Genomic DNA, 144,179 nt, shown 5'->3' with positions numbered 1-144,179 from the left:
AAGGTTTGATAAAGGAGTTGAAAATTTCTGTGGATTCTTGACCTGAACAACCAATTTCATAGCTAAACTTGCAGGGCAAGGTCAAATTTTCGTTTTCTCTATAAGGAAACCAGAGCACATTGCCGAATCCTTTGAAAAATAGCTTGAAGAAGTGACCGATGTCTATATCAATGCTTATAGATGATGCTGCTTCCCCATAAGTCTGACAAGCCTTAACCTTTGCTGTGCTGCCTTCAGCATAGTTAACTGAGGGAAAACTTAGATTGAAGAGGCTCATAGGGGTTATCTGATGCATATATAGCTGGAGCCACATTTGAATTAGCCACCAGGGACCATTCACACAAGAAATTTCTCCACCTTGGCGTATCTGAAGAGTAATTTGATGCATCATATGATAAACAGACCCTAAGAGATATTTGCCTAGTGGGATCTGAGTGCCTGCAGCTAAGTCTTCAGCCATTACCATGTGATTTAGGGTTGGTTCATTGGATTTTCCACAGAAGATGAATCTGCATAGCCACATATTCATGAAGGCTTTCAACTCTTTGTCAGAGACGGTGCCAGATGCATTCATGTAGTTCTGAATATGTTTGACCCATCCACATCCAGAGCTGACGGCTCTTTGATTACTTTTGCTCTTGTACTTATAGGGATATACTGGCAATGACACATTCAAGCCAGTCATCATGAATACGTCGGCTAGAGTGATGGTCATAATACCATGACCAAAGATAAAGGCATTGATAGTGTTAGACCAAAAATGAGAAGCTGCTATCAAAAGGGAATCATTCCTGGGTGTCTTTGCTAAAGATAATTCCAGACAATGACTGATGTCCTGACTTTCCCAGTGGCTGCTGCTTTTCTCCAGCATTCTCCTGTACCAGTTACGCCATCCGGTGATTGGGGGAAATGGCCAATTCTTGAACGTGTTTGGCCATCGGTTTGACGAGGTAATCCCAGACTTGAAAGGAATTCTTTGGGTTTCCTTCTCAATAATTTTAGAAGGGTCAGGATTTCCCATTGGGCCAAGGAAATAGGAGTCGGGGTTGGCAGCATAGGGGATCAAAATCTGGCTCTTGTATTCCTTTAGAAGATGATTGAAATCAAAGGGGAGTAAATCAAAAGAGGAGCGGGAGGATAAAATGAAAGTTGCCGAATATAAGTAAAGTTTACCTCTGGGATTTCATCCTGGGTCGCCATTGAAGATTTGAAGGAGGTCCGAGGTTGCGCTGAAAGCTTGAATTTTTGGGCAGCGGCTGCGGTTTTGAACGGTGATGACCTAGGAGGATGAAAGAGCTTGTGGTCAATTTTAGAATAAAACAACTTTTATCCCGAAATTGAGGGGGCATGTGTTAACACTGGATTTTGGTCGATTCTGGAAGATGACAGGTAGGCCCACATGCGGGAAGAAGGGTGTTCGGCAAACAAAATAAGCGGTCGGCTAAATGCTTGTGCGGTCGGTTACTCTAGAAGGCGGTAACTCCATTCGGGAAAACAGAAGATGGCAGGCAAGACCGATCGGAAAGATGAGAGTTGTAATAATAAAGGAGTCTATAAGTTTAGGGTAAGGAATCGTAAGTTTCCAAGTTTGTTTAAAAGTTCCTTTGTAAATCGTAGTCCTCTAGGACTCACGTTTTGTCTAGGGTATAAATATTGACCCTCGGCCATTGTAAAAGGGGTTCACAACCAAATCAATACAACCGGCCCCGTGCCAAACTTCCGAGTCTTTTTGTCGTGTCGTCGAGTTCTTCGAGAGGAGTCATCGATCCGTCGACCTCCATAAGTTCCGACAACCTTGTTATCATGTTTAGTATCATGCGGTGGATTTAGACGTGATGCAAGTAGTCTTGTTTGTTTTCAATGGTCGTGCGGCGGATCTTTGCTTGACAATCAAGAAGTCTTTGCTTATGCTTTGTTTATGAGTAGATACCATGCTGCAGGCGTTTACTCAATATGCTTAGTGAAAGCAAGATAGTTATCGGCTCTTTTAGATATGGCAAATCTAAATAGATTCATTAAGTTATCCAGTGTTGCATGTTACGGAACATTTTTTATATATATATTTGTAACACACTTCTGCCCAATCTAGATTGATATGGTTCGGCCTTCTCTCTCTCTTGTGGTTTTATCCGTGCTTCAACGATCATTGCTTTTCATAATACCTTTGCAACTAGATAGTGTGCTCATAATGGCCGAATTATTTTAATCTAGGTTGTCACATGTCGCGGGTTCATGCATGTTAATCATGTTTAAGCTTTAACAAAACCAGGTGTCGTGCGGCAGATGCAGGTTTTGGATTAGTTTAATCATTTTTATTTGCACGTTCCTTCTTCATGGACCCCAATTCGGCTGGACTGCTGAGTTTGGTTATGCGTTAACTCATAATTAATTTCACTTGTTCAAATATGTCTTCCCATGCATGTGTATTCGGCGCTCAGGTTTCCACGTGCATTCATCTTACGATTAGCCGAAACGGTTTATGAACTCATTGGCAGACAGCTCTCTATAGCTGTATGTCGTTGTAAGTGGCTTCAGGGCCGTATATGTGGAACTGTCTGGTATTACCCGACATGTTCCGGTTTGACATTTAATTGTTTTATCCCTTGTTAGTTTTCAGGTCAAACTGACTGGCACGCTTCCGGATAACGAAACACCCAGGAACCCAATTGAAGCTACGCTTTTTGGCTTGCTATGTGTGAGGCACAGTGCGTCACATTTTGTGTCAACAGGATTACTATGAGGTAGAGCTACAGCATCTAACTCCCAATGGGATTCAACATATGGCAGCGTTTGTTGCCCTATGCGAGGGTTTCCTGGGGATCGATCCCCACTTTGATCTGTGGCGGTATTTCTTTAGTATTAGTCTGTCGAAGAGGAAGATTGGGGGGAAAGAGGTGAATGCGCTGATGGGGTGTGCCAGCATTCACCTGCGCCATACCCGGTCGAAGGGTTATCCATACATGCGTCTGGCGACATCCAACAAGGGATGGCACTCGCAGTGGTTTTATGTTAGGGATGATGTGAGTGCCTCCCTACCACAGTACACTGGGTGCCTTATTGTGGATGCTCCGGAGTCGTGGGGCTAGGGCGTCCAGTCCAAAGACAAGAAGCACATCTCCGACCTTCTCTCCGCCCTCCAAACCCTGAAGGGTCGGGGTGTAAAGGGGACGAGGATTATTGGTGCCTACCACGCGAGGAGGGTGGCACCACTGATGGCACGCGTGCTTCCCCTGCATCGGATGATGCTCGGGATATCATTCGAGGGGACGGTGCTCGTTGACGAGGTGCTCCCTTATTCAGAGGTGGCACAGCGCATCAAGGAGGCGACGGAGCCGATGAAGGATTCTGCAGACAGGGTCCTTAACATTGTGTATCCGGTGCCCGGACACCCCCCAATACGGCCGGAGCCTGGATTCTTTGAATTTGTAAGCCCTCCTCTCCCATGCTCTTTTCTTTCTCCTGAATTTCCCTTTTTTAACACTTGCTATTGTAACGTTGGGACCAGCCGAGGGGGCTAGTCTTCAAGGATAGTCCGGTTCCGCTGCCGAAGGACAAGGCCATGGCGGTGGCGAATCGACTCACGGCCGAGCAGGACAAGAAGGCAAGGGAGGAGTTGAAGAAGGCGAAACGACTGAAGCAGGAGGCTCGGAATCGGGGAGAGGACGTGAGCAGTGAGGACGACGACGATGACGATGATGACGACGACAATGAGGTAGTCGTTGGCATGGATTGGGATGTCCTGGAGGACAAGGACATGCTGACAAGTGGCCACCCACCCGTGCAGGGGCCCTTCCCTTTCCACGCGGAGGGAAGTGAATCGATGAGGTCGGTGGAGGCCGGCGAGTCCGCCGCTTCGCATGGCATGCCGGCCGAGGATCGGTGGATGGGGGAGGGTGGGCTTGCTACTGCTGACCCCGAGGCGATCGTGGAGGGGGGTGGCACTGGAGCCACGCCCGGCTCTAATGCCGCGCCCTGTGAGGTGATGGAGGGGAGCGGCTCTGGTGCCGCGCCCCATAGGACGATGGAGGGGAGCGGCTCTGGTGCCGCGCCCCATAGGACGATGGAGGGGAGTGGCTCTGGTGCCGTGCTTCAAGAGGTGAGCCCCCGTGCCCTGGAGCAGGGGGTAGGCTCGAAACGGTCCTGCCCAGATGAGTCGAGGCAGGGAGCTGGGGATCGGTCCCCAAAACGCTTCCGCCGACCGAAGACGACAACGTAAGTTGCTGATTCCCCTGTTTTCATCCTTTTTCCATGTCTATTTTGACCTAATGGTTATTACCTTTGTATAGGTTCTTGCGAACGGGTCACCCTCTGGGGCTAGCGCCCAAGAAGAGCCTCGCCATTCAAACAGGACAGATGGCGTCGCCTGCCGTCACCCCTGTTTCGGGCAGGAGTGGTGCCGATGTCGGGGCCGCGTTGGCCGACCCGATGGCGTCTGTGGTGGCGCCCACACCCGCGGAGGTTACCGAGTAGGCTGCTTCCTCCATGGCAGACGTGGTACAGCCGGCCGAGGGTCGTATACCGCCGGTGGAGGTGGTCATGGCCGCGCCAAGCCAGGACCAGCCGGAAACGACCGTGGTGGCGCTCGAGGGCGTAGTTCAATCTGCACCATCGGTGGCCCAGGTGGATCCGCCCATGGTGCTTGAAGTGGCCTAGATGGATGAGGATCCAGTCGGAGGATCCTTGAGCGTGGTGGTGGTGCCGCATAGGGTCAGGAGGGAGCCGCCCTCGGCCCCTTTGTCGGGAGGAGACCGCTCCCCTGCATGGGGGGAGCCGCCGCTCTAGTGGATGTCCGCTCAAGACCCGACGTCGGCTCTTTTCTCGCTCGATGATCATTCCGAGAGCATGGAGCGGGAGGGTCTTGATATCAGGATCTCGACCGTGCTGGACGCCCTGGACCAGGCCAGAGGAGCTCTCTGTGAGATCGTTATTCCTACTTCTCATGTATTTGCTGGGCCTTCCTCTTTCTTCGCATGTTTTCGTGTTTTTGCTTTTCTGATACCAGTCTTCTTCCTCGTCAGATTCTTGTTGCTCGTAGCTGGAAAAAGTCCCAATTTCTCCGTGAGCAGAAGGCGGAGAGGGATCGCCTTTCCGAGGAGGCCCGGCTGCGAGCGGCCATGGTCGCCCAGCTTGCTACCGCCCAGGAGCGGGAGGCCCAGGCACGTCAGGACATGGAGGAGGCCCATGGGATGTTCAAAGATTTGTCGGCAAGGTCTAAGCTGGATGGGGAGGAGATCGCCAGGCTCCAAAAGGAGCGGGACGAGCTGCTGCAGAGGAATGCCGCGGCTAATTAGAAGGCTGGCGAGGTCCTGAAGGAGCTGGAGATGGAGCGGGACCTCCGACGGAAAGCCGAGAGTAGGGCTACGGCCCTTCAGCAGAAGGTGGACGAGGACATCGAGGTGGTCCGCTCTCTCCGGGCGGAGCTCGGTGATGTGGTAAGCCATAGGTTGAGCGCCGAAAACATCTCCGTCAAGCTAGAAAAGGAGCTTGCCCATGTGCGAAGGACCCTTTAGGTTGAGAGCGATGAGCACGATCTCCTGCAAGCTGCGGTTGGGGTGGTCCTTGATGCCCTAAAGGTGGAAGAGCCAGTGGAGACCAGCCCGTTCGTGGCTCGTGCCGCAGGTATTACGGCTCGGGTGGGTCAACTCGAGGAGAGTGCTTTTCACGCCGGGATCACCCAGGCCTTCATCGTCACTCATGCTCATTACGAGAAGGAAATCAACCTGAAGGTGATGAGTGAAGGTTTCCCGTCCATCTACGAAGATGAAGAGCTGGAGGAGATGGAGAAGATGGTTGCTCCCCTTGCGAAAAACCTGGCGGACAATTTGAAAGAGATGGTTCTCCCTCCGTGGGAGTAGTTAGTCAAACAATTTTGAAAGCAACTTATATGTAATATGTGGACAAGTGTCATATTTTCGAGTCTAGACGCGGTTTCGTGATTTTGCATCGTAATTTCATTTTGTTTGATTTTTTGCGATCTTACCAACCTATTCCCCTGAATCTTGCCGCTGGTCGTGATGCGAGGAGATTGTTTTGAAAGAAAGAAAGGAGGTAGCCGTACCTTAACTAGCCCCCGAGTAAGGTCCGACCCCCTGCATTTGCTGGGGTCGGGGGTTACTGGAGGTCGGAACTGTGGTTTTGGCGTCAGGGTCGACGAAGTCCATGAATGATATAGCAATATTCCCCGCCCTGTCTTCCAACAGAAATCCCCTACTGAGGATTCTATGGGCTTGGCAAGGTGGGGCCTTCGAACCTGTCCTCGGTTATTTGCAATCGGAGGGGCTGAGTGAACGACACTTGCCTCGACGGCTCGAGTATCGCGCTCAACGAGCTCACTAACGGGTACATTCGTGTGGAGTCCGGGTCCATCATTTGCTTATGGGGTCGGCAGAGCCCTCTGGTGGCATTCCACAACTTCTTAACCCGCCTCCCGGCAGATGCCCGAGCTATTCGACAGGCTCAGGCGGCCTGATGGCCTCTCCTCGACGGAGATTCTGTGGGTTCGGCTCGAGGTTAGAATCGAACGAGAAAAGGTTGAGACGTCCCTGTCCGCTTCCGAGCGGGGTTGGGCAGGGCCGCTGGGGCTTGTCTCAGTTATTTCTCCCTAGCTCTGTTCGGCACGAGGTGGCCTCGAGCCCTTCGTGGGCCGGCCTTCGAACCTTGGCCTATCGCCGCTTATATCGAACGAGGCGACGGCCGTTTCATGATGTGACACGAAGCGTCGGGATGTCTTATATATGTATAATATAATTGAAACGAAGGCGGGGTCGGTAACGTTACCTTGGCAGTATGTTCGTGTGAGGTTCAAGCCCTGATGATGAGGTTGGAGTAACCTTGGATGTTCGTCCGTCGTCTTTCTCGGGCCGAATGACCGGCCCAGGAGATCCGTTAGGGCTCCGCTTTACAGAGATCCTGTTGTCGGACCGTCCCGTGGTCCTGCTTGGGGAGGCGAAGGGTTGGCTGCCCATGTGGGCGCCTTAATTGCCGCGTCCGGAGCGGGTCAGTGGCAGGCCATACCCGGGCAGTGTCCAGTTTGACCGGGGAGGAATGCCTCGTCGACCGGGGCGCGTCCCGTCAGTTCCGGCGCGTCCCCTTAGGTATTAATCAGCATTGATTTTGTATTGTAAAGAGGAGAAGGGAGGGGGTATTCATCCAACCTTTCGCCTTTCCTTAGCTACAGTGGCTCTTCTTTAAATAGGGAGGGGGAGGGGAGTTCCTATCCCACCTCATCTTCTGCCTCTGAGCCGCTATGTCTCCTTCTTCTTCCTTTCCCCCGAATACATCCGTGCGTCGTGGCGGTCCCTGAGTGAGGAAGAGTAATGCCCGAGGGAGAGAAAAAAACTCACAAATCCGTTCGTGAATCTGGAGCGTGATGTCGAGCCAGAGGATGAGATGGTGTATGCCGCCCTTAGTGAAGGGTCGCTGCTGCCGAAGGAGAAGGGACGCTGGGGGGCGCCGTGCGTCGTCGACTTCGCCGTCGTTCGTCGTGCTCCTTCTTTGGCGGGAGGGGTTCCCTGCCCTGATGCCGTTGTCAGGGTTGTGACCGGCGATGATGGCATAGTCCCCAGATGCCCTGGCAGAGACGTCGCTGTCGGGATCGCAGTCGTCGACGATGGCGTAGTCCCCGGACGCCCAAGCAGAGGCGTTGTAGATGATGGCGCCTTCGAGGATCCTACGAAGCGGCGGAATGTCGCTGATGGAAAGCGTGGCGCAGCGACCGGGGTAGATGAGCTAGCTCGTGTACACGCCCTAGACGTCGCCGATGGAGAGCGTGGCACGGCGGTCGCAGTAGACGAGCTGGCCTGTGTACATGCCCTGGTCGCCGCCGATGGAGAGCGTGGCGCGGCGATCGCAGTAGACGAGCTGGCCCATGTACATGCCCTGGTCGCCGCCGATGGAGAGCGTGGCACGGCGGTCGCAGTAGTACCTGTAGCAGGCTAAGCAGAGACTGGTATTGAAATAATTTTATGGGGGAAGCCCCCGAGTAAGCAGTCCTGAATTTACAAGTATATTAGTCCTTTTGTAATGAGCAAATTTGCGCAAAAAATGGACAAAACTTCATCTATTGCCTATGGTAAAAAGGATAAAACTTCATCTATTGCCTATGGCAAGTAGTTTCATAAGTTTCTCTCTTTTTTGTAGAAACGGTTTTAGTGTCCCCCGACCCTTCTCACAATCTAAGTCATAAAAAACTAAGAACGTGGGCAAATCAGTTCTGAAATGAGCTGGTGAGCAAAGAGGTCGCAGCCGCTGGGGCGCAGGCCTCCCGCAGTCCTACTAGTTGTATTTAGAATTTGTTCCCAAAATCTTAGCCCTTAGGACTTATTTATGAGAAGAATGGAAAGCCTAGCGAATGTTCGTAGCTATAACACAGGAGGTTTTTTCCAAGCGTAATAGTTGTATTTCATATGTCACATGCCAGCCCCCGAGTGAGGTCTGACCCCTCGCGATTTGCAGGGGTCGGAAGTCACTAAGGATCGGGGTCTTATTATGGCAAAAACTGATAAGGAATAGTGTATGTTTTAAGGATAAAAACGACGTAGTTGCTCAATGTTCCAGGCGTTGGTGAAGACTTCGCCATTGATGGTTTTCAACCGGTAGGCGCCTAGGCGAAGTACTTCCGTGACGACGTAGGGCCCTTCCCAGGGTGGGGAGAGTTTGTGGCGGTCCTTGTTGCTCTGCACAAGACGGAGGACGAGGTCTCCGACGTTGAAGGCTCGACCTCGCACCTGTCGGCTGTGGTACCACCGCAACGCTTGTTGGTACCTAGCTGAATGGAGGAGGGCGATGTCGCGGGCTTCATCCAGCTGGTCCATGGCGTCTTGGTGGGATGCCTCGGCTCCCTGCTCGTCGTACGCTCTGACCCTTGGCGCTCCATAGTCAAGGTCCGTCGAAAGAACGGCCTCGGAACCGTAGACCATGAAAAAAGGTGTGTAGCTGGTGGCCCGGCTAGGAGTTGTCCTTAGGCTCTTTAGCATGGCCGGGAGCTCAGCGAGCCAGCGTGCGCCGAACTTGTTCAATCGGTTGAAAATTCTGGGCTTGAGGCCTTGAAGGAGCATGCCGTTTGCGCGCTCGACCTGCCCGTTTGTCCGGGGGTGTGCGACGGCTGCCCAATCGATCCGGATGTGTTGTTCATCACAGAATCGAATGAATTTCCTACCGGTGAACTGCGTGCCGTTGTCTGTGATGATGGAGTTTGGGACTCCAAAGCGATGGACGATGTCGAGGAAGAACAGAACAGCTTGCTCGGATTTGATTGTGGATATTGGTCGAGCCTCGATCCATTTTGTAAACTTGTCTATGGTGACAAGCAGGTGGGTAAAGCCCCCGGGCGCCTTTTTGAGTGGCCCAACCAGGTCGAGTCCCCAGACCGCGAAGGGCCACGTGATGGGGATCATCTGGAGAGCCTGGGCCGAGAGGTGCGTTTGCTAAGCGTAATACTGGCACCCTTCGTAGGTGCGTACAATTTGCTCGGCATCGGCTACCGCGATGGGCCAGTAGAAGCCTTGCCAGAATGCATTCCCAACCAAGGTTCTCGGTGCGGCATGATGACCGCATACTCCACTATGGATGTCTCCCAGCAGAAGTTTTCCCTATTCGCTAGGGATACAGAGTTGCAGAATTCCGATGTGACTTCGTTTGTAGAGTTCGCCCTCTATAAGAACGAAGGACTTGGCGCGTCGTGCGAGCCGTCGGGATTCCGTCTTGTCTGCCGGTAGTATGTCGTGGAGGAGGTAGTTGAGGTAAAGCGTTCTCCAGTCACCGGGAGGGTCGAACTCCCCTACTAGGTCCTCTTCAAGCTCCATGACCTCAAGGTCGGGCGGCGTAGATGGCGGATCGGCCCCCGGGGTCGGACTAGAGAGGCCGTCGTTGGCTTGTTCCGACCCCGCGTAGCGTACCGAGGGTTTGTGTTGATCACTGGCGAAGACGCCTGTTGGGACTGGCTCTCGGCTGGACGCTGCTTTTGCGAGCGTGTCGGCTGCTTCGTTGAGGCGCCTGGGGATGTGATTGAGTTCGAGGCCATCGAATTTTTCCTCCAGTCGTCGGACCTCTTTATAGTATGCTTCCATCTTGGCGTCATGGCAGCATGACTCTTTCATGACCTAGTTGACGACCAGCTAAGAGTCGCCCCTAACGTCGAGGCATCAGATGCCCAGCTTGATGGCGATTCGTAGGCCATTTATGAGTGCTTCGTATTCTGCAGTATTGTTCGATGAGGGGAAAAGGAGCCGAACCATGTACCTCATGTGGACCCCAAGGGGAGATACAAAGACCAGTCCTGCTCCAGCGCCCTTCTTCATCAGTGATCCATCGAAGTACATTGTCCAATACTCTTGATCGACGGCTGCTGGTGGCATCTGGACCTCGGTCCACTCTGCGATGAAGTCAGCTAGTGCCTGAGACTTGATCGCCGTTCGGGGGGGCATAGGAAATGCCCTGATCCATTAGCTCGAGTGCCCACTTTGCAGTTCTTCCCGTAGCGTCATGGCTACAAACGACCTCGCCGAGGGGGAACGACGTCACCACTGTCACGGGGTGTGACTCGAAGTAGTGGCGTAGCTTCCTTTTAGTGATGAGGACGGTGTAAAGGAGTTTTTGGATCTAGGAGTAGCGGGTTTTGGAGTCGGATAACACCTCGCTAATGAAATACACAGGGCGCTGTACCTTGAAGGTGTGCCCCTCTTCCTCTCGCTCTACTACTAAGGCAGAGCTAACCACTTGGGTGGTGGCCGATATATACAGTAGGAGGGATTCTCCGTTGCCTGGAGGGGCTAGGACTGGCGGTTTAGTTAAAAATTGTTTAACCATGTCAAGCGCTTCCTGAGCCTCGGCTGTCCACTCGAAGCGGTTGGCTTTCTTCAGGAGTCGATAAAGGGGGAGTCCTCGTTTGCCGAGGCGCGAAATGAATCGGCTGAGGGCGGCGAGGCACCCTGTGATCCGCTGAACCCCCTTTATGTTTTGGATCGGGCCCATTCTTGTGATGGCTGATATTTTCTCTGGGTTGGCTTCGATGCCACGCTCGAAGATGATGAAACCGAGTAGCATGCCCCTCGGGACCCCGAAAACATATTTTTTGGGATTGAGTTTGATGCCGTTTGCCCAGAGTTTCGCAAAGGTTTGTTCAAGGTCGGCGACAAGGTGGTTAGCTCGCTTGGATTTGACTACGATGTCATCGACATAGGCCTCAACGGTTCGCCCGATGAGGTCTCCAAAGCAATTAAGCATACAACGCTGGTACGTTGCCCCAGCATTCTTCAGACCAAACGGCATTGAAATGTAGCAAAACGATCCGAAGGGAGTGATAAAAGATGTCGCGAGCTGGTCGGACTCTTTCATCGCGATTTGATGGTAGCCGGAGTATGCATCAAGGAAGCAGAGGGTTTCGCACCCCGAGGTGGAATTGACTATTTGGTCTATTCGTGGCAAAGGAAACGGATCCTTTGGACATGCTTTGTTGAGGCCGGTATAATCGACACACATTCTCCATTTCTCGCTCTTTTTTTGGACAAGAACAGGATTTGCTAACCACTCTAGGTGGTATACTTCCTTAATGAATCCTACGGCCAGTAGTTTGGCTATCTCCTCGCCGATGGCCCTGCATTTCTCCTCGTCGAAGCGGCGCAGGCGTTGTTTCACTGGTTTGGAGCCCAGGAGGATCTGGAGAGTATACTCGGTGACCTCCCTCAGGATGCCCGGCATATCCGAGGGTTTCCATGCAAAGATGTCTTTGTTGGCGCAGAGGAAGTCGACGAGCGCGCTTTCCTATTCGGAGGAGAGCGCAGTCCCGACACGGGCTTTTTTGCCCTCGGAGCCGCTGGGATCCAAGAGGACCTCCCTGGAGCCTTCTGCTGATTCGAACGACTCGGTTGATTTCTTTGCGTCGGGTGCCTCTTCGACGACCTTCTCCCTAAGGGTGGCGAGCTCTCTAGAGGTGATGACCGCGGACGCGTGTCCGCAGCATTCGACCTCGCACTCGTAAGCGCGCTGGAAGGAGGTGCCAATGGTGATGACTCCGCGGGGGCCCGGCATTTTCAGCTTTAGGTACGTATAATTGGGCACGGCCATGAACTTCGTGTAGCATGGTCGCCCCAATATGGCATGGAAAGTCCCCGGGAACCCCACTACATCGAAGGTGAGGGTCTCAGTCCGGTAATTGGACCGATCCCCAAAAGTGACAGGCAGGTCGATCTGCCCGAGTGGCATGGCTTGCCTCCTAGGTATAACGCCATGGAAAGGTGCTCGGATGGGATGGAGGTTCGTTCGGTCGACGCCCATCTCGTCGAGCGTCTTGGCGTACATGATGTTGAGGCTGCTTCCCCCATCCATCAGTACCTTGGTGAGCTGCTTTGGACCGACGATCGGATCGATGACAAGCGGGTACCTTCCTGGGTGTGGGATGGCGTCCGGGTGGTTGGTCCGGTCGAAGGTTATGGCGGATTCCGACCATCGGAGAAAGGCTGGCGTGGCTGGTCTGGCGGTATAAACCTCACGACGTGTGACCTTCTGGCGGCGCCTAGAGTCGAAGGCCGTTGATCCTCCAAAGATCATGAGGGCGCCGGTCAGCATTGGGAAGGTGTCGTCCTTCTCCTCCGTGTCGTCGGTGGTAGGGACAGGCTCCTTCCCCTGCTCCCCCTTGTTAAGGCCCCCGGCCAGGTATTTGCGCATGAGGCCGCATTCCTTGTATAGGTGCTTGGCCGGGAAGGCGTGGTTCGGGTATGGCCCCTCGAGCATTTTCTCGAAGTGGTTCGAAGTGCCCTCCGCGGGCTTCTGGCCACCTTTGCGGTCGGCAGCGGCCATGAGCGAGTTGTCGCGCCGTTGCTTCTTATTTTTCCCTTTGGCGGGACGGTTGGAGGCACCTTCGCCGGTGTCCTCATCCCGCCTTGTCTTTCCGTCGGAGCGATCAAAGATGGCTCCGACCGCCTCCTCTCCAGAGGCGTGACTGGTAGCGATGTCCAGGAGTTCCTTGGTAGTCCGCGGGCCCCTTCGTCCTAGCTTGTGGACCAGGGATTCGCAGGTCATCCCGGACAGAAAGGCTCCTATCACGTCGACATCGGCGACATTCGGGAGCTCGTTGCATTGTCGAGAGAAGCGCTGGATGTACCCACGGAGGGTTTCATCGGCCTTCTGGCAGCAGTTCTTGAGGTCCCATGGGTTTCCGGGGCGTTTGTACGTGCCCTGGAAGTTGCCCATGAAGATCTCCATTAGATCGGCCCAACACTGAATAGCATTGGGCGGTAGGTGCTCGAGCCATGCTCGCGCCGAATCAGCCAAAAACAGCGGGAGATTGCGAATAATGAAGTTGTCGTCACTTGCTCCTCCGGCCTGACATGCAAGCCGATAGTCTTCGAGCCAAAGCCCGGGATTTGTTTCGCCAGAATATTTCGGAATGTTGGTAGGTGGTCGATACCTTAGGGGGAACGCAGCGTTGAGGATGTGTCGACCAAAGGCCTGAGGGCCTGGTAGGCTGGGGCTCGGGCTCCGGTCCTCGTTGCTGTCGTAGCGCCCGCCACATCGGGGATGGTAGCCGCGGTGTGCCGCTTCACCATCGTCGCCGTGGGCGCGTCTCCGGGCGTCGATGGTGCTGCGTATGTCGTGGTCACGGCTGAGGCGTTGATGCACTGGGACAGCGGAGAGCTGCCTGCCGCCTGGCGGTGTTTGGTGGATGGACGCGTCTTTGGTGGGACGCACCGAGGGCGCGCGCCGGCTGGTGTTGGGTTTGCATCGTCGAGACAACGAACTTTCCGCCTACTGCGCCGCCGCCCGCTCAAGCAACATGCGAATTTCTCGATGGGCGCGGTGATCCTCGGACGTTGCGGCCTCCGAAAGGCCTCGCAGCAAGGTGGTTGCTGCGGCGATGTTCTGACTAGCTCAGGCAAAGTGAGGAAGGGCCCCGTCGTCGGTGAGGATCCTTTGGTGCACGGTGCGGGCCGTGGCGCGCGCACGCCCCCCGTCTTTGTGGCGTTCAATCTCATGATTGATGTCCGCATACTCCCGGACGAGCCCTTGCCCGGCCTCATCGATCTCTTGCTGACGGGCCCTCAGCTGCTCCATCCCTAGGTGAGATGGGGCTGCCGTCTCATCCTCGGATCCACAATCAGGGTTGTTTGTGGGGGTCACCTCTTCCCCGGGGACACTTTCGACATGACCCTCGGGGGTCTGTGTCATGAAGCATTCCCGAGAAGGGTGGTGGCTCCCCCTACTGGAATCCGAGCTGGAGAACGATCCTAGTTCCACGTTGAGGAGCCCATAGAGAGTCTCCGTATCCTGCTCAATCGCCCCCACGAACTCGATGTCCGTGGGTGTTTGAACCATACGTAGCGCCAGAAGGTGGCTAGTGGTCGCCGCAGCATTGCGGAGACTGATCGGAAATGCTATCGGGGCGCTCTGTATGGACCCTCCCAGGCATAAGGCGGTGTTGTGAGAAGCCTCCCTTGATGACGGGACTCCTAGGGAGTTGCCCGGTGGACCATCGAGCCTAAGACGGCTAAGGTTGATGGAAGGGGGAGATGGGGCGGTTGAGTGAGTCAGCGCCAGCTCTCCTCCTAGTGTCATGATGAAGTCTAGGTCACCGAAACACACGTGTGCGCCCGGGGCCCAGGTGATTGCGTGGGTGGCCATCCGAGGCCTGATTTGGAACGCGCAAAACCCCTACCTAGCGCGCCAACTGTTGGTGTTTCGTACAAGCACCGGCAAATAAATTTATGGTAATGCGCGTTAGGCTTGGATGGAGCGCTAAAGGACACAGGATTTATACTGGTTCGGGCCGAATGTCCCTACGTCCAGTTTGCTGCTGCTTGTGTTATTAGCACCGCGAACGGTCTGTAGTAAAGGGTACAGACGATCGAGAGAGGGACTAGTCCCAAGTCTCTGATGAAAGGGTTGAAAGGAGGTCAAGAGCTTCGTAGCCGCTTGACTGTGTGTATCTGTCCGTGGTCTCCCTTTCCCCCCCCCTCTATGGGAGAAGCGCATCCCCTTTTATAGATCAAGGGGCTGGCTTTACACGGATAAGGGCTTTAGCTAATCTTGTGGTTCACGTCTACCCGGTTCGGTCCTTTATTCTGATAAGTGCTAAGGAAGATAAGTGCCTACAACACTGTTGATATCCCTGTAGAGTGTCAGGTTGATTACAAAATGCTGCCCTGCTCAGGGTATGGGCTGTAGTATAGTGGTTTTGACTTATTAGCCTTTCCCATCCTTGCTCCGCATGTCTTCCGGTTTTTGTGAGTCTTTGTCGGAGTGTCCAGGGATCGGGGTTCAGAGTAACGCCGAGGTTAAGGCCTTCTGGCTTTGGACCTGAGGGGTCGGGAAGCGGGCGCCGCTCCCTCGGGTCTACAGCGTGGTGACAGAATTCCCGTCGTTCATGGAGATAGCAAATCTTCTTCTGGAGTGTAGCGGTTGTCGTATATCTTCGTCGGGTTCCGTGTCCTAGGATTGAAGGCAACGCCTACAATTCTACAGGGTGAGGAGCACGCACCTGTACAACCTTTCGGGCCTGCGGCGCTCGGAAGGGTCTAAAGCACCCGTCCCGTCCTCCCCTGGTAGTACTTTTCCTGTCAGGGCGCAGGGTATGGTTCTTGGAGCCATGGTTGACCCAAACGTCTTGTCTTGCCCTGTTTCTATCATCCTGAGGGAACAGGGAGAAGTGGTCAGGTAAGGTGGATCCATACTTTAGATACAGAGCAGGGTGAGGCTCGTTCCTCGCCATCAGGCGAAGCGGAGACCAATCCCTATCTCCTAGGCGAGACCGACCCTGCCCCTCTGGGGTCGAGCGAGGCAGAAACTATCCCTCAGCCCTCGGACGAGACCGAGCCCGCCCTAAAGGCGTCGGGCGAGACGGACACTAATCCTCGGCCCTCGGGCGAGACCGAGCCCGCCCTAAAGGCGTCGGGCGAGACGGAGCTTATCCCTCGGCCCTTGGGAGAAACCGAGCTGGTCCCAAAGGCGTTGGGCGGGGCGGAACCAAACTCCTGTTATTCGAACAAGGGATGAAACGGTGCCCTTAAGCGTCCAGAAGTTTTTCACGTTCGATGGTTATCGGTTCCACCTTCTAGGGTACCCCGGTATTAGGTCCCCGACACATCTTGAAGCTTGCAAACTTCTCTTTGAGAATATATGCCTTTGCACCCTTCACGGCTTGAGTGCCCTCAAAAGATTCTTCCAATTTCTTCCAAGCTTCATGAGCCATCTCAATATTCTTGATTTGCTCAAATGTTCTCATATCAATTGCATCATGAATGGCACTTAGAGCAATGTCATTGTTTTGAAGAAGCACTTCTTCGGCGGCGATGGGATTCTCCGGATCACTAATCTCAATTTTAGTTTCTACCACCTTCCACACCTTTGTATTGATTGACTTGATATGTGTGGTCATCTTTGACTTCCAATAAGAATAATTTGAGCCATCAAATTGGGGTGGCTTCTTGGTGTTGTTGATTTGAGCCATTTTAACACCGAAGGTTGTTAAGCCTCAAATAACGGTGACCTCGGCTCTGATACCACTTGAAAGGTCCTAATGGCTAGAGGGGGGTGAATAGCCTAATAAAATTTCTACAACAACACTTTTTGCCGACCGGACGCGTCCGGTCATGCTTGACCGGACACAGCCTAGCGTCCGGTGCTCAACCCTAATCACTGTGCCGACCGACAACGCGATCGGACGCAGCCCTTCAGCATCCGGTCAGTTGACCGACGCCAGCGTCATTGCGACCAACTCCATTTCACATCTAACTTCTCCACCCTTGCTTAAATGTGCCAACCACCAAGTGTATCACCTTGTGCACATGTGTTAGCATATTTTCACAAACGTTTTCAAGGGTGTTAGCACTCCACTAGATCCTAAATGCATATGCAATGAGTTAGAGCATCTAGTGGCACTTTGATAACCGCATTCCGATACGAGTTTCACCCCTCTTAATAGTACGGCTATCAAACCTAAATGTGATCACACTCTCTAAGTGTCTTGATCACCAAAACAAAATAGCTCCTACAAGTTATACCTTTGCTTTGAGCTTTTTGTTTTTCTCTTTCTTCTTTTCAAGTTTAAGCCCTTGATCATCGCCATGCCATCACCATTGTCATGTTATGATCTTCATTAGCTTCTCCACTTGAAGTGTGCTACCTATCTCATGATCACTTGATAAACTAGGTTAGAACTTAGGGTTTCATCAATTCACCAAAACCAAACTAGAGCTTTCACCAGCGCAGTCTTAGAGCTAGACCGAACCTTCGCAGGTCGATGATGCCGAGACCACCGAGCTCCTTGGGCATGCAAACCACCTCCCACGCCACGCGACGCATGCCCGCACCCATTGTGGTCGACCCAGTCCAGATGAACAATCGACGTAGCTTATCGATGCGGTCGACCGCCCATGGCGACAGGCACACGACAATGGAGAGGTGCACTGGGATGGGCGAGAGCGTCGCCTGTGTCAACGCCACCCTGCCCGCAGTGTTCATGAGATGACCTTTCCAGAGTGGAATACGCGCCGCAACGGTGTCAATGAGGAATTGCTCCTCGCTCCGGCGCAGCCTGCGAGTAGAGAGAGGGATGCCCAAGTACTTGCACGGAAAGGCTCCGATTGTGCAGGACATCATGTTTTCAACCAGTTGAAGCTCCTCTTGTGAACAGGCAATCGGGTTGGCAACACACTTGTCCATGTTTGTGTACAAACCCGACGCATCGCCAAAGATCTGCAAGATGGGTTTGATGGCGACGATGTCGTTCATCTCTGGCTTAATGAACATGAACACGTCGTCCACGTATAACGACACCCGTGAACGCACCGCGGCGCACCGGAGAGGTGAGAAGATGGACCGGGACTCAGCCCACCGGATGAGTCCGCCAAGCACCTCCATAGCTAGGACGAACAACATCAGGGACAAGGGGTCACCTTGCCGCAAGCCTCTAGCATGGCAGATGCGGTTGCCCGGTCTGCAGTTGAGGAGGACTCTGGTGCTTGCCGATCCAAGGAGGATAGACATCCAGTTCCTCCACCGCGGACTGAAGCCGAGCCATTGTAGGACCTCCAGAAGGAAAGGCCAACAGACGGAGTCAAAGGCTTTCGCAATATCGATCTTAAGGAGGCAACTCTTTCTTTTGGTGCAAGGTCTTGCAGGTCAGCTGAACGGCTCTAAAATTATCATGTATGGACCGTCCCTGGATGAACACGGTCTGACAGGGATGCACCAGATCATTGAGCACCGGAGCAAGCCGAAGGGCAAGACATTTGGCAATAAGCTTTCCAAAGCTGTGCATTAGGTTGATCGGGCGGTAGTCTGTGATCTCCTTGCTTCATTCTTCTTTTTGAGGAGAATCATGAAGGCATCATTGATTAAATTGAAGCTACGCCTGTCCAACGACCAGAACGCTTTGAAAGCGTTGACGACGTCCTGTTTGATGATCGGCCAGGCTACTTTGTAGAACAGTCCGGTGAAGCCATCCGGCCCTGGAGCTTTGTCCGACGGCAACTTCGAGATGGTCGCCCAGATCTCGAACTCGGAGAAGCAGACATCCAGCATGGATAAATCGTGCTGGGCGAGACGCAGGCTGTCGAAATTCACAGTGGCCGCTCGATGGAATGGAGTGCCGAGCAGGCCGCTGTAGTGGTCATACACTGCGTCCGCCATCTGCTCATTGAGGACAAGGTCGTTCCCTGGACCCTGAGCGATGTGATGTGGTTCGTATCAGTAAACTTGTCATCTTCACAGGCGGCGTTGTGTAGCCGCCGGGAAACTGATATGTAAACTCGTTAGCCATTGCAGATAGACGGCCGACGGCTGGAGCTGTCTATTTACAGTCTGGGACACCCGGAACTGTAGAAGGCGATGGATGATGTTTGCTCGAACTAGTAAACTGACAGGACCAGACCGCGTAACGCGAAGACAACTTCTGCACAGTGGCCCTGGTCCCCTTTTTCAGTAGTGTTTTTCTTTCGAAAAAGTGTTTCGGCTAGTTTGAATCTCCGGTTTATCAGCAGGACTGTCGACTGCAGATGATGATGTGTCCATTTTGCAATTCTCTGACTCAAATCTGCAGTATACTAAATATTCAAAATTCAAAGTTGATTTGAAACCGGAGGTAGGGAGAACGAATGCCGAAGCCTATACGATTATATATCACAAAAACCAACTCACAAAAAAAACCTGCACGAGCAGGGAGGTAGCAAGAAGAGAAGACGGCCAGGCCACCAAGGAGGGCTGCGAGACTAGCAGCAGGCATGGAATTGAATTCCCAATCTAGCAGCTGCAAAATCTTGTCCTGTACTCGTTAACTGGTGGTGGTGGGTGCAGAGGCGGCAGCGTCGTCCGCCGGCTCCCACGCCGACGCGGTGAGCAGGGAGAGGTCCTTCCACCCGAGCTTAAGGCACGCGTCCTCCTCCACCAGCGTGTACCCCTTCCACGGGTACATGCCGAGGAGCAACCTGGCCTGCATGGCAGGGCTCCCGGCCAGGGACACTGGCCGGAACCCAGCGCGCCGCAGCTCGTCGCCCCACCGCTCCACGCGCACCTCCCCGGTCCGCTTGGGTCCCCCTACGGCCACGATGTTGCGTATCTCGGCGCCCAGGAGCTGCCGCTCGACCGCGTGCCGCTCCGCCGACTCCTCGGCCGCGCCGGCGCCGTCTCCCAGCGCGTCGAACAGCGCCGAGTAGTAGTGTAGCGCCTCCACGAACCGGCCCAGGAAGTCGCCGCTGTGGCCCAGGTCCTGCTCCACGATGGTGATCAGCTTCGGGCGCAGGTTCCGGAGCAGCCGCACCGTGCCCACGTCCGACCCCGTCACGTCGTAGAGGCAGTGGTGCATCCAGTGCACCACGGTGGCCTCGTCGTCCCGCTGCTGGTGCTGCTGCTGGCGCGAGCCGAGGAGCGCCGCGGCGTCGGCGACGTGCCCGATCTCCCCCTCGATGGGGTGGAACTCGAACGGCAGGCCGAGGGATGCCGCGAAGTCGGCGAGGCGGCGGCCGGTGGCCTCGAGGACGTCGAGCGACGCGCCGAGCCCAGTGACCCGGAGCGAGCGCGGCTTGCGCGGGCGGGAGGCGAGGATGTGGAAGAGCCCCGGCCACTGCAGGCCCTGCATGATGTCCAGGTCGATCACGTGGAGGCAGTCCTCGCCGTCGAGCGCCTGCAGGATGGCCTGGTTGGCCGTGAAGTGCGAGAACTTGACGAGCGGCGACAGCGCGTTGTACGCCTGGAACGCGACTGCCACGCGGCGGCTCTGCGCGGCCGCCAGCGGGCGGAGCGCGAGCGGCGAGTAGGCGCCCAGGTACGAGCTGAGCACGCGCGCGCACAGCGCGTCCCCGAAGTAGGCCGCCACGCGCTCCGGGGGTGACCCGAACGGCGACGCCAGCTCGGCGATCTCCGGGAGCAGCTCCCGCGCCTCCGTCAGCTGGTCCATGGCCACCGCCTCCGCGCACCGCAGCAGCAAGCTGAGCAGCCGCAGGCCTCGCGTCTCCGGCCCTTCCTCCTCCGCCGCCGCCGACGCCAAAGCGGTGGCAGGGCCAAGCGCAAGCAGCTGTTGCCGCTTCCCGCGCGCAGAACGGCCGTCCCCTTCCTCCTCTTCGCCGGGGGACGCGGTCGCTCGCTTGGCCTTCATCGCTGCCGCTGCCGCCGCGTCGGTGGCGGGCGCGCGGGATAGCATCCCCTGGAGCATCGCGTCGTCGGCCAATAATTTCGTTTCGGGCAAGGAGTCAGTCACTCGGTGATCACTGTCACTGAACCGTGGCAAGGCAAGGCAAGCGAAGTGAGGGGACGGCTCAGCTGAAGCTGATAACGATGGTGACTGGGGTCCGGGGGGCAGCACCGGGTCTCGCCGTTGGCTTCGCGGGTCCGGTGCGTGAGAGTGAGTGAGTGAGACCGAGGAGGGGTGCCAGGGCGGCCGTCTGTTTGTCTGCTTGCAGGCAGTTGCTGACGCGGCCAGGCAGGGGGAATCAAAGGACGCGAGCCGCGACAAGGCGAAGGCGACCGGTCGTCTCCATCTCCGTCCCTATCCCATCCTCGGGCAGGGACGGGAAAGGCTTGGGTTTTCTTGAATGAAAATCACGGGGAGGCGGAATGGGGAGGGATGTGCGTGCGTGTGCGGCCGGCGGTGCCGACGGGGGTTGGTCCGGCTGGGATTGATTGGTAAAGCCTGTCATCATTCGATGAGGGACGACCGGCGGGCGAGACGGGGCGCGGGACAAAAGCTTCCCTCGGATTCCGGTGCCTCGGTGGGACGTTTGACGTTTCTGGTTAACAACAGCAGTGCCGGATGCCGGTGCCCTTGCATCGACGGCCCGGGTGTGAGGCGCTGCCGATATCGTGCAAGTGTTGATCGGCGGACTGCAAGGAGGAGTTCGCCCCAAATGTGATCCTGCGCTCATCTGAGATACCGTTCGTTTGGCACACTACACATGACCCATCTGTTTTTGAGACTCACATGACACATCTGTTGTCTGGGAAAAAAATTCGGTACGGATGGTCCTCGCCAAAACACGGTGCGGATATGCAGCTGACGTGATCTCAGAGACCTCTAGGCGCAGCCTGAATCAACTGAGGGAAGAACTCGTTCATCATGGGCCGATCCGTAAATAACTCTTTTTAGTAAGGAACGATCCGTAAATAACTGGTCTTAACTAGGAACTTTCATGGGCCGATCCAATAATTTTTGGGCCTCTAAGAAACCCTTGTTGGATTAGAATCAGCCTAACGGCAGAAACCGATGGCGAATTCTCGAGCGTCCAGGTGCTCCCGGAGACCACGGGGATTTTATATTTTTACCATTATTAAGATCGCCACTCGCTCGATTGTCATCCTTACGATGCCTCTTACATATTTACCATTTTTAAAATTCGTGCGTCTTCTTTTTGCCACAATTGCTCATCTGGCATGCCACGGTGACCCAACACGGTGGCGCACAGTCAGCAGGGCGGTGCGAAATGACCTGCCTGTCCCTGGCTATTTGCTGAAGGGAAGGAAACGGGCCTGCCCAGTCGCTCGCTCGTCCATTTTCTCGTGCGGGCATTGGCGCAGATTTGGCAGCGCAACCAGTAGTAAAAAGACCCACTGAAAATTGGAGGCGCAGATTTGGCAGCGCTCGTCCAATCATAGTATGTGGTCCTAAATAGCAACCGGAAGCAACCAGTAGTAAAAAGACCCACTGAAAATGAAAGTTCAATTGCCCTGATTGTGATTTCATATCTTTAAAGCTGCGCTGACTTGGAACTTGAAACACTGATTGGTCTATATGTAAGTATTTTATTTCTTTCAGAAAAAGGATTATTACAAGGCCATAATGAACCAGCTACCTGGGTTGTGGAAGATCTATTGACGAAAACCTCAATGAAATCTCCCTGACCCCTTCCAATGTTAACATGGAAACAATAGATAGAAAACAAAAGTGGAACGTGGCTTAAAATACAAACATGAACAGCTAATCCGAGTTGAGAAATCTTTCAGTTTACATTGCATAAGCAGCACAACACAAGTTCAAGGTAACTGCCAGACTACCTTTAATAATTTAAGTGAAAAGGCCTCATTTTTCTCAGGTGGACTGACCTAAACCCAGATAGCGTTGAAACTAGACCGCTTGATCACGCTTCCTTGATGCGTTGAAGAAAACTGTCAAGGAAGCACCGAAAGCCTTCCTCTCGTTCCATCTGTCCTTAACCATCTGCTGCAAATGCTCATCCCTCCTAATCTTCCACTCAGACCCAGTATCTTGGTCAACAACCCACACTAAAAGTGTTTGAAATGGCCCCCATATAATCCTTGTGGATAAATCCTCATGAAACTGAGCCAGGGTGTACTCACTGTTCCTGTCAAACCATAAGTCGTGTTGCTGCTCTGCCATGTCGACTCGGTCATACTCACCATACTCACCAACAGCAACATATTTAGTGACCTTAACAACTAGTCTAAATGCAGAGCCAGGATCGATCCTGGCATAATCAACCACAATGAAATAAATACGGAGTAAGAGAGTATCCAACCCACTGCACAACTTAAGATGGTAACACTTACCAAGGTGGGCAGTCACTACTAGCCATTGTAACCTCGATTGATTGACACCACCTCCTACATCAGAAGCCTACGAAGCAAAGAACAGATGAAGATAAAGTGAGCAACCATAGTTCTCACGTTAAAATAGAACTATCTAGGAAAGCTTACTCAATTTAGGAATTAACAAAATATGAAAGTAGGGCATCTCAATTAGTCCAGCCGTGGTGCACTATACTACTTTCATGAGAATCAAATCATGCATGTGAATGGAGAAAAACACTAGCTGCAATCTGCCATTTGAGCTATCAGTACTACACTCATATGTATCAAGAGTAAAAGTTGAAGAATGACTAACAAAAATTAAGATGTTACATTTTCAAAGACAATCAATAATAAAAACATGTTTCATTTGAGAATTATAGTATAAAACCTTTTAATTTAAGAGGAAAAACAATTAGATAAGCTTTTAAAATATGCATAAATCATTGAATTGAACTAATAAAAAATTAATTCAGAATTATAGTACAAACCTCAGCACATGGCTATATCTCCATATCTACACCCAAGGCATCACCAGAATGTCCAAATCAAACCAAATAATCGAGCAGCGGCACTTAGGCAAAGCAAGCAGCTCAGCAACGCAAAGCTGCACCAGCACAGGAGCAGGCCACAAGCAGCAGACGCACAGGCGGTGAGGGTTTTGCGTTTCCGTGACTCTGTGTGCTCTGCCGGCCTACTTGAGGCCTAATTCCCTAAACAATGGCCCGTTGAACCATGACCCCATGAACCCTAACCCTAAATGCCGTGGAATGTGGGTGCAAAGGGGCGGCAGGGGGCACGTACCTTCGCTCTGTCGCGGTGGCCGCCGTGGCTCAGGGACGGCCGGAGGGGAGCAGGCGCGGCGACGGCGGGCGAGCTGGAGAAGAAGCAGGCGGCGACGGCGGACGAGCTGGGGAAGAAGAACGCGTCGGGCGTCGGCGTCGGATGCCCGCACGAGAAAATGGACGAGCGAGCGACTGGGCCGGCCTGTTTCCTTCCCTTCAGCAAATAGCAAGGGGCAGGCAGGTCATTTCGCACCGCCCTGCTGACTGTGCGCCACCGTGTTGGGTCGCCGTGGCGTGCCAGATGAGCAATTATGGCAAAAAGAAGACGCACAAATTTTAAAGATGGTAAATATGTAAGAGGCATCGTAGGGACGACAATCGAACCAGTGGCGATTAAAAATGTAAAATGCCCGGAGACCGACGAACCGACAGAAAGCGAAAGAGATCACACGCCGGCCGCGGATCTCCCACCACCACCAGACTCCATGACCGGCGGCAGCGGCGGGCGAGGAGAACACGAGTCCGACCGAGACGCATCGACGGCCATGCCCGTCCCGGGGCCCTGCGCCTCGACGCACCGCGCGCTCGCCGAGTGCCACCGCCGCGCCGCCCGCGGGCCGCTGCGGCCGGAGGTGCTGTGCCGGCACCTGAACCGCGCGCTGGCGGAGTGCGTCGTAACCGCGTGCTGCCCCGACGAGACCGACGCCGTCCGCACCCTCTGTGGCAGCGCCGGCACCGCGCTCAAGCGTGAGCAGTGCCAGCGGGCGCGCATCGACCTCGCCCTCTGCCTCGAGGCGCATCAAGAGCCCTAATCTGTTATCCCTGTGAGGAATCTCTTCCGGTACAGTCGTGCTCGTACAGCGATTTTCTTTGATGCCACACGTCTTCGTTCTACTATGTGTAGTTCTCTTATATTTTGTAAAATACAATCTTGTTATGGAACATTGGAGCCCCAACCAATTGTGTGTAAAAGAGCACATTGGGGATTAGTGCTGAAGGTAACATTAGCGAAATAGCAGGAATGAGCTCTGAAAAAAAATGCAGATGTTTTGGCATTTGCTTGGCTTGGATGCGAAATTCATGCTCTGATCACAAGTTTCCAGTTGTGTTATTGGGAAAAAGATCATGAATTGCAATTTGCTTGCTGTTGATTTGAAACAGTGTGAGTGTAGAGCAGCTTCAAGCAAAGCTTGCCTGCCCTAGCTGATACTTGTACTTGAATTACCCCCTCCGTTTTAAATATATGACGATGAACGCTGAGCTAATTAGCCTGTCCAAAACGTTATATATTTCAAAACGGAGCGAGTATTTGGGATTTGTTGTGTGGGCTTCGATATTCTAAATGCCTAGAAAATAGGCAGCCATTGAAACTATTGAAACATTGAAAAGGGGATGTTGCTTATGCTACTCTGAAACTGTTGTAAGGACAATTCTGAGACAGCGAAAAGGAGATGTTAATTTGCATTAACGGTCCATGTACCAATGGGATTAAAGATGGCAACGGGGACTCGATCCCCGATTCCCCGCGGGGAATTCCCCTATTAGGGGACGGGGATGGAGTCAAATATGCTCCCACGGGGATCTAAACGGGGAGAAAACGTCCCCCGTCGGGTTTGGCGGGGACGGGTTTGGGGGAGCATTCCCCGTCCCCGATACCCGCATCCCCGCCCCGTTTATATACAGGCTTTGCTCTCTTTCCTGATGGCCCAACCAGCCCACGAAGGCCCAATGTCTTCTGAGTATATATAACAGCAATAACCCTAGTTCTACACCTTTGTGATGATTAATATCCTGCTTCTTGCTATTTAGCTATTTTTGGATTGTGATTCGTGGTGTACTCTAATATTGTGTCGATGAACTCATGTGAATGATGATGAATTAATCTGAATGGTGATGAACAAATGCGGGGACGGGGATCCCCGATGGGGATTTTTCCCCTCGCGGGGGCGGGGATGGGGGAGAAATCGTCCCCGTGAGCTTTGGCGGGGACGGGGACGGGGATTTTTTCTCCCCGCGGGGACGGGGATGGGGAGGCAACCTCCGACGGGGAATTCCCCGTTGCCATCTTTAAATGGGATACCATTATTGTTAACTGTAATAATAATTTGTGAGTTCAAAAAAAGCATTAGCTATGAGTGCCGTGTCTCTACTTGTCACGGCTGTAGGTTTGGTAGTGGAGGCTTCATCTGTCATATGACTCATCAGAGCTGAAGGCTTCATCCATTAGCAAGTTGAGAAGTCTGACGCAAGTGCAGCTGATGAGCAATTGAGGCAACAAACACTGCAGTAGCATAAACGGGCGAGCCGCGAGTTTCCTTTTGCTATGCACGATCAAATTGATGTAACTCACACTATCCTTTTGTTCAAGCTGTGATTTATTTGTTAGGCAGAAATGCAGAATTCATGTATGATCCTTCTTTCTAATCCTTCTTTTGCTGGTAATTAATACTCTAAAAACTATTACTGTACATGTACATCTCTTTGTCCAATGTAATCGGTGTGTACGGATGTTTAACTAATTATGTTTCTTTGTAATTTCTCGTTGTGGATGTTGTTCATGTACAGATACTAGTTTAAACCAATTCAGAGTTTTGTTAATTCTCAATCCATGTGCTGCCTTCTATTGCCTATGCTATTTTGCTTGCGAAGTGTGATCGTGATGATCTGGGCCTTCTATTGTGAATTGTGATTAGTATTGATTTCACAAGTGAGTTTGCACACTGTTCATGTCCTGTGGGTCGTGGGCTTGTGGCAGACCGGCAGTGAGCACTGAGCGGTAAATTCAAGTGTTTGACCCACCATTCAAATGCTTGTTGCCAACGTTCATAATTTTGTGTGGGGAATGTACAATTTATTTATAATAGTTTGTCTAAATTCAGGACCTGTTTTTATTGCTGGATTTTTTTTTTGACCTTGGCCGATTTGAAGTGTTTTTACCTTCCATTCAAATGCTAATTTCTAACGTTCAGAATTTTGTGGGGCCGTACAATTTATAAGAGTTGGTTTAAATTGAGGACCCGTTTTATTACTGTATAATATAATCTTTTTGACCCTGGCGGCCTGGCCAACAAAAGTCGGTCCATTTGGGCAAATGTCGGCCCAACCCAACCCAACCCAGTCCGTGGCAATCTGTAGAACAACCACGTGGCGTCCACTTGAACCAATCTTGGCAATCGCCTATCTGCACTCTGCAGCTTCGTCGTCCCTCGTCGGCTTGTTAGTTGGTACGCTTGTACGCTCCAGCTCTCCTAGATTTGCCTCGATTTGCCGTGCCCTGCGACGGCGAACGGGCGAAGGACGGCTGGCGCTCGCCACGCGCGATGTCCGGGCTTCCTCCTTTGGCCGCGCGACCGCCGCTACCGTCTCACTGCGCCTGCTTCTCTTCTTCCTCCGTTGCTCGGGCGAAGGCAGCGTCGTCGGCATGCTGCGCCAGCCTAAAGCAGGCTTGCCCAGGCCGAAGTGCTGCCGCCCCTTCCGCCGTCGCTGCGCTCCAGGCCGCGCCGCTCTTGGCTGCGGCGCTCCTCCTTGTACCTGCACCCCCTGGCCTGCCTGCTGCTATCTCACCAGGTTTCTCCAGTTCTTGCTTGTTATAAGATGCACAAACCTATTGCTTTTATTGTTGTGTGTATTCGCTGCATTGCGTAATTACATGTGAAATCGATGCTTGTACTAGTTGTTTCTTCGAATTTGTAGACACCATATCTACTGTTCCGTGTCATTCGGGTTTGGTTGGTTACTTACTGAACAGTGGCAGACTGGTAGTTGGCACTTGGTTCTCACGCACGCATGGTTGGTGTGGGTCTGTAGTGCACACATTGCTGTTGCAGTAGTGGCTTAGGGGAGGTGGATGAACAGGAAAGGTGCGATTTCTATAGAATTAGCTGAAGAACATAAGTACTTGTTCCGCAAGCTGCAGGCATGAAAGCAACTCTATCATCACATACTGAAACTTGCTCGCCTAATCAGCTAATCTAGAAAGAAAGAAAGCTGAATCTAGCATAATGCATATTACAGAGGACGTTCACACTAGTTGGAATCCAGGCTGATCAGTGGTTTTTTTGCCCCATGGTGCAGCATTTGCGCAACCAGTTTCAGAAGGCGCAGCGCTGTTCCGGAAGGCTTGTATCGGTTGCCATGACATGGGAGGAAACATCCTACAGCCAGTGAGTTGCTGAAATCCTTGCGCGGAGCGCACCCTTACAAGTTCTAGTCATAGTTTGTTCTAACCATCCTGCTCGATCGTGCCCAGGGAGCCACTCTTTTCCTGAAGGATCTCGAGAGGTATAGCCTTGTAACCTGTCACTCACGTACGGTAAACTGAAGAATGTGCTGCCTTTTCACCGCTCCCTGTCACTGACGCAAAGGCAGCAAACTTGTTGCAGAAATGGAGTTGCGACGGAGGAGGAATTGTATAACATCACATACTATGGGAAAGGACGAATGCCCGTCAGTTCTGCATTCTTCAATGATTGACCTTTGTGTTCTTCAATCAGCAAAAGCTACTTGTTTATGAGTAGAAAATGATTTTTAATAGCAGTATATTTCGTTTTGATCAGGGTTTTGGAGAGAAATGCACCCCAAGAGGACAGTGCACCTTCGGCCCCCGGCTATCGGAAGATGACATCAAGCTCCTAGCTTCGTTTGTCAAGTCGCAAGCCGAGAACGGGTGGCCAAAGATCGAGGGCGATGGAGATTGATCAACTGACAAACGACGAGAACACAGTGCTTGTTAGTCTGATGAAAATGGCGATTGGAAGATAGTGTTTGTATTGTTTATAGGAAGGAAAAAGTTCATTTTTGGCCCTCCAACTATGGCTGTAGTTTGTTTTTAGCCCTCTAACTCGAAAATCAGACACGCGTAGTCTCTTAACTATCTGAACCACTTAAAATTGGCCCTTGTAACGGCGCGACGGCGGTTTCCGCTCAGTCAACCCACCGCGACCACGGTATCGGCCCATCTACTTGTCTCGCGGCCCAACTACTCCTGCACTTCCCTTGTCTCGTGGCCCAACTACTCCCGCACTCCTCTCTCTCGCTCTCGTTCCTTCCCCAACCCGAACCCTAACCTTCGACGGCGACGACCACGGCGGAGGGTGCTGGGGCGTGTGCGGATCGACAGCATGGCGAGCTCGAGCAGCGCGAGTAGCTAGAGGGGAGGAGGAAGATCCGACCGTGGTGGCTTTCGATCGTCCCCCTTGCAGTGTCGCCGAGGCCCTCTTGATTATTGGCCGCCCGTGATTTGCGATTGCGGAGCGAAGGGGACAAAGTGGACATCGTGGACCAATGATAATCCGGGCCGCAGGTTCTACAATTGCTTCGGATCTCAGGTGAGTTCGATCAATGACTTGTTTAGGGTTTGGTTCTTTGTTGGATGTCATGATTGAAGTTGTCTTGGTTTTGGTTGTAATCACAGTTGCAGAGCAATATGCGGCCATGTCAATTTTATCGCTGGATTGATCCACCAATCCCGGAGCACCTTGTACCCGTTCTTATTGAGCTCCGTGACCTGTGCCTCCTGGAGTTTCACTGCTAGATGGAACCCCATGTCTCTTGTCACAAGTGGACCTATTGTGGCCTATTCCCTTACATTTCCTACATCTGATGACTGTCCCTACCTTAGAAACTCTCTTTGCCTTTGGTTGTTCTTGTGGCTCCCTCTTCCTTTCTCTTTTAGGTCTGCCTGGCATTCTCACATATCTAGGTGCCTTCAAGGGTGGGAGATCAGATTTTGGCCAATTCTGCATACCCTCCAATGGGTTCAGGCAATGAGAGTAAGTATTGTTGAACTCAGTAATATGATAACAAGCTGCAATGTAATCATCTAGCACATTTGTGCTGTAAAAGATGCATGAAATAGCATGGCAACATGGCAACCCAGACAACTGCCAATACCTACAAGAACACTCTCTAGCCTGTAGGTCAACTCTGAACCTGTTGTCCCAATGATTGACTTCAAATCTGTCAACTCCATTGCTAATAGCATGGCATACCCCTGGAAAGGGTGATACTTGCATTTAGCTTTTTAAGAATGTTGGAACACACTGTTCCTGTTCATGTTTGTGACTTGGACCTATTCTGTTGGATCCTCATCATCACCTTCCTTCTAATTATCTCCAGCATAGTTACAATAGGAAAGAACCTAGCTTCCATAATCCATTTGTTAAATGTTTCACACATGTTGTTATCAACAAAATCACAATTTGATCCTATCTTAAACCAAGCCCTACTCCAATGAGCTGGATCAGTGTTCATTAAGGCTTGTGCACCACCTGGTGTATACTTTGCTAGTCTGGTCCTTGCAAGATTGAACAACGATGGACAGGGTGCCTTTGCATAATGCCAGAATTTCTTTTTGCCACTCCTTGTTCTTGAATTTCTTTCTCCAGTTGGCATATATATGCCTGGCACAGTTTCTGTGTTCAGCACTAGGAGCCCATTTCTGTACTACGTTGAGGATACCCTTCTGTTGATCAGATATGATAATCCACCCCTCCCCATCTCCCACTCCAACATCTCTGAACAAAATGTCACAAAACTAGTCCCATGATTCATTGTTTTCCTTCTCTACTACTGCCCATGCTATGGGATACATCTGGCTGTTGACATCCCTTCCTATTACACACAGAAGCTCCCCATTTGTTGCACCCTTAAAGAAGCAGACATCTAGACCTAACACTTTTCTACACCCTGCCATGAATCCTTTTTTACATGCATCCAGGCAAATATACATTCTCTGGAATACTGGTGGTTCCAACTGAAGCTCTTTTTTGACAATGACTGTGCTGTCAGGATTACTTCTCAACAATTCAAGCTGATATCTATACAGAAGTTGGTACTGGCCTTTGGTTGCATCTAGTGCTTTCTGCATGACAATTGCCTTTGCTCTTTTCAGTTTTGAGATGTTTACCATAGCAAACATCTCACCTTGAATTGTGGTCCTCATTCTTTCCAAACTCCATGTTGGGTTGGCCATTATAAACTTCTCATACTTCTCTGCAATCCTACTAACAGTTACTAACTTGTTGTCCCTCCTTGGGGAGCATGTGTGCAAAGCATTTAAACTAGCCACCTGCTAGCTGTCTGTCCTTGAATTGGTTGACAACAAACATCTCCAGGTACATGTGGCCCAATCACATAGAGCTAACATCTTGTGTGACGCATTCCTCCTAAACTTGATCACCCTCCTCTCTAGCAAACTTTGCCTGATAACTGCTTTCTTGAATTGCTTTTTCCCAGTGAACTTCATGCCAATCACAAACCTAGGACTAGGTACATTCTTGCTGAACCTTGGGTAATAGTTGTGCTTGGTCTCTAAGTGCCCCTCACTTGCTTCCTCCTCTAACTCATCCTCTGCACTGCTGTTAGCATATGGGGTGTCATTTGCATCATCATCAAGCTCAAACGTGGTTGGTCCAGAATTTGGCCTATCTAAGATGACATCATCCAGATTTGCTACTTGTCCACTCTTCATGCTCTTCTTGAATTCCTTGAACTTCTTTTGAATCTGTACAACTTCTTCATCTTCCTCAGATGAATTATCATCTCCAGGCAAAAACTCACTATCACTGTTGTCCTCTAAATTTTCTTTGTCATTCAAAACACTTGAAATATTTTGTTGACTAGCAACTGGCTGACTCCCTTGGTCATCAACCACCTGCTTCCCCTTGTCCATCTTGCTAGGGTTGTACCACTCCCTTACAAATTTGATCTGTTTCTCTACAACTTCCCTACTTTCATTCTTATTATTATGAGCAACCAAGATATCTTCACCTGGATCTGTCAGTTCCTCATATTCACCTTCAAACTCACTGTCATCATGTTCTTCTTGCTCACCTTCAATCTCATCTTCAAAGTTGCTGTCCTCATCATCCTCTTCCTTTTCATCATCAACTGCATGTCCTTCAACATATATCTCTGCTACATCTCCTTCCTTAGTGTTGTTTGCCATTTCAATGTAAGCCTGATCATCCATCAAAACACGTAGGCCATTAGAAAGCTGCCTTTCCAGGAACAAGCCAGTGCAACAATGCTCCTTCTTCAACAGTGCAATGATCATTAAGGCGCCCCATAATCTCAGGGAGAGAGACTTTATCACGGTCAATGTATGACACCTCCACTTGTTCTCCCAAGTAATACATATTATTTCATCTTCTCAAGAATTCTCCTCCATAATGAAACCGAATAGGAAGAGTATCCAGAGGGTCCATGGCGCATAAAATGTCCTATATTACATGCAACAGGAAGATAATTAACATCAAACTTGCAACCGCATAAACAATTACACAATTACACAACATACGAAGTCTGCTTAAACAAACGGAATTCCTAAACTAATCATATACCACATCGGCTAATGGTAAAAATGACTTCAACCACCTGATCCCTAAAAAGGAACTTCCATTCCATAAAAAAGGCTTCGATTCAAACTAAAGAATAAGAAATTCCAAAGAACAACAGCCTAGCCCTTGGCACAGCACGGGGACCACCTAGCCCCGCATCTGATGTCGATCTGCAACCCTGGCACCCTCAACGTTGGAGCACCTGCGCCGCACCCGCACTAGCACCCTCCGCCGTCGCCGTCGTCGGGGGTTAGGGTTCGGAGTTGGGGAAGGAACGAGAGCGTGAGAGAGGAGTGCGGGAGTAGTTGGGCCGCGAGACAAGGGAAGTGCGGGAGTAGTTGGGCCGTGAGACAAGTAGATGGGCCGATACTGCGGTCGTGGTGGGTTGACTAGGTGGAAACCGTCGTCGCGCCGGTGCGAGGGCCAATTTTAAGTGGTTTAGAGAGTTAAGAGACTGCACGTTTCTGATTTTTGAGTTAGAGGGCTAGAAACAAACTGCAGCCATAATTGAAGGGTCAAAAATAGATTTTTTCCTTACAGGAATTAGGACTTTCTGAGCTTGTAACCTTCTCGTCTCTGTTTCTGAACTGAACTTGTAACCTTCGGGTCTGTGTTTCTGTTTTCTGAACTTCTATTCAGGCAGAGTGCCAGAGTCCACATTTTCTGTTTCCAGCCAGCCGAACGAAGCGAGGTCCTGACACTGACAGAACCAAGTTCAGTGCTCAGGGTCCCCAACAAGTCGCAGTCGCAGCTCAACTTCCTGAAAGAGGGTTGGTGAGTTCGGTTGGTGACGCCGCGCGAACTGCTACCAGGCGTCGGCGTGGTTTAAACACGCGTCCTCCTCCGTCGCGCGGCTGCTGCTGGTGCGGGGGGAGGTGGGGAGGAAAGCGGCGTCGCAACTCCCCCGCCTCGAACAGACATGTTGCCGCGCACGCACTCCCACCAGGCGCGGCGGCGCTCCGGCCTGGGCCCGCAGCTCTGCGCCGCCGCGGCCGCGCTCCTGCTGCTCCTCTCCCTCGCCGTCCTTCACTCGCGCCTCTCCTCCTCGTCCTCCTCCCGCTTCCCGACATCCGCCTCCCGCTCCCGCTCCTCCACGCCCGCCGCCGACTCCAACAACTCCTCCGCTCTCCTCGCCGACGAGGAGGACGAGGACGTGGCCGCCGCGCTCGACCCGCTGCTCACCGTCGCCGCCACCACCGCCGCCGCCACCGAGGGCGATTCTCTCGCCAACCCCGACGACGACCGCATCGATGAGCTCGACGTGTTGGACGAGGACACCGCGGGCGCCGACGCGGCCGACTCCGCCTACGCCTCTACGGCGGGGGCCGCCACGCCCCTCGTCTGGGACCACGTCGCCGGCGTCGCTCGCCTGCCGTTCCGCCTCCCCGCCTCCGCCGAATCCCTGCCCGCGGGGCTGCCGCGCCTCGACTCCCCGCGCCGGATAGCCGCCGCGGCCTTCGGATCGGACGACGAGCTGGTGGATCTGGAACTGCGGGTCGAGATCTCGTCCATCGCCGGTATCGAGGACGCGCTGCTTCTGAAGCCCGCCTCTGGTAAGGCCGCCGAGACGCGGCTCCGCGCCGGGTGGGCGCGCTGGCTGGACGGGAAGGCCGACTACCTACGGCGCGATCGGATGCTCCGCTCCAACCTGGAGTCCCTCAATCCGCGCAACCACCCGCTGCTCCAGGATCCGGACAGCCCCGGCCTCACCTCTCTCACCAAAGGCGACCGCATGGTGCAGCGAATGCTACTGGCCGAGCTCGACAAGCCCGCGTCCAAGAGCTTTGAGCGGCGTAGGCTTCTATCTTACGAGAACAAGCAGAGCATGGGAACAACTGTGAAGGAGAAGCCGCAGAAGGGAAGGAGGTGGGGATATTTCCCAGGGATCGAACCAAATTTGGGATTCTCAGAGTTCATGGAGAGGTTCTTCGAGCATGGGAAGTGCTCCATGAGGGTGTTCATGGTGTGGAACAGCCCGCAGTGGGCGTATGGCATCAGGCACCAGAGGGGACTGGAGAGTCTACTCAAGCAGCACCCAGATGCCTGTGTAGTCATGCTATCGGAGACACTGGAGCTAGAATCCTTCCAGCAATTCGTCAAGGAAGGGTATGTTATGCTGATACACAACTGTAGTCTTAAGATGTTAGAATGCAAATAATCTAAATAGTTAATTTTAGTAAGTGACAGGCTGACCGAGACCAAACAAGAAATGCATTATTCCAACCCGAAAACATGAGGCATCTTTGAGAGGAATTCTGAATTGGTATGTAGGAGTATTATATAAGATTTAAATAGTATTTAAAGGCCATATACCATTTAGATATTTTATGACATTGATTTCATCTACTGCACTATGAAAGAAAAAAAAACAGGATACAGTATTATTGATTCTCAGTTTTCTCGTGTTTATGTACTGTTTTGCACAATGAGAAAAATATAGGAAGTTGTTATCAGTTATCAATTGTTTTCTCAATTCTCATTGACAAGTGAACAACGATCTTATAACCGTGGTTAGCTGTGACACATCTTTTCCTGATGATACGATTCTAGTTTAAGTTATGTAATTTCTGAAGTCTCACATATGATATATTTTGATACTTGATTAACCTTTGCTGCTTGCCACCCAACTTTCAAAATTTTCCACCATCTTATACTCTTTCTTGGAGGGAAATTATTGGGTGCTCAGGGGGGCTGGCGCCCTCTTTAGCTGAAATATCATGTTGCAATGTTTCAAAAATTCATCACAAAAATCATGTATGCAATACACCTAAAGTTAAGTGTAGCAGCAACAATTCTGTTTGAAATTCATCTTTGATGTTGACATTCAAAAAATACAAGTGTTACTTTCAGTGCATGATGAACAGTGCCAGGTTGACTGCTTGTCTATTTTTGTTTCTTGATATCTGTTAGGGTGATGACAGTTAAGCCTAGCTGCTTGTATCTTACTTTCCTGTTTTTACTATTCACTGTCTAAGTAATTTCTGGTGTCTTAGCACCCAAGTTAGGCATCTGCTTTATGCAACAGAATATGCTAGAGTAGGGCCTTGTTTAGATGCCAAAAAATTTGGCGAAATGCTACTGTGGCGGTTTTCGTTGTTATTTGACAAATAGTGTCCAATCATAGTCTAATTAGGCTTAAAAGATTCGTCTCGTGGATTTCGTCTAAACTGTGTAATTAGTTTTATTTTTTATTTATATTTAATGCTTCATGCATGTGTCCAAAGATTCGATGTGACGGGGAATCTTGAAAAATTTTGCAAAATTTTTTGCAACTAAACTGGACCTAGGTGAAGCCACTTTGCTATATAAGCAGTGGCAGACCATCTTGTATTCCAAGCCATTGCAATTTCAGATTCAATCCAAGCGGCCTATGGCCAAGCTGCCCTCTGGGCTTTACTAAATCTGATATCTATTTTGTGTTCTTGGGCAACAGGTGAATTTCATACTGAATTGTTACAACTATACTTAACTTTATGTGTACTACATGCATGATTTTTGTGATGATTTTTTGAAACATTGCAACATGTTATTTTAGCTAACGAGGGCGCCAAATCTGCTCTCCCCCCCTTTTTTTTTTCTCGAACGACGCAGTAGAGCTGCGTGTCATTTCATTAAGAAGAAGAAAAAAGGGAGCTACAAGGGAGAGGTCAAAGACTAATCCTGAACCCCCCACCAGAATGTTACAAAGGGAGGGTCAAGAGACCAATCCCAAAAACCCACACAGCACCAAAACTAAAAGAAAAAAAAAACGAGTAAACCAGCAAACACACACAACCCAACTCAGCTCAACACAAGGGAAGAGGATAGCAATCTGCTGAGGCCTCGGGCTCCAGCAGAGCACCAGAGACCACATTCCTCTCTCACATTCTGGAGCACCAACTGAATACAAGGGCTACCTTCCTCAAAGACACAATGATTCCTATGTTTCCAAATCTCCCAGGCACCCAAAATGATCAAACTGTTCAGACCCTTCTTTGTGTCTTTTGGCAAACCTTTAATGGCCTTGCACCACCAGCCGGAGAAACTGTTAACAGATGGTTGGGGCGCCAAGGAACCAAGGCCAAGCTTGTGAAGAATGACTGCCCAGACCTGTCTAGAAAAAACACATGCCACCAGAATGTGCTGGACGGTCTCCTCAGCCTGGTCACAGAGAGGGCAGACAGCTGGGTGAGGCAAACCACGTTTCGTGAGGCGGTCTGCGGTCCAACAGCAATTTTTTACAGCAAGCCAAATGAAGAACTTGCACTTCATGGGAGCCCAACTCTTCCAAATCCGTCTCCAGGGAGGAAATCTTATTGCACCAAAGACGCCAAATGTGCTGGTCAGGGACAGCCGGGTCCAGAACCAGATTGTCCACTAGCCCCCAAATGGTCAGGTAATCAAGGATCACATGTACAGTTGAAGCCCCTTTGATATCAAGAACCCAACTTCTATTGGTTAAAGCCTCCTTAACAGTCCTTCGCTTGGCAATTCTTCTAGGAATCGACTTGAAAAGGTTGGGAGCAACCAAACAGTTACCACCGTTAGCTTGCTCTTGCCCCTTCCAAAGGAACCCACGCCGTCTCTTGTCCAGGGCCCTTTAATCTGCAGTTTTATGATTGTGGTCCAGGAAGTTAGGTGACTAGGTCAACAAGATTCACATTATATTGCTTACTTGTTTATGGTTCTGTATAGAGACTGATTGCTATGCATGAGCTAGTGTAGTGCAACTAGTAACTTTTGTAATTGGAATGACATTTTATCTTAATTTCCGTTTATTTACTGCCACTATTCTAAAAGGCGGTTGTCTATCCTGTCTATGCAGAACATAGGCACTAGGAACCAGCAACCTGGTCTGCTTAGCAGCCCTCAGACACTAGCAGACACCCCATCGCTTGACTAGCATCTAGTGTGTTTTTCTTTCCAGAGAAAAAAGGAACCATTTAACATTAGCTTTGTGGCAAGTCATAGTTGGCAGTGTATTCTTTGTTGGAACATTAATGGAACTGTATTGTTACTATCTACTAACTGCAGGAGCCAAATGGTGCATTTTCAGTTGAACCTCAATTATATAATTAAGCTAACTCAACTATTCACTTAAAAATTTAGACATTGTGACTTGTATGGACTTTGCATGAGATGCACTAATGCTATGAGCCTTACCTGTAATCCTGTTTATCAATTGTAATTGTTCTAGCTACATCCATGTATACGTGTGCATTTTTAATTATAAAGTTTATTTCTCTTGCAGATATAAAGTTGCTGTTGCGGTGCCGAATCTTGATGAACTTTTAGAAAGCACTCCAACCCATGTATTTGCATCAGTGTGGTATGAATGGCGGCAGACAAAATATTACCATTTGCACTACAGTGAGCTAGTACGCCTTGCTGCTCTTTACAAGTAAGATGATATAAGAATTACAGTACCTTAGTTCAGGAAGTTGGGAGGCATGCGTTGTCTGCTTAACATTCTATTAGAAAAATACTATCGAGTCTTGAGAGATAATGCTGCATCTTTATATTTGAGGAGAGAAATCCTTTGCAGTAGCTCTTGGCAAAATAATTACCTTAGGAAACAGAATTTAAACGATTTTGATTAATCTAGCACTCTTTATCAGCTCAGACTGTGCAACTTGGTTTGAGTAAACATCATAAAGGGAAATCACCAGCTGGAAATCCAGTTTTATTTTACAAATAACTATGCACAATCAAGCATCCTCCGGTCCTAATCCTGAATTAGAAGGTCTGTTGACAAGCAGCAGAGAATCTGACAAAGGTGGTTTAAGGAATGGAATGTGCTTCCTGTCCTAATCCTGAACCTTACCAGCTGATTTGGTTTGGGGAATGGAATGTGTTTCCTGTCCCCACCTCTTCCCTCACAAGCACAAGGCTGTACGAAAATTTGGACTATTGTGACCCTACAAAAGTGAGCAGCGGATCCCATGATGGAATAACTAGTCCTAGAATTAGGTGGTCTGTCAAACGAAGCACCCTCTTAATGGATGCAGTTGTGCCCTCAAATTATTACTACTAGATCCCCTTATAGTTGTGAAGTAAACTTTAGCTGTACCCACTACTGATTCTCAGTTCTTGACCCATTTGTTTTAGTTAACTTTAGACAATGAGATGTCATCTACAGATAATGTCCTTATTTTCAGAGCTGATCGGCTGAACAATAGAGAATAATGTAAGACTAAAACATTGCCCTCAAAGAAAAAAGAGATAAACCATACAAATCGTTACCAACCTTCTCATAAATAGAGAAAATAATTGATCGGCAAATAATGTCTGAACTTTCTTGCACTAAATAGCTTCAATATTGCTTTTATGAAACCTGTAATATGGTACATATGTTTTCATGAACATTGATGAATGTGACACTGGTGTTCATCAAAATTTGGAACATAAATGTAATCTTGACTCTTGAGAACATTATTTGTTCCCCTTGCTTTGTGACTGATATGATTAATTAATTTCTTTATGCTTTATGTGCAGATATGGTGGAATATACCTTGACTCTGATGTTATTGTACTTAAACCTTTAACATCGCTCCGGAATTCTATTGGTGCCACAAATGATGTCTCTGGAAATTCCAGTTTTGGTGCTGCTGTGTTAGCATTTGAAAAACAGAGGTAAAAGTGTACCATTATTTTATATTGAAGAAAACTTTTTAAAAAGGGCTATACCCAGTGCTGAAAGCTCTAGACAGACTTGTTACCCTTTCATTTCTGCAAGGAGGCTGGTTCAGTTTTGGATAAAACTACATTTAACTCATTTTGTACCATCACGTAACAAACAGATGAAATCCACATCTACTAATGTTCTATTGATTCACACAGAAACATTGGACAATATCCATCCTTTCCTTTACAACACTAAGATACTAAAAACAATCATTTGTAAATAGGTGTTAGATTGGAACAGCTACATCATTGACTGGCTATGCTCGTGCACGTTTAGAGTTTCTCACTTAGCTTGTGCTGGTTGCAGCCCTTTATTGGAGGAGTGCCTTAAGGAATTTTATTCGACATATGATGATACCCTCGTGCAGTGGAATGGGGCTGAACTTATGACAAGAGTGATAAGCAATCTTTCTAGCAAAGCAGATGAAAATAGGGGGCATCTTGACATTAAGTTTGAGCCCTCTGTTAAATTTTACCCTATAAGCTCTACTGATATTATACGGTATGACTTCAATTCATCCATATGTGCTTGCAATACCTATTTGTCAATTTTACTATCCAGAAGCTAGATTACCAGTTTTTTGTTGTCCATCTCAACCAGAAAGATAATTTCAAATTATAATATTCTGTATCTATTGTATCAATCTTTTATCCTCATTTTTTTAATCCTGAATGGCATGTTCCTTATATTTATTTCTTTTATGTACCTCTTCATATGTTTGGCTGGATGCTGAGTACTAGTTACGGATCCAAGATATTCATACTCACCATGATGCTGTTGTGCTGCAGATATTTCTCAGAGCCAGATAACATGGTCCAAAAAGCACATCATGATGCAATCTTTTCTAGGATCGTGAATGACTCTATCACTTTCCATTTTTGGAATGGCATCACATCTGCACTGGTGCCTGAACCCAGCAGTCTTGTTTCGAAAATCCTTGACCGTTACTGCATCCGTTGCCTCGATGTTTTATAGTTGCAGCAGCCATTTTGGTTTAGAACACATACACAGAAGAAATCTTGCATTGGGTACTCAGAATGGCTATGTTGTATCGCTGAATCTTACAGAACATCGTGGTGGGGGAAAAATACCGGCAGCATTGTGTATATATTGTTTTCACCAGGCTTGTGCCGGAGCTGCGTCTGCAAGCAAGTGCAAGCATGTTGACTAGTTATTTTACCAGTTGTCGATAGCAAAAATCTTCATACTGGCAATACAGACTGCAAGAACCGAAGGCATTTGGAACTAGAGAGTTTTGACTAGTTCGGTAACCTTCTATATTTGCACATATACTGATAATTTTCACAATTTGATATTTTTAAAATGACATGATTGATGTAAGGCAGGTTAGTAGAAATTAAAGGTCCATGTACCGAATTCCCTGGTTTATCTAGATCTCTGGTAAGCTTTTATTTTTCAGAGCATGAAAATGTCGGAATTAGTGACTTGGGAACAAGCATGTCAGCACATAATTATAGTACATGTCTTTTTTTTTAATGACACAGTACAACATAGACGCTTATAATGTAAGCACTCACCCGTATGAACACAAGCACTCAAACTCATAAGCTTCTTAGAAGACTGGGCTGACAATACTCGAAGCCGAATTGTTTGCTACTCCCTCTCCAAATTATAAGACATTTTGGTTTTTTTATATACATTGTAAGTTATGCATTTTTCAAAAGCTTACTGTCTATACATGTAAACTGGAGAGACGATGATGAGGACAATATAAACTAATAGCCCTTTATCGTCAACATACACACTTTGTTCCACGTAACATGTCTAACGACGCGCGTAGTTTTTCGTGAGATATTCCTGCTTTCCAAACAAACCAGCTCTATGTTCAGTCTGTCGTAGGCAGGTGCCTTCTCTTGTAGCTGATGATCACCTTCCCCTGCGGCCCTGGCATGACGACGTTCCAGTCCGTCCCGGGGAACGGGGACACCAGCTCCATCTCGAAGTTCCTCAGCAGATGGCTCCATATCAACTTAAGCTGCATGTACGCGAACGCCTCGCCGACGCAGAGGTGCCTTCCGGCGCCGAAGGACAAGTAGGCTAGCGCGCCGCTGGCCTTGTCCTCCGCTCTCCGGGGCGTACTTGTCCGGCTCGTCTTAGATGTGCGGCAGCCTGTTGTGGAGCACCAGCGGGCTGGCGACCGCGTGGCCCTCGGGCACCTCATACTCGCGGCCGTCCCTGGTCCGCACGGCGAAGCTCTGCCGCGCGTGGCGGAGCAGCATCAGCGCGGGAGGGTGGAGGCGCAGGGTTTCCTTGACGCAGCGGTGCAGGGTGTCCATTTCCTGCAGCACGTCGTAGTCGACGCGGTCCCCGTGCCGCGCCACGACCCGCCGCTGCTCCTGGACGGCGGCGCGAAGGTGCTTGGTGTGGGTGAGGAGGCGCGCCCCGGTCCAGGTGCCCGCGCTGGAGCTGTTGTGCTCCCCCGCGAAGAGCGCGGAGACGAGCATCCCGACGACCTCCGTCTCCGTCGTCCCGCGGCCGTCCTTGTACCGGGCGTCGAGCAGGCACTGCAGCATGTCGTCGGCCCGGCCGACGTCCTCGGTGCGGCTCTTGCGGGACCTGACGATCTCGGTGAATATCTCGCCTAGCCTGGCGCGCGCGGCGTCGCGGCGGCGGTGCGCGGGGATCGGCGGGTGATGGAACACGAACAGGATCGTGACGAGGCGCATGCCGTCGTTGAGCTCGCGGAGCAGCGACCCGACCTCGCTGAACATCTTCTCCCGGACAGCGGCGCCGAACAGGCACCGGCTGGTGATGAGCGTCACCAGGTACTCTAGCTCCTGCTTCAGATCAACGGTGCCGGACTGTCCCCACCTCGCAAAATGACTCTGCACGATATGCACAGCAGAAATTCATGCGATCGAGAACCGAACGAAATTTTCTTGTGCAACGTACTAATGTATTCTGAATAGGTCGATATGCATGCTAGCTTACCTCGACTTCACGAACCATGAGGCTGACATAGGTCCTCAGCTTCACCGGCTTCAAGGCGTCGCCGAAGAACCGGAACTGCTCATGCCGAGTGGCGTAATCGACGTCGAAGGCGACGCCAGGGCCGAAGGTGGGGATGGTGAACCGAGAGACCTCGTCCTGGCTGATCTCGGAATCCAGGCCCCGGTAGAAATGGCTGGACACGTCTGGCCCGACCAGGAAGGTGAGCTTCAGGCGGAACAGGCGCACGGTGAAAACGCTCCCCAGCCTCGTGTAGTGATCGCGGATCAGTGCCAATGGGCCCTTGATGAGCAGCGCTGGCAGGTCGCCGAGAAGAGGGACCCCCGGAGACACGGGCGCACTACTGAAAACGGGATCTTTGCTGAGTGCAAATTTTTTTTTTATCGAGTGTCAAAAATCGGATATTCTGCAAAGACCTTCTTTGCCGAGTGCTGGATACTCGGTAAAAAAAGACTCTCGGCAAAGAACTTCTTTATCGAGTGTCAGGTTCTCGGCAAAAGCACGGCACTCGGTATAGGCTGCCCTGCGTAACGGTGTTTGGCCACGTCCTTCTTTACCGAATGCCTACTGTTAGGCACTCGGCAAAGAAGGTTTTTTAAAATTTTTTTTGCCGAGTGTCCCAGATCTGACACTCGGCAAAGATATATTTTTTTTAAAAAAATACTTTGCCGAGTGTCCCCGATCTGGCACTCAGCAAAGGTTTTTTAAAAAAATTCTTTGCTGAGTGTCCCAGATCTGGCACTCGGCAAAGATTTTTTTTTTCGAAAAATACTTTGCCGAGTGCCCCTGACACGGCGCTCGGCAAAGATTTTTTTTTCCAAATGTCTTTGCCGAGTGCCCCTGGGAATGCACTCGGCAAAGAGGAATTTTTTTAAAAAAAATTGAAAACCCTCTTTGCCGAGTGCCTTATTCTTGGCACTCGGCAAAGACCCTCTTTGCCGAGTGCCATCCCTCGGCACTCGGCAAAGAATTTTTTTTTGCCTTCAAATTTTTTGTGCAGCCCTTTTAAGGTACCAGGAACTTCTAGTTAGAATTTGAGGATTTCCTGTGGCTTTTTGATATATTTAGTTACTTTATTTCGTTTACTTGAATTTTCTCGAAAAATATAAATTTGAACTGCACGTGGTACAAATAATAGAATTTAATGATTCAAAAAATGATAGTCATGTTACTAAGTGTAGTGTGAGGCCGTATTCAGGAACGGACCCAAAATTTTGGATATCTTGTTTATGAAACATGACCGCGAACTTGCGTACGAAGTGTTTCTAAATTCTATAAAAAAGCAAACGAAGTCCGAAAATTATGAAACTTTCACATATGGAGATGTCCTGGTTTGTAAGCATCGTACGTGACAACGTGTACCAAACCTTCTCAAATTTTTATCATAGCCTCCACATACGATATCACGACATCTCAACAAGTTTCATGATTTTCGGACTTCGTTTGCTTTTTATAGAATTTAGAAACACTTCGCACGCAAGTTCGTGATCATGTTTCGTGAACAAGATGTCCGAAATTTTGGGTCCGTTCCTGGATACGGCCTCACACTACACTCAGTAACATGACTATCATTTTTTGAATCATTAAATTTCATTATTTATACCATGTGCAGTTCAAATTTGTATTTTTCGAAAAAAATCAAGTAAACAAAATAAAGTAACTAAATATATCAAAAAGCCACCAGAAATCCCTAAATTCTAACTAGGAGTTCCTGGTACCTTAAAAGGACTGCACAAAAAATTTGGAGGCAAAAAAAATTCTTTGCCGAGTGTCGGGGGATGGCACTCGGCAAAGGGGGTCTTTGCCGAGTGCTAAGAATAAGGCACTCAACAAAGAGGGTTTTCAATTTTTTTAAAAAATTCCTCTTTGACGAGTGCCTTCCCAGGGGCACTCGGCAAAGACATTTCAAAAAAAATCTTTGCCGAGTGCCATATCTGGGACACTCGGCAAAGATTTTTTTTAAAAAAAACATTTGCCGAGTGCCAGATCGGGGGCACTCGGCAAAGCATTGATTTAACCCCTGGTCGGCCGGCCACGCACGGACACACGCACACACTTTCACATGCCACCGCCCACACGCCTGCGCCGCCACCGCCCGCGCCTCCACCGCGCCCGTGCTGCTCGCGCTGCCCGGCCGCCCGCGCGCACTTGCCGCCCGGCTGCCCGCGCTGCCCGCGCCGCGCCCGGCCGCCCACGCGCCCGCGCCTTGCCCTCGGCCGCACCCTGACCCCGGCCCTACCCCCGACCGCGCCCTGCCCCCGGCCACGCCGGCCCTGCCCCCGGCCACGCCCCGTGGACCGCCCGCCCCCGACGCCGCCCGTGCCCGACCCCGTTCCCGACTACGGCGACCCCGACCCCGACGACCCCGACCCCAACGCCGCCCGACCCCGACGCCACCCGCCCCTACCCCCGGCGCCCGTCAGGTATGTCGTCTCTCTTGTTGTTGTCGTGGTAGTGATAGTTGTAGTAGTATTAGTTGTACTAGTAGTGCTAGTGGTGGTGGTAGTATTAGTAGTGGTAGTAGTAGTAGAAGTAGTGGTAGTAGTAGTAGTAAAAGTAGTGGTAGTACTAGTAGTAGAACTAGTGGTAGTAGTTGTAGCAATAGTGGTAGTAGTAGTAGGACTAGTGGTAGTAGTAGTAGCAGCAATAGTGGAAGTAGTAGTAGAAGTAGTGGTACTACTTGGATATATTCTTCTACATGGATTGATATCCAAACTACATGGATTCTCTTGAGACATATGTGCTTGTCGGCCATCGTACCGTTGTTTTTTGCAGGTTTTGGAAACCTCACCGTGCAGGGGAGGTTCTATCGATTTTTTTAAATGACAGTATTTTGTTCCATTTTTGTAGAGAAGAGCCCGTCGGAGTTCCCGTCGCCGTGCTGGTCTGCTTGCACCGTGTCGCCTCGCCACTGCACCGACCCGCCACGGCCCTGTTAGCCTGACTCCACCGCCACCCTAGGTATAACCCCTCTTTCCGTATCATAGTCGTAGATCGCGTAACCCAGTTAGGCATTGTCGACGAAATACGGTCGGCAGTCTACCTAGGGGTATGCCCAAGGTAGTAGATTATCGGTAGACAGATGCGCAAGCTACAAACAAGATGGTGACGCAAGACAGACATGAGGTTTTATCCAGGTTCGGTCGCTGTGAAGGAGTAATATCTACGTCCTGCGTTTGATTGTATTGCTGCATGTCAATGAGAGATGTTTTTTAGAGGGGTCCCCTGCCCACCTTATATAGTCTAGGGAGCAGGGTTATAGATCTAGAAACTAATCCTAACCAGTTACAATTGTCATAGGTGGCCAGATAAGGATTCCTATTCTAACCAACTAGGATCTTGCTTGATCTCCAAATCCACCTTGATTCCTTGCGTGGGACTCCGAGCAGATTGGCCGGGCCGCGCGTCGTCTTCTAGTGGGCCAGACCCCCTGGTCCGGGCCGGCCCGAGCCGAGCCGTAAGGATATAGGGGTTAATACCCCCATAGCTAGTCCCCGAGCATCATGTATTATGTTGCGACACGCCGTTCGATCTTCTTCAACTAACGCGATCTATCTTCATGTCATCTCCAACTAGCTGAAACATTGACCAAGCAAATGTGCCAGTATTCTGGTCAGCACAGAGAGCAGTAGACCACAATTATAGCCGAAGATTCCGGTTGTCCAAAGAATGCATGGTGCTCTAAAGAAAAAAGAAAAAGATTCCTTTCCTAATCAAGTGTGCCCACTTGTATTTCTGAAAAGAAATGTAAGTGACCCTTGTACAATAGTAGTTATGGCCAACAGTCAGAGCGTAGGGGTCAATAAAATAAGCACATTCACCACAAGGTGAAGTGTGCCCACTTAGTCCCTGAGCCTAGTAGTAGGTGACGCAGGCACGTGGTGCCAGGGTCTAAAAAGAATTCCCACTGAAGTTGAGAATCCAATCGTCGTACAAGCGATACGAGATGCACCGACAGGTGCATCATACCGATGTAGTCCCCAAGCTTGCTGGAAGGCAAGGTATCAGTCTTGTAGCAAGGTCTAAGTGAGAAAAAATAAATACCTCTCAACTGTATGTGAGTACAAATCACATGTAGCCAAGGAGAGCGGTCTCCGAGCAATGTTTGGAGAGTGGTCGGAGCAGTCCCCGAGCACGATAGTGGTCGGAACAGTCCCCAAGCACGATGGTGGTCTAGATAGTCCCTGAGCACGATGGTGGTCTGGACAGTCCCCGAGCACGATGGTGGTCTGGACAGTCCCCGAGCACGATGGTGGTCTGGACAGTCCCCGGGCACAAGGATAGTCGCGACAGTCCCCGAGCACGAGAAGTGTGGCAAAAAACCATATGCCACTTGTACTATTATTTTATGTATTTATTTATTTACTTGCTCTGTCAAGTCTAATCTGACACGTCTAGTCAAAAAAGTAGACGGGAATAGCACGTCATACTGCCTTTTTGTCTTGTCAAGCAAACAGTTGCGTGGCACCTGTAAGTAGGTGCGCTAGCGTGGGCCCTCCCACACTGGCAACGAAGAGGTGCATATATTGGCGTAGATCTCGAAGCCGTGAAAACAACCGTCTACACCGCGTGCGCATGTCTCCCAAGAATCCTGGGCAGACAAAACGGCATAACTCTTGGGTTAAATACAATATAGGATAGGTAAGTTACTTTTTACTGAACCCCATTGCCATTCGCAGTCGCAGCTTTCTTCTTCCTCTCGCCAACCCTAATATATCCGAAATCGCCACCAATCAATCCTCCACCATTTCCTTGTTCATCAGCAAGGCCAGATTCATGGTGAAAAGTGATGCGCAGAAGAAAACAGGGGTCATGACGAAGGAATGGTGGAAATCGAGAAGCAACGAGCAGACCATTGAAGACCTCGTCACCATGGGGGTACTCCACAACAAGGAGCTCGTAGGATGGCGTGCGCTGGAGGGCGAGGGGTACCCCGATCCACAACTAGGTGAGATCATGGTGTTCGAAGACTTCTTTAAATGGAGATTTGGGGTTCCGGTACATCCTTTTCTTCAGGGGCTCTGTCTTTACTATGAGATTGGGATTTGCAATCTGCATCCCAACTCGATCCTCCTTGTCACCACTTTCATACATCTTTGTGAAGCATATGGCGGCTTCTAGGCCCATTTTGATTTTTTCCGCCATCTTTTCTATCTACGGAAGAAAGGAAGCGGCGGTTCGAAGATAGCCGGGGGTGTGTACCTCAACCTCCATGATGGTATGAAAGCCCAGTACCTGCACTACCCATGGAACACATCGCTAGACAACTGGTACAAGAAATGGTTCTACATCTACGAAGAGCCAAACATGATCACACTGTGCGACGTGGGGTACATTCCGAAGAAGAGGACAAGCTAGTCAGAGAAGCCCGAGCACCTGGAACAGATTCTAGAAATATTTGGAATGATCTCGTGGAAAAAACTGGATGGTCCGAGCATGGTCGGAAGCTTCATCAGCCGACAGATCTAGCCCTGCCAGAGAAGAGTACATCCTGGCTATGAATATCAAGGTAGCGCAGACCCAACGAGGACGTGGCAGGGGGCGCTTGACAAAATCAAAGTCAAAGCCAGAATTGGAGAGCTATTTAACTTAGCTGATCCAAATTATGCCAGATTGAGCGACATCAAGCACGCTTTCAAGCTTGCCTGACCTCCCCCAAAGGTAACTCGTCTTGCCCTGTACCCGTAGTTTTATATTGTGGTAGGATAAGTGGAAACTTACTGTGTTCACCCATTTTTGTTACCCAAGTTAATGGTTGGGATAGAGCGATAGTGTTTGTTTCGCCACCCCCTGGAGTGGAGTGGCCACAAGGAGCTGGTCCCACCACCTAGACCAGCGTTGAGATCGAAGACGAGGACGTCGACTGGGCGGTGCTCGGAGCTAGAGAGGAGGCAGTGGCCCTAGCCATTGGTAAGCGGCCGGCTGCCCCCAAACAACCGAAGAAGAGATCAGCAACCACCCTGCTCAAGAGGGGGGGCGCTAAGTATCAATGAGCCCAAGGGGGGCCCAAAGGAGAACCTAGCCAGCAAGCGTCGATAGGCAATTTTTGCCTGGTCAGATGATGACGCAGAGGAGGGAGAGGATGCAGACCCCTTTCGACTTGTCCCTCAAAAGAGGAGGAAGCAACTAGAGTCGATGGAGCAAGGTATCTCCTTCGCGCCTATGGGACCCACATTGGCAACAGTGGTGAAGGATGCAGCCGGGTCAACCTCGGGAGTACCTAGGCAAGGACCACGACCGGCGATAGGAGCGACAACTCGACTGAGCATGCCATCGACCACTGCAGCGCAAAGGGCAAGCGGCGGAGGGGTCGGACACCCAGGTCCAGCGACAGTGCTAGATGTAGAGGGAGACCAGGCGTCACCCGCACAACACATGGAGCAAGTATGGCCGAAGAGATGTGCCTTCTCCACATCATTCCGTGCATCCAACATGTAAGTATTTGCAACCTTGATGTAAGTTAGCAATTTGCATTGAATATGGTTGCCTTCTGAACTTATCTCGGATGTACTAGTTCGACATCCACAGAAAGTCCAGACCAGCTAGCCAGAAGTAGCATGGCTCCACCAATAAGTTTAGAGCAGACTGCCCAGTAGCCAGCCATCTAGGAAGCCATAGCAGAAGATCCGTTGGGGCCTCAGCAAGGGAGCAGTCAGACAAGAGTCCCTAAGCAAGTGGTCGAGGGACCAACTAAGCCAGGCACAAGTGCTCTGAGCGCTAGACCTGCTGAGGGCAACACCTCAGCATCAAGGGTGACGGAGCAGACCGAGGAGCAACAACCGGAGGTGAGAGCACAACCTACATTCACCGACGCTGAAACCCATGGGAAGGCTTTGGTGATCACAGACGCTGCTGACGCCGGACCAACACTAGGACCTAAAGAAGTGCCCAAAGAGGATGAGGTGGAGGAGGTCCTGGGCCATCCACAAGACAAGCAACAACATGTTTATGTGTCGCGTTGGTGGAACAACCAATGGGTTGTCCATGAGGAAATCCCGGAGGTCAAAGAAACCAAGAAAGTTGAACGGGCGACGAAACGGCTTGTGACGGAGGTGCAGGTAAGCTTTACTTCACCACTTGATCTTGCTGTCTAGTCAAGCTATCTTAATTAGCTATCTGCACACATGACTTAATGAAGACCGCAAGGTACCGCAAGAAATGCTTCGACCAGATCGAGGGGATTGCTGCAAGCAACAAGGAGCTGACGACGGAGGTGGAACGCTTGCGCCAGCGACTTGAAGCCACCAACCATGAAAAGACAGTGCAAGAGTCCCAGAACCAGAACCTGGTCATCCAGCTCAGTAATAAAGAGCGGGAAAGAACAAGTAAGTAGCCATTTTATCATACCGACTACTGACAAGTGCTGTTGCGTTGTTGGTAGTAACAACTGTAGTGCAGGCTTAGAAGCTGAAGTGATCTGTCTCTGAGAGGAGAACAGTCGTGCGGTCGTGGAGTGTGATCGCCTGAATGAGAACAATAGAAAACTGGCGCAAGACCAGTCGTAGCTCCGGGACCACACGACCAAGATGACAAAGGAGCTGAAAGGTATGTTGTTCAAACCCCTTTGCTCATTTTTGTTGCCTGCCGTAGTTTGGCGTGGTCTGAAGTTTTAATAGCATGTGCGGTTTGTAGTTATAAAAGTCAATGCAAAGAAGCATCTGGAGGCCATGATAAAAGACCATGACGGCTGGAAGGCGCAATGCCAGGAGATCATCAAGGCCTGTGACACCTAGAAAAGCCGGTGCCAGGAGGTGGCAATGGGCATTTTGCCGGTCCTTAACCTCATTGATTCGGCACTAGTAGAAGATGTGCCAAGGACTTCGTAGCTGGGATTGATCGAGAGATGCCAAAAGGCATGGGGATGGTTCTAGGAGTTCATGAAGGAGGCAGGAGAGTACGCAAGCGCACATGTGCTGAGCATGGTACGTGCTCACTACCCCCTGACTGATCTCAAGCGCCTAGAGACTGGATACCCAAAGGAGGTAGATCCAGACAAGGCCGAGAAGCTATGGATGACCCAGCTGGACTTGTCAGTGAAAATAATTGGCGATATTAACCTATGTGGAGGTGCGACACCATCCGTACAGGGAACGCCATCAACAAGTCAGTTGGGAGCGCTGTCCTTTTCAAGCCAACCGGTGAAGCCTACGGTATAGACCAGCCAGGCTTCGGCAGGGCCATCTTCTTCAGCTTGATCAATGCTAGAGTCCTCGAGACCCTTGCACGATGTTAGGCCCAGCGAGTAGCAGGTGCCACATGCCCCAACCAGCTAATAGTATAGGCTATAGCTATAGAAGATGATGTAGTTGTGTTATTATAAACTTGGACCTTTTCAGGCAAGCTTGTAATAACATAACCGTATATCAGCATAAGCTTGTTTGTTTTGTAGAAAACGTGTTTAAGCTCGGATATCGTATTGGTGTAACTAAGTTAGAACGTGTTAGCATTCTGTTTAGTTGTACCAGTTTAGTCAACACGTCATCCTGAAAGGTTTGTATGGCACTGGTTTGTCTTGTGGTCGGGGTGTGAGGTGCGTAGCTTGTGCACACGTAGAAACACACAAGTCAAACTAGAGAGCACCTGCCGATCACCCATAGCGTAGAGAGCGGATCCCATGCACGCGTTGGGAGGAATCGAAGACAGGGCCTGCTTCGAAAACCCGAGAAGGAATGGTGGTCGGTTTTAATTGGTTGAGTTAGAATAACAATAGACTTCGAAGTGACACATTAGAGTGGTCGGAGAAATCATAATAGCTTTATTGAATTAAATCGAAAGTACAAGAGAGGTACATATCTTAGTAGTTAAGCATAGAAACGCCTAAGCTTGTCGATGTGCCATGAATTGGGTACGTCTGTACCGTCTAGGTGAGCTAACCTGTAAGATGTTGGGTGTGTAACCTCTTTGATCATGAAGGGCCCTTCCCATGGGGTTGCAAGTTTATGGACGCTAGCCTGATTCATCTTCCACTTTAGGACCAGGTCCCCAACCACGAAGAACTGCTCCTTGACGTTCTTGTTGTAGTACCTACGCAAAACAACAAGGTATTTGGTTGTACGTACGCAAGAATCGAGCCGCTTCTCTTCTGCACTATTCACTTCTAGCTCCCGTTCTTCATTGGCCTTGTCTTCATCGAAGTTCTCTACCCGTGCTGATCTGAAAGCTATATCTACTAGGAGCACTGCCTCAGCGCCATAAAACCATAAAGCATGGTGATACGCCGGTATTGCGACTGGGCTAGGTTCTGAGACCCCAGACCACGACTAGTAACTCTTTGAGCCATCTTCCAGGAGCTTTGCCATTTTCTCTGTACATCCTCTTCTTAAGTGCATCCAAGATCATACCATTTGCCTGCTCGACCTGTCCATTAGCTCTAGGGTGCGCCACCGAGATGTATTTTACTACTATGCTCCTTTCATCGCAGAAGTCCCAAAAAGCGTTCTCAGTGAACTGAGTACCCAGATCAGTGATGATGCTGTTGGGTATGCCGAAGCGGTGGATGACCTGGTCGATGAACGCGATAGCTTTTTCTGAAGATGCCTTGACCAGGGGCATGTACTCTATCCACTTAGAAAATTTGTCGATCAGCACAAAGACACATGTAAATTTCCCAGGGGCCAGTTTGAAAGGCCCGATCATATCCAGTCCCCAGCATGCGAAGGGCCAAGAGGCTGGTATTGTTTGAATCTCATGTGCTGGTACATGGATTCTCTTGGCAAAGAACTAACAACCTTCACAATGGCGGACTAGCTTCTCTGTGTTGGCTACGGCTGACGGCTAATAGAACCCTACTCGGAAAGCCTTGCCAACCAGTGTTCTCGAGGCCGCGTGGTTGCCGTAGGAGCCAGAGTAGATTTGGTCTAAGAGATGTTCACCATCCTCCTGGGTTATACACTTCATGAAGATTTCCTCCTTCGCGTTCTTGCGCCACAATTTGCCATCGACGAGCAGATACTGCTTACTACGACGCATTAGGCGTTCATTTTCTGTCTGATCGGTGTAACTACTACCATCTGTCAGGTACTTGATGAAAGGTACTCTCTAGTCAGGCTCCTTAGTGGTTGGAGGTGGTTCGGTGGTGTTTGACGCCGGAACCATAGCCACCAATAGCTGGTCTGGAGGCTTGTCGACCGTGGGATCTTCTTCTTTGATGGAAGGCGTGAGCAGGTCTTGAACAAATACGCCATGTGGGACTATGGCTTGGGATGATCCTAACTTTGATAGCACATCTATTGCTTGATTTTTGTCCCAGACCACATGTGTGTACTCGATGTCATAGAACTTGCCTTCCAGCTTTCTGATCGATTTGCAGTATGCGTCCATCTTTTCGCTGGTCGTATCCCAGTCCTTGTTGAGTTGGTTGATAACCAGAGCCGAGTCTCCATAGACATGGAGACGTTTGACACTGAGCTCGACCGCAATGTGCAGACCATGTAGGCATGCTTCGTACTCGGTGGCGTTATTAGACGCCGGGAAATAAATCCTGAGGACATATCGGAGCTGCTCCTTGGATGGTGATACGAAAAGGACTCCTGCTCCTACGCTGTTGATGCTGAGAGAGCCGTCGAAGTACATCTTCCAATACTCGGCGGGCCCCTAAGAGGTAGGTGTGCTTAAGTCTGTCCACTCGATGATGAAATCGACAAGTGCCTGAGACTTGATTATAGTACGGTTTGCAAATTCCAAGGAGAAAGGGCATAGCTCCATTGCCCATTTGATGATGTGCCCATTTGCATCCTTGTTGTGAATGATGTCTCCCAGAGGGTACTCAGTCATGACCACCACACGATATCCATCGAAGTAGTGTTTCAACTTTTGGGATGTGATTAGTATGGCGTAGATCAGTTTCTAAATCTGTGGGTACCTAGTCTTGGATTCATTGAGCACCTCACTGACAAAATAAATTGGTCACTGCACCTTGTAGACGTGGCCAGGCTCATCGCGCTCGACCACCATGGCAGTGGAGACCACTCGATTAGTTGCTGCAATGTAAAGCAGGAGGGTTTTGTCTTCTCTGCGAGCAGTGAGGACCGAAGGTGATGTAAGGAATTGTTTCAGCTATGTAAAGGCAGCGTCTGCTTCCTCCGACCACTCAAACTTCTCAAATGCTTTGAGTAGCTTGAAAAACGGTAGTCCTTTTTCGCCTAACCTTAATATGAAATGACTGAGGGCAGCCATGCATCTGGTAAGCTTCTAAACATCCTTCACCTTTTTGGGCGGCTTCATGTCCAAGACAACTTTTATCTTCTCTGGGTTAGGGCGTATGCCATCGTGACTGACGATGTTGCTGAGCAATATACCAGATGGAACACCAAAGATACACTTCTTTGGGTTTAATTTCCGTTGGAATGTGTTAAGAGCTGCAAAGGTACGTTCGAGGTTGTCAACAAGGTTGTATGCTTCCTTGGTTTTAGCAACCACATTGTCAACATAAGCCTCGACGAGGTCATCTTTTATCTCATCTTTGAGGCAGGCCTGTATGGCGCGTTGGTAGGTAGCCTTGGTGTTCTTGAGCCCGAAGGACATGGTCGTGTAGCAGTAGGCACCGAAGGGCGTGATGAAGGATGTCTTGATCTGGTCGTCCTTTTGAGAGCGATCTGGTGATAATCAGAGTAGCAATTGAGAAAGGAAAGCAACTCACAACCGACAGTTGAATCTACGACCTTGTCTATGCGAGGTAAGCTGAAGGGGTCTTTAGGGCAGTGTTTGTTGAGATCAGTGTAATCAACGCACATTCTCCATTCATTATTCTTTTTGCGTACAAGAATTGGGTTGGCTAACCACTTCGGATGATACACTTCTTTGATAAATCTGGCTGCCAAAAGCTATGTAACTTCTACCCTAATAGCCTCCTTTTTGTCGCGAGAGAACCATCGTAGCTTCTGCTTGATAGGTTTGGCCTTGCCATCGACATTTAAGGAGTGCTCGATCAAGTTCTGAGGTACACCGAGCATGTCAGCGGGTTTCCATGCGAACACACTCACATTGCTCCTCAAGAACCTGACGAGTGCATCTTCCTATTTAGGATCCAGGTTGGCCCCGATAAGGGCCATTTTGCTAGGATCACCATCGACCAGCTGGATCGCTTTGTGCTCTTTGGACTTGATGTTCTTGTGTGGGGCCTCGAGCTCTAGGATCTCCAGGTGGTCGGCTGGGGTCTTCTTGGCGTTGAGCATGGTCTCGACCATGCGAATAGAGAGGTCATGAGCCTCTGCTATTTTGAAGCTATCATCCTCGTAGGTATAAGCTGCATATATGTTGCCCCTAAGAGTTAGAACCCCTTTCTCAGTAGGCATCTTGAGCACCAAATACCTATAGTGAGGTATGGCCATGAACTTGGTGAGTGCTAGTCGACCAAGGATAGCATGATAGGTGCCTTCGAAGTCAGCGACCATGAAGTTGACGTAGTCGGTGCGGAAGTGGTCTGGGGTACCAAATTGCACAGGTAGCATGATCTACCCGAGAGGTATGGAGCTCTATCTAGGGAGAACACCCCAGAACTATGCCTCATATGGTTTGAGATCAGCCTGGGTTATCTTTAGGGCTGGCAAACTATTCTTGAACAGTATATTGATGGAACTGCCGCTGTCAATTAGCACTCTGTTGAACTGAACCTTATTGATACAAGGATCGAGAACCAGAGGAAAACATCCTGGCTCAGGTATTGTAGCCCATTGGTCCTTTCTGCTGAAGGAGATCTCGTGGTGAGACAAACAAGGGAGCCGTGGATCGGTGATGAGGTTGTTGGCGTTGGCCACGTTCAAGCAAGCGTGGGCGAGCAGCTTGCGTTCTCGTTTGGTCTCCATGGACACTTTGCCCCCAATGATGGTGTGGACGTGATCGGTTGGCTTGATGTACTTGTGATGGGGATCTGCGTCTTCATCATCGTTGTCCTCGTTACGCTGCTCCCCTGCGTCATTAGCCTTGTCGGATGTATCCGGAGCCTGTAGGCACATGTAGATAGATTTGAGAACACGGCAATTCTCCATGGTATGGTTTGACTTGGGATGGAGCTGGCAGGGTCCTTTCAATGCTTTGGCATAGTCTTCTTCGTAGTTGCGATGTTTGCCACCTTTTTTAATGGTGTTGACCTCGCCGTCGTCTTCCCGAGCACGCTTGCCCCTGTAATTGTCACAACGATTACGCTGCTGATTACACTGGTCGCGGTGGTCGCGGGAATCATTGCTCTGATTACGGTGATCAAAATTGTCGTTCCGACCATGGTTGCCACGGTAGTCCTCGGGGTGCGTGGGGTGGTTGGAGCATGGAACCCTTGCTGCTTCTTCAATGATTATTTTTTTAGCATCATCGGCATCCGCATATTTTTTAGCAGTGGCTAGGAGCGCTGTGACTGATTTAGGTCTCTTGCGGAGGAGCTTATCCCTTAGGGCATCGTGGAAGCAGAGACCAGTGATGAAAGCCTCGATTGCCTCGTTGTCAGAGATTGATGGGACCTTGATGCGCATCTCTGAGAAGCGTCGGACGTACTCGCGTAGTGGCTCATCTTTGCGATCTCAAATCTACTGCAGATCATATTTGTTGTCGAGTTGCTCGCAAGTAGCAATGAAGTTGTCGATGAATGCTTGTTTGAGCTCTTGCTAAGAATCAAAGTAGTTTGCCAACAAGATGACTAGCCATTGGTGGCCTGTATGGCCGACGGCGACTGGGAAGTAATTAGACATGACGTGCTCGTCAGCCATGGCTGATCTGCACATGGTTTCGTAGAGCATGACCCATAATTCGGGGTTCTCCTTGCCGTCGTACTTCTGAAGTTTTTCGAGCTTGAAGTTCTTGGGCCATATGACTTGGTGAAGGTGTGGAGTATACTGCTTCAAACCCGGAGGGCCGTGGGTAGTACCATATTCCATACGGTGATAGCTTTCATGGGATGCATGATCATTGGCTCTTTGGTTAATGCGATCGCGTAGATCGCGTTCTCCGAGGGAATAGCGGAGATCGTTATTGCCATCACGGTGATCCTGATTGCCACCCTGGTTAACCCTATGACCGTGGTTATCACGGCGATTGTTGTGGTTGTCTCGGCGGTTGTCGTGTCGGTAGTCACGGCGATTGTCGTCCCGGTAGTCACGGTGGTTGTCATCCCGACCACCATCATGACCACTGTTTCCGCCTTGACGATTGTCTGATGGGTCATTGTTGCGTGAGCCATGTTGGTTGGGTGGCTATGAGCAACTTGAGTACTGTAGCTATGGCTTGATTCGACTGAGACGGATGGAGCCCAGGCTTGATTTACAATCTCTGTGGTCTGGGCCATAGCAGCCGTCAGGTAAGCTTGTATATCATCATGAACTACCTAGATTTCTGAGGTATTGGGTAGTCGTTGCATTGTCGGCATAGCAACAGCTATGTTGGCGCTTGGAGTCCTGAAGACCTACTTGTCCCCCACCCTGTCGAAGGCATTGTTAAGGTCACGTGGCTGGACCCTTATGCGTCGTGCCTCCTCTTCTGCCTCAGCTTCGACTTATCAATGATTAAACCGGTCAATATTGCGTTCTTCGTGTGCTAGCCTTTCTTGTTCTGTTTCGCCAACTGCCAGTGGTTTGTCATTACTGACAACATTGATCAAGTCTCCTCGCCTTGGTGGGAAGGATGGGAATCATGGGAACCCCGGGGCATGGTCTGGGATATCCAGATCGTATTCAACGCCTTCATTATCATGATGCTAGAGCTCGGTGTGGACAGAGCCATTAGATGCGATGCCGAACAGGGAGCTTGAGCCACCCTCTTGAACTGTGTGGACCAATCCTTCTTGATACTCCTTAATTCGAACTATGTTGATGAAGTTGCGTAGGCCGTAGGGCTGAGCCTGGTAGTTCTCCATCGAGGCTTTGCACTCAGAGAGCCAGAGACCCGTCATGGGGGCTGGTCGGTGATGAATAGAGTGCCCTTTAGGAGTAGATGTGACCATGAGATCCATACCGAGTCATGTAGGATGACTAGCCCGAGCTAGTCAGGTAGATCTATTGTGGGTAGTGGTTACCTGCTCATTAGGTTGACTTTGAATCGAACTTACCAGAGCTAGGGTTTCAACAAGTTTGGTGCCAACCCGATCGATGGAGTCGAGCAGGTTGGTGTTGTTGATCTGCCTCCCTTTGTAGCGAGGAAGTGGATGATGAGTTATCGGCGTGGCTAAAGACGATGCTGGCACAGCCAAAGCTAGATCCACCATGGTTGGAGCCGTAGCCGATGCAGGTGAAGCAGTGGTCAACGTAGATTGAATCCATGCCTCCTCTATGGTCATGGCGATGAAGTCGTCGGAGCCAGTGGTCTAGGTGATCTGGCCGATGGTGAACGTGAGGCCGTTCGGCGTAGCCATGGAACTGGGGATGATGACCATCTTGTTCGTCTAGAGAGCAGTACGCACACCCCCTACCTAGCACGCCACTATCAACGAAATACAGTCGGTAGTCTACCTAGGGGTATGCCCAAGGTAGTAGATTATCAATAGACAGATGCACAAGCTACAAACAAGATGGTGACACAAGACAGACACGAGGTTTTATCCAGGTTCGGCCGCCGTGAAGGCGTAATACCTACATCCTGCGTCTGATTGTATTGTTGTATGTCAATGAGAGATGTTTTTTAGAGGGGTCCCCTACCCGCCTTATATAGTCTGAGGAGCAAGGTTACAGATCTGGAAACTAATCCTAACCAGTTACAATTGACATAGGTGGCCGGATAAGGATTCCTATTCTAACCGACCAAGATCTTGCTTGATCTCCAAATTTGCCTTGATTCCTTGCGCGGGACTCTGAGCAGATTGGTCGGGCCGCGCGTCGTCTTCTAGTGGGCCAGACCCCCTGGTCCAGGCTAGCCCAAGCCTAGCCATAAGGATATAGGGGTTAATAATGGAGACGGGGATCCCGATCTTCCATCAGGTTCAAGATAAACAACGATCTGTTTAGAGAGCGACACACCGATCTAGCTTCAGATCACAAAGACCCAAACCCTACAACCTTAGCACCACATCTCCTCTGGTTATCAACTGTGTCACAATCCGGTTGACCTCACCAAGAAGGCTAATCCCTGCTGCGAATCGAAGAACACAAGCAAGAACAAGATAAAAAGCAACTCAATTAAAGTGACAATTGCAGATGAATGATTAAGCACTCGAAGTTGGGGTCTTGCAAACCGATAACGGCGACTGTTCAATGACAGATTGATCTAAAACAAAACCCAAAACCTAATGTAGGTGGTGGCTACTGATTATATAGCCTAAGGGACATCCAAGGATCCATCTTCACGTCCTAAAGGTGTCCCAACACGTTACAAGGTCCAACGGCCCAAAAGACGACGACGCAGCGCCGTGATAGATTCTGGATGTCAACTTGTTTTGATGATTCCTATTGATTCTGATGGAATTTTGATGTGGGACCACTTCCATTGGTTTCCCTATGAAATTATCTTTCCATCCATTTGTGGATCATAAAAAACAGAGTTCAAATGCATCCTGGGTGTCCGTTTTATTGCAGACTGGTCCTGACGGCCGAGGCAGACTCGAACTCGGATTGGACTGGGCCTCTGGCTTGGCTTGGACGTCCTTGCTGGCCTCCTAAGGTGGTGGCCAAGGAGGAGGACGTCCAAGGCCATCTCTTAGGCGTTCTCCATCTTCTTAAGGTGTGCTCCAACTTGGGCCTGGGTCCCAAGGATGTCTAACAAGCCCATGACGACAGTGTAGCTCCCGCCACAAATAGCAACAGAATATATTGGTGATTTGGAGGCCTTGCCAATGTGATATTGAGATGGAACTAGATGTATTTGAAATCTTATCAAACAAGCTTTCCATCAAGTGCTCATTGACCTCGATCGTACTCCGGATGGATGAGTTATGGCCTTCCCAATGAGACACTGTCGGGCTGCCGACGAACCGAAAGTTCAACTTTGATGAACTTCCATTATGAAACACATTTGAACCTACAATCAAATAGTAACATGTACATGTGGAACCAAGTGAATTATAACCAAAGCCACTATACAAATGTAGGAACGAGTGCACCTTATAATCATTGTTCGTATCCGAAGGTGCCATGTCCTCATCATCCTCCCCTTCTTGACAACAAACCGTCCTCGGTTTGAGCTTAGCTGGTGGACAAGTTGTCGGTAGTAGCCAACATTGCTCCCCGTCTTGAAATTTAACCTGTTGCCTCATTACAAAACTTTGAGATTTCGACATGACAACATTATCGCTATTGGTGCCCTCTAGTTGATCATATTTTTGCACAATGAAAGGAGATTTCAGAGTTGAACAAATATAGACACGATGCACCATATACTCTCCTTTATAATTATATTTGCCAATAAAGTGACATGTACATCTAGATAACCATGGCAATCCTGCACAATTAAATTTCTCCTCCAAACTACTCAGATCACATAGTGTCTCAAACTCAATATACCCCAAAGTATTTAGAGAAGACAACAGTTTTAGTTCATCTTGTTCAGTGGCAATTGGAAGCAATTGTTTATTTTTAGCACAAGTATTTGGTTCCAAAACAAAAGAATCATTCTCATTCACTGGTTGCGGCACATTAATAATCATACCACTATCACACAACTCTTCTCTATCGCAAAGATCAGTAGAACATTCGCCATGTGTCAAAGGTAAATCAATAGAAGATTTTAGTATAGAATTATTAGCATCATTGGTGGAAAAAATCAGCACATCAAGAGAGCTCTTACCCGATACATTTACCTGTTCTTTCTCAGTCACCTTGTCCTCTTTTTGGGATACATGCTGCAAAATATTAGTTCCAACAAGAGGCAAAGCACTATCTCCATTTTGTAAAAATTCAGATTTAGATGACGGTATTGTAACATCTGAAATAGCCCATTCTTTTCTAAAAGGCTCATTTTTCTTCTCTCTGCTCTCATGAGATCTTCTCTTAAAATTTTAGTAGCAGTCATAGGTATAAAAGTAATTTTTCTACCATTATATCTGAGCAAATATTTATTAGTAGTTGTGTTGTGCAAAACATTATTTTCAGATATCCATGGCTTGCCTAGCAATAATTGACATGCTTGCATAGGTACTATGTCAAATTCTGCGCTGCCCTTATAAAGACCAATTGAAAACTCAATACGAGCAATTTCAGTTACCTTTATCTTATCCCAAGAATTTACCCATTGCATGTAATATGGATGTGGATGTGGCTGTGTGGTCAGACCAAGCTTCTCAACCATCTCTAAGCTTGCAAGGTTGTTGCAAGTCTCACCATCAATCATAACACGACAACGTTGTTCCTTCACAACAAAGTATGTTTGGAACAAGTTGTTGAACTGGTTTTGCTCTGCCTTCTCCATTTGAGAACTGAGCACGCGCTGTGCAAACTCTGTAGTACATGCGGGAGGTGATGGTGATGACGTTGTTGTAGCAGCGGAGGAGAAAGGTTGTGTGCACGCTCTAGTGACCGCTTTTGCAATTATTTCATCCATCCTTGTAGTCAGTCGGTCCATGATGTCCTACATTTCACACTTAAAAACAAACTCGTTGTTTGGCATTGTTAGCAATCAAAATAAATGCCCTATCAACTATTTATTGGTCAGTGGAATCACACTCTCATATGTCTTACCAAGTTCTTACAAGGTTCTTACCAACGCAAAGCAGTGGACGGTACAACCGGTTGCTGGTTCATGATACCTATGAGGGTGTGACACTAAGATTGCAAGGGTCTTTTTTTGTACCGATCTGAAGTATATGTGGAGCTTGGGAGGCATGAAAAAGAACAAATATATATATGTGGCACACAAGTCAGTGATAGACAACAATATTAAATAAATGTCCAGAGCACTTGTCCTAGTTGCTGGCCTATACGTGGTCCTATCACCAGTTGTGATAAACAAGAGAGGAAACAAGGATGAAAGGAAACAAGTATCAAAGGTAGTAACAGATGTGAACAAGGCAAAAGGTATCACAAACAATAGAGCTATTGAGTGTTCCTTATGTGCTCCTTTTTGATATCTTCTATTCTCTTTTACTATTTTTTTCTTTTATTTTTTGTCCAATATTTTTTTTCTTGCTTTTCCTCTTTTAATATTTTTTTCTCAGCAAGGAGCACACAAGAATAAACCACAAAAAATTTGAGCTCAATTGAATAAACGATGTGGCCTATAGAAAATTAGGACTGTGCTAAAAAGCATACCAAAACTTGTGGGCCCAGAAACTCAATTTTCCTAATCGAATTTCGCAAATCTAATTTTTGCAAACCCATCATTGCTGGGATGAAATAGATCTAAAATTTTCTAGCATTCTCCGTAGATATAAAATTTTTCTCGTTTCGAGTTCGGATGCAAAAGTTATGACTGTTTTAAGCAAGCTGCTCGAATCAGGGATTTAGTGGACACAAGATGCAAACCGATGGTGATACGGAATAGCGGCGGGTGAAGGGATCAACACAAACTAGAAAAGAATACAATCTAAACCAGCAACAAGACTTTGACCTAGGACACAAACTCAACAAAGCGGACTCTGAAACTGAATCATGCAAAGGCTATGGCGCGGATGGTTATAGGACAGGAAACAAATATGGCATTAGACTATGGGATAAAAGAAAAAACACTCGAACTAAGGGTAAGATGCAAACTTGATGGTATACCTGAAGCTCTGATTACCACTTAATGTAGACGGGGATCCCGATCTTCCGTTAGGTTCAAGATAAACAACGATTTGTTCAGAGAGCGACACACCGATCCGCCTTCAGATTACAAAGACCCAAACTCTGCAACCTTAGCACCACGTCTCCTCTGGTTATCAACCGTGTCACAATCCAGTTGACCTTGCCAAGAAGGCTAATCCCTGCTGTGAATTGAAGAACACAAGCAAGAACAAGATAAAAAGCAACTCAATTAAAGTGACAATTGCAGATGAATGATTAAGCACTCGAAGTTGGGGTCTTGCAAACCAATAACGGCGACTGTTCAATGACAGATTGATCTAAAACAAAACCCAAAACCTAATTTAGGTGGTGGCTACTGATTATATAGCCTAAGGGACGTCCAAGGATCCCTCTTCATGTCCTAAAGGTGTCTCAACACGTTACAAGGCCCAACGGCCCAAAAGACGACGACGTAGCGCCGTGACAGATTCTGGACATCAACTTGTTTTGACGATTCCTATTGATTCTGATGGAATTTTGATGTAGGACCACTTCCATTGGTTTCCTTATAAAATTATCTTTCCATCCATATGTGGATCATAAAAAACGGAGTTCGGATGCGTCCTGGGCGTCCGTTTTATTGCAGACTAGTCCTGACGGCCGAGGCAGACTCGAACTCGGATTGGACTGGGCCTCTGGCTTGGCTTGGACGTCCTTGCTGGCCTCCTAAGGTGGTGGCCAAGGAGGAGGACGTCCAAGGCCATCTCTTAGGCATTCTCCATCTTCTTGGGGTGTGCTCCAACTTAGGCCTGGGTCCCAAGGATGTCTAACAAGCCCATGACGACAGTGTAGCTCCCGCTAGAAATAGCGATAGAATATATTGGTGATTTGGAGGCCTTGCTGATGTGATATTGAGATGGAACCAGATCAATTTGAAAGATTATCAAACAAGCTTTCCATCAAGTACTCATTGACCTCGATCGCACTCTGGATGGATAAGTTATGGCCATCCCAATGAGGCACTATCGGGCTGCCGACGAACCGAAAGTTCAACTTTGATGAACTTCCATTATGAAACACATTTGAACCTACAATTAAATAGTGACATATACATGTGGAACCAAGTGAATGATAACCAAAGCTACTATGCAAATGTAGGAACGAGCGCACCTTATAATCATTGTTCGTATCCGAAGGTGCCATGTCCTCATCAGTTAATACCCCCACAGACGTCTCCCGTTCGAAAGAGATACGATTGGAGGTATGCAGATCTTTGCATATCTATGACCGTATCTATTTTGGATTGTCTATATTTTTTGGACAGCCTGCGAATGCGTAGATGGGTTAGTTTCCATGGTCTGCTCTGGTCTAAGATAGAGTTTCGGCATCACCTCCCTGTTGTTCTTTGGATACGCACTCTTCTTTGGTAGGACGTGTATCTGGAGAACAGCGGGGAGGTGCTGCCAAAATTCTATCTTAGATAGGAGTAGAGCATAGAAACTAACCTCATCTACGGATCCACAAGTGGGATTACGACCTATCCTCACCTATTAGACAGTAGGAATACCATGTAGATGCAATTGATGGTTACATTACTCACTGATACATATGTTAGAGGATGGATGACCGTTAGTGGATGTACACGGGAAGAGAAGTCAGAGTGATTATACCATGGAATGGATGAACAAGACCGATGCTTTCTTGAACAGTGCATTTGGCAAGGCTGCTAAAGGACATTGCCTAGTTTTGTGTCCCTGCAGCAAATGTGGAAACAAGAGAAGGGTAAACAAGGTGGAAATGGGTAAACATCTTGTGAAGAATGGATTTACGCCGGACTACACCCGGTGGGTCCACCATGGTGAAGCCCATCGTATGAGAGAGGAGGTGGTGAGACCATGGGTGGAGGCTTTTGATGCTGATGTTGGGGTAGCGGACATGTTAGATGACTTTCACCAAGGACAGTTTGATGAGGGACGTGAGAAGGAGGAGATGGAGGCAGCCACATAGGCGTTCTATGGCGTGATGGGCTCGGCATAGAAACCCCTTCACGATCGGTCAACGGTGTCTTAACTGGATGCCATTGGACGCTTAATGGGGTTGAAGTCCGAGTTAAACTTGAGTCAACTCGGCTTCGATAAGATGTTGGCCGTGATTGGCACCCTACTTCCGGAGGGCCACATTCTGCCAAAGAGCATGTATGAGTCACATAAACTCCTTCGTGCACTTAAGATGCCATATGAGCAGACACATGCTTGTCCAAAGGGGTGCGTCCTATTTAGGAAAGAACACGAGCATGCAAAGTTCTGTCCAAAGTGTAAATCCTCCAGGTACCTGGAGGTAGACTCTGATGATGGCCAGAAGAGGCAACTTACGATCCCCGTGAAAATCCTACGGTACCTTCCATTCCTACCGAGGATCCAACGACTATACATGACCGAGGAATCCGCGAAATAGATGACATGGCACAAAAATGGCAAACGGTACAATCCTAACAAGATGGTACATCCATCCGATGGTGAAGCTTGGATCTACTTTAATGACAAACATCGTGACAAAGCAGATGAGGCTCATAATGTACGTGTCGCGCTGGCAACAGATGGGTTCAATCCTTATGGAATGATGGCTGCCCCATACACATATTGGCCCGTCTTCGTTATCCCCCTTAATCTCCCCCCCAGTGTCTCCTTTCAATGACATAACGTATTCTTGTCGTTGATAATTCTTGGACACCTAGGGAGTAATATGGGTGTGTTCATGGAGCCCGTGTTTGATGAATTGGTCCATGCTTGGGACGAAGGGGTATGTACATACGATCGAGCTACAAAGACAACCATCAAAATGCACGTTTAGTACCACTACTCCCTGCATGACTTCCTAGCATATGGGATATTCTATGCCTGGTGTGTTCATGGGAAGTTCCCATGCCCAATATGCAAGGAAGGTGTGAGGTTCATTTGGTTACAGAAGGGTGGCTAGTATTCGTCATTCGACATACATCGTCAATTTCTACCTCTTGCCCATCCATTTAGACAAGACATCAAGAACTTTATGAAAGGTGTCAAAGTGACAAACCCTGCACCGCAGATGATGACTGGTGCCAAGGTTCATGCTCAGATAGATGCTCTCGTGCCCAATGAAGAAGGTGGTTTTGTGGGATATGGTGAGCAACATATGTGGACTCATATCTCGGGTATGACGAGGCTCCCCTATTTCGATGACCTTCTTCTGTCACATAACATTGATGTAATGCACACTAAAAAGAATGTCACCGAGGCACTTTGGGCAACACTCATGGACACTAAAAAGTCTAAGGACAACCCTAAGGCTAGAGTGGACCTAGCAACATTGTGCGATAGACCAAATCAAGCGATGCAGCCTCGTAGTCGTGGCAAGACCTAGAGAAGGCCTAAGGCCAATTTCGTCTTGAAAAAGGACCAAAGGAGGGAAGTACTTGAATGGTTCAAGATGCTAATGTTCCCTGATGGGTATGCAACAAATCTAAAGAGGGGAGTGAACTTAGGCACTCTATGAGTAAACGGGATGAAGAGTCACGACTACCACATATGGATTGAGTGGCTTCTTCTGGCGATGGTTCGAGGCTATGTCCCAGAGCATGTCTGGCAAGTGCTGGCAGAGTTGAGCTACTTATTTCAATAGCTTTGTGCCAAGGAGCTCTCTCGAACCGTCATTGATGACTTAGAAAAAGCGGCACCCGTGTTGCTCTGTAAGTTGGAGAAGATCTTTCCACCCGGCTTCTTCTTGTCGATGCAGCATTTGATTGTGTACCTCCCGTATGAGGCATGGATGGGGGGGCCATGCAGAACTGTTGGTGCTATCCAATCGAGAGATGTTTGAAGACTCTTCACAAAAATGTAGAAATAATGCCAAAATTGAGGCTTCCATTGCAGAGGCATACATTCTAGAGGAGGTGTCGAACTTCACAGAGAAATACTACACTGAGAAACTTTCTAGTGTTTATAATCCACCCCCTCATTACAGTGCTGGCAAAAATGAATCAAACCTCAGCCTTTTCCAAGGGCAACTCGGAAGCGCAAGTGCATCAACCACTAAGCAATTGAAAAATGAAGAGTGGCGCAGTATCATGCTATATGTGTTGACCAACCTTGTCGAGGTGCAGCCGTTCATTGGGTAAGTTCTGAACGAACTTGTTTCATTTTGCCGTATGTCCTTGTTTCTTCGTCCAACCCCCTTGTTTCTCGTTGGTACAGGGAATTTCTTTGTCAATCCTGGCATGGATCAAGGCAACCTACCCCACAAGAAAATGATACCCTTCTTTCATGGGGTGCGGGACCAGGGAGCCTCGATTTCATTTGTTGGTTCAAATAGAAAGCACAAACTGATGCGTCTATAAGTGACGAGCTGAGACAGGTTGCAAACAGCTGTGCCATTAGGGTCAAGTCATTTACCGGTTATGACGTGAATGGATATCGTTTTCACACAGCAAGCTACGAGCAGAGTTGGCCCAATCAAAAAACCACAAACAACGGAGTTGTACGCCCGACACTGATGGACTCGACTATTATGGAAGAATTGAAGAAATCTACGAACTATCATTCTATGGTTCCAAACCTCTTACTCTTGTCATATTCAAATGCCACTGGTTTCATCCTGGAGTAACGAGACGGATCCCTAAGCTTGGGCTAGTCAAAATTTGACAGGATTTCATCTATCCAAAAAAATGTCTACATTGTGGCTCAACAGGCCGTCTAGGTTTATTATACATCATACGCATGCAAAGACGCCAAGCATCTTAAGGGTTGGTCTATTGTGTACAAGGTATCGCCACACGGTAAACTACCTGTCCCAAATGATGAAGATTACAACTTCAACCCAAACACATATGATGGAGAGTTCTATCAAGAAGTGGGACTACAAGAGAGGTTTGACATAGACTTAACCGAAGAGATAGGAATGGAAGTAGACAATGAAAGGGATGATGATGAGGACGCTGGAGACGAGGTGCGAAATCTGAAGGACATACAAATGCTTGAGCAATTACGTTTAGGCAATGACAATGAAGACAACATTCCTCCTTCGGATAGTGTTGATGAGTTGGACAATGTTGATAGTGATGACGAGACCTATGATCCAACTAATCTCAATCATGAAGATTATTTCTAATACATGTAATACTATGTTTTTTGTAATTATGTTTTGTTCATTTTTGCACCTATTTCTAATTACATCTTGTTTTTCTTTTTTGTTGCAGGTGATTGAACAAAGATGGTAGGCGACCGTCATAGGTCCGTGAACTCGATTTACCAAAGACCACGCTAACTATAGGAGGAGGGGCGATGTAGGGATCAGACAGGAGGAGGAGGAGGACCACCGAACGCAGGAGGGGGCCGTCTCCTCCCACGCCATATGAGGAGTCAGAGGAGGAGGTGGCACCCGTGGATGAGTCAGACGATGAGCTGGTTCGGCAGATGGACAAGGAGGAAGGGCTGCATGAGGACGATGAGTTGGAGGCGGTAGGCATGGGTTCCTCTTCCTCCGAATCCTCTTCGAGTGTCTACTTGCGAGGTCCCACGAGCATCCCACATGTTCTGCTTCCTCTCCAACGCCCAGTGATTCACCCCGAAGGACAAAAGTAAGTAACTTTATATGTTATCACCACTACTTCATATGATATGATGAAAAAAACTAATAATTTTTCTTAATCACTTGTGTAGGAACTAGGTGGCTGTGTCGGGTGGTAACACATGGCTAGTCAATGGCATCCTGGGTCTTCTGTACAGGCAACACTTCCTTGGCATTATCACATACGCATCGAAGACAGAGCTGGCCTACTCGTTTGACCACTACGCCATCGCCACCGATGCGGAGTACCCCAACAAGACGGCGTGGGTGAAGGCAGAGCTTTGGGTAAGTCTCCCTCACACAACATTGCTCAATACGTCATATTCATTGGACTTTTCTTGAAATAATGAATGGATACATCACTTTTGTATGCAGACTTATTATAGATGCGAGGAGGGATTTGAGGCTAGGGCGGAGCAGGTGACTACCAAAGCCTATAAAAAACTCGTCTCCGACATGCATCACGAGGTGCGCATCTAGGCCATCGTAACCTACTATGGGTCGAAGCTTGGAGAGAGGAAAACCAAGAAAGACGCAAGAGAGATGCAGCTGACCCAGGAGCAGTACCTTGAGGTAAATGAAGAACATCAATATTGATTTGTTTTGAGATTAAGTTGGTTTAATTTGATCTTCTTATATGTCCAATACTTGATGACATGTAGATGATTCCCTGGTGGTGCCAAGCGTATCTCGAGTGCTGGGCGATGATGGTGGAGAGGTGGTTCACGGAGGAGTACATCAAGATGCACAAGGATGCCCGAGACCGTCGTTTACAGATGCAAGGTCTAGCACACCATCAAGGCAGCCACAGCCTCACCGGATACAAACAAGCATGGGTACGCGAATTTATTTATCTATTGTGATGCTCAGTTTTGCCTAATTTCTAATCATTGTGCTGTCTTTCTCGCAGTCGGCGTCACATAGTGGTTAGGCTTGCTCAGACTTCTAGGCATGGTGTATGGCCTACAAGGGCAAGACGACGTTCGACGTCTCCTTCAACCTAGAGGATCCGCCCGAGGCATACACGAACCCGAGCGTCCAGTCCCGCATCAGTGAGTACACTGAGGTGGCGAGATCGCTCCATGGGTCAGACCACGATCCGAGCACCCAGGACTTCGATGGAGAGGTCATCATGAGGGCGGGGCAAGGCAAGAAGCATGGACGGTTTTGGCTTGGCGACGGTGTCATCGACACGGCCTCTACTCCCTCTCTCTCCCAGATCCGAGCACGGAGCACGAGCGAGAGCCTGGCCATTCGCACACGGCCGACCACTGCACAGCACCGAGTCGACGCACTTGAGGTTATTCCTGTTTTACTTGTCATATATTGATCTTTACACACCTTAATTAGCTTTGCATTACTGAAACATTGGAGTGAAATATTGCAGGCCCGGCTGGAACAAGAAATGAGGCAACGTCAGGAGCTGGCGGCCCAGCTGGACGCCGAGTGGACCGAGTGTCTGGCCCAGGCGCAGAGGCTGACGGACATTACGAAGTTCCTACAAGGGCTTGGGCAACGTGTGGGCTTCTCTCTACCAGCTAGGCTGTTGGTTTCACCTCCGCCTCTGCGTCCTGCAGCTGCAGCTACTCCTATGAGTATGAAAGTTTTTTACTTTCGCTTGTGCTTTGCTTGTATGGCCTATACCTTACTAGATTAGCTATCTAAATAATCTTGTCTCACATGCAATCTTTACTTCTTTGTGCAGTCTCCATCTGACGATGGTTCGAATAATCCACCTCATGCACCTCCGAATGATGGAGCTAGGCCTTCACCACAGTCGCAGTGGTCGAGATGAGTGCACGTTGTATTTTTTTTTCATTTGTTGTTCACTTGGTGATGGACTTGTGATATACTTGTGATGCACTTGTGGACTTTGATGGACTTGTGGATTTATTTGGATGAACTTGAGCACATATTATTATATATGTGATATATATTGTGATGGATGTGATATGTGCGGATGGATGTGTGGATGGATGAGATATATATGTGATGGATGAGATATATGATTGTATGAATTTATTTGTCATGGTGGAATGTAAAAAAAATTAAAAATGACCGTTTTGGGTCACTTTGCCGAGTGTTGCACTCGGCAAAGGATCCCTTTGTCGAGTGCCATGGTCACAGTACTCGGCAAAGCTGAAAAAATGGGCTGTCGGAAAACCATTTTTCCAGCTTTGCCGAGTACCATGACCATGGCACTCGACAAATATTTTTTTTTAAAAAAAATTCAAACTTTGCCGAGTGCCGGCCAGAGGACACTCGGCAAATAATTTTTTTTTACAAAAAATTCAAACTTTGCCGAGTGCCGGCCAGAGGGCACTCGACAAAGAATTAAAAAAAATCATACTTTGCCGAGTGCTGGCAAGAGGGCACTCGGCAAAGAATTTTTTTAAAAAAAAATTCAAACTTTGCCGAGTGCCGGCCAGATGGCACTTGGCAAAGAATTAAAAAAAATTCAAACTTTGTTGAGTGCCGGCCCCAGAGGGCACTCGACAAAGATTTTTTTTAAAAAAAATTCAAACTTTGCCGAGTGCCGGCAACAGGGCACTCGGCAAAGAATTAAAAAAAATTTAAACTTTGCCGAGTGCCGGCCAGGGGGCACTCGGCAAAGAATTTTTTTTAAAAAAAATAAAAAAATCTTTACCGAGTGCCTACAGGGTTGACACTCGGCAAAGAATTTTTTTAAAAAAATAAAAAAAATCTTTGCCAAGTGTCTGCAGGGTTGGCACTCGGCAAAGCCACCAACAATGGGGCCGGCGCCATGACGGTCGCTTTTCTTTGCCGAGTGCCCGATAAAAGACACTCGGCAAAGAGGGCTTTGCCGATCAAGTTTTTGCCGTGTGTTCTTTGTCGAGTGCCGCACTCGGCAAAGACTTTGCCGAGTGCAATTTGGCCTTTGCCGAGTGCCTCAGGCACTCGGCAAAGAACCTGAATCCAGTAGTGGCGAGGTGGGCGTTTTGTTGTCGTCGGACCGGCGACAGCTGATTGTTGTCGTCATCGTCTTGTAATCTTGGTCGCTGCTACTATGGCGATGGAAAAGGCAGCAAAGACCAGTTGCCATATGGTTCTCGGTAAATCCATGGCAGGATTGCACTGCAAGTACATAAACATTTGAAGTGGCTAATGTTATTTATGTCAACGTTAAGATAAATCATAACTAGGGCTAGCTGTATCTTTTTATGTTATTATTATCATGGCAAAATTTGCTCCTGAACTTGAAAGTAAGCTCCCTTTGCTGGTGGACAACATCGAAAATGGACCTTTCAGCGTCTAGGAGCAAATTTTGCCTATTATCATTGTCTCGGGTCGCAAATATAAGTGGTTTTGTGTTTTGCCATTAGTCAACTTTTCAAGGTTCTTGTTTTACAATACGGTGTAATAAGATTCTATCTTATTTATAGACAACAAAATGGACAAGTCAGACATTCAAATCATAGCAGCTTTTTCAAAAACTACAGCCCAACAAAACGGGGACTAAGACTGCATTTGGATTGAGACCAGCGCCGCAATTTGTCATGATGCTATACAAATAGCTCATGCGTATTTCATTTTCTAGCCGATTCCATGCCAATTTAGGGTGGTCGATTCCTGGGCCAGACCTTGGCCGTCCAAATTGGTTTTGGCAGGACATGTGTGGGCAGCAACCAAATTAAATGTGCCCTAAATATATCATTCAATGGTTGTATGTGGTCCTAGACAACGAACCACATCTTTACAATGCGGAGAATGACGTTTATAAGAGTTTTCTCTCGTACTGACAAAATGTCTGTTAATTACTATACACGGCATCTTTAGCTCCTCCGTCTAAGGAAAAAAATTCTATTGTACAAGCCTTAAGGTTCATAATAATACTATAGATTCATGAGGACAAGTAGTTTAATAACATAGAGTATTTCTTTCTATTTGAGATGGTATACATTTTTGTGGGCATCATATACCCTGAATGCCCTATTTTGGCGTTTGGGACTTAATTTTTTATTGGGGAAAACTTTATTTCAACTAGTTGTAATTGTTAGATTGATCTTCACCCTGCTCGGTCCAACGACCGAGTCAGACCCTGACTCGCGCCCTGATCGGGGGCGCCTAGCCGTTCTCCTGGCTGGTGGGCCCCCGTCGCTCAGCGCTATGAATAAGAGGTGGGGGCTAGGACTCGAGACATGAGGTTCCCCGCGACCGCTGGTTCCCACCAACATCCTAACCCTAATCCGATCCAGAGGGTAGCGCTGATAGCGACGGGAAGTGCCACTACCTTCGCCACCACCCTTACCACTGGATCTACGTCGTCGGGACGAGCACCTCAGCACCTTCATCGGAACCACTCACCCCGGCGTCGACCTCGCCACCGATTCCATGGCCTCCTCTGCCAAGCCTACGGAAGGATGGTAACATGTCCCTTTTCCCCATGTCTTCTCTCCCTCTCTTCTCCAGTACTTGTTCTAGGTGATTTTATCCCAAATGCAAGTTTATAACCACAAGATCTATAGCTTAGTGATCCTAATCCACTATCAATGGTATCAGAGTCAGGTTAGGTTGTAGATCTAGCCTGGGGTAGTATCAGTTTTTAGCATTTAGAAGGAGATGAACGAATCGAGTCGAATCGGGTTGAAACCCCAACCCCAACCCTAACCCTAACCCTAGAAGCGGAAAGGACAGAGAAGGGGAGGAACCTACCTGTTTTTTCTGCGCCAACGTAGACACTGCCGTCGTGCGGGAAGATGCACCCGTCGTCGCCTCGCCATCATGCGGGAAGAAAGTCGGCCGTCGCTTGTCGCCGCACGCTCGAGCTCCAACCGAGGGCACCACTACAAGTCCGCTTGACGGCGGCACACTCACCCTAAGGCGAATGCGCATGCCGATGAGGGGGCCTGCGGTGGCGCCGCCATCTATCCTCCGGACACCATCGGTGGCCACCGCCGTTTGCTCTCTTACTTGGCTACGGTGTGGAGAGAGAAGGGGAAGAAGCAAATGACTTAGGGTTCGGAGAGCAGGCCGGCTGCGATGAGTTTTGTTCCACTGAGCAGCGCGGACGTCCGTCGGATCGGATCCGACGACTGATGGTAGCCGGGCCACTTTAGGCCCAGGCGGGATGGAGAAATCCTGGCCTAGGCCTAGGTTGCGGCTTAGGCGCGAGGGAGCACGACAGCGCGCGTTGGGCCATGGGCCGACACATGGGCACGCGAACTCGAGATGGGCCACGGGCCGCTCGTTCGCTGACGGGCTGAATGAGAATAAAGTTTTTGGTTTAGTTTTATTATTTTCAAGTTTTTGCTGCAAAGAAGGTGATGATTATTGTCGGTGCAGAAAATGACCAACTAGTGAATATTTGTAGTTTTGTTGTACGTTGTGATTGGAGGTGGCCAAGCACTCAATGGCATAGGATTTATACTGGTTCGGGCAACGTGCCCTACGTCCAGTCGGGGTCGGTCGATGACTTTATTCCTGAGCCTAGGTACTCGAAGTTTGCAGTGGGGTTACAAATGGGAAGGAGAAAGATGGGGTGTACAAGAGGTCCGGTCGGCTCCGGTCGGAAGGGCCGAGAGTGACAGAAACTTCGCTATGAGCTAAGTGTTCAAGCGGATGCTTGAGGTCTGAACCTGGTGGTTCTATGGTTGTGAGCTATCGATCTAAGGAAGTCTGGCCTACTGGAATCCGTCTCCTTTATTGAAGGAAGCGCACCCCCTTTTATAGATGAAGGGGATGGCTTTACAAGTGAGAGGGTGAGAGTACGTATGCTGTCGAGCCTTGTTGCCCATGCCTACTGAGCCTTGTTGCCCATACCGGTGGGTACAAGATAGTGGTAGGCTCCTACAACACTATTGATGTCACTGTAGAATATCAAATGCATATGGGAGGTCGTGCTGCCTTTTTTAGGGATGGTGGACGTCGGTACCTACAAATACTGTTTGATGCCCAGAGGCATGTGAGGAGTCTCGCTATGTTCACCTGGTACGGTAAATCCTAGTGCCCATACCGCTATCGATGCCTAGAGGCACGTGGAGGGCCTTACCGTATGGGAGTTTTAGCGGCCCCTATAATACTGTAGAGGGAGATGTCGACGCCTAAAATACTGTTTATGTCAGGGTGGTTGTAGAGTACTGTTTCATGCAGGGTATGGTCCCTGGTATAGTGGTTTTGACTTGTGAGCCTTGCCTTGCCTTTCTTCGCACGTCTTCTGGTTCCTACCGAACGAGCGTCCCCGGTCGGATGGCTCTAGTCGGCTCTGAGTGCGCCGATCGGAGAAGAGCGGTGAGCAGGGTTCCTACGAGCCTCGGTCGGAGGGATGCAGGGTCGGATTTAGAAGTAGCGCTTTAGGCTAGGCCTTTTGATCAGAGAGGGCGTCCAGAGGTGGCTGGAGGCCGAAGCGAGTGCTCCGATCGGTGTGGTGGGCCTAAGCGGTCGATGAGCGGGCGTCGCTCCTTTCGGTCCAGACCTTCTGGTTGGCGATTGGGCCATCCTTCTGGCCTATTATATTTAGACTCTTGGGCTGAGCCTTGGTGCGGAAGTCGGTCCTCGAGGGACCCTAGGTTTATGAACCCGACAGAAGCCCTCGAGCCCCCGGGCGATTCGGGTCAAATCGTTCAGGGGATTTTTGTCTTGCCGATGGGTGCGCGCGAGCGGACCTACGGGTGTAGCCCCTGAGCCCCAGGGTGGTTCGGGCAGAACCATCTGGGGTGTGTGTGTGTGTTTTTAGTCTGAGATGGAATTTTAGTTTGTTTTGAGAGATCAGGTGAGAGGGAGCTTGTGGATCCCGGCGTCGATACGCACTGTGGGATCAAGTGAGGGAGTCAGTCAAGGGTTTTGGATGAGATAGAGCTCACTAATCCTGGCATCGATGCGCGTCGTAGGATCGGGTGAGGCAGTTAGTTTTGGACAAGACAAAACTCACTGATCCTGGCGTCGATGCGCGCCATGGGATCGGGTGAGGCAGTTAGTTTTGGACGAGACAGAGGTCACTGGTCCTAGCATCGATGCGTGTCATGGGATTGAGCGAGTTGGAGTCGTGTTTGGATGAGACAGAGCTCGCTGATGCTGGCGTCGATGCATGCCATGGGATCGAGTGAGTTGGAGTCATGTTTGGACGAGACAGAGCTCGCTGATGCTGGCATCGATGCATGCTGTGGGATCGAGTGAGTCGGAGTCATGTTTGGACGAGATAGAGGTCGCTGATGCTGGTGTCGATGCGCGCCGTGGGATCAAGCGAGTCGGAGTCATGTTCAGATGAGCCAGAGCTCACTGATGTTGGCGTCAATGCGTGCTGTGGGATCGAGTGAGGGAGTTAGTTCGGTTGTGAGAGAGCTCACTGATCCTAGCATTGATGCGCGCCGTGGGATTGGGTGAGGGAGTTAGTTTGGACAAACCCTAGCGTCGGTGCGCGCCGTGGTTTCTAAATAGTTAGTTTAGGGGTCGAACGAGACCAAGACCGTGGGTCTTGGCGTCGATGCACGCCGTGGGACCGAGCGGGTTGGAGTCATGGATCCTGGCCTCAGCACAGCCTGGGCGGCCGAGGTAGTTAGTTTTCACACGAGTTCGAAGTCACAGTCCTGGATTTTTGGAGCGCAGTCGAAAGTGAAGCCGTTACGTGAGTTCGGAGTCACGGTCCCTAGATTTTTGGAGTGTAGTCGGAAGTGAAGCCGTTACATGAGTTCAGAGTCGTGGTCCTTGGATTTTTGGAGCACAATCGAAGCATAGTTAGTTAGTTAAAGATTGGACGAGGCGGTGCTCGCGGATCCTGGCGTCGGTGCACGCCGCGGGACCAGGCGAGTCAGAGTCGTGGATCTGGCGAGTTCGAGGTCACTATCCTTGGCGTTTGTCTTGAGCCCCCGAGCCCTATCGGGCCTTCATGAGGGTCGATATGAGTGGTGTGTGTTACCCCATCTGGTTCCTCACAACCGGAGGGGCTGAGTTTCATCGCTTGTCTCGATCGCTCGAGCTCGAAGACTAGCTCGATGAGTTCGCTAACGGGTGTGATCGAGCGGAATCCGGGTCTGTTGTTCATGATGGAGTCAGCATAGCTCTCTTGTGACATTCCACTACTCCTTTACCTGCAACCTGACAGATGCCTAGGTCATTCCGAAGACCGACCCGGGTGGCCTAATGGCCTCTCGTTGATGGAGATTCTGTGGGCCTGGCGAGACGTTTAGGATCGAATGAGAAGGTTGAGATAACCCGGTCTGTTGGACCGGGCGAGGGCTACACGGTGCTCATCTATAGTTTTCTCCCCTAGCTCTATTGGTTGCTCATGTTGAATGAGGCAACCGCCAGCTTCATGACGCAACACAGAGCGTTCTGATGCATTTCGCTGCACGTGTGATGCTTAGTTCCTGAGCCCCCAGGTGGTTCAGGGCCCGAATCGTCCGGGAGGTACGGGCGTATGGAATGAATGCGCGTATGGATGTATGAAATGATTGTAAGGAAATATAGGGGGTTGGTAGTGCTCACTTTGATGGCTTAAGTGATGGGGTTCTGAGAGCTTTAGTCGGAAATGTCCGACCAGGACCTACGCTCGTCAATCGTGGGTGAGCCCTTGTGTGAACAGTTTTTGTATTAATGAACGCATGCTCACCTTGATGACCTGAGTGATGGGGTTCGGAGAGCTTCAGTTGGAAATGTCCGACCAGGACCTTGATGACCTGAGTGATGGGGTTCGGAGAGCTTCAGTCGGAAATGTCCGACCGGGACCCGCGCTCGTCGTTCGTGATGGAGTCGGCATGGTCTACATGGGGCGTCCCTTCACTTCCTACCCGTTGTGCTTGACAAAGCCGAGGGAGCGGAATCGAGTAGTTCCCTTGCGGTCACAGTAGTATTTGTAGTAGTAGAAAATGTAAAAGTTAAGTTTGAAGGGGAGCCCTGTGTAAATATTACTGTGTGTTTAATGACTACCGTCTGTTTTGTTTTCAGTGATGGAGTTGCTCTGTTTGGGGGAGCCTGTTCCCTTTTCGTTCCTTAGTTTTCCCTTAGCATAATTTTGTTTTTTATTCTTTCTTTCTCGTACCTGCCCGTTTGTCCTATAGGCCACGACCTTGGGAGCCCGGGGCGTGACCCGCGAGGCTCGGTTGCTCATAACCGTAGGGAAAGGCGGGGTGCGATCGGTTGGAATGTTTTTAAAGCAAAGCTATGTAGAGCAAAACTAAGGAACAAACTATCCCGTTGGTTGGGTAGGAAGGAATTCCGCCATAGGTAAACAAAACAGGGAGGTAGTCATTAAGCATAATGATAGTAGTGTACCCTAGTGGAGCCCCCGAGCCCTAGGCAAAAAACTGTTCGGGGAGGGCGCTTTTGTAGGAGCATATACTAAGTAAACAATGGTAAGATTGAAGCTTTAGGAAAAATGACATAGATGTTCTAGTAGTTCAGAGAGATGGGCGTCGTTGTCGTCCTTCAGTCATCGGTCGCGCCGTCAGCAGATGCCGCCGGGCCGGTTTAATAGCTTGCAGAATATAAGTAGTTAGTAAACATAAAAAGTTTAAGTTCATGGGGGAGCCCCTGTGTAAAATGTTCGTGTGTGTTTTAATGACTGCAATTGGTTTTTGTTTTTATGGAGTTGCTTCATTCGGGGGAGCTTGTTCCCTTTCGTTCCTTAGTTTTCCCTTAGCATAATTTTGTTTTTTATTTCTTTCTTTCTCGTCCCTGCCCATTTGTCCCGTAGGCTAAAACCTTGTGAGCCCGAGGCATGGCCCGCGAGGCTCGGCTGCTTGGAACCATAGGAAAAGGCAGGCTGCGATTAGTCAGAATGTTTTAAAGCAAAGCTACATAAGGTAAATCAAAGGAATGAACAACCCTTTGTCTAGGTAGGGAGGAGTTTCTCCATATGAAAGTAAAAGAGTATTCAAAGTAAAAACAAAACAGAGGGGTAGTAGAGCCCCTGAGTGGAGCCCTGAGCACCCCGAGCCGAAAAGTGTTTGGGTCGGGGTGCTTTTATAGGAGCATTCGCTAAGTAAATAAAGGTAAGACTGAAACTTAGGAAAAGAAAAAAAAATGACATAGCTGTTCCAAGGTGCTTGGAGAGAGCGTCATCATTGTTATCCTTTAGTTGGTAGGCGTCTAGTCGGATCACTTCATCCTTCAGTCGTCTGGATCCTTGCCCGCTACGCCCCCTTCTTCGGTTGCTGCCTCTCCGCCTTTTTCTTTCCTTGGCATGCCAGTCTACCTCAGCAGGCGCTTGAGGAGCTGGCAGTCCTTGTAGAGATGATTGATAGGATAGTCATGGTTGGTGCACGGGCTCTCCATGAGCTCATGAAAGTGGTCCGAAGGGTCTTGCTGGGGTTGAGTGCCCACGTGATCTGCCGCAGCGACCAACGTAGAGTTGGCCGGTCGGCGGCGATCCTTTCTGTTCTTTTTCCCCTTTGCAGTGGAGGGGCCCTCGTCTTGATCCTGGCGCTTGTACCTTACCTTTGCTGCGGCCTCCGTTGAAGCGTGCTAGGAATGGCGCTTGCTGGAGGTGTTGGACAAAGGTCTGTGGTCCCTAGGCTATCAGGGCTGGGACTCCGGTCGATGCTGTGCGTGTCTCAGTTCAACCCAAGCCATGCATAGACAGGTGGTTAACATGGAGCAGTTGTCAAGTTGAGGTAAGGTGCCATTGTGGCTTCTTGTGCCATACTCTGTGGTTGTTGCGATGATAGGGTGTAGTGCCCCATCTGCTGCGTCCCTGTTCCCCGGACAGGGAGCGAGGTCATGAGTCGGCATCATGATATGGAGCACTCCGCTTGTTGAACGGTGGCGGTCTCCACTAGTGCCCGGAGGTTCTAGTGGATCGCCTATTCACGAGGGTCATTCGGTTTGGATAGGCCGCGTAGAAGCATTATCACGGCAGCGATGTTCTGGTTCGCCCGAGCGAAGTGTGGGGGATCGTTCCCCCTATCCATGGTGTTGTGCTGAACCTAACAGGTGCGCCCCCGGGCGACGCTCGCCGGTCTATGCGTGTGGGGCGTAGTGTGGTGCGTCGGGCGTGCTGGCGCAGTTAGTGGCTAATGCGGCCACCGTTGTCATAGTTCATCCCCGTGCTCAAGTGTGAGCTCGAGGGTCTCCGCGTGAGGGCCTAGAGGGGTGTGGGTCCAGAAGGACTCTGTTACCCCTGGCGGCTGTTCCGGAGCGTCCGCCACAGCGTACTCTCAGGACAGGACGGTGGCTAGGCACCACATCACCGATGCTGGAGCGGTCACTCCCGACATCATCATCCATGATGTCGAGGAAACAGGTGGGAGCATAGCTCGCGATCCCCATGAACTCAGACGTGAGAGGGTGCGGCGCTAGCATCTTTTGGAGTCCCCGGGCGTATGTGTCCGTAGAAGACGTGAGACCATAGGGGAACTGGTCGTACGACGGTTGCATTGGGGACAACTGGGGTTCCACTAGGTATTTGATAGAGGATAGAACGTAGTAAGTGAATAACAACATGTATATTACTCACAGTAGGGTTTGAGCAGAGAGTTTGCTCAGAATGAAGCGCAGATGCCGTGGCGTCGAAGTCATGCATCCCAGAGTTGATGGAGGACGTCTCTCCACTGGGTGCCGAGTCATGAGTCTCCTCGCGGAGGTGAAGTACGCCGAGCCGATCGGCGATGAATTCTAGGCTTCCAAAGAGGAAGGCATGGGATGGCTCAAAAATGGGTGGAACCCGCATCCTGGCGGGTGAGAGTGCAGGAAACTCCAACGAGCCAAAGCGAATCATATCGTCCGAGCCCGCCACGGTGGGGGTGGCGGAAGAATGGGCCATCCGATGACCAAAAAAGTGTTGAACGTACAGCGTCTTCCCCATGGACGGCGCCAACTATCGGTGCAGAAAATGACCAACTAGTGAATATTTGTAGTTTTGCTATACGTTGTGATTGGAGGTGGCCTAGCACTCAATGACATAGGATTTATACTGGTTTAGGCAATGTGCCCTACGTCTAGTCGGGGTCGGTCAGTGACTTTATTCCTGAGCCTAGGTGCTTGAAGTTTATAGTGGGGTTACAAACGGGAAGGAGAAAGATGGGGTGTACAAGAGGTCCAGGTCGGCTCTGGTCGGAAGGGCCGAGAGTGATAGGAACTTCGCTATAAGCTAAGTGTTCAAGCGGATACTTGAGGTCTGAACGTGGTGGTTCTATGGTTGTGAGCTATCGATCTAAGAAACTCTGGCCTACTAGAATCCGTCTCCATTGTTGGAGGAAGCGCACCCCCTTTTATAGATGAAGGGGGATGACTTTACAAGTGAGAGGGCAAGAATACGTATGCTGCCAAGCCTTAGTTGCCCATGCCTATCGAGCCTTGTTGCCCACACCGGTGGGTACAAGATAGTGGTAGGTGCCTACAACACTGTTGATGTCACTGTAGAATGTCAGATGCATACGGGAGGTTGTGATGCCTTTTTTAGGGATGGTGGATGTCGGTACCTACAAATACTGTTTGATGCCCAAAGGCATGTGAGGAGTCTCGCTATGTTCACCCGGTACTGGTAAATCCTGGTGCCCATACCGCTATCGATGCCTAGAGGCACGTGGAGGGCCTTACCGTATGGGAGTCTTAGCGGCCCCTATAATACTGTAGAGGGAGATGTCGGCGCCTAAAATACTGTTTGTGTTAGGGTGGTTGTAGAGTACTATTCCATGCAGGGTATGGTCCCTGGTACAGTGGTTTTGACTTGTGAGCCTTGCCTTGCCTTTCTCCGCATGTCTTCTGGTTCCTACCGAACGGGCGTCCCCGGTCGGATGGCTCCAGTCGGCTCTGAGTGCGCCGGTCGGAGAAGAGCGGTGAGCAAGGTTCCTACGAGCCCCGGTCGGAGGGACGCACGGTCGGAGTCAGAAGTAGTGCTTTGGGCCAGGCCTTCCGATAGGAGAGGGCGTCCGGAGGCAGCTGGAGGCCGAAGCGAGTGCTCCGATCATAGTGGTGGGCCCAAGGGGTCGACGAGCGGGCGCTGCTCCTTTCAGGTCCAGACCTTCTGGTTGGTGACTGGGCCGCCCTTCTGGCCTGTTGTATTTAGACTCTTAGGGCCGAGCCTTGGCGCGGAAGCCGGTCCTCGAGGGACCCCGGGTTTATGAACCCGACAATTATCTTCTAATTAAATTCAAACTAACGGAAGGATTTAATTTGAAGAGCAGTTATATTTATTTAGTAAATTATGATTATGTTTGTCCTCTGATTAAATTAGAGCCAACGGAAAAAATTAAAATGGAGGAGTAGTCCAATTTGTTTTAAGTTAAATTATGATATTGTTATTTTCTGACCAACGTCGATGATAACAATATTGTAAGTTGATTAATGAGTTTTTCCATGCATTAATTCTATTTCTGCCAAATGGAAATATAGAATTAATGTAGATGAATATTGTATTTATGATATTGCTATTTTTCTGATGAAAGTTGATGATAGCAAAGTTGATGATAGCAATATTATAATTTTTTATTTATGAGTTTGACTTTGAAGATTAAATGTCTGATACATTTTACACCAACGTGGTCAATTTTTCAGAGAGTAGATAAGGACCAAGAAATACTCATGAAGGAAGAATTCCCATGTATACCTTGAATAATCATCAACAATCACAAGACAATAAATATTTCCTCCCAAACTCTTGTATGTTATTGGTCCAAATAAATCCATGCGAAGGAGTTCTAGCACTCTTGCGGTTGACATGAAAGCTTTTGTTGGATGGGTATTTGTAACTTGCTTGCCGGCTTGACATGCACTACAAAGCTTGTCCTTCTCAAACTTCACATCCTTCAGCCCTCTCACCAAATCATTCTTCATAAGCTTCTTGAGTGAGCTCATCCCAACATGAGCAAGTCTTCTATGCCATAGCCACTCAAGTGTTGTTTTGGTGAATAGGCATGTCTTCAAGTTTGCATCTTCGGAGGTGAAGTCCACTAGATATAGGTTGTTGTATCTAAATCCTTTGAATATCACATGATCATCATCCTTCTTGGATACAACAACCACCTTCTCGGTAAACAAGCATTGGAAGCCAAGATCACACAATTGTCCAACGGATAGCAAGTTAAAACTCAATGAAGCAACATATAGCACATTGGAGATGGAATGATCATTTGATATTGCCACTTTGCCCAATCCTTTGACCTTGCCCTTTGAGTTATCTCCAAATGTGATTCTCTCTTGCCCATCTACTTCTTCATCTAGTGAGGTGAACATATGAGGATCACCGATCATATGTTGTGTGCAACCACTATCAATAACCCAATGACTTCCATCGATCTTATAGTTCACCAACACACAAGAGATCAAGCTTTAGGAACCCAAACTTATTGAGGGCCCTTCACCTTCTCAACAAGTGATTTTGCAACCCAAATTTTCTTAGGCCTATTCTTATTGGGAGGACCTAAGAACAACACTTTCATCTTTCCACTAGAATCCTTTCTAAGCATGTAGTGAGCATTGAAGGCAAAAGGTCTAGCATGCTTGGGCAAGGGTTGTGGTGGTGGAGTTTGGCACTCATGAGCAAAGTGGCCTTCTTGTCCACACTCAAAACATCTCTTTGGCTTTGGCTTGGACTTATGTTGTTGTTGAGCTTGAGCCTTCTTCTCTTGATTTGCCAAGTACCCAATGCCACTTCTATCCATCTTAATGACGGTGTTCATTAGTAGCTCACTTTGAAGATGCTTGCCTCTAGTGAACTTGCTCATTCTAATCTTAAGATGCTCTTTCTCCAACTTGAGCTTCTTGTTTTCTTCCTTGAGAGCATCATTGTTCTTCTCTTCCTTGAGCTTCTTGTTCTCATCCTTGAGCTTCTCATTCTCAAGAATCAAACCATCATCATGAACAATAGTTTCTAGCACAATAGACTTGGTGGTTTTGAGTTCTTCAAGATCTTTCTTGAGCTTTTCATTGTTATTCTTGAGCTTGACAAACTCATCATAATCATCAGGCTTCAACCACTTGCTTGCCCTTGCTACTAGAACTTTGCTCAATGCTCTCAATAATCAAGTCATCACATGATGTAGCTATATCAATCTTAACAACATCGTTAGTATCATCTTGTGGCTCATTGGATAAGAATTCTTGAGCAATAACAAGAGTATCATGATTAACCTTAAGAGTGGTATATTCTTCTCTTAGCTTGTTGTGGCTAGTGATGAGCTCATTATGTGTCCTCTCAAGTTTATCATGTTTATCTTTAAGCTCTTTCTTAGAAGATTTGAGCTCCTTGAGTTTGGATATTATAGCATCATTTGCTTCTCTAAACTAAACACTAGCCTTTTCGGCTATATCACATTTAACTAAAAGTGCATCATTTTTAGCCTCTAGCTTCTCATTTTTAGCTCTAGTTTTTATAATGATCTTAGTGTATTGTTTTAGCAATCTAGCAAGATCATCATAAGTAGGTGATTCATATTCATCATTATCACTATCGCTATCGCTATCATCATCACTAGCATGTTCATCATCGCTACTATCATAATTGTTTGATACCTTGCTGGTCCACCCTTGGCCATAAGGCATAGGTGTGTAGAGGATGATGGCGGTGGTGGCGATGACGATGATGAAGAGTTGATAACAATTGCGGCCACCTTCTCCTTGTCACTATCATCATCGGATGAGGCACTAGATGAATCAATGTCCGTTAGCCAATCACCGACAATGTATGCCTTTCCACTTTTCTTCTTCTTGTGGAAATCCCTCTTCTTTCCATCTCTCTTCTTGTATGGCTTGTTCTTCTTCTTCTCTTCTTCTTCTTCATTACTTGAGTCATCTTTCTAGCCCTTGTATTTGTTCTTGAACTTGTCTTTCTAGGGCTTAGTGCATTGGTGTGCTAGATGACCAAGTTCTCCACAATTGAAGCAATCCATCTAGGAGATTGGCTTCCTTCTAGAGCTAGTGAAGAACTTCTTCTTGCCATCAAACTTGATGCCACTCTTGTTAAGCTTCTTTAGCATCTTGGCAGTCTTCTTCACCATGAGAGCAAGACTTTCATCATCAACTTCATCATCACTTGAGCTCTCATACTCAAGTCTTGCCTTGCCCTTCTCTTGGCTAGCTTTGAATGCTAAGTCCTTATCTTTCTTCTTGGTAGAGGATGAGCCATCTTGTGGCATGATGTGCATGTACATCTCATGAGCATTGATCTTTCCCAAGATTTATGTTGATGTAGCGGTGGAAAGATCACCTTGATGTAGCACGGTCACAATATGCCCATATTTGTCAATGGGGAGGACACTCAAGATCTTTCTTATAACATCGGATGGTTGTATTTGAGTGAGTCCAAGCCCATTGACTTTCTCTACAAGAACATTCAAACATGAATACATTTCATTAGCACATTCCTTAGGAAGCATTTCAAAAGAGTTGAGCTTTTTCATGACAAGATGATAGTGTTCCTCATGCTCACTCTTAGTTCCCTCATGGAGCGCACAAACATCCGACCATAGTGCATGGGCGTCTTTGTGGTTCCTCACCCGATTGAACACATCTTTGTAAAGGCCTCTAAAGATGGTGTTTCAAGCCTTTGCATTCCACTTCTCATAATTCACCTCATCGCCTTGTAGGTTAGTAGCATCCTGAGGTTTTAGGAAGCCTTGTGAGGCGGCTCTAAGTATACCAACATCTAGAGCCTCTAGATACGCCTCCATGCGAATTTTCCAATAAGGAAAGTCATCTCCCCTCAAAGATAGGAGGAGGTCCATCCCTGTGAGACATATTGCTCTAGGCGGTTAAGCCTAAATACGTGAGCACAAGGCTCTAATACCAATTGAAAGGATCAAGATGCCTAAGAGGGGGGGGGTGAATTGGGCTAATTCTAAATTTCTTTGCAATAATTAAATCCTATGGTTAGCCCAATTAACCCCTTGTGCCTAGATAGTGTTTTTAATTGTTCTACCACACAAAAGACTTACAACCTAAGTTCCAGTCCTACTCTAGCATGGCAATTCTATGAATGTAAAGACAAAAATTGAATTGTACAAAGTAAATGCTCAAAGTAAATAGAGAAGGAGAAACACGGCGATGTTTTGTCGAGGTATCGGAGAGTCGCCACTCCCCACTAGTCCTTGTTGGAGCACTCGCGCAAGGGTGTAGCTCCCCCTTGATCCGTGCAAGGATCAAGTGCTCTCTACGGGTTGATTGTTCGACACTCTATCGTGGTGAATCACCCTACAACCGCTCACAACTTGAGTTGGGTCATCCACAAGCTCTCCTGGATGATCACCAAGCTCCCAATCACCACCAAGCCGTCTAGGTGATGGTGATCACCAAGAATAATAAGCATAAACTCTCACTTGACCACGACAAGCCTAATAGAAGGTGGATGAACACTTTGCTACTCTTGATCTTCACTAATGAGGGCTCTCTTTGGGATTCTTAAATCTCAATCACCTCACTAGGACCTTGCTCTTCTTGGCAGCTCTCTAAGGTGTTTCTCAGCTATTGGAATGAGCAAAAGTACCCCCACACACGAGCAGAGGTTGTATTTATAACACCGGCTAAAAAACGAATCGTTATGTGCCTCTACGGGGTGACCAGATGCTCCGGTCATGTTGATCGGACACACCGGTCAGTACACCCCGAACTCCTAATGGTTAAGAGTTAACCGGATGCTGGCAGCGTCCGATCAATACATTGACCGAACACATCCGATCATGTTGTCCCCTCACTGGAACTATTGATGTCGACCGAACGCTGGACCTCCAGAGTCTGGTCACTTGCTGAGTAGCGTTCGGTCAGTAACCGGAACCTGATCAGTGTCCGGACAACTTTGACCTGACGCGTCCGATTAGGATTCTCCCTCTCTAGGACCTTACTGGAGTCGACCGGACACTAGCCCTTAGCGTCCGGTGACATAACCTCGCAGCGTCCGATCACTTCTAGACACTTTCACCTTGGTCAAATGAACTGACCGGACTCTGAGCCAGTGTCCGGTCACACCGGAAGCCAGCGTCCGGTCAGTATTTGACCCTCCATTCACTTCCAACTCTCGAACATATGTGAATGAAGTTTGCTCCATTGGATCAAAGGGCTGTTGTGGAGCTACCTAGTGCTAGTTTTAACAAGTGTGCACCACACCTAACTCACTAGTCTCACCTAGGTCAAGCTACCCGTTCATACCCCCTTAATAGTACGGCCAAAGGAGAAACAAAGTCCTAAACTACTCTAAGTGTCTCTCCAACTCCAATCGACACTTAGAACTAGTTCCATCCTTAACCTTGTCGTGCATCCTTTGAAAATTGAAACGATTTCCATCTTAGGGGCATGATAACATTGATTGCCCAATCGATCTCCATTACCGTGACCTAACTCAATTGTTTCTGCAAAACAAACGTTAGTCACAGTAATCATGTGTTGTCATTAATCACCGAAACCCAACTAGGGGCCTAGATGCTTTCAGTGATGTTAATCTGCTATTGAAATTCACCGAGATAGAAGAAAAGGGCTATTAGGCCTATAGCATAGGCATACCTAGAAAAGATTCTAAAGTGATAAAGTGTGCATACGAATAAACCTAGGCATGCTCCTATAGTCAAGGGTAATAGATTTGGGAACTTTCAGTGTTCCAGGAACCGATATGAGATCGATCAAATAAACATGGTTCCATATGCTTCAGCTGTTGGAAGCTTATTGAGTGTACAAGTAAGAACTTACCCTGACATAGCTCACGTATCCGGGATGTTTTGGCAGAAGTCCAGTCCAGATATAGATCACTGGAATGGAATTAAGAATGTCTTGCAATTTTGCGAAGTATTGTAGGCCTCATGTTGAGTAAGATAGAACTAGGTACTCTCAAATAGTTGTGGGTACAAATGTTAAACTTCAGGCGAGATAGTGTAGTGAAATCCACAGTAGAAGCTAACACTCGTAGTTGGAGTTGTATTGTGTAAAAGCTCCTAAAGAAACATTTGTGGTATCATCAATGATGCATATCCATAGTATAGCTTGTCACGAGGCTTCAAGAACAGGCAAAAGGTGGTTAAGGGAATTTGTACCTAGATTTAACAATAGTAGACAACAACAATAACCATTTAAAGTAGTTAACTCCTATGACAACAGGTCAAGTGTGCTGCCAAACATATTGACATTAAGTTATATGTTGTAAAGGAGAAAATCCAGAATCATTTTGAAAGCATTGAGCGTATAAGTACCGAGCAAGTACTTGCGGATCCGCTTACCAAAGGCTAACCACCCAGTATGTTCAGAGAACACATAGTCAACATGGGTTTACAGGAAAAGACTATGATTTCTGGATACTAAGGGCCTAGTTGAGAATCTGTTTCAAAACAGATAGATGTATTGTAATTGTTAATCTAACGGTACTAACTGTTATGATGATGCATGCTCTATGCACTAATCTGTGATGGAATGGGAAAGAAATAAAGTGAAATAAGTTTAAGTCATAAGGTGAGATCAAGGGGGAAGAATATTAGATTGATCTCCACCTGGCTCGGTCCAACGACCGAGTCGGACCCTAATTCGTGCCCTGATTGAGGGCACCTAGCCATTCTCCTGACTGGTGGCCCCCCGTCGCACTGCACTATGAATAGGTGGGGGGGGGGCTGGGGCTCGAGACATGAGGATCACCGCGGCCGCCAGTTCCCATCGACATCATAACCCTAATCCGATCCAGAGGGTAGCGCTGACAACGACGGGAAGCGCCACTACCTTCGCCACCGCCCTCACCACTGGATCTACACCACTGGGATGAGCACCTCAGCACCTTCATCGGAACCACTCACCCCGGCGTCGACCTCGCCACCCACTCCATAGCCTCCTCCTCTGCCAAGCCTACGGATGGACTGGTAACATGTCCTTTTCCCCATCTCTTCTCTCCCTCTCTTCTCCAGTACTTGTTCTAGGTGATTTTATCCCAAATGCAAGTTTATACCCGCTAGATCTGCAACTAAGTGATCCTAATCCACTATCAGTAATCATTTAATTCACAACAGTTGTAATCATTAGGGTCTATGACGAAGTGCCGAACATGGGTTCCTTCGACAATTAGTGTATCTGGTTCGAGGAGCCACTCCATCTTAGATGAGGTGATGCATCATAAGTCCATTCCTCAAATCTGGTGGGATAACCCTATTTCGCAAACTAGTACTAATTATTAGCTTGTGAGGAATAAGGTGATGATGCATTAACCTATTCCATTTCACAAACCAAACAAAAAAAAAAGAAAAAATAAGTAGATGATGGACTAACTCATTTCTCAAACCAAACATCCTATGGTCTGGACATACTTCTGTCAAACTTGCGTTGACGACCATCTTGCCTCTTATATATTCAAATTCAAAATAACCATGTGTAGATTTATCCTAGAGAGTAATTGCGTAGCATTATTTATCTTTGGTTTCATAAATGTACACAAGTACTTGTAGGTAGCAGTAGTGAAAAATATATTTTGAACCTTCAAAACAATAGTTTTTCTACCGGATTTAATATTTGTTTTTAAGAAAAGAAAAAGAGTTAGTGTTGGGCGTGGTTTAAAAGGATCTAGATATGAAGTACAACAATGTATCTAAAACCAAATATGTATAGCAAGATGGTGGAGCAGTCTACGACACTTTTAAATCTGAGATGTAATAAGAAAGAATTAATCACTGACCAAGTAAAACACCCCCACCCACCAGCAAGTGACTATAATATAAAACTGAATAACATTCTGCTAAAAAAATATAAAACTGAATAACGTGACGATATATAAAGATGCATTTTCAGAACTTGGTAAAGCTAGACTACATGCTAGACCATTCTATCCAAGAGAGCTGCATATACACATGGCAGTACCACAAAGGATGAAAGATGCATGCAGCTGCGAAGAAAACGTTATTAGGGCTTACAGCTAGAGATTCAGTTTTGGTAGAGTGTAGATGCAGCCTTCACTCCTTCAGTGACTTCTCGCGTTGATGGAATGGAAGCGGCTTAGAGCGTATTACTATGGGCCTAACCCGAAAAGAAATGCTATAGCTTGCCCAGCCTTAGCTCGAGCTACTTGACGATGGATGCAGTGAGGAGAACGGTATTCATAGACGAACCTCGGAATTATTATGCCTAATCTGGCGTTTTAGTAAAAAAATCTAAGCCCTGTTCGTTTGATATTATCAGCCATACTAGCGAAATAACAGTATTTTTCTCTCACAATAAATCAACATCAGCCGTTTTTCCAGCTAGCTGAACAGGGCCTGGTTCGACATAGAGACTCGGTGTATCAATTTATTATTAGGTGCGGCCAACAGTGATGGGCACACGCGTCCCACGTGAATAGAGGACTCATAATATATATTGAGCTGTTCGGTTGATGATTTCTGCTGATAAGTCAGCTAATACTGATTTATTGTGAGAGAAAAATAGTATACCATATTAACATATAAGTGTAAACCAAACAATTTGTGAAAACTTGAAAACCACTGATTAGGGACACAGGGTGTCAATCCAGTGGATGGGATGACAGGTGGCAAGATTTTGCGTTTAAGCCGCCCCTGCTGACTTTTTTTTTTTCAAAACCCCCCCCCCCCCCTGCCGCACCCAGGCGATTCGCATCTCAGTCGCCCCAGCCCTACGCCGCCAGAGACCTGCGCCGCCCGCAGGTCCGGGAGTTAAAATACGCCGCCAGAGACCTGCTACCGGCGACGGCGAGTTAAAATAGTCCGCGCGTGTTCCACGCAGGGCGTGGGCAATTGGACATCACCTCTTTTATTGTAGCAGTTGATCCACTATTCGAGTATTGTTCGTAACTGTTGATCCACTGCCACAAAATGTTCATACACTGTGTTTTGTACTGTTCAGTCACTTTTTATTGTAGCAGTTCTTATATTTTGCCTGCGCGCCCAACCGTGTTAGTCCATAGAATCCACCCATGCTTTTTTGTCTCTACTAGATCTCTTCATTGCATCTCTTTTTTTTTTCTGTCTCTCATCTCTCTTGTAGTCTTGTATTTTCTCCTCCATATCCACAACAAAAAATTAATTATAGGTGTAGTTGTAGGGGTTGTAAGCGGGTAGGTGAACCGTAGATCCGTCCTTGGTCGCTGAGTGTCAATTAGTTGGCGTCATGGCAACGGCACTGTTCCTTTGTCTCGTGAGTCATACTTTTACCATGAATGAATAGTGTTTTTTTCTCACAACAAATCAACCCACAGTGCTTTTCAGCCTAGCTTATCAACCAAGCGAATAGGGCCAACGTGCGTCAACTTCAGAAATAAAACCTAGGGTCTGTTTGAATCATACGAAATAAAACCAATATCTAGTGTTTCTTATTTTATCATTAGATTATTTTTAATTCCTAAAAACCAAAGAAGGCATAATTGAATTTCAGAACTTAAGTGACCCAACATTTGATTGTTTTTCCTTCATCACGAAGGCGCTCTTGCTGGTATCAAGGACTCGTATTCTTCATCCCCACTGATAGTCTGATAGAAGACAAGAGTGAGCTAGCTGCAGTAGCAAAAAAGAGTGAAATTCGTCGGAGGTTTCTAAAGTTATCTGCAGGTATCATATAGGTATCAAAGTCTCAAAATGCATTTTTAGATCTCTAAAATTGATTCAGTTCTCATCCAGATTTCGAATGAAATTCGCTCGATCAACCTTAGAAAGATTATATCTTTTTTCATACGATTTCGAATAAAGATGATTTTTATATAAAAATTGTAGTCCTCGATGAGATTTACTTTATAGTTTTGACTTTTATTATTTGAGACTGTTAAGATGGTCCAAAAAATAAAAAAACAGATACATTTTGAAACTTTAAGGACCTAGATGACACCTGAGACAACTTTAGGTACCTCTGATGAATTTCACTCTAAAAATAGCGACCTAGCTAAGCGAATATGTTAAAAACAAGAATAGGAAATAGTTTAATTTCAAAAAAAATCTAAGAAATAGGGATAATTTCCCATGTTCCAAACAGAGGCTTAGGGTTGAGCATTAAGTTTGGCCTAGACCTAGGGCTCTTGTTGTCACGGTGTAGGCTAGCTAGTGGTGGTTGCAGGTGTAAGATAGCGAGTGGTGAATCGAAAACTGTTGGGCAGTCCCGAATGGCCTAACAAATTCATCTTCGTTTCGCCAAATGTATCGTCTTCGTTTCACCAAATGAATCATCTTCATTTTGGCAAATCGATCAATGAAACTTCGTCGAATGAATCAACGTTCGGCGAATGAATCAAGCTTCGTTCAATGAATCAATTTACAACCAACCAATCAACTTCAAGGAAGGGAACGTGCAACTAGGTATGTTGCTCACTAGATTCCAGACTGGCTCCAGCTATACCAAAACAAAGGACGTAGTGACCAAATTGCCCTTGAAAAATGTAAATATATGCATTGAGCATAAATAAAGGAGTAAAAAGGAAAGAATAACCTATGTAGTCTAAGACTCTCCCCCTATAAATACTCCCTACCATGTATTGTAGCGGACACGAAATGAATACACAATCTATATCTAATATTAAAGAGCAAAAATTCAACCTATTTTTTATCCACCTCTCCCTAACTACTTGACAGTGCAAAGTTTTCCTTCGCCAGGACTTATATAACACGACCTCATACGAATTAGGACATCTTGCATGTAGCGTGATGCGGAGTCTGATTCCAAGACGTATTGGATCATGTATGTGACCGAACTCATAAGCCATGATCATACGAGTAAGAACAGCTCACGTCTAAATATATACTATAAAGGCCCTGTTTGGTTTTCCATGACTAAAATTTAGCTACTAAAACCAATGACAAAACTTTAGTCATCCCTGTTTGATTCTAGTAACTAAAAGTGATTAAAGGACATTAAAACAGTTCAACAAAGACTAAACTACCTCTAATGAATGCACAAATTAGAGTGGAAGACTAGCAATAATGAGGAGCAGCCCCCCTGTCCATTGGGCACTTTAAGCCCACTTTAAGCACCTCCTTAGGGTACTAATATGACTAAACTACTTTAGTCCCTTTTTAGTTAATTTGTTTGGTAGTTTAGTACCTAAAATGACTAAAGTTTAGTAGCTAAACTATAGAAGGGAAACCAAACGTGCCCAAAAAGCTATCAAATTTCTACCGGTAAAATTTTGATCCAGCTAGCTGCTAGCCCAATCACGGGTGGGCTGCGTCTGATTTTTCCATGCAGAACTGTTCCCGTCCGTGTCCTTTTCGTTTTTTTCCCCCTTTTTACCGGTTGCTCTTTCCCCGCGTTCGGTACTTCTGTTCCGTGACCTTTTTTTATTATATGTCTTCTATTTTGCTTATAAATCTATATCTATACCTAATAATAAAAAGACAAAATTTCCACCTCTATCTTAGCATCAATTTTTTTTTTGGTATGGTCTCTCCTAACTAACCCTGTAAATGTGGAACTTGTCTCTATTTGATTGTCTATCGTCCTCCTCTTTATATATGGCATATATATGCAGGATTTCTTAAAATATTCTGGAATTCTAGACAGGTATGAATCCTAATCCAAATATATTCCTCCTATAGTGAGTAACCTGAATAGAAATCCTAATCTAAATAGAAAAGGATAAGAGTAGATATAAAAAAATTATATCTTCTATCTATATTTGGAAGAGTTTTTTATTTTGCGTGGCTGAAATATCGTCCTAGCACGTTTTGAATACGTACCAATTTTTGTGAGACTCTTTCCGTCTCATATCCCCGCTTCTCCCTGTGTCTGTTTTTTCGTATGGACTGGCTGCTGGGACGTGTCGGGGTCAAACTCGTTAAGAGGAGGACGCTCCACATCCTCAAGGGCATCTCCGTTGTCGTGAGACCGTCCAGGAGGAGGCTCCTGCTTGTCCCACCGTCTTCCAGCAAGACAACGCTGCTACTGGCCCTGAAGCACGCCGCCATCATGAAGTCACCGACCAGCGGGTGGCCACGGAGATCATCTGCTCTCGGACGCTGTCGCAGCTGCAGATCATGCGATAGACCTACTGCGCCAGGTTTGGCTGCCACGTCAAGCACGACGTCACGGTGCGGACGTCCGGCGACCACCAGCATGGATACAACTAGGATACGAGTTCTATTAAACAAAGCCTAGATGATACTAGGAAACAAGTCGATTTCTTTTCGAATAATCGTGGACATGGATCAAACTGCGTACCCCTCAGCATCACGACGCAATGAAACAGAGGACAGAACGTCATCCCCAGGCAGTCAGTCGCATAAGGCCGGCATGCCGTCCCTAAAGTAGAAACATATGGTCACCGCGCCGCATGCATGTATGCCGGCACCCTCATGCTCACCGTGGCACGCACACCACACCGTTACCTATCGAGAAGACCCGGCGTCTCTGCATCCACGACACGGCGGCTGCGTTGAAGACTGCATCGTGGCCGGGCTTCGCCAGCACGCCTCCGCCACGACCACTACGGAGACGGCTTCTTTGTCGAGTGTTTCAGCCTTTACCGAGTGCTATTTATCGGACGCTCGGCAAAGAGGCTATTTGCCGAGTGCCATAGAGAAAGCACTCGACAAAGATGTGGTTTGCCGAGTACCAAGCACTCGGCAAACAATAACACTCGACAAAGACCAGGTTTGCAATAACACTCGGCAAAGGGACGTCGCTGTTAATAGCCGGCAGTCACCGTTAACCCTTTGCCGAGTGTCTTCTGCTGACACTCGGCAAAGTGGTGATTTGCCGAGTGTTATTTTTTGACACCCGGCAAACCATATTTTTTTTCACTTTTAACCTCCAAATTTTTTCTATAGTCCTCATACAATACCTGATACTCCATGTTCCAATGTGGCACATTTCTCGGACTTTTTCTATATTTCTTTAATTTATTTCATTTAATTGAATTTTCTTGGATAATTCAAATTATAACTGCTAGTCATTCGAATAATGAATAAAATAAATGAAAAAATGATATTCATGTTATTTAGTATAATGTGAGGCCGTATCCAGGAACAGACCACCAATTTCGAACATCTTGTTCATGAAACATGACCATAAACTTGCGATCGAGTTGTTTTTAAATTCTATAAAAAGCAAACAAAGTCCAAAAATCATAAAACTCGTCAAGATGTCATGATATCATATGTGGAGTCTGTGATAAAAATTTGAGAAGGTTTCGCGCAAGTTATCACGTACGATGCTTGCAAACCGAAGAATTAGAGAAGAAGTTTCATGATTTCGTGAAGAGGCCGACGAGGTGGTAAGCATCGTACGTGACAAACTTGCGCGAAACCTCCTCAATTTTTTATCACAGCCTCCACATATGATATCATGACATATCGACAAGTTTTAAGATTTTCGGTCTTCGTTTGCTTTTTATATAATTTAAAAACAACTTGACCGCAAGTTCGTGGTCATGTTTCGTGAACAAGATGTTTGAAATTTGTGGTATGTTCCTGGATACGGCCTCACATTATACTAAATAACATGAATATCATTTTCCCATTCATTATTTTTTCATTATTCGAATGACTAGCAGTTATAATTTGAATTATCCAAGAAAATTCAATTAAATGAAATAAATTAAAGAAATATAGAAAAAGTCCAAAAAATGTGCCACATTGAAACATGGAGTACCAGGTATTGTATGAGGACTGCAAAAAAAATTTTGGAGGTCAAAAATAAAAAAAATATGGTTTGCCGTGTGTCAAAAAAATAACACTCGGCAAATCACCGCTTTGCCGAGTGTCACGAGAAGACACTTGGCAAAGAGGTTGGTTTACCGAGTGTAAAAAAACACTCAGCAAAGAGGGGGTTTGCCGAGTGTAAAAAAAACACTCGGCAAAGAAATAAAATCTTTTTTCCAGAAAAGAAGGAGAAGAAAAAAATAAAAAAAAACTTTACCGAGTGCTCTGATCTAGAACACTCGGCAAACCCTGCTTTGCCGAGTGTCAGATCTAGGGCACTCGGCAAAAAATAAATATAAAAAAAATCATTTGCCGAGTGTCAGATCTAGAACACTCGGCAAACACTACTTTACCGAGTGTTAGATCTAGGACACTTGGCAAAGCTGCTATACTATATAACTGCACGGCGACGCGCAACAACCAGGCAAATCCGAGGGTGGGCAGCTCACCCAACGGGGCGCGAGTCTGCGCGCGCTGCGATGGAGCGGCGGGCGCAGCAGCCCGGTGACGCGCAACAACTAGGCAAGGATGGCGGCGGCGACTCTCCTCCTCCACCGCAACCGGTAAGACCCGCTCTCCTCCTGCTGCACAGAGCCCCACGAATCTTCTTGTACATCTTCATCCCGTGGAAGGTCTGCTTGTTGTCTGCTTGCCGCGGAAGGTCTCCTCCTCCTGCTGCACCCGCTCTCCTCGAACTGACGCACTTGCTGTCTGCTTGCCGCTTGGCAGTTCTTGGAGGTGACGTGCAGGAGCTCTGGCAAGGTCCAGCAGTTCGCGGCAGGGACGACGGCCCGCTATGCGCTGCACGCCATCAACCGCAAGCTCGAATCCGTGGCCCCGCCGGCGCTGCACGTCGAGGCCATCAGGGACGGCGAAGAGCCCGTCAGCTTTGGCCCTAGCACGGCCCTCGCCGACTATGGCCACGGCTAGAGGCTGCAGACCGTCAACGCGCAGGACGCGCCCGGGATCCATCACGCGCCTCAGGCGGAAAGACAGTGGCGACGGTTTTTTTTATATTTTTTTTGGAAAATTCGTTGCCGAGTGTCGATTTAGCACTCGGCAAAGGCTTTGCCGTCACGGTGGCGCTCGCCGTCACGGCGACTTTTATTTGCTGAGTGTTAGATTAGCACTCGGCAAAGCCTTTGCCGAGTGCCCGATAAAGTGCACTCGACAAAGAGGTCTTTGTCGATAAACCGTTTACCAAGTACCCTTTGCCAAGTGTAACACTCGGCAAAGGTTTTGCCGAGTGTATATCGGTCTTTGCCGAGTGCCTCAGGCATTCGGCAAAGAAGCTGAATCCGATAGTGGACAACTGCATCCTAGCCGTCTTCATCCTCGGCACTGCCGCGTCGACGACTAACAAGCGCGTGGAGATGTCTAGATGGGAGGAAACACGCGTCCGTGTGCTCCACCGACCTTTAGCATGGATGCCACCACAGTCGTTCGTCTCTAGTCTACACACGACGAGATCCTATTGCTATGCCGAGGGACCATGCTTATTTGGACAAGAGCCGAGAAGCACGGTGGATGACGCATGTCGTGGACTCTGGATGGCCACACTCATCAGCAGCGGCGTTTGCTGCATCGTCTAGAGCCAGCCACCCTTATCGGCATGAGATGACAAGACTACGCGACGTTGGACCTGGTGATGTCGATAAGATGATGGATGCCATCAGCAACCTACAACAACGACATCACCCCACTGAGAAGGCGAGCCCCGACACCATCGACAACGGCTCCATGCCTACACCAACAACATCACTGCATCGGGCAACGTCGGGGACAACCATGGACGCCATCGGCAATTGCTCCTACACCAACGATGCAGCCACATCGAGGAGGCGAGCCCGGGTGCCATCGATAGTGGCTCAACATCTACATCGACGAAACTGTCGCACCGAGAATTTAAGTCCAAACGTCATCGAGGACGGCTCTACATCTACACCAATGACATACTCCATTCAGCACTGGCGAGGCGCACGAGGCATGCCATGTGGTCATTCTAAAATAAATTATAGCTTTCAAATATGTAACATCATATCCTTGCTTTCTATTACACTAGTAGAGAACAAACCTTTGATCCTCGATCAAAATAGGCTCTAGTCCCGGCATTTTTTGCGCCCGGGACTAGAGATACCTTTAGTCCCGGTTGGTGACTCCAACCGGGACTAAAGGTCCCTGCCCAACGACTACTGCGCTAGACAGAGGTGGTAGGGACCTTTAGCCCTGGTTGGAGCCACCAACCGAGACTAAAGGTATACTTTTACTCCCGGTTGGTGGCTCCAACCGGGACTAAAGGTCTCTGCCACCTCTGTCTGGCGCAGGAGCCGTTGGGAGGGACCTTTAGTCCCGGTTGGAGCCACCAACCGGGACTAAAGGTCCCCCTTTATATATCGGTCGTCTCCTTCTTCCTCCCCGAGCCCGAGCCCAGCACATTTTGAAGCTCACTGCACTAGCTAGTGTTCTTGCTTCCTCCCTCCATTGTTTCTTCATCCATTCTTCGATTCCTCCATCAATTTCTTTGATTCCTCTGTTGATTCTTCAGTTGTAAAGGTTACAAATCTCATACTCTCATTTTTCACCATTGTCTTATCTCATTTTGTTCACTATATATATGGTTCTTTATTGTGGTTTTTTTCATTTGTAAGCAATTTGAGCTCAAAATCACTTCAAGCTTGCATGTTTACATGAAGGAAGGTTAAAGTAGCTATTAAAAACTAGTATTCACTGTTCATTTGTAGCATGCATAGCACACTTCATTGTTTAGAGATATAGAGAATTTTAGAGTTTTTTAATTTTATTTGTTTATAAAATGAGAAATTTATAATGTATTAAAAATGAGTACAGGGACTAGTGCCTCCGACTGGTATGACAGATGTAATGCAAGGCCGTGCAATAGAAAGCAAATCCGTTCTCTTTTGACGATACGTCCGAACAGCCGGGCCTGACAGATTTGGTGGTTGAACGGGTCCGTCGGCCGTCGTCGTGCGACTATATGACAAAGAACGGCATCGATCGGCCATAGTATTTTATTGTCCAGAGTCCGGTCCGGGGTGCAATGCAACGCAATGACAATTGACAATGCGTTGCTAGGTCAAAATATGGTCATTTCTATGGACTCCGTGACTAAACATTTTATTTTAACTTTTTATGAAATGAAAAACTTAGAAAATAGTTAGAAAATTATAGAAAATCCGTACTAGTTGAACTTGCGGACCGTGTTTAGCTCGACGAGCATGTTCTCTGCCGAGCGGTAACGGACGTCAAGGAGGAGCTTTGATTCTACAAGGGAGAGCGGCAACGGTCGTGGAAGACCGTGTTCCCTTCCTCGTATAATCGGAGCTCTTCCTTGACCAAGTACGGTGCCGTCCGGTGGAGAAATGCTTGTCGAGATGATCACGTAAGTAAGGTCAACTAGTACGGATGGTTATTTATTAAAACATGTTTTTGAGCTATAAATCCTGCTGGCCGTCTTCTTCCTCCCCGAGCCCGCCCGAGAGCTTAAGTTCAAATTTAAGCAGTGTTCTTACTCTTTCTCCATCCATTCTTCGATTTCTAGTTAATTTGCGGAAATATCATGTGAATTACTTACCTCCCGCAGTAAAAGATGAGAACACAATGACCATTAAAAATATCATTGTTTAGAGATATAGATAATTTTATAGTTTCTTAATTTTATTTGTTTATAAAATGAGAAATTTATAGTATATTAAAAAATGAGTATAGAGAGTAGATGGCAACTGCTTCCGGGTCCTCGGCCTCTCATGGGTTTCCAAAGCGACTTAGGCCGGGCCTCCCTCTCATTCCATGCGGCAAGTGTCGTGATGAGACGAAGATTGTGATGGAGTACTGAGTGAAGAAGGAGGGTCCCAACAAGGATCATATCTTCTACAAGCGTCCGGATCACAATGTGAGTTATTTTATCGTATTTAATGATTATGGTTAGTTTATACCTATTTTCATGATGGTTGTGATTAAAGTTCTAATTTTTTGTTTTAATTTCAGTGGGATGGCAGTGGATGATGTTCAGGCTTCTACTGGGAGGAAGAGTATGTTGAACTCGTATAAAAATATCTTACACAATAGGCAGATACGACGGCTAATGAGGTAGTGATCCAGCCGAAGAAGTCCAAAGATGTTGCACAATCAGGGGATGTCTCTGTTTTAGTTGAGATTGGTCGTGAAATCCTTGTGCTCCTGAAATGTATTTTAGCTTTAGTTCTTTTAGTTGTAGTTAGGATTGTCTACATTGTAGCAATGCTTTCATAAATTTGTACCTTTTGTGGTGGCACACATGTTGTATAAATAATTAATTATGATCTAGGTTTTAATATGGTATTTATGTCATGTAATGCAGATGAGCCAGAATTGGATGTACAATGCTAATCGCCGCTCCCAAGAGTTCATTGACGGTGTGCATTCTTTGTTACGTGCGGCCGAGGCAAACAAACGGTTTCATGTGCTGCCCATGTGCCATATGTAAGAATACGGTGGAATATCCTTGCTCAAAGACTCTTCATTCACACTTGTTCAAGTCGGGTTTCATGCCAAACTATATTTGTTGGACGAAGCACGGAGAAACCGGCGTTGTAATGGAAGAAGGTGAAGAAGAACAATGGGATGACAATGATATTATTCCCGATGGTGCGTGCTACAATGATACTGCAATGGGAGAAGCTGAAGAAGAGGTAGCCACAGAAGATGAGCCTGCTGATGATCTTTGTCAGGTCATTCATGACGCACAAAGAGAATGTGAAAGTGAAAAGGAGAAGATCAAGTTTGAGCGGATGCTAGAAGATCACAACAAATTGTTGTACCCAACTTGTGATGTAGGGCAGAAAAAGTTGGGAACCACACTAGAATTGCTGCAATGGAAGGCAAAGAATGGTGTATCTGACAAGGGATTTGGAGAGTTACTAAAATCCAAAAGAAGATGCTTCCGAAGGACAATGAATTGCCCGCCGCTACCTATGAAGCAAAACAAGTTGTCTGTCCTATGGGGCTAGAAATCGAGAAGATACATGCATGTCCTAATGACTGCAACCTGTACCGTGGCAAAGAGTACGAGAAATTGGATGCATGCCCGGAATGCCATGCATCGTGGTATAAGATCAGGCGAGATGACCCTGGTGATGTTAAGGGCGAACGTCCACGGAAGAAAATCCCTGCCAAGGTTATGTGGTATGCTGCTATAATACCACGCTTGAAACGTCTATTCAGAAACAAAGAACATGCAAAATTGTTGCGATGGCACAAAGAAGACCGTAAGGTAGACAATATGTTGAGACACCCTACTGATGGGTCCCAGTGGAGAGCAATCGACAAAGAATTCCAGGAGTTTGCAAATGACGCAAGAAACTTAAGGTTTGCTTTAAGTACAGATGGTATCAATCCTTTTGGAGAGCAGAATAGTAGTCATAGCACTTGGCCTGTTACTCTAAGTATCTACAACCTTCCTCCTTGGTTATGCATGAAGCGAAAGTTCATTATGATGCCTATGCTCATCCAAGGCCCGAAGCAACCTGGCAATGACATCGATGTGTACCTGAGACCACTTATTGACGAACTTCTCATTTTGTGGAATAAAGAAGGTGTACGTGTGTGGGATGAGTACAAACAGGAACACTTTGATCTGCGAGCATTGTTGTTCGTAACAATCAATGATTGGCCTGCTCTAAGTAATCTTTCAGGATAGTCAAACAAGGGATATAATGCATGCACACACTGCTTTGGTGATATTAGAGGTGTATTCTTGAAAAAATGTCGAAAGGTCATGTACCTTGGCCATCGTCAATTTCTTCCTGCAAATCACCTCGTAAAAAAGAAAGGCAAGCATTTTAAAGGGAAGGCAGACCACCTGACCAAGCCTCGCAACCGAACCGGTGACGATGTACTCGATATGGTCAATGATGTGAAAGTCGTCTTTGAAAAAGGACATGGCAGCCAACCTATTCCGAACGACGCTAACGGTTACGCACCCATGTGGAAGAAGAAGTCCATATTTTAGGACCTACCCTATTGGCAAGTCCTAGAGGTCCGCAGCTCGATCGACATGATGCACCTGATGAAGAATCTTTGTGTGAACCTGCTAGGCTTCATGGGTGTGTATGGAAAGCCTAAGGACACATTTGAAGCACGACAGGACCTGCGTTGTTTGAGAGAAAGAGACAACCTGCATCCAGAGAAGATAGATGATGGACGCCATTACTTACATCCTGCCAGCTACACTCTAAGCAAAGAGGAGAAGAAAATCATGTTTGAATGCTTAAACAACATCAAGGTACCATCTGAATTCTCCTCGAATATAAAGGGTATTATAAATGTGCCAGAGAAGAAATTCTGTAACTTAAAGTTCCATGACTGTCATGTTCTCATGACGCAATTACTTCTAGTTGCATTAAGAGGAATTCTACCTCCAAATGTACGTCTAGCCACCGTGAAGCTATGCGCATTCCTCAATGCAATTTCTCAGAAGGCAATTGATCTAACTGATCTAGCTAAACTACAGAATGATGTGGTTTAATGTCTCATCAGCTTTGAGTTGGTGTTCCCTCCTTCCTTCTTTGATATCATGACACACCTCCTAGTTCACCTAGTCAAGGAGATTTTCATTCTTGGTCCTGTGTTCCTATACAACATGTTCCCCTTAGAGAGATTCATGAGAGTCCCGAAGAAATATGTTCACAACCATGCTCACCTAGAAGGAAGCATCGCCAAGGGCTATGGAACAGAAGAGGTCATTGAGTTCTGTGTTGACTTTATTCCCGACCTTGACTCTATTGGTGTTCCTGAATCGAGACATGAGGGAAGACTAAGTGGAAAGGGGACACTAGGGAGGAAAACATATATTGGTATGGAGGATGATTATTTCAATAAAGCGCACTACATAGTTCTACATAACTCCTCTTTGGTAGATCTGTATATTGAAACACACAAGGATCTCTTACGATCCGAGTTTCTAGGGAAGACTGAAGCTTTGATTACGCGTAAGCACATGGAAACTTTCGGCGGTTGGTTGCGAAAAAAATGTCAAGGTGATGAGAGCATCCATAAGCAACTGTATTTATTGGCTATGCAACCATTATGGCATATCGTAACATACAAAGGGTACGAGATAAATGGGAACATATTCTACATAGTAGCCCAAGATAAAAGGAGTACCAACCAAAACAGTGGTGTCCGCATAGATGCCACAGACCCGAATGGGAATAAGCAGACATATTATGGCCGCATAGATGAAATATGGGAACTAGAATATGCACCTACTTTGAAGATCCCATTGTTCAAGTGCCAATGGGTCAAGGTGACCAGAGGCAGGGTAACAGTAGACAACGAGTATGGAATGACAATAGTAGACCATAGTAATATTGGGTACAAAGACGAACCATTCGTCCTTGTCAAAGATGTGAATCAGGTGTTCTATGTCAATGATAAGTCTACCAAACCAAAAAGAGGGAAAAACGATAATGACTCAACGAAAGAGCCAAAGCACCACATAGTTCTTTCAGGGAAAAGAGTCATCGTGGGAATTGAGGACAAGTCGGATATGTCAGAAGATTATGAAAAGTATGACCGAATTCCACCCTTCAAAGTGAACAAAGACCCTAGCATCTTGGTAAATGATGAGGACACTCTATGGTTACGACGCGATCATAACCAAGGGACATACATAAAGAAGAAGTTCACTGCTGTGCCCACTTGATGATATAGTGATTTAATGTAGTGTGTGCTTGAGATATTATGTAATAATTGTGAATTCAGATGTTTATTATGTCGTGTTTCAAATTAAATCAATGTTTGATTTGGTGGGATTTCTCTCTCGAAAAGTAAAATTAGGATATTGAGTGATGAAAAATTAAAATATTAACGTTAAAATGATGTGAAAACAAATTTCTTGTCCAAAACCAATAGTTTTAATAATTTTAATTAAACACCACATTTTTGCATTAACGAAATAATAAATATTAGTTACATTATGTTTTATAATTATAACAAAAAATAAAAAAAGTTAGGTTATAGATTTTTCCTATGTGCAATAAAGAAAAAGAAAATCCATATTTTTAACAAAATAATTTTATGCCTTTTTTAAATTTACTATGTATTTAACAAGAAAATCCATATTTCTATTAAAAAAATTTGCTCAAAACAGGCGGGAAACGAAACTGCAGGCCACCTTTACTCCCGGGTGGGAAGCCCACCCGGGAGTAAAGGTGGGCTGTAGTTTCGTGGCCCGCCAAAAAAACCCTTTACTCCCGGTGCATGTTACCAACCGGGTTGGTAACACGCACCAGGAGTAAAGAGACCTTTACTCCCGGTTGGTAATACGCACCGGGTGTAAAGGACCTTTACTCCCGGCTAGTGGCTGGCACCGGGAGTAAATCTCCTTGGTATATAACCGCCAGCGCCTGGCGTAGATCGATCCGCTCATCTTCTTCCTCGTCGAACACCGCCGCCCTCTTCTTCATCGCGTCGCCGTCCGTTCGTCTTCCGTGACACCGCCGCCCTCTTCTTCCTCGTGCGGCCTCCACCACGCGCTCCCATGGCCCTCCTCCACACGCGCCCGTGGCCCTCCTCCGCGCGCGCCCGTGGCCCTCCACCACGCCCACCGAGGTGATCAATTCATCTCTCTATAGCTACCTACATTCTCAGACGGTGGATCGAGTATTATGTTTGGAAACATCACTTAATGATCGTATGTTGATATGGGCAACAATCTTATTTGTTCTGGTCCAATTATTCGTAGTTGTTTCAAATGAACACTATTGGGACTAGAATTTTCCTAGCGGTTCGAAACTGTCAAGGAATGAATGAAATAAGCAAAACTGTCAAAGTATTTTCCTGACAGCAAACCACACAGTTTTGACATGCGCAAAGTAGTTAAAACGTTACTGCAAATAAAATCTGCTCAAACAAAAAATGTTATATTTTGCTGTGATACCGAATATAGATGTTCTAAAGTAAATTACAAATGTCCTAGATTTTATATATGCAAATATCATATAAAAATGAAGGAAAACTTCAACGTTTCTTCATTTGTGAACTTTGAATACAAATATAATATATTAATGTTGCTAAAGTAATATGAGCATTACATATTTTTTTGGGAAGACTGTCTTCAAACTTTATATCATAGCATCAGATAAGTACTATGACTATAGAAGAAGAAAATAAATTCTTATCATTTTAGAAATAGTAATGGTTATATTAGCAATAAGACACATATACTTACATTTCATAATGACTTATACTTACATTATCAGCATAGAATTTTCTCATATGATGAATGATTACATGGTTCACATGGTACATAGGATCACAACATCACGCACCGACACCGCCCCGGCCCGCCTCACGTCGTCGTCGTCAGCACACCGGCCCGCCTCACGTCGTCGTCGTCAGCACACCGGCCACCGCACCGACACGTATATATACGTCATTTGTATTCTTATGCATGTATATATACGTCGCGGAGCACCGCCGCCCTCGTTCGCCCATGCGTTTCTATGTATACGGCGGAGCACTGCCGCCATCGTTCACCCATGTGTACAAACATATATACGGCGGAGTGAAGCACCGCCACTCTTGTCACACCGCCCTCTCTCGCGGCCTAGTCGATCAACATTCGTATTATCGTTATCGTTAACGCTAAACAATCACACCAGGGCGAACGGCGCTGTTGATGTCACCGACGTGGTTCGCCCTAGTCACCGACGCAATTCGTCCTTGGCCGTTTATGTATAGCACTAATTCACCCTAGTACCGACGCAGTTCGCCCTAGTGTGGCGAATTGCGTCCGTGACCAGGGGCAAGATTTAATAATGCATATTGTTCGTAGATTTTACGCATGTAAGCAAAGATTTGACGTACTATATATTGGTTTTGTTTTTTGAAGCTAGATGGCCGACCCGAGAAACATGGATGAGGAAGAGTTGATGATGAATTTGATCAACACTGGCACTCAAGTTGCCGGCGATGATGGTGCTAACAATAACGTGCAAGAGGATGCAGATGACGGGAGTCAGTACTTAGCTCTTGAACAAAATGAGCAACAACATATTGGTCAAGTATATATTTTTTATTATTAGCTATATATATTATCATATGTCTTATGTGTGCTCATGACATTAAAAATAATGTTTATATTTTGTAGCCCTCTGGATCGACATCAACAACTACAACGAAGAGTAAAAATGTTCGAGGTCCCAAAAAGCCATTGGAGGGCCGTTTCATCATCTCGGAGTTCAATGTGGATACAGGCGAACTGGGGGGGGGCCAAATAAAACGAAATTCATGCACCACTGTGGTTACCTTGTATGGGACCGGCTCCCGATCAGTACCCGTGAATGGAAGAAGACCAATGCTCCTCATATCAGTTTTGTCTCCGATCGTGACAAGACGTTAATTTGGAATGATGTCTTAGAACATTTCACGCTCCAAACAGATGGTTATGGTGATATAATAGATGGTGATGAATTAAAGGAGCGAGTTAGGGATTGGGCAATGAAGAAGATGGCCACCTAGTTTTAGACTTGGAAGAAATACTTATACACAACGTATGTCAAGAAGAACATAGCACCGGATTTTACTATCCCAGGCCCGATCTCAAAGCAGAGGCCCTATTGGGATGAGTTTGTACAGTACAAGACGTCGGAAGAGGATGTGAGTCGGGTGATAAAGAACCAACGTAATGCCCAAGAGAAGACATACCACCATAACTTGGGATCAGGTGGCTACCTGACTGCCATGAAGAAGTGGAACAAAATGGAAGCAGACCTTCTTGCCAAGGGTATCACACCAGAATCACTCGATTGGGGAGAGCGTGCAAAGAATTGGTTTTTCGCTCATGGGGGAACACTAGACCAGGAGACAGGGAAGTGCATTTATGGCACAAGACTGCAAGAAGCAGCAGAAAGATTGTTTTATGCTCAGAGAGCTATTGCTAGTGGTGTGTTTAGGCCCAATAGAGAGAAGGATGAACTGACATACGCCATTAGGACAATTGAACACGGTGGTCGAACTAGAGGCAAAGGAAGTGTCTTGTAGGAGCATGGATTCCCTCAGGATAGACCTTCCTACAGAAGCCGCTAGAGAAAGAAGGAAGAAGAGGCACAGCGGCTCCAGAAGTTGGAGGAAGCGGTGCGTGAAGCACAGGAGCGGGAAAAAAACCTTGAAGCAAGAATGCAGGAGGAAATCAGAAGGCAAATGCAAATAGCAGTGAGTGCAAGCAAGCAGACATCAGAGCCAGGAATCAACATTAGCCAATCTGTTCAGTTGAAAAGCAGTCGCGCTTCCACAAAGATACCAAATCAAGGGGACATAGGACTGCGCTTCCCTGTGGATGACGTCACTAAACCTTTTACATCGTGTGAGCTACACATTCCGAAGGGGAATTCCACAATCAAGGTGGCTATCGGTCTTGTTAATCCTATCGACCAAACCAAGACACCAAGGATTCATGGGAATATAATCCAAGAAGGATATGCTACCATCTCGGTAGATAAAGCTGAAAAAGGTTTTAGTGATTTGTCTCTTGACATTCCTGAAGGTGATGGTGAGAAGACTCTAGGAGAAGCAGAGAAGACATTCATTCTATGGCGCAAGCGCTACATCATCATTCCCGGGATGTCACCTCCACCTCCTCCTGAACTACCTCACCATAGGTGTGGATGAAAACACTACATCATTAATTTATATTGGCTTAAATAATTAACAATCTACTCATAATAATATGTCATTCCTTTTTTTATAGCAGATCCTCCCCCAACCTAAATCCAATTGTTCAATCGCCAGACCATCATAGTGCTCTGTACGATGATAATGTGTTGGAAGGAGAGGCTGCATCCACACCATCTCCAAGGAGGTCTCCAACGCCACAACCGCCACCTCCAAGGAGGTCTCCAACGCCGCTGCCACCACCTCCAAGGAGGTCTCCAACACCTCCCCCACCCCCGCCTACCAAGAAGCCAAGTACCAAGAGACCAGCCCCGTAAACAAAGAACCAGTCCCCGCCGGCAAAGAAAGCCGCCGTGAAACCAAGGGCTATTCCTAAAATAATATCTGAACAGAAGAAAGAAGTAACTGATGCATATAAAAAAGATATGTCCAGATTCTATGACAAACTTAAAAAGAATCAAGAAGCAAGGAGAAACCCGGAGAAACCGTACTTCTTCGTAGCTCTAGATATTCTAAAAAAAGGTAGCTTCTTACCAGCAACAATAGCGGGAATCTCGTAAGCCGTCTAAATCAACATTAACGGACTATGACCGCACTCTTACCAAGTCAATTGAGGCGGCACAGAAAAAGAAGCGGGCAGGGAAAGAAGTTGCACAACTCGGACAACAATCGCACCAATCAGTCCCCCCGCTAGTTGTTGGTAATGAATATGGTTCGAATTTAGGATTAATGCATCAGGCAAACATACCTCCGGATGTCGATTTGGATCACCTTGGTGAATTTATTGATGAGACTGGTCTCGACCTTTACCAGATGTTTAGTGATGGAAACATTAAGAGTGCGGCGGAGGTTGATATTTGAAAGAAAAAATTTGTACTAGGCCAGAGTCTATACAACCCTCAAGCCTTATCTGATCTGGGGACGCAAATGTACCTGCTAAACAAGTGGTACATGTAGGCGTCTACCGGTGGAGACTTCTGCGTTGGTGTCAGAATTAGAGACGAACATTGGTTCCATGGCGATGATGTTATGTATGTTGACTTTGCAGAATTTCATCAACTATGCCACATGACCTCTCTGGACAAAGTTATCATTAGCTGCTATTGCCTGTAAGTAATAATTCTTTCGATCTATTATTAAACTCATCATATATGTGTATATGCATATAAATTATCCTAACAAGTACTATATATATGCAGATTTACAATGACAGAGCTCAGAAAAGAAGGCTGCAATGAAATTGGTTTTGTTGATCCCCATATAGTATTCAAAGACCCAGTTACTCCAAAGACTAATTGGAAGTCTGAGTCAGAGAGTAACCTCATGAACTTCTTAGTGAACCAACGTCACAAGAAGGATATACTCTTTCCCTACAACTTTAAGTGAGTGTTAATAATATCGATCATCCTTAATGGCTCATATGTTAATTCTAGTTAATTAATGAGTATTATGCGTTATATCCTATAAACACATGCAGCAATCACTGGATATTGATGGACATCGATCGGGTGAAAAGTCACTTGATAATCTATGACTCGATGAGAAAACCACAACAAGACTACCAAGATATGATAGATATTATCTAGAGATAATTTCGGTATCTCTAGCAACTATATATATACACACAAACATGATGATTAACTATATCTGATGACGTGGCAAATTTTTTATTGGGTAGTGTTTGGAAAACCTTTATTGAGAAGCAACACATGGGAAAATGCAAAGCGCCACTGAATGTAATCCCTTTGAAAGTATGTCCCCTGAATCGCATCATCTTTATTAATTAAACATATAGCTTTTACCGGATCACCAGATTGGATGACAAATCTTTTTCTCGTAAAGTGGTGTTTGAGGCAGGAACAGGGGAACAACTACTGTGGTTACTATGTTTACAAGTTTATCAAGGTGATCTCCCAAAGAACTCCTACAGAGAGACTCAAAGTACGTTAAAAATAAACTATATATTCATTTAATTATTATTATTGATTGTGTTACTATGTCTTTATATATATATATATATATCTTTTTTGTACATATATTAATTTATTTTCCTTTAATTCAAACCTGTAGGCTCGATGGTTGGAGGAAAAGGTCATACGGCAAGACCAAATCAAAGCAATTCAAGAGTCTATAGCCGGATTTTTTAATGAGCAGGTCATCGATTCCAAGGGCGACTTCTACTTCGACCCAACACTGCCATTGAAGCCAAGCTAGAGGATGAAAGGAAACTTGTTATATCACAATAACTGTAAAGCAATCTTTTGTAATATATGCACATAAAATAATATAATGTAAAATACACATATGCATGCATGCATGTAAATATATATATGATGCATGCATGCATATATATATATATATATATATATATATATATATATATATATATATATATTTCTATGCTTGAATTGTGTAATTTAATATGTTCATTGTGCTTAAACCAAAACATACTATACGCGCGTATAAATGTATAATTAGCAGCGTACAATACGACTTCAAAAACCTATTTTGAAAAGAAAACAAAAAAATAAAAAGAAAAGAAAAAAGAAAAAAAACCTTTAGTCCCGGTTCGTATTACCAACCAGGACTAAAGGGTGCCGGCCATCGTGGCATGTCAGGAGGCACCTTTAGTCCTGGTTGGTGTTACCCATCGGGACTAAAGGTCCCTCTTTAGTCCCGGTTCCTGACCCGGGACTAAAGGACCCCCCTTTAGTCCCGGATGCTTGCTCCCGAGTGGGGAACCAGGACTAGAGGGGGTTCCCCACCGGGAGTAAAGCTCTGTTCTCTACCAGTGTTAATGTTTGATAGCTTTTTTTCTTCCGTTGCAACGGATATTTTTACTAGTAAAAATAATAAATAGTATTATGGGTCTTTAAATGCTTGATCCTTCTCTAATAAATAATGTTTCCATCTTAAGCTGTTCATGTCATTTTGATTATAGGAATAAAATTTATCAGCATTAAAGCCTGGATCAGTCTATGGTCCAATTAATCAAACCCTAGACTAAAATTTTAAGCAATTTTTCATCTAATTTAATCAAAATAAATATATGTCCATGTTGTATGCATATATCAAAGAACCTTTCGTATGTGAAAACTAAGAGAGATCATTGACATAATTATCAATGGACAAACCAATCATTGACATTGACGATAACTAAGGGCATGTTTGGTTTCTCTTGGTGGCTTGTCTGACTAGCATGGAGCACGAGAACCTTGCCCAGCTAGGAGAGCCAGTTTGGCTCTCTTAGGCTAGCATGGCAAAGCTGCCTGCACAGGCTCCGAGGTAGTTAGGCAACATATTCAAACAAGCAAGTTTGTTTCATATCCTTGCTCAACAAGGTGACACAATACCTGGCAAAGGAATCAAGCAGCCCTAACCATTTGCCATCTTACTCGCCAACACATGGATAGTTTGAAAAAATGAGGTTATGATATATTTACGAGTAAATATTTATGTACCTTACAATGAAAAAAACGTTCAACACTATATTTTAATTCAATACAAATCTAATAGAATATTACCATGCCATTATTAACTTATATTATGAATGTCATGTCCATCATAAAATAAATTATAGGTTTTAAAATTATAGAAAGGGAAAATGAATAGATATGTAGTATTCATGTTGTCATTTCGCATTAATGTTTGATATTTTTTTCTTCCATGACAACACATAGACTTATATGCCAGTATAATATTAAAGAGCAAAGCGAATCTTCGTTCGTCTTTTTATTTTCCACGATGCCCTTGCGCCTCTCATTGTCTATTCTGAGATATAGACTTATAACACATGTTCACACAAATTAGAACCGCCCGCATTTATACATCCAATAACTTTATAGAGTCTGATTCTAATAAATATTGGAGTGCGTCTTCAGGTGATGAAGTAAAAAGGTGTACGCTCCTGTGCAACGTACGGACACGTTTGCTAGTAGAGTTAATTTCTCATTGTGATGCTTGAGTACGTGATAATTCGCCCAACATCTAGCACCCATTGTCTACGGAAAGCGCCAACGGTAGCCTTAAGTTTGGCCTAGACCTAGGGCTCTTGTGTTGTCACCGATGAGCTTAAGGGAGGGCTGACACGGTGGTAGGCGCCTAGTGGTGGTTGCAGGTGTAAGTTAACGAGTGGTGAATCGAAAACCTAGTCTAAACGGAGTTGGGACAAAAAAAAATCATACTAATCATCTACTACACATCACGTCAAGCACACATGAATGGGATGGAAAAGTAGCGTAAGTAATTGATAGGGACCAAACACATGTTGAGCACATATGAAAGGTGCGATACAAAGGTGAAAAATATGAATAGACATGGAAAAGTATACAAAGTAAACTCATAACTGAAGTCTATCACAAGCAGACAAGGATACGAAAGTATCTATATGGATATTATACTAGAATATGAACATATATGATAGTATCAATTGAACACATGTAAAACACACATGGAGGTGCAATGGAATATGAATGGATGGAAAAGTATACAAAGTAATCCATCCAGCCCCTTTCACATCATACATTCCTCGCGCTTTCTCCTCCTTTGCCTACCTCAAAAGGACCGAGCACATGACCAAGGAGGGGGTGATGATGAGTGATTGCAAATAATAGAATTGTGCTTCGGCTAATTCTTGTTTATTCACTCCCATTCAACACCGCTATGGATGACGAGGGTGGTGTCGGTGCGATGCATGAGCTCAATGCTATCAAGGAGTACTATGAGGTGGAGCAGGAGACAGGAGGTGTTGTGCTGCTCGTTGGGCGGTGGGGCAGCTTAGAAAGAGCAGGGAGAGGGAGACAACAAACGTGCCTACGTGCAAACATGGGTATTTAGGCTAGTGTGATGGACTACGGTGTCAAAACTACCTTACAAAACCGTACCATTCAGGATCATTAGAATATTTTTAGATGATTTAAGGAATATAACATTGGGTTTTATAGTTGAGGGGGTTATGTGGTCAACCTTTGATACGTTAGGAGGTTAAGTAGACATCTTTTACTGTTTGCTGACTCTGACTCACCGTCATGTTAGCACCCACATAATATGCTACATCAACGAACGCCTTCAAAACCGTGTCTCAAGGAGTTATTTAGGTAGTTTTCAATACTTTAAGGAGTTAAATACTTGATTTTATAGGTGAGAGCGTGAAGTGAACAACTGCCAATAGTTAGAAGGGTTCAAGTAGACCTTTTTCTTCTTAAAAAAGCATATTACATCCAATGACTATTATTATTAGTGATGATTCGAGTCTACCAAATTAATGCCTAGATCTTTTTTATTTTTTTAAGAATCTAGGTTTTTTTTCTTGTGAGAATTAACCTGAAGACTCCGTTAAAGGACAAGTAAACGATAAGATAAAAAGTGGTGACCCTGTAATAAGTTTTGTCAAGGAAAAATTGCATCACTCTAGAACTACTTTAGACATTGTGCATTGTTACTTCCCTTAATCTTTCCTTCTCCTATGCTTCTAGAGGTAACGAGGAAAAGGTGGGACAGCCCCTGGTATTAAACTCTATCATTTTCCCTCTCAGACCATTTTAAGGGCCTCTTTGGCCGAGCTCTCGCTGGCTTCGGCTCCAGCACTGTGCGCCAGAGAAGTGTAGCGGAGCTAGAATATGTGACTCCGATACGTAGGCTTTGTAAGTGAGGGGAGAAGGACGAGAGGAAAATAACTTCTCTAAACAGTGCATGCACAGTGCGCATCAGAGGGAGCCGGACCGTCGGAAGCTCCATCAAAGAGGGCCTAACTGTTATGCAGTCTTCTACGTTTGTACAATGGATCCAAACACCTGATTCTCATGTTTGTCCTATACATATGACGTCCAGATATTTTGCGCTGCATTTATGGTATTCACAATTGGATCACTATTTGTAATGATGCATGAACGTTCCGTTTGAAGCGTCGACGTGGGGCTAATTCAATGCCACGTTTTCGTAACCCGATCCAATGGTTCTTTTGAGCATTTTAATTAGGTCGGAGTTTTGCAGGATGCTGGCAAGGGTCAGGTGGAAATAAATTCCTGCCCATTGTTTGGAATACGGGATTTTTCCCCTATTCATGTATTTTTCATATGAAATTAAACTGATTCTAGTAAAAAACCTGTGCAAATCCTATGAAATTTCTGCGTTTCAAACATGCTCTTAGATCATATAGACATACAACTCGCTAGGCGTTTACTATTTGTCGAAATTTCCAATCTCAATCGAAGCAGCGATACATTCAGATATTGCAAATGTGCAAGTACGAATCATCCCACGTGAGAACCATGACAAACACAAGGGTTTGTTGTCCATCGACAAACACGTAGTTTCGAACCCAAAAAATACCACATGGTTAATTAATTAGTTATTTATCATTCGTTAGGGCCAGTCTCAATCGCTGTCATCTTTAATTGAAGGGGTATGGTCATGCTGTTTCAGGTAGGCAGCACAGGAAGCAGACGAAGAAATGTCGAATGATTGACAGGTGGACAGCTCGCATACACCAAACCATTTCCCTACTACCCTATGGAGGCATGCATAAGCCACAATATGCAGGCTACCAGGGCTGTTATGCTACAAATTAACTACTCCATCCGTCCATAAAAGAATACAACAAACTATTTTGTAGGTAACTTGGCCTTGACTTATGGCTACTTTTATACCACAAACCCTACAATGGATTGTGAGTAATGAGTAGGCCTATAAAGGGCGTAGCTTGTGGGTGTGGCATGGCCCTCAGGGTTTTATATTACATTTGTTAAGAATTTCGGCTGTAGTTTTGAGTTGTGAATTAACGTGGGACAACGTCGGACGTGGACGTATGAGTAGAAATTGAGATTTGGTACTGAGTAGTAAAATAACATATACTCTCTCTGTCTCTAAATAAGTGTCGTTCTTAGTTTTCCAATGAGTAAAAAGCACTTTTAACTTTGACTAAATATATATATATATATAAATTATAATTTATAATTAGTATCGCTAGATAGATTGTTGAATAATTTTCATAGTAAATTTATTTTTATAGATATAAACTTAAGAAAATTTGTTCGGCATGCAACAACACTTACTTTGGAATAGAGGTGGTATAAAACATGTCTGGTAGAGTCGAGGTAAAGAAACACCTCATTCCTTCCTCGTGGAGTTAAACCTACATGCAGGGAACACTACTGCTCCCTCCGTTTTTTTTTTTTGGCTGCGCGTAGTTTGCATGGAGCCATGCAGGGAGGGCTGCCGATAGGAAAAAAATTGTATGGGCGATGGGAGCACCCTGCTGCTGGTGCGACCCCCAGCGCGATGCCTGCCGCGTGGAAGCCCGTTCCATCCAAAGGCAGCGGTAAACTTCTCGCCCCATCGGATCCACTTCGCAGATGGCTCGGCTCCGCGCGGCCGACGGCTCGGCTCCATCGGCTACACATCGCAGATGGTTCGGCTCCGTATAGCAGACAGCTCGGCCTTCACATCACGGCCCAAATCTCCTCTGACTCCGCCGTAGCCAGAGCACGGCGCGGCCTGTACTCGCGGTGTGTCCGGGGAGGTCACGAAGGACCACCGCGCGGCTGAGCGAGGCGCATCTGCTGCGGCGCCTACAGCAGTGGTCGCCTGCACAGATGGGCAGGGAGAGGAGAGGGAGACGGGAGTGGCGGCGGCGGATTGGGAGGAGATCTAGAGGTGACGGCGGTGGGTTGGGAGGAGCTCCAGAGGTTTGTGCCGTCCTCTCGGTGACCTGGGCCTCAACCTGGGCGCCCTTCGCCGTCTTGCCGCGCAGACCCCATCGATTTGGATCAGGTATGTTTCATCCAGCACTCTTGCTGATTCATGTACAGACTTTATCTGTATCCATCCCGATGGCTGCTAAAATGGCATGCAGTTTGGATACTTTGGAAAATTGGAGCGATATGTATTTGCAGGAAACAGGATGTATGGTACACTGCAGCAGCGTGACCCATCTGACAAATGATTCAGGAACTATGGGATTCCTTGAAGAATTGAAAGTGTGCCTGAATGTAGATGTTTCAGAATGACAGAGAGGTTGTCAACAGTTGTATCAGTGTTGAGTTCATTTATACCTGTGAAAATAGTGGTTCGCAAGAATAATGTAAATGTGAAGGATGGCTGGGACACCTTCATGTTTAAGCAATGTCATAACTGGGATGTCCTTTCACTGCCTGAGGAAGTGAAGAAGAAGAGACTTGTGTATCCTCCTGGAATACATGGAGCAGCCATTGCAGAAGGTTCTGGAATTACATTGAAGTGTGTCCTGAAATGCATAAAAAAATGTAGGATCCTGTAACTGTTTATTTCTCAGATATTCAGATAGTGTTTGTGCATTATTGGCTTCTAAGTATTGTCTGCACTTGCAACCAATCTCATTATTGCAATCCATCTTAGCAAATGGTGTGTTCTCTTCTCCTCCATAAAACTCCTTCATGAACTCATAAATTTGGGCTGGCTTCATTCCAGCTTCCCGTATCTGTCCAATTAATTTCCTGTCTGCCTCTATAACCTGTCGTTGGGACCTTAGCTTGTGTGACTTATTTGGACTAGCAAGATAATGATTGTGCTGTTCTACAACCTTTTGCACCAGTCCAAATCCCCTCTTTGCTGATACTAAACTGGACACGAGCATCACAACCCGTCCTTGTAATGTCCTTTTGTGATGACTCATTTTCTCGTTGTACTTGACTACTGCAAACTATATATTTCTGACATAGACTACCATCTTGGCGGCGCTTTGTCTTGCTCTTTCTAATACTGAACCCAACCTTGCCGGCATAGGTGTTGTACATCTCATAAGCTTCTTCCTCAGATTGAAATGTCATTCCAACTTTAGGAGTGATCAAATTGTGCCCAGCTTTACGAACCACCTCCTGTACATATAAATTTTCAATTGAAGGTGTACTAAAAATAAACAAAATATCATATATTCTATAAGTTTGTTAAATACTTTTTTACCTCGTCAGGTACTTCATTCTCCACTGGTACTTCATTCTGTGAAATGGTGCCGATAGTCTCTACTCCCATGGTAACCGACGTGGTGTTCTGTGAAATATGCACACTATATGTCAGAAAGCAAACAACATAGAAGAAAAGACACAACGATCTAATCAGATAACTGACCTGTGTTATCTGTTGTTCTCCTTCGAGACGACCACCGTCAACAGCATCAATTCCTAGTGCACGTGAATCCTCCATGACAGAAGAAGATGGCATTAGGTCAACTGTAGGTTCATCCATGGAATCGGTGGCGGCGGCGACGGCGTGCAACAGCCGCACTAGTCTAGGGCTCAAGGCACGATCTATTGGGGCATCTTGTATTCCAGCTGAGCCGATGAGGATCGAGGAGCCGAGCTGTGTGCCTATTTGCCTTCCATCGGAGCGTCGTTTCCAGCTGCCGTAGGATGAAAGGGCCGTACACGTGACGTCCATCCGGCTGGGGGTAGCACGCGCCGCACGCTGGACCCATCGTCCATGCAATTTTTTCCTGCCGATACGCGCGCACCAAAACCAATGTTCCAAGTAGGAGAGAGAATCTCTAAAAACACATAAAGAGAGTCATTAGAATTTATATATCTGTTACTACCTAAATTTGCGTACGAGTGACCATCTAACAAAGAACATGTTGGAGGCCTATTTCAGTTGAAGTGCTCCAAGCAAATTTGGGGCGTGAGTACCTGTGTGGGCAGTCGGCGCGCCCCGTAGCTGGTCGCCGTTTCCTGCCCAGTTATCTCCTGCCGACAGTCGCTCGTCTGCTTTGTTCCCCCCTTTTTTTTTTACCAAGTACTCCCTCCGGTTCTATAAAAATATATCGACACGGTCTTTAAGAAACGACTTTGACTTGTAATTTTTTTGCTATAAAATATTTATAAAATATAGTCAATATATACTTTTATGAAACTACATTTTAAGATGAATCTACTTACATCACTTTTATATTTTCAAACTCAACCCAAAAGAAGTTATTTGTAGTCAAAGTTTAAAATGTTTGACTTAAGAGAACATCAAAACGACTTGCTTTAGTATAGTTATACTGCGCGTGCGCGTCGTCTGAGTTTTGGGATCACAGTCGTCGTATCGACGAAAGCTCTACGCTGCAACGTGTTTCACGAGTCTAGACGACCGGACGGGCAGGCAATTTATGTACGTACATACAATAATTGATTGCACAACGACAACGAGCCTGAGTCTGAGGCGTATTCATATGGAATCTGAGCGTATTCTTCTATCTGTTGGCCGGACGGGCAACGAGCCTGAGTCGTATTCGTATGGAGTCTGATCTGAGTCGTATAGTTCGGAGATTCGTATGGAGTCTGAGTCGCGCACCAATACAGATGTGGCGGAGGCACGCACACCAAAAAAAATTAGACGAAAGCTCTACGTGATTTTTAAGTAGTTACAGATTACAGATTACAGATGTGCTATCAGTTCACTGTTACTTGGATAGGTATCAGTGTCGTTCCTGCTCTTGTTCTCGGGCATCTTTGCGCAACGAATAACGTTAGTGCCAAAAAATTACTAAGGACATGCATGACCATTCACTGTCCGTTCCTTTAATTAGCTCTTTTCTTTAGAACTAAAAGCTCAGAGCTTCACGAACAGTTAAGACAAGAGAGGGGTTGAGATCATTACATTTTTCTTATTATTACTGCGTATATACAGAACGCCTGTTCCATGCCAGAACATAGAACATTTTTTTTGAAAACATAGAACATTATCTTGGTGTTTTTATTCTATCGGATCAACAGGTCTCTACTCCAAGCGCTCACAGCCTATAGATAGATGAGTATATATGTGCAATATTTGCATCTGAGTCTGAACTAGCTACTGATTTTTTAACGGGTCCTGTTCGCTTCGCTGAAAAGCCAAGTTAAAAAATACTGTTCGTTGATTTAGTCGTAAGAGAAAAACACTGTATCATGCATGATAAGTTCAAGCAAATAGGGTTGACATGTTGGTTGATGTCGGCACTATTTCTGAAGTGAAGATATATACATGCAGAAAATGTGTATAGATCTGAATCGGAACTAAATACTAATTCTAGACACTGACATGTTGGTTGATATCACTGTTTCGCCAAGCACCCAGTGTCATTCCACGACGGCAGGACGAAGGAAGCCTGTCTGGCAATAAAGCCTATGTAGGTGAACATCCACAAGTTTTGTTGACTTTTCCTGTTGCAGTTCGGTAATTTCAGGTTCTGAGTTTTTCAATCATGCTGCTATAGCACGAGAAAAACGTGAATCTTGAAGCAAGTCAACTTTCATCAGGAGTCTGAACTCAAGACACTGGGCTCAGGCCCAGCCCTGGGGCGGGGCGAGAGGGACAACCGTCCCAGGCCTAGGGAGCCGCATGGGTCCCACCCCAGGTACGCAGACACTAGTAGTATTCGGTGTATGTGAGCCTAGTAATAAATATACGTACGCAGAGTCGCAGATGTAGGCATGCCGCAGCAGCGACTCCTCGGTCCTCATGACGACGCGAGACGCTTTGAGCCTTCGACAGCGAGTCGCGGAGTTGGTGACTGTTCCATTCTATTTCCTCTACATACGACCGCGACTCTGCCGCTCTGCGAGTCGCCAGCGGACGGCGGGTAGCCAGGCAGGCTGCAGGCAGGCACGGCCGCACGTGAACGAGTGAGACTGAACGTGAATACATGATCCGCATAGGTACGAATATCAGATTCTCTGTCCTATCTCCTATACGATCCCTAATTCCTGCTCCCTCCGTCCCTAAATATCTGTCGTTCTCGCTTTGCGAAAAATAACTCTGATTAAATTTATATAAAAAATATTAATATTTATGATACATAATTGATATCATTAGATAGATCTTTTAATCTAGTTTTTAATAAATTTATTTGGAGATACAAATGTTGCACGTATTTTCTACAAATCTAGTCAAACTTATGGCACGAAAATCGAAAATGATAGATAATAAGGGACAGATGGAGTATTCCCTAACCATGTACTGCCGGCCGCTAAGGTAAAGGTTAATCATTGATTCAGATTTCACAGACTCGGACGGACATCGTTTGGAATTTCAGATTTGCAAATTGTTTAATCTTTGACTAATTGTTTCTCTAAATTTTAACGGTACCATGTCATCAAGAAAGTATGCTTCTGACAATGACAAAAGAAAGAAGAAAACATGAATAGATGTTTTGATACAATAACAGAGAGGGTCTCTTCATAAATTTCTTAACAGATGATTTGAGATATGGAGGAACCAGCTAACGCTAATCCAGAAGATCCAAAGGTTAAATGGATTGGAAACATTAATCATTGAGAAGCGATTGTTGGAGATTGATATTTACACCATCATTGAGGTTTTCGCATCGAGGAATGTTAGAAGAAAATTTGAGGTAATTCAATATGTATATAAATTATTTCACATGAATATTGCTTTTGCATTCAGTTAACTGCTTATTAGTAACATTTTGTATATTTGTGTATATATACTGGCCATGAATGGTACTAGTATTATCGTGTTTATATAGAAAGGCCCAAAATTTTAGTTTCGTTCTAGGTCCAAAAAATCTCAGGACCGGCCCTGACTGGGCTCTGATCCAATTATGAACTGAACTTTGATCAAAAGTGAAGTCTGAAGCCTCATCAGATTATGCAATACGGTTCTGAATAAGGTAATGGTGTGCAGCAGTCAATGAAATACCTTTGCTTCTGTGGTGATGATTATTCTGAAATCAAGCTCTTTCTATGTGGTTTTGGGTCTTTTTCTCCTTTAGGCCTCGTTCGGCAGCTCATGTTTGAATCCGGCCCTCTTTTGATTCCTAGGCCGGGATTCTAGAGGGTCATAGGTAGGGATTGGTTTCGGATTGCAGAGGGGATCGAATGGTCAAAACGGGCCGGATTGGAATCCAAGGCAGGCCTTAACCAAACGCCTATTCCAAGCTAGGCTGGCATTCATTCCGCACCGGCCCATACCACATGGAATGGACCTCATTCTGGGCTAATCCGAGAGAAACGAACGAGGCCTTAATTTGGCTTTTGGATAGGGATAATATATTTTTTCTGTCCCTAGGAGGTGTTTTGAAAATTAGATCTTCATTAAGGGTTTTTTAGAATCCTTCATATCTTCTATGGTCTTGAACTGCTTTGGCCATATTTTCTTCATAAATATGTATGCACAAAAACATCACTGTGGAGGGCTACATTGTAGTCTATATCAGATAATCTGTTTTTGGTACTACCCGAGAGACTCTAATTCATTTACTGTTGCAAGACTAATGTTTATAGACATTTGGATATTCGGCTTTTAATGCATCCATGCTATGTACACACAATGCATTTCACCTGCTACAGTGTATATCCTTGTTGCGATCAAAAAAAAAAATACAATGTAGATCCTTGTGCGGGAAGAATAACCCATAGCTTTCACCTTTCATGAAAAGAGCTGCTTCGCGAGGAATCATAGCCTCATAGGGCTGCCTCCAGAATCGTCTCTCCATACTACTGTTTATTTCCTTCTCTTTCCAGTGCTACACGTTTACGTCAGCATTTCCCTCAGTTGCTCTGCCTTTTGATATGTTAATTATTGTGGCTGCAAACCGTGAATAAGAGCATGTCCTTCTCATACATCTTATTTATAATAAAGAATACATTGGTTAGAGCAACGCCAGGTGTTTCCTATAATTAACTTGCTAAACTAATAAATTTAGTGAGTTTACAAAATAAGGCCATGTTCGCTTGAGCTTATCAGCCAGAATCAGCCTTACTTTTCAGCTATGGGAACAGTGTTTTTCTCTCACAACAAATCAGTCCTACAAATCAGTCGCAGCAGCAATAAGTCCCGCCGAACACTCTATAAGTAGCGACCTCAATTTAATTCCCCCTCCAATAGTTTTCTATACTAACTTCCTAAACAATTTTGTATTGGGAACCTCAAACTACTTCTAACCAACCAAGCCGTTTTTAATAGTTTCTTTGTCTATTACCATTTTCTTACCTAGAACACTTTATTTTCTTAATTTACTCATGGGTCCAATTTACTTCAATCTTCTAATAAAACGTCATTGGGGGAGTGGATACGGAGTTCCTATCGACTTCGGGAACTTATGAGTTGGAAGGGGGATTTGCCAAGTTCTTACTTCTAAGGAGTTTTTTACCAAATTGTTGGAAGGATGTTTTCTCTTTTTGCCAAAAAAATCTAAATAGAGAGTTTATTTAGAAACCTCCTGATTGAGTTGCTCTTAAATGGATGTATTAGAGTTGTGAGACCCGTATGTTTAATTATTTTATTTAAACTCATTTTAGCTCCATTTATATATTACAAAAATCATATATTTTTATCTTATTTTTTTAGGTAATACAAGTGCTTGAAAGATCATGAGGTTATCCCATGTATATGAGAAGTTATATTGACGAGTTGAATTTTATACTATTACATGACATGCGACTATATGTATCTTAATTTTAATTTTGAGAAAATATAGGATAATCCGTGAGTTTATGGTTGAGTTTATAAAAAAAACAAATTTAGTAGATTAGGGGATGTTACTGCTATATCATTTTAAAATCATATTAGGATGTCACATATCACAATCATAAGCATGTGCCGAGTTTTCTTAAAAAACATAAATTTAATAGATCAGAGGATGTTAGTTGCTACTATGTCATTTCAAAATCATACTAAGATGTCACTTATCATAACTATAAACATGTGTCTCGGCTATTAGTTAGCATTTAAGATACTAAATAAGTGCACTAGCCTGTGTCGTCGTGAATGTAATAGGGGTAGCACATGCTCTAACTGCTATCGGGTGTAAGTTTCCAAGTGATTGTAAAACTACTTGGAAGATGTACCTCACGAGGTTTAGGCCTTTTGACCGGCGATTTAGCCGGGTTTAATGAGTAATAAAAGGTCCAAAAGTCTAAAAAAAATGGAAAACTATGAGATTCTAAAATACAAGAATTAAAAATTGTGATGTTTAGAACGTAGAAAAATATTTACTTCTTTCCGGTCCAAACGGGCCTAAGTAGTTCCTTTTCGGTGAAAGGGGATATTGTGTTTGGTTCATGAAATAAGGTGATTCATCATTTCCTCCATCTTCATATTTTTTGTTGATCCATCATCATTTTATTCTTACGAGAAATAAAATCATTCCACCAAATTTGAATAATAGAGTTTGATTAGAGTAATAACTAATAAGATGATCCATCACTTTCTCGCTCATCATATTTTTTGTGACACATTATTCCTTACAAGCTAATAATTAGTATTGATACGAAAAATAAGTCATTCCATCAAATTTGAGGAATAAACTTATCACCTCATCTAAAATGAAGTAAACACTTATAAAATTCCCTACTAAAATCTTATGTAGGTCGAAAAACTAGGGCCGCAAACTGCTGACAAAAATGAACTAATGTAACTTACACATACAAAATGGGTACCGTACCTTGTATCAAGGAAAGGCATCACAACAAGGTTCCTGACTATCCGCTCCTCCTATACAAATCTAGAAAACTGAAGAATTGTGGCAATTAGTAAATTTAATGTTCAAAAATAGTGGCTGGTAATATCGCTTTACATATAACTGTACAACATCAAAAATCCAGGCAATGTGATCACTGGAAATAGGCACAAAGCTTGTAGGGCGATGAGTTCCGTCTTGTTTAACTGGCTGCAGTTATCTCAGTTGGAGTTGTAGAGTAAATGCACGAGCAATCTGTTCCATTGGTGGTGCCTCTTTCAAGCAACCGTTTGTTGCGGTTAATCAACAACTTTATCAGTGGTGCTTTAAGAGATACTTGGCACCAAATCTGATTCACTCGTCCATTCGGATCCTCGTACTCAAAGTAATGTTTCACCTGAAAAAAGTCATTCGAATTTCAGCGAATAAGAAAATTATTAACAGATAAATATACTGAAAGAAATTTGAATGTGCATGTCATGCCTCTGAAAACTAAATTTTATGCAATATATAAGACTAGATTGAAACATCACATGTTCCTGCCTCACACCACATATCTCCATCCCATGCATGAATAAGGGCGCAATCCATTATGGACCCATCAGCTCGTTCTAGTTATTTTGTTCAATCAACCATATGTACTACTCCCTCCGTCCTAGAATGATAAGTATATCGTAGACCAACAGTTACTCAAATTTTATACAAGCTTGGGATATAAAACTTGCATCAGTAGATTTGTATTCAAAGTGTTTTTTGAGATGATATTGATTCTTTAGCAAATGACAACATATTGTGAAAAAAAATTAAGGGTCAAAATCTACTTTGAGACTTTTCCCTGATCAATATACACATATCATTTCAGGACGGAAGGAGTACATAATGAACCAGCAATTCAGTGGAATGGGCCCACTTGCAACCACAAAAGTATACTACCATATAAGATCGAATTAGTGAAAGAGCACAAAATAACTCATATATGAGGCCAGAAAGTAATCATATGCCCAAAGTGACAGTTTGTCAAAACAATCCCCAAAGCACTATATATCCACATTCTTACTACTTCATATTCTAAGCCAAACAAGAATGAGATGGTGGGGTGATCTTCTCTAGCAAATGCACCGAGTAGCTGACTCATGTCAAGGGCATCGTGCCCTAGGGTAGCTGGCCCTCGACTACGGAGCTCGTAGTCTCCTGCCGTCGTCGTCTAGGGCTGAGGTTTTGCCCCTCGGCCGGCTAGGCTTAGTTGGAGGAAGGTGAGAGAGATTAGATGGATAATAACTTGCTTGCTTTATTCCTTGTCCACGTACATGGCTAAATAGGCCTTGAGCCTAACACTAGGAGCTTATTACTCCTCAATCTTAGGAACCAATTTGATCTCTCTTTCTATTCCTATCCGCTGATTGACACAGCCTGCCTCGCATGGCCTGAGGCCGACGGCTGTGAGCCAGCCGCGCGTTCAATAGCGCGACGGACGTCTCGGGCGCGCCGTTTCCTAGAATAGGAGCAGCCCCACATGACATCTCTCCCCCCTTGATGAGCAGCTCGTCCTCGAGCTGGAACGTTGGATGCTTATCGCGGAAGGAGTCCAAATCTTCCCATGTAGCCGACACAGCAGGTTCGCCCTTCCACTGGATGAGCACTTGATGCACCCCACAGCCCAGTCGAGCACGCACCACGCGTTCCGGCTCTGGCTCCACGGCACCATTGTGAATGATCGGCAGAGGAGGTGGTGCAGCTGGTGGCTCGCCCACCCACTTCTTGAGGAGGCCGACGTGGAAGACATCATGAAGCTTGGCGCGTGGAGGAAGAGCGAGGCGGACGGCTACTTCATTGATGAGCTTGGTGACGTGGTAGGGCCCAAAGAAGCAAGGCTGCAGCTTCCCTTTGGGAGCCTGGGATAGCGACGCAACTGGGCGATGGCGAAGGCGGAGCAGGACCCAGTCGCCCATGGCGTAGGAGACGTGACGGTGCTGCTTGTCGTAGTGGAGCTTTTGCACAGCTTGGGCTTGCTCCAGCCGGTAGCGGACATCCCCCAGGAACTCCGCGTGTTCGGCCATTGTCTTGGCCACAGCAGCCACTCGCGTGTCCCCCGGCTCATAAGACCGGATGGTAGGAGGGTCGCGGTCGTAGACCACTCGGAACGGCGTGTCGCGTAGTGACATCTGATACGCCGTGTTGTAGGGTGTACTCGGCCCACGGCAGCCAGCAAAGCCACTGGCGAGGGCGGTCGCCGGTGAAGCAGCGAAGGTACATGGCGATGACGCGGTTGGCCGCCTCCGTTTGGCCATCAGACTGTGGATGGAATGCTGATGTCATGTGCAACTTGGTACCCATGAGCCGCATAAGCTCCTTCCAGAACACAGAGGTGAACACCGGGTCGCGGTCGGACACTATGGACTGCGGCATCCCATGAAGTCGCACGATGTCGGTGAAGAACGCCTGAGCCACAGACTCCACCGAGTATGGATGGGCGAGGGGGATGAAATGGCAATACTTGCTGAAGCGATCCACCACCATTAAGATGACGGACTTTCCGCATACACGCGGCAGTGCCTCAATGAAGTCTAGCCCGATGTCCGCCCAAATCGTCGTCGGGACCGGCAGGGGAAGCAGCAACCCTGTGGGGTGAAGATGTTCTGACTTGTACCGCTGGCATGTGGTGCAGGCACACACGAAATCCTAGACGATGCGGCGCATGCCGGGGAAGTGGAAGTCCCGACGAAGGCGATGCAAGGTGCGCTGCACGCCCTCGTGGCCGTCCTCGTGCACCGCGGATAGGATCTTGGCCAGGAGAGGCGACGCTGGTGGCACGTACAGCCGGCTATGTCACCAAGTCGTCAGTGAGAGCCCAAGGCGCTCCTCGTGAGCCTGCAGTAAGCTCATCCTGGAGGGCGACCAGGGCAGGGTCAGTGGCCTGAGCCTGACACAGGCGGTCGATGTAGTCGAAGCGCGGCGCGGAGATGGCTAGAACAACATCGTCATCTGTGTCGTGGCGGGAGAGAGCGTCCGCCACTTGGTTCAGCGTGCCGGGCTTGTATTCCACCGTGAAGTCGAACCCGAGCAGCTTCTTGACCCAGTGGTGTTGCGGGATCATGGCGAGGCGCTGGTTGAGGAGGAACTTCAAGCTGTAGTGGTCCATACGCACGGTGAAGCGACGTCCCCATAGGTACGACCGCCAGTGTCTAATGGCGTGGATGAGACCGATGAGCTCTCGCTCGTACGCGGCGAGGGAGTGATGCCGTGGGGCCACCGGTCGACTGAAGTAAGTGATAGGGTGCTTGTCCTGGATCAGCACCGCCCCAAAGCCGTGGGTGGACGCGTCCCACTCGACGACGAACGGCCGTGCGAAGTCCGGTAGCGCCAAGACCGGTGCCGAGGTGACCGCGGCTTTGAGGGCCTAGAAAGCCGTGGCGGCGTCGTCGCTCCAGGTGAAGCCGTTCTTCTTAAGCAACGCCGTAAGTGGGGCCGCGATGGCACCATAGTCGTGGACGAACTTGCAGTAATAGCCCGCAAGGCCCAAGAACCCCCGCACCGCGCGAGCCAAACGGGGTTGGGGCCAGTCGGAGACCGCCTGCACCTTGGCGGGATCCATGGCGACGCCGGCGTCGAAGATAACATGCCCTAGGTAGGCAATGGAGTGTTCGCCAAAAGCGCATTTGGAGCGCTTGATGAAAAGTTGGTGCTGCTGTAGGATGACGAAGACGGCCCGCAGATGGCGCAGGTGATCGGCCCACGATGCACTGTAGATCAAAATGTCATAAAAATACCAATACGAAGCACCGAAGGAAGGGCCACAGCACATCGTTCATCAGAGCCTAGAATGTTGCCGAGGCATTGCACAACCCGAAAGGCATGACCAGGAACTCGTATAGGCCGTCGTGGGTGCGGAACGCCGTCTTGGCGATGTCGTTGACGCGCATGCAGACATGATGATAGCCCGAGCGAAGGTCGAGCTTGGTAAAGAACTTGGCGTCGTGGAGCTCGTCTAGCAGCTCGTCGACGACGGGAATGGGGAAGGCATCCTTGACGGTGATGGCATTCAGAGCGCGGTAGTCGACGCAGAATCGCCACGAGCCGTCAACTTTCTTGACGAGGAGGACGGGCGAAGAGAACGCCGAAGAACTCTGACGAATAAGGCCTTGGTGCAGCATGGCAGCGCACTGGCATTCCAGTTCATCCTTGTGTGTCGCCGGGTAGCGGTAGGGGCGCACCGCGCCTGGCTGCGAACCCAAGACAAGAGTGATGCCGTGGTCCCGGGATCAGATCGGCGGCAGGCTGTGCGGCTCAGCGAAGATGTCTTCGAAGGACGCGAGCAGTCTTGGGCCCGAGGACCCCCTGCCAGCAGACGGACTGGCCCTGCCGCTGGAATGTCATGGTTCGGGCGCCAAAATCCCACATGATAGGGCCCAGCGTCGCCAACCACTGTGTGCCCAACACCATGTCGTAACCTGCAAGCAGCATGACAAAAAGATCGGCGTGGAATAGATCGTCGTGGATGGTGACCGCGGTCCGGCGGATGACGCCAATGCAAGACACACGTTCGTCGTTTGCCACTGTAGTCGTGAGGCGAGGACGATGTTGGAGGGGTAGACTAGTGCGCTGTGCCGCGGACTCAGAGATGAAGTTGTGAGTGGACCCCGAGTCCAGAAGCGCGATGAGTGGGGTGCCTCCGAGGTCAACGCCGAGCTACATGGTGTCGGTGAAGCGGATGCCCACGATGGCGTGAAGGGAGAAGAGGGGCGACTCCTCATCAGCGGCCGCCGATTTGGAGGATTCCGATAGATCCTCTGCGTCCTCCACAACGCTGTCCAGTAAAAATAGGCGCTTGCAGACACGGTTGTGACCGCGAACGATTTTTTCATCGCAGTCGTAGCAGAGGCCCAGCCGGCAGCGCTCTTCTAGTTCGGCTATGGACAGACGCTTGATCGGCCGGCCCTCCACAGTGATAGTGTTCGGGGCAAGAGGGTTGGCCCTCGGTGGTGCAGGCAGTGCCAGGCGTGGCGGAGGCGCAGCCAGCAGGCCCCTTGTCATAGCTCGTGGGGTCGGCGCCGCGTACTGCTCCCGTAACTCCAGCTTGCGGGCGAGGCTCATAGCGTCGATGAGGGTTTGCGGATTGTGGACCTCGACGTCGAGGCTGAGTGGCGGCTAAAGGCCCCCGGTGAAGAGCTGGACGCGTTGTTCCTCGTCGAGGTGGCTAGCATAGGGGAGGAGCGCTTGGAAGCGGTCCTGGTAGTCCGCGATGGTGCCGTTGCGCTTGCATGAGGCCAACTCGTGGAGGGGGTTGGAGCGCAGCGGTGGCCCGTAGCGAAGATGGAGAAGGTCCTTGAAGCGGCACCATGAGGGGATGCCCTCGTCTTCCTAGACCTAGATGTACCACATCTGAGCGCCCTCTTCCAGGTTGTAGGAAGCCATCCACACCTTCTCTTCCTCCATGATCCGCTACTGGTGGAAGTAGGACTCGCACCGGTTGATGAAGCTCAGCGGATCGGACTTGCCATCATAGCGTGGAAAGTCAAGCTTCTGGAACCACGGCGGCCGATCCTGATGGTGTTCGCTAGTTCCGGACTTGGAAGATGATGACCACGAGGAACGCTCCTTGCTCAGGCGCTTGATCGCCTGGGAATTGGCGTCGACGGAGGTCTGGAGCGACTTCAGGGTGGCGGCTAACGCGTCCAGGGTGGCCTGAAGGGCGGCGTTGGGCTGTTCTCCCATGACGTTGGCTGGAGGTGGAGTTTGATGGGCAGAGACAGCATGAATCGACAGCGGCAGCGAGACGAAGGACGGCGCGACGGCTGGTGGTGGGGATGGCAAGGTGGAGCGTGTAGGCGAGGATCGCCGGGATCGTGATACCAGGTTGTCAAGGGCGTCGTGCCCTAGGGTAGCTGGCCCTCGACTACGGAGCTCGTAGTCTCCCGCCGTCGTCGTCTAGGACTGAGGTTTTGCCCCTCGGCCGGCTAGGCTTAGTTGGAGGAAGGTGAGAGAGAGAGATTAGATGGATAATAACTTGCTTGCTTTATCCTTGTCCACGTACATGGCTAAATAGGCCTTGAGCCTAACACTAGGAGCTAATTACTCCTCAATCTTAGGAACCAATTTGATCTCTCTTTCTATTCCTATCCGCTGATTGACACAGCCTGCCCCGCATGGCCTGAGGCCGATGGTTGTGAGCTAGCCGCGCGTTCAATAGCGCGGCGGACGTCTCGGGCGCGCCGTTTCCTAGAATAGGAGCGGCCCCACATGACACTCAGATGTCAAATGTACACAGAAGTGGAAAGTACAAATGGAGTTTCTTGCCGAGGCATGGTGATGGCAGAATTTCATGATAGTCTCTAGTTATGCTAACGACATTAAATCCTCAAAGGCTGATCGATGAGGAAGTTTATACTTCAGTCCCCATATATTTATTTTTCAAATCCTTTGAAGTTTACTGAGCTACAGTCAAAATGTCATTACATCATTCAGGCACCACATATTTTCCAACATGCTTTGTATGTGCAATCTACACATTGTTTTCCATGTTACAAGAACAAAATTCACTGCACGAAACAATACTGCAGCCAATAAACATCTAACCTATCGTTGGAGCAACCATTTGTCTTAGGAATAAGGCATCTCTAAGAAAGAGTTGTTTATAAGTAGAATAGCATGCATCTTACAGATGCAAATAGCGGTATGATATAGGTTAGTCAGTACTGACCTTTTTTATTTTCCTCTGGTACTCCAGAATCCTCTCTGAACTGATTCTTCGAAGCATTGAAGTTAAGTATCCAGGTTGTACTGCTTTGCTTGTCCCAACAAATATTGATATTTTATTGTAGTCTATAATATCTTCAAATGGAAGTTCAATGTAATCACTGACTATAACAGGAACACACAGACTGACAAGTGCATCAAATAATCTGCATGCTGAGGGAGTATCTCCGACAGGATGGAGGCAAAATTTAGATGAGTGCATTCCTTGTCTAGTTGCACGACGACTCTCCCTTGATTGAGTTCCATGTTTTATGGTTACATCATCCTCGTTTTCAAGAATCTGGAAAAGTGCATCACGAACCATCCCTCCCTACAATATTCAGAATGACAACTGTAGCATAAGTACATAACATTGCATAAACAAACTACAAAATCAGAATAGGACACTGACTGTAACTCCATTGACAAGGAAAACAACAATGAACTATATGTAAAAGAAACTAAGGATCAAGAGACACTTTGATTAAAAGTAACAAAAAATCAAACTAAAGGATGCAACATAGTAATGCTTTGACATTTGTTTTTTTTAACAAAAGGCGGATACTTGACGAATTTTGGATTAGGGGGCTTCTAAAGACTCTTGAACAATTTTTTTTTTGCTTGTTTCAAACCAAAAAGAAAAAAAGTATGCATCTTCCCTTTTTTTCTCATATATTCCATACTTAATTTATCTTATCAATCATGGTTTTGTGTTTCTTATCAGGATGTTGCGGATGATTGGATACTACAGTTGCTGTCTTCTATAGTGTTCCTACTTCCTAACAAATTTTTTTGCCATCAACAATGATATCCCATTCTATGCATAGAAGGTGAGCAAAAGAAAAGGAGCTAGGTAATTGAAACAGAAACAAAAATGTTTCAAAGGCCAACTATGGCAAATGAAATTGTCAAAAAAGACAAACTTTTTGGCAAAGTATCCAAAATAACTGGATATCTTGAATTGAAGATTGCAGAACTCTAACCGCTATCAATTCTCAATTTGACAAATTTCTGAATCAACAAGCCCTTACACATAATTCAAAAAATATACTGAGATCAAAAAATTGTTTGAGGGGTTTGTATATGTTGCCCTTGAAACCAATTGTCTTAAGAAACCCTAGTTGACTTTTCCTTGTTCAATTTTCCTTGGGCATCGGTTCCAGAATTTGCCATAGAACAAAACAAATTCAAAGCAGGCACAATTGCATCCTAACTACTGGGAGTTTATCTACTGCTTCTACCGCTTCCTGGATAACAAAGCTAGAGCTGGTTCTCTGAGTAGTTGGTTTGATCAGGTGCTTGATGATGTTGGCGCAATCTGACCCAAGTGTACCTTCTGGGGGACTTGAGGCATCCAATTCGCAGCCAGGGATAGGTCCTCTCTAGATGCACATGCCTATCTCTCTTCAAGCACATAAAAAGAGCAGAATTCAGTCACGAGCTCACCCAGCTAGCAAAACGGTTGCTTCATATTGCAGATTGCAATCATTGTCCAGTGTGTAATTCTTGCTTCAGTAATTTGTAAAGCTCTCTCTTTATTCACAAAAAGAAAAGGCATCCTAACTCTATTTTCTTCTAAGCTTCATCTTTATACAAGACAATATGCATATAAGAACACCATCAATATAATACCATTTAGTTAATACTTCCTCCGTCCCAAAAAGAGTGCAATTCTTGCTTTTCGAGGAGTCAAACAATGTAAAGTTTGACCATACTTATGTACCGAATAAGTATCATTAGACTATTTATGAAATATATTTTCATAGTAAACCTATTTAGAGACAGAAATGTTGGTACTATTTTCTATAAATTTAGTCAAAGGGCGTACCCAGAGCTTTGTGCGGGGTCTGGGGAAGGGCGTTAGTGGCAAGCCTTACTCTCACTTGTGCAATGCGAGGAGACAGCGACTCAAATCCAGGACCTTCCGGTCACAGGCGGTAAGACTCTACCGCTTGCACCAGGCCCGCCCTTCAAAATTTAGTCAAGTTTATTAATTTTTTTTGACTTGGTTCAAATCTAGAATTGCATTCTTTTTAGGATGGAGGGAGTATCAATTAAGAATGTTGTGCACATTAGCAAACTACAAGTTCCAAAGGGCACCTTCACTTGGTTGTCTATACTCTACAGCATATATGCCCCCCATAAAACATAGTTGTACTTAAACTGACCAATGCCCCAATCAGATTAAATTCATCATGTTTCTTCCAAAATTCGAGAGTTACCTCCTTGCGGTACCTATTGCCCATGAAGAACAGCAATGAGGGCTGGCCATCCACCCTGACCTCACCCTTGAAGGAGTTGATTCGGTGTGAGTAGGGTAGGATGACATCCTTGACGAGAGATGCCTGGTTGCTACGCAACCTGCTGAAATCGGAGACCAGGAGTACGGCATTGCTGATCCGGTCGATCACCCTGTACAGGGCATTGGGGTCCTAGCAGATGAAAACATGATCCCTCCCCCTGTGGTGCCGCCAATAAGGCTGCCGCTCTAGCCACTCTAGCAGCTCCTCTTGCATGGCCTCGTCGCTGTACGCTGCCACCGCCCCAGAGGCGTTTGCTGCCGTCGGAGAGTGGATGGGGTTCACAACAAGGCTGAGGGAGGAGAAGAAGGGCACGTAGAAGTGGTCGGCATCACTCGGGCTGTCCATGCATGCCATGGGGCGATCCCACGGCCTGTGTCGGAGCAGGTCCTTGAAGAGCCACCACTCGGTCGCGTGCTGGTGTCCCGGGTACCGCAGCTGCTCGTCGGGCAGAGCCACCGCGGCGTCCACCGAGCCCGACGACGCACGCGCAGCCGTGTAGCTCCGGACGACGCCATAGGTAAACTTGGACAGCAGGTCGTATAGGTAGATCTTGATGGGTGCAGGTGGGGTGGGGGTTGACGCCGGAGATGAGGAGGTGATAGCGGAGCCCGAGCTGAGGGAGCGGGAGAAGACGGAGGCGGAGGGGGAGGAAGGGGAGAGGATAAGGAAGAGGAGGGCGAGTGAGAGCACGAGGAGTAGGAGGAGGACCGGGGAGGGGCGGCGCGACGGCATGGCGCGCGCGGTGAGCGTGAGGAGGGATCTTGGGAGGAGGAGATTCAGGCGGGGTGGCGGCAGCGATGGGGGCGGTGGCACAAGGATCGGAGATGGGCGGGGCTTGCGGGGTGGCCTGCCACGCTCCCACATGGGGCCGGCCACGTGGTGGGGTGGGCGGGGATGGGGAGGTGGAGTGTCGGCAGAGGGAGTGAGGCGGGGGACGACGGAGATTGGGATGCAAGTACGACATCGTGGCCTCCCACTGACATGGGTAATTGACTGTGGGTCCTGCCCGTCGGTGGCGGTAGACTCATAGAGTAGCATTTTTATTTATTTTATTGAAAAAAAGAGGAAGTTAATCCCTCCATTTTCAGGTGTTCAAAAGGTCAAGTGAAATTCAGCCAAATTCATGTTTGGAATTCCTAAGAAAAATAAAATTTATGTAGAAAAATGAGAATGAAATCAAACACATTCCAAAATGAGATTTATACCTACTATTTCGAGATTTTCACTATGTAAAAGTCAATCATCACTATGAGTCTGATCGCATCAATATTTCATTGTATTATGGGTTATGCGGCAATGCCCTTAACCTACATTGTACTATGCAATTCTTAAAAAATTAGTTGTTGTTTGATTCATCTAAATCTGTAAGTGGTCAGACCGAGCCTTAAGGTACAGTCAGGTGCGCAAGAGGTGGTGCATAGATGGATAAGCATGATTTTTGCCAAATTATGGGATGCAGGTTGGGTTTGCTTTGAGGACACTAACATGCATATAGGGTTGTGTAGGTAATCAAACATGGGCAATGAAAGCTATAACCGGACAATGAAAGCTATGCTCTTCTCCTCCTCCTCCTCTTCTCGCTCATCACTCTCATTATCATGATCAAATGTGTCACGAGTGATGATCTCCCAATACTTGTGTGGAATTGAGGTTCTTCAATCCACCTCTCAAGATCACAGTGACTATGATCTTGAACTTCTTGGCAAGACATCTCAAGAACTAGTGAGAGAAGACGTCATCACCCACGTTTTGTCCTAGTCTTCTCAATTTATAGACAATCACATTTAGCGTATGGAACATCTCCGGGACACTCTCTTCACTCGACATTTGGAACTTTGTATATTTGTCCTTGAAAATATATAGCTCGATGTCCTTTATTGTTATAGTACCCTCATATGCTTTCTCTAATCCCTTCTACACCTTATGTGCCATCTCCAAATCCTTGATGGTCTACAAGACCTTGGGATCCTATGCTTCATAGATTACATTGAGGGATTGTTCATTGAGTTCAAGCTTCTCCTCCTCTCTTGGACCGAGGTAAGATCCTTCATATCAAGCATAGCAAACTTTGACTACTACTCCCTAAATCTTTTTCCCATAGCCTTCAAATAAGCGCACATTTTTCCCTTCCAATAGTCATAATTTGTGCCATCGAAGTTGGGGGCTTACCAATACTATTGCTAGACACTCCTTTACTTCAAAATGGTTAACTCTTCAAATTAATAGAGGCTTGACTCTAATACCACTTGAAAAGATCTTTGGATGGCTAGAGGGGGTGAATAGTCTAACTAAAAAATCTACGAGCTCACAAACACTAGACAAAGAGGTTAGATACAAAGGAGGCCCTAATAGTTCTACTCTAGTTAGTGTCTTGCAAACCTAGGGTGATCAACAACCTACACAATTCGAATGACACAAATATGAACTAAGCATGTCACTAGATTTGGATCAACCAGGTCAGTTTTCTTCCTATGATGATAAATTCTAATAGCTCTACTGTAGGAATAGTAAGAACACAAAGTAAAGCGTAGGAGTAGAGTTATCAAGTGGAATACCACTAAGGGATGACAAAGATATATCACCTGTAGTCCAGTAACTTGATGGTCACCTATGTCCATGTTGAGGCAAGCCCAAGTAGGATCATAATTCCTCTATCAAAGTTAACAACCCCATAAGTTGGCTCTGATGTAAGCACTTGATCTCAAGCTGGCTCGATCACAAAGTGCTATCTAAGCCCCTTTTCCACTAGAGTTGTTCTTTGCCTTCTCCAATGGGGATGGACCTAATAGCCCCTCACACACCTCTGGAGCACCTCACAATCTTCAGTTAGTCCTACTACTTCAAATTGTCTAGGTGGCGGCAACTACCAAGAGCAATAAGAAAGCCCACAACAAAGTTCATCTTTAGTGCTACTCAATCCAATCTCTCAAAGCACATGCACTAGAATCACTCCAATACCATGAAGAATGTAATCTCTACCAAGCAAATGTGAGTGGAGGTGTATCTTGAGCTCTAATGTGTGTGGATATCGGCTAAGAGGTCTAAGAGTTATATATAGACTAGCCACACCTGTATTTATACATCTACTCAAGAAACTAGTCGTTGCCAACTTGATTTGGTAAAGATAGGAGCACTAGAGAGCCCATGTGCCTCACTGGAGCTTTCCAACGGTCACCTGCTAAGTCTATTATAGTAGCTGTTAAACTCCGATGTGGTCTCGGTGCACCGCCGGAGAGCTCCAGTGCATGTTAGAGTTCAATGTGCGTGCATGAAAAACACCCACCACATTCGCAAACTCTATTTTCCCCTTTTTATAGTAAATCTATCCTATCAACCTGGTCCATTTCAACCTCTCTAATAACTTTATGGCTAGTGAAAGACAAAACCTCTACCTATACATTTGCCTTTATTTGTATTTTATCATTTGGTTCCATCTCTTCACTCTGTTGAGCTCTTGCATCACATGGTTCATGTCATATCTCCTTCATGACCTCATGTAGCTCCAAGTATTGCTCGTGGACTATTGATCAACCTTTCATCTCACATGAAAACCATTAGTCCATGAATATTGTCATTAATTACCAAAACCCAAATGGACTTTCAACTATAGACGTTGCGTAGCAAATGTCAGCAGTCCCACCACCCTATAATCTAGGATGCCAAACAACACCAGCTTATTTTTTACAATTCATATTGTTATGATTTAGGTTTTCTATAGTTCATAATTGTTGGGGACCTAATACTAGGGTACCCAACGAGGTGGAGCTAATAACCATCAAACGTTGATGCTTTCGAACAGACGGGAGCGCAACTACACTCCTTGTCCATACAACCGAAGGTTGGCCGCACCTCGCCTTGCCCCGAAGGGTTGGCTCTGCCTCACCCGACCTCCGAGGGCTGGACTCCGCCTCGCCCGACCCCTGAGGGCTGGGTTCTGCCTCACACGATGTCTGAGAGCTAGCTCCGCCTCGCCCGACGGCTGAGGGTTGGCTACGCCATGCCCGACGTCTGAGGGCTGGCTCCACCTCGCCCGATGTCTGAGGGCAGGCTCCGCTTCACCTGACGGCTGAGGGCTGGCTCCGCCTCACCCGACGTCTGGGATCATGCTCCGCCTCGCCCGATGTCTGAGCTCCGGGGCTAGCTCTGCCTCACCCGACGTCTACACCCTGCCCTCTCATAATGACAAGCACAGGGTAAGACAGGACACTTAGGTCAACCGCAGTACCGAGGACCATGCCATGCGCACTTGTGAGAAGGTACCGTCAGGATACGACGGGACGGGCGCTTTAAGCCTCCTAGGCATGGTAGAGCCTGAATAGTGTTGTAGGCGTCGACTTTTGTCCTACGGTGTTATAGGCGTCGCCATCTGCCCTTGGGCGCGGATACTAACACAGGCATACGACAACCACTACAGTTCAGGAGAGAACTCACATCATCTACAGTGACGAGCGTGTGGTCACTTCCCCGTCTACTCCCCGTAGGGTCACAGCTCGGCTCCCTGGCACGCCGCACTGTCCACCGGTGTGGGATGGGGCGTACCCACTTGCTAAATGAGGCCAGGGCACGGCCCTATAAGGATCAGCGAACATGCCATCCCTGACACGGTCTGCCATGTCAGCAGAGCAGACACAAGGGGAAAGGAAGACCCGGCTCCTTCGAAGGACCTTCTCCACCCTCTTGTTTTTTCTCTTTCTCCCATCTATAATCCCTGCTCCCCCTTGATCTATAAAAGGGAGGGCAGGGCACCCTACTAAAGGGATGGATCAATTCCACACACAAGACACACCCAAGCAGCAACCGAGCTCTTGGCGTCCTTTCGACCATTCCATCAGAGACTTGGGATCTTTCCCTCTCTCGACCGTTTGTACCCCATACTACGAATATTTTTCGGTACTAATAACAAGAGCATCAACAAACTGGACATAGGGACATTCTGCCTAAACCAGTATAAACCTTGTGTCCTTTAGTACACCATCCCAGCCTAACGTGCAACAAATATAAATTTACTAGTTGGTGTCTGTTCGAAACACCGACAGTTGGCGCAGATCGATCAAGTTCACTACTACACAACAGCAGAACCACCAGGTTCAAACCACGAGCATACGCTCGAACACTTAGCTCATAGCGAGGCTCCTGTCACTCTTGGCCCTTCCAACCGGACCTCTTGTACCCCCCATCTTTCTCCTTCTCGTTTGTAACCCCACTGCAAACTTCGAGCACCTAGGCTCAGGAATTAAGTCACCGACCGACTCAAACTGAACGTAGGGCACGTTGCCTGAACCAGTATAAACCCTGTGTCACTGAGTGCTAGGCCACCTCCGATCACGACATACGACAAAACTACAAATATTTACTTGTTGGTCACTTTCTGCACCAACAATAATATATAATATGCTTTTCACACTATGTAGTGGAAACGAACAGAGCCTAAATTTGTCCAAGAACTCTGTCAAACTCCTGCAAGAATCGTTGTTGTCCTTGCACTGGTTGACCATCACAATGACCACCATTTTGTCCACCATCATAAACAATGGTGTTTAGTGTTGACCCCTTCTTGCGGATTGCAAGAAAAGAGAGAATCTTGTGCAAACTCACTTTGTTAGGACAATCTTACCAAGTTGATGTTGTTAGCGCCTGTGTAATTCAAATGTTCCACCAATGATGCACCATATTGATTGTATTTCCTCATGGACAACTTCCAGAACAACACGATGGAGTACCAAGTTGCAACATGGACATCATCTTCGCTGCCATATGTTTTCAGGGATTGACTTCTCAATCAAATCTAGGGCAATTTCAAACTAAGATGCAGCATGGGCATTACAATCTGAGCACATAAACACTATCAAGGTAGCATGCATGAGTCAATGGCACATAAGAAAATTACCAAATATTTTACAGTCTTGATGTATATTTTTTTCCCTATGGTGAAGACATGAGTGAATGGGCTAGAGGAACAACACAAATTGTTTTGCAATGTACATTGGGTTCAGGAGGGAAGAATTGTCAACTGGAGGCAAGGACCTTTAAGCTCTTAGCCGTGATGACAGAGGCGTTGGGCATAGCGAGCTAGTCAGAATGCATCCGGTTGAAAGTCTTCACCCATTAGTACCATTATATACATCATGAAAATATATTTTATTTGGTGTCATAAATATTGGTGCTTTCTCTATAAATTCAGTCAAACTTAAAAACATGGACTTTAGGCAACTCTAAGTTAATTTATTTGGGGAAGGAGAGTGTATAGTAAGATAGAAAGAAATAGGCATAAATATTTGAGTTGAATATATATAGCTCTCAATATAGATGGTGGCATATACATACTGGTGCATATCTCACCAAATTTAAAACATTCATCTAGAAGACTAAACGTCACCAAAATAATAGGGAAATAAAGTACCATCGATTTTAATGATCATACAACAGAATATTTCTCTAATATTAAACATGATTAGTTTTTTTCTTTATTTGTTTGAGTTCTATCATTTTCTTGTGATTAAAGTCCCTATGGATTCTTCATCCATCAGCCCCCCCCCCCCCCCCCCCCCCTCCTTTGATTGATTGTAACTGGGACCTGAATCCAAACCAGATGAGATAGAAGCCCATCCCGTGAAGAACACAAACAGAGTAAAATAAAAATCTCACTAAACTGGAAACAAACTAAATAGTCGTGCTAAAACACAATAAATACATATATCTAATTTCAAAATTAAAATATTGAGTATCTATTCCCACACAAATTGACAAAGCGAAATTAGCTACTAAGGATTATTTGGTAAATAACAATAATAAATAGCTAAATTTAGAATAAAAATGATGTTCGACTTGGTAAAATTTGTATAGTCACAAGATTGGACTGGAAAAAAAGAGAGGAGACAGAGACGATGATAGCTTCAAGCCAAAGAATTAACCAACAATATCTTTATGGATTTCGTATGGAATATCCTAGTGGGGGCGCATTTTGAAGGACAGCTGCAATGAAACAAGCTATTTGAAAACACTGAATGTTACAGTAAAAAGCTAGCTACCCATGCTATATATTTGCGTGGGAACCTTGCTATCTTATTCAATTTTTAACGAATTTAAAATAGTCCATGCTTATTTGAAACCCGTCACATCTCTCTCTATTTGTTCTACGTAACAATTGAGTCTCTGGTCTCACACTCACATGTATAGTAATCCAAAGGAAATTGGACGACAACATACAGACAAAGCAGTGGCAAAACTCAGTCATGTTCCGAAATGGAAAAATGCAGTTACTCCGACTGTGTGCTGACAACGATTTTTTGGTGCGCCTTTTCTGCACCTTTTTCATCCAATCTATTATCTCATCAGCCATGACACACACATATATATAGTCTCCCTACCACAGCTAGCCGTCAGAGCTTGGAACAAGCGTTTCACTGTAGCGATCGAGTCAAAAGCTACCTTGGCAAGACGATTACATCAAACGAGATAAGCCAACCGGGGTTTAATTTGACTGCGCTTTTGACGCCTTAGAGGGGGGAAAAAGAAACGAAGGCAGTACGGAACAGCTCTCGGTCACAACCGCTTCTGTCAATGTTGGAGTCGCGGTCAGAGCAGCGCGCATCGATCGTCACCGCCTCCGTTGCATCCCCAAGAAATCTACGTGGACTATTCCCACAATAATCCATCTGCATTGTCGCCGTCAGATCGAGAGAGTCTAGCATCCCTTCACATCAGTAAAAAAAAAATCCTTTTCGTGTACGGCACACCAAGAATTCACAGAGCCGGCAGCAGCTAGCGGGAGCCCAGACGGAAACGGGTACGAGGTGCGCTGGTGTGGAGGTGGGAGTTGAATGCCTCAACAGGCAACAACAGCGAGCTGCCGAGGAGAGTCCAACACCGCGCTGGCGTCATCTGCCTCTCGCGTCACCGGAAGGCGCTCGCGTCTTTGAAGGGGTCGTCTCCGATCGGGGAGCCTCGTCGATGGGTTTTGGAGACCCGGCCCAACCCATATATTATACTGGGCAAAATCCAATGCAAATGCTGTCTCCGGTCCACGTGCAGTACAGGCTGAAATTTCAAACCGAGGAATTCGGACGACGATCGTAGGCAGCGTGGCTGCGAATGTGCAAGCAGTCGAAGGGTCCAGCACCGAGCTTCCTTGGGGCAGGAGGAACCCTCTTTGAAATTCAACAGCTCTTAACCGATCCGATCCCTATAAGAACAGACCCGTTCCAGCAGCTGCACTGCACATCGGCAAAGAGCTCTAGTAGCGCCATAGACGACGACGATCGATCGCGATCGTTCATCAATTTCACTTCTCGACCGATCTGAGAGAGCAGCAGCTGCATACTAGCAATCTCAATCGGCTCCGGATCCAAGTCTCCGACAGCACGCACGCACGTACGCCGATCTCGGCCTCTCGACGTGCTTTCACACACGATCGTCGGTCGATCGAGGCCCTCGGTCACACTCCTCCCAGCCCTAGCTACATTCCAAAAACCCGAGGAAGGAATTCACACAGCTTCATTCTCCGGCCCGCCCGCATTCCGTCAATCCAATGGCGTCATCCGCACTACCGCCACAGAGGTCGTCCGCCGTGATCAGCGACGACTGCGGCATCGCATCGCTGCTAAACGCATCGGCGGAGGCGGCGATGGGGAACACCGAGCTCGCCGAGCGGTGGGCGACGCGGCGCGTCGACGACGAGAGGCCCGCGGCGCCCAAGGAGTACGACGTGTTCATCAACCACCGCGGGGTGGACACCAAGCACAACGTGGCGCGCCTCCTGTACGACCGCCTCGAGCACCTCAGCGGGGGGCGGGTCCGCTCCTTCCTGGACAGCAAGTCCATGCGCCCCGGCGACAGGCTCCATGAGAGCATCAACGAGGGCATCAGACAGTGCAGGGTCGCCGTGGTCATTTTCTCCCCGAGCTACTTGGACTCCGACTTCTGCCTCCACGAGCTCGCCAACATCGTGGAGTCACGCAAGCTCCTCATCCCCATCTTCTACGGCATCAAGCCCACGGAGCTCATCCTGCGGCAGGAGGTGCTCCACTCCCAAGCAAACACGCCCCGGGACATCGAGCGCTTCAGGATCGCTCTCAAGGAGGCCAAGTACACCGTCGGACTCAACCACGACCCCGCCAAAGAGTACGTGTGCCCGCCCTTTCATTTGCAACTCCATCTCCAATTCTCCATGCACGCGCCATTGACATTATTCAGGCACTCACTGACTCACCTCGTCCTCTAGCTAGCCTCAGCTCTGACCTCAGCGTGCATGCATTTTATTTTATATATATATGAACGCATGCAATGATGCAACTAGCTTTGAACTGACTCCATCTTTCTGCAATGGCGATCTGCAGTGACTTGGCGGACCTGGTGTTAACGGCAGCGAACGCGGTGATGGAGAGGATTCAAGAAATGGAACAGCGCCTGCAGCCACAACGCCGCCAGATGATCGTTTCGAGGCTGTGAATTTTTGAACGGAGCATCGGCTACTATTCAGACCAGCTTCTTCTCGAAGCGATGGCCTGCATTTCATTACTTTTTTTTTCATTAACAGGGAGGGGATTGGTTCATTTCATTGCTTTTTTTCATTGTAATAATGAAAATTTAGAGGTTTTGGTCTCAATTTTGGTAAACTTGGGGCGGTAGTATGTAGAATAAGCTATTACACGACTGACCATAAAACAGTCCTCCGAAGATGTGGCTTTGCAAATAATTACCGCCACTCATGTACATGTAGAAAAAATAAAATAAAACTGTATGTCAGATGATTAAAGACATTTTTTGCATACTGCTGTTGCAGTGTGTCTATCTGACTCGTTGCATGGCGGTGTTGGATTCAACAACGTCTTTGTCTCACTCATTTTCCCCGCTAATGTGGCCTCTGGCTACATGTGGGTATATATCTTCACGTCTTTTCTCTATTTCCCTTTTTCTTTTCGGTGTGTTGGCAACTTAGCACGGATGGTTCAAACTTGAAAGAGTGGTATTATGTTTCACATTTTAACCTATTCACTGTGGCAATGGGTATATGTCAGCTACATTCCAAATAAGATCATTTTAGCTACGTGTATGAGTTACGTATATGCGCACGTAGCTGCATTCCAAAGAAAATTTCATATATGTTTGTGTTGGTACAACTCTCACCTAGTCAGTTGTATCATGCATATATATTGTATGCTAGAGGGCTTACTGTGTATGCTTTGAACCATGCCATCGATGCAAACATATTACATTTGCTCAAGTTTACAGAGTACTCTTGGAAATCATATAATGCATCATATCTTAACAATAGGGGAAAAATCATTATTTGTTTGTCTAAACCGTACAGTGGATAATTAAGTACATCTTAATTTAGGAACATGACAGTGTATATATTTTCTATTAGTTTATATATGTTGGCATCTTGTGTTATTTATTTTGAATTTGATATGCATATATGCATAGATAGATGGAATATATAATTGTTCTTACTAGTGCCTCATATATATGCAAATCCTCCAATACATGTTAAATTAAATGCAACTTTATTTATGAGTACGCACATGTGTGCATGAGAACTGAATTACAAGTAACTTTGTGAATCACCACATCTGATGTTCTTAGAATTATTTAACCAGAAAGTTCATTTGATATATATTCTCGCATTGGGCTGTGGATAGATTTAGGTGGGGTTGGACATCCTGTTTTGGTTGTGTTATTTGGGTCTGTGAATGATGTCTCTTTTTTCTTTTAGTGAAGTGAGTCATCACATATGACTGCTGGCTGTGATTTTTTTTCTTAGTACAAACAAATGGACTTCTGCTTCTTGTATGACAAACTCAAGTAGGTACTCTCTGTCTCAAAATATAAGGCATGATTTGACTTGGTACGTCTTCAAAAACACACTTTGACCACTATTTTTTCTTATAATATACTCCCTCCATTCAAAATTATAATTGTTACGGCTTTTCTAGATATATAGTTCTTAGTATATATGCAGACATAATATGTATCTAGGTGCATAATAAAAACAACGTTTCTTGAAAAGGCAGAGTGACTTACAATTTAGAATGGAGGAAGTATAATTTATGGTAACAAAAGTTTGATCATTCCAAATACAAATGCAATAACCATTTTTGTAGTATAAACTTTGATATGATTAGACTAGTTATTTGTTAAAGATAGCAAAGTTTAAATTTTAAAATATATGCATGCCCTTGTATTTCAGGAGGGATGAAGTAATTATATATTGTTATCTGGATCTAGTATGATAAATATGCAAATATAATGTGAAACAACAAAAGGTTTAAAGACTTCCCCAACATTTTTTTTTGTTACTTATTTTACATTGTACCATGTGTATTTTTATGGACAGATATGGATAACATGTGTTGTATCCAATGTCCCAAATTTTATGAAATTAATTTATCTCATATATATCTGTTTTATTCTTTTAATGAATAGTAATTTTCTGTTAGTTCCAATATTTTATAGAAAACGTATAGCTCTTTAGGTTCAAATGTTGGCTGCAAGAAACCAAGGATTTATGTTACTTAGTAGTAGCTTGGAAACTCTTTGCCTTCCATGGTAAAATTCATTGACTAGTAAATCGTAACCTTTTGATTTTCTTACTTGAACACTAAATCCGTACTCTCTATGTTTTAAATTGTAAATCGTTTTAGTTTTGCTCTAAGTCAAACTTGTCTAACTTGAATAGTTTTTTTAATATATTAACCTCTAAACTATCAAATAAATGCACTATCAAATATATTTAATGATGTATCTAGTGAATTGTGAGACCCAGCACAGCCAGTTGGGCCGGACCAATTTTGTGATACTGTAGCTTCAGGGGATACTGTAGTGGCAAAGTTTAGTACCATACCGGAAACTGAGCCAAGTTAAAAGCCTAGACCTGGGAGGTTGTTAACTCCGGTTCGATCATTTTGCACGAAGCAAGGACGAAAGCGCGAGAGAGTTAATTAGCAGGTGTGGTTCATTCAACATGTAGAGTGGGCCTTAGCTGTTTTTCCGGGTCGGGGCGTTACAAATGATAGTCAGAGCCAACTCTCGCGGTTTCACGGTTGCGTTTGGTCTGGAAGCCTGGACAGGTTGTGCATGGCTCCTGTGAGGACATGACACTTGGGCCGGGGAACTGGGAATACAAACGTAGCCAAGAGAGTCGGTCCTGGACATTTGTCCTACTAGGTGTAGCTTGGTTCAGCGTTCGACGAGGACGTCGAATCCTTTGATGGATGTCAGACCCAGCCTAATGGGCTAGTTGGGCCTGACCGAATTCGCGACACTGTAACTTCAGGGTGTAGCGGCGAAGTTTAGTAACACACTGAAAGTTGGAGGAGAGATGAGCCAAGTTAAAACCCTAGACCTTAGAGGTTGTTAACTCCGGATCGATCCTTTTGCGCGAAACGAGGACGAAAGCGCAAGAGAGTTAATTAGCAGGTGTGATTCATTCAATGTGTAGAGTGGGCCTTAGCCATCTTCTTGGGTCGGGGCGTTACATGAATCTTGTTTGATGTTTATATGTTTGTGCATTTTTCTATAAACTTGAACAGTAGCGAACCTAGAACTTTCTGTAATACCGGGCGAGTCTAATGGCTAAATACGAGATTATGCTTAATCTCTTAACTATACAGGCAAAACAATGATTTTATATAGAAGAATCGGTGCCGATGAGTCCGGGCGGCAGCCCAGGGTCGCCGGGCCCTGGGTCCGCCGATAAACTTGATCGAAGTGACAAAAATCTGACTTAGAATAAACTAAAATGAAAGTCACAAAAAAAACTAAAATGAAATGCAATTTGGAAAGGTGAGGTATATACATTTATTTTTTGTGAAATTCAGTTGAAGACCAAGTCCATCGATCATATATGACTGATTACTGAACATCATGCACCACTAGTAGAGAAATGAGTTGTAGTCCCGGTTGGAAATTGGCTTTAGTCCCGGTTTCCCAACCGGGACTACGAATATGTGTGAGATTCGAACCCAGGATCTCTTTCCTCGCGCATAAACTCCTTACCAATTTAGCTGTACACCACATATGACAGGGTTCTGGACACTCTCCATTTGAATTGACCTGTGGGGTACCTTTAGTCCCGGGTGGGAGACCTTTAATCCAGGTTGGTGACACCAACCGGGACTAAAAGGTCACCCTTTAGTCCCGGTTGGTATTATCAACTGGGACTAATGGACCTTTAGTCCCGGTTGGTAACACCAACCGGGACTAAAAGTGGCCTGCTGCGAAAGCGTGCCAGGACAGGGGCCTTTAGTCCCTGTTGGTAGCTCCAACCGGGACTAATTCTTCCTTTACTCCTGGATGCAAAAAATACCAAGACTAAAGTCCAAAATTGAAGCGGATGAAAGGTCATTTCTCTACTAGTGCACGGTTTCACACCGGACCAATGAATTTCAACAATAATATTGGAAACTAGACATATTTTGAAAATCTGTACCAGCACAATAATTATGCTGACGAAACTCAAATGGGTTTATAGAAACTTTCGTAGTTCAAAAAGAACAAACGTTAAATAAATTACATCATCGACACTTCCTGTAGACTTGAAGGAATTAAGACCCAAACTTTGAAACTTTGTATCTTTGTTGTACGGGATGAGATTTGCATATGTAGTTGCTTCGTACCTACATGATCGTACGCGGACCTCCTTTAGGTGTTGCCTTCGTTTTGGAACCAAAGACTGCTGAATTCTTGTCCTTGAATTGGAATAGTCCGAAAAGCTCTATCCTCGTATTTCTACTGGTGGCTAGTGCTGATCAACCTTGCATGATGATTCGCTGGGAAAAAAACGCATGAGACAAGGGTCCTGTTGAATCAACTTTTTATTTTTTACTTGATGTGTTAGTGTAAGAAAGAAAAGTAATCACATTTCACAGAAAAACTAAGAGAAAGGGTACATTTTTGTGATGGGCAAAAGCCACCGACTTGACCGTGTACTCGGTTAGCCCTCTCTGTGATAAATAAATTTATAAATGTGAACACGGAGAATAGGGCACTAGAGCAGCATGCAAGAATGAAGTAGCCAATGTCAAGTGTCAAAGCGCATGCATTGTAGTGGTGAAGATCTCAAGCCTCAAACCGTGCATGCGTGGTCACGCTAAGAACTAGTCCCAACACAACACAGACTATGACACTCAACTGATCAAACCGTCTGCGTAGATGGTTACACATTGGAAGACCACTTCTTCCTGTTATACAGGGACCGGCGGGTGAGCTGCAATAAGTTTCGTACAAACCGTGTCTCCCCGTCCAACCATGCGTACGGACAGGGCTCGATGCTGACATGTTGTTCTTGCTCGGCCCGTTCGCGTGTCCTTAAACCCGGCTTGATCCACTTCTTTTTTCATCCGGAACAATGTTTTTCTCTCACAAATACCTCCAGAATTCCTCCAAACCATCCAAATTTCTCCAGAACCATACCATCCCACGGATGGTGGCGGCGGCGGCCAAGCGCGGAGGGGCAGGTTGGAGACGAGATTCCAGATTCTCCTCCGATCAGATCGAGAATCCCATTGCCCGGTGCATCCTTGTCCTTTTCAGGCGCCGCCGGGCAGCTTGATCGGCAGTTTTCTCCCGCGCCGGCTTGCGCTGCATTGGTGCTATACTAT

The 144,179-nt window shown here is 46.9% G+C and overlaps 6 protein-coding genes and 2 pseudogenes across 7 annotated transcripts; 5 read left to right on the top strand and 3 right to left on the bottom strand.

Moving 5' to 3' along the window:
* Positions 1-18,950: 18,950 nt before the first annotated feature.
* LOC136550296 (scarecrow-like protein 23) lies at positions 18,951-20,894 on the bottom strand. Its single transcript, XM_066541826.1, has one exon. The coding sequence runs from the start codon at positions 20,639-20,641 to the stop codon at positions 19,265-19,267; it is 1,377 nt and encodes a 458-aa protein (XP_066397923.1). The 5' UTR covers positions 20,642-20,894; the 3' UTR covers positions 18,951-19,264.
* Positions 20,895-24,188: 3,294 nt separating this feature from the next.
* LOC136550297 (uncharacterized) lies at positions 24,189-25,266 on the top strand. Its single transcript, XM_066541827.1, has one exon. It carries the CDS (start codon positions 24,278-24,280, stop codon positions 24,602-24,604), a length of 327 nt encoding a protein of 108 aa, XP_066397924.1. The 5' UTR covers positions 24,189-24,277; the 3' UTR covers positions 24,605-25,266.
* A 1,680-nt stretch (positions 25,267-26,946) lies between these two features.
* Positions 26,947-28,662, top strand: LOC136552564 (cytochrome c6, chloroplastic). Of its 2 annotated transcripts, none has more exons than XM_066544122.1 (5): positions 26,947-27,359; positions 27,867-27,955; positions 28,042-28,073; positions 28,175-28,242; positions 28,349-28,485. In XM_066544122.1, the coding sequence occupies exons 1-5, from the start codon at positions 27,113-27,115 to the stop codon at positions 28,411-28,413; spliced, it is 501 nt and encodes a 166-aa protein (XP_066400219.1). In that variant the 5' UTR covers positions 26,947-27,112; the 3' UTR covers positions 28,414-28,485. The 2 variants fall into 2 exon arrangements, with proteins under 2 accessions (XP_066400219.1, XP_066400218.1); XM_066544121.1 differs by having other exon boundaries at positions 26,954-27,359; positions 28,175-28,238; positions 28,349-28,662.
* Positions 28,663-32,936: 4,274 nt separating this feature from the next.
* LOC136550295 (uncharacterized protein At4g19900-like) lies at positions 32,937-40,182 on the top strand. Its single transcript, XM_066541825.1, has 5 exons — positions 32,937-34,237; positions 37,362-37,511; positions 38,606-38,743; positions 39,102-39,296; positions 39,584-40,182. The coding sequence occupies exons 1-5, from the start codon at positions 33,051-33,053 to the stop codon at positions 39,768-39,770; spliced, it is 1,857 nt and encodes a 618-aa protein (XP_066397922.1). The 5' UTR covers positions 32,937-33,050; the 3' UTR covers positions 39,771-40,182.
* A 156-nt stretch (positions 40,183-40,338) lies between these two features.
* Positions 40,339-92,629, bottom strand: LOC136549063 (obtusifoliol 14-alpha demethylase-like). Its single transcript, XM_066540367.1, is given in 4 exon segments — positions 40,339-40,891; positions 40,893-41,641; positions 41,748-42,126; positions 92,601-92,629. Coding segments are annotated over 4 exon segments (1,407 nt in total). The 3' UTR covers positions 40,339-40,641.
* Positions 92,630-93,938: 1,309 nt separating this feature from the next.
* On the top strand, positions 93,939-105,508 carry LOC136549062 (uncharacterized; annotated as a pseudogene).
* A 14,954-nt stretch (positions 105,509-120,462) lies between these two features.
* LOC136552563 (probable arabinosyltransferase ARAD1) lies at positions 120,463-130,443 on the bottom strand (annotated as a pseudogene).
* A 7,663-nt stretch (positions 130,444-138,106) lies between these two features.
* Positions 138,107-139,026, top strand: LOC136549061 (probable 2' cyclic ADP-D-ribose synthase BdTIR). The gene is made up of 2 exons (XM_066540366.1): positions 138,107-138,699; positions 138,915-139,026. Exons 1-2 carry the CDS (start codon positions 138,107-138,109, stop codon positions 139,024-139,026), a joined length of 705 nt encoding a protein of 234 aa, XP_066396463.1.
* Positions 139,027-144,179: the final 5,153 nt, after the last annotated feature.

Source organism: Miscanthus floridulus, chromosome 4, assembly GCF_019320115.1.
Source record: "Miscanthus floridulus cultivar M001 chromosome 4, ASM1932011v1, whole genome shotgun sequence".
Classification (NCBI taxonomy): domain Eukaryota; kingdom Viridiplantae; phylum Streptophyta; class Magnoliopsida; order Poales; family Poaceae; genus Miscanthus; species Miscanthus floridulus.
Note: the sequence above shows the minus strand (reverse complement) of the source record. Positions and strands in the feature narration are given on the sequence as shown.

Bases quoted from the DNA above. Each gene is read 5' to 3' on its own strand.
- LOC136550295 (XM_066541825.1), top strand. From the start codon at position 33,051: ATGTTGCCGCGCACGCACTCCCACCAGGCGCGGCGGCGCTCCGGCCTG. The intron at 34,238-37,361 runs GTATGTTATGCT...TTTCTCTTGCAG, and splicing joins CAGCAATTCGTCAAGGAAGG to ATATAAAGTTGCTGTTGCGG. The intron at 38,744-39,101 runs GTAAAAGTGTAC...TGCTGGTTGCAG, and splicing joins TTAGCATTTGAAAAACAGAG to CCCTTTATTGGAGGAGTGCC.
- LOC136550297 (XM_066541827.1), top strand. From the start codon at position 24,278: ATGACCGGCGGCAGCGGCGGGCGAGGAGAACACGAGTCCGACCGAGAC.
- LOC136549061 (XM_066540366.1), top strand. From the start codon at position 138,107: ATGGCGTCATCCGCACTACCGCCACAGAGGTCGTCCGCCGTGATCAGC. The intron at 138,700-138,914 runs GTACGTGTGCCC...GGCGATCTGCAG, and splicing joins AACCACGACCCCGCCAAAGA to TGACTTGGCGGACCTGGTGT.
- LOC136552564 (XM_066544121.1), top strand. From the start codon at position 27,113: ATGTCCGGGCTTCCTCCTTTGGCCGCGCGACCGCCGCTACCGTCTCAC. The intron at 28,074-28,174 runs GTATAGCCTTGT...AACTTGTTGCAG, and splicing joins TTCCTGAAGGATCTCGAGAG to AAATGGAGTTGCGACGGAGG. The intron at 28,239-28,348 runs GTCAGTTCTGCA...CGTTTTGATCAG, and splicing joins ATGGGAAAGGACGAATGCCC to GGTTTTGGAGAGAAATGCAC.
- LOC136550296 (XM_066541826.1), bottom strand. From the start codon at position 20,641: ATGCTCCAGGGGATGCTATCCCGCGCGCCCGCCACCGACGCGGCGGCA.